We start from the raw sequence: 136,019 nt of genomic DNA on the forward strand, positions 1-136,019 counted from the left end.
TGGGAGCCCCACACGGCCTTGGGCCTTGGCGGATTCCACAGGGAACTGACAACATTCTTTGGAGAGACACTGAAACAACCAGCCCCACTCTATCCTCTCGAAATGCCTCCAAGGATCCCAGACTTTTGTGAAAGGAGGTAGTCGAAGGACTCTAGGGACGCTTGAGCCTAGAAGACGATGAACAACCTCTTTCTTACACTTGAGTCAGGGCTCAGTTCTGCTCTGAGATCCTGCAACTCTTCTTTGTAGACACCAGCCAATGGCACTCTTGAAATTTTTGAAAACAGGATCCTACAGAGACTTGTGTGTATATCTCCACAGACCAAGTATTAAACTACCACTTCAGCGCCATGGTTCTTTGTGATTTTAAATGTGGGTGAGTGGGTGTCCAAGTGCTGAAACCTCAATTCTAGGCTTCTGAAATCTAGAAGGAATAACCATCTGAGTGTGAAGGAAAGAACACAATTTCTTTAAACTCTACACCAGCTGCACAAAAAGAGAGAAGAAAACTAGAAAATTAGCCCTGAGTTTCTGCATCAGGTGGAAGGTCAGCTTCAGAGAGTAGACTGTAGCTCCTGGAATTTGATCCTTCTATTCAAAAGCAAGTGACTGTGGGCTGAGTAGCTCCTGGGCTTGGTGCTACTCAAGGGATATAGGAATGCGCAAGGTAAGCACAGATCCCTAGCATTCCCAAGTTTAAAGAGAAGGAAACAATTAAACAACTAAAAATAGTCTCGAAACCAACTTTACGGAGTAGTGATTCTTCATAAGGAGGATCTCTTAGCCTACTGCTGATTGTGCACATTCCCCAACTTTAACTATGGCCTAAGAAAGATTGTCCCTAAACCAAAAGCTCTTCCATGTCCTACTCCTCCTCCACCCAGCAGAGCCCGATAGAGGGCGGTGATTTTACAGGCCTGAGAAACGTGTTGTGCTCATTTTCTACTGCTGCTGTAACAAATTGCCACAAATTTAGTCATACAAATTTATTCCCTTACAGTTCTTAGGTCAGAAGTCTCACTGGGAGTCATGAGAGAGGGCATCCTTGTCTTGTACCAGTTGAGGGAATGCTTCCAGTTTTTGCCCATTCAGTATGATATTGGCTGTGGGTTTGTCATAAATAGCTCTTATTATTTTGAGATACATTCCATCAATACGTAGTTTATTGAGAGTTTTTAGCATGAAAGGCTGTTGAATTTTCTCAAAGGCCTTTTCTGCATCTATTGATATAATCATGTGGTTTTGTCATTGGCTCTGTTTATGTGATGGATTACATTGATTGATTTGTGTATGTTGAGCCAGCCTTGTATCCCAGGGATGAAGCCAACTTGATCGTGGTGGATAACCTTTTTGATGTGCTGCTGGATTTGGTTTGCCAGTATTTTATTGAGGATTTTCGCATCAATGTTCCTCAGGGATATTGGCCTAAAATTTTCTTTTTTTGTTGTGTCTTTGCCAGGTTTTGGTATGAGGATGATGCTGGCCTCATAAAATGAGTTAGGGAGGATTCCCTTTTTTTACCATGGAATACAATACAGTCATAAAAAAAGGATGAGTTCATGTCCTTTGCAGGGACGTGGATGAAGCTGGAAACCATCATTCTCAGCAAACTAACACAAGAACAGAAAACCAAACACCGCATGTTCTCACTCATAAGTGGTTGTTGAACAATAAGAACACACAGACACAGGGAGGGCAACATCACACACCCACGCCTGTCCAGGTGTGGGGGGCTAGGGGAGGGATAGCATTAGGAGAAATACCTAATGTAGATGACGGGTTGATGGGTGCAGGAAACCACCATGGCATTTTTATACCTATGTAACAAACCTGCACATTCTGCCAATGTACCCTAGACCATAAAGTATTTTAAAAAAAGAAGAAGATGTCTCACTGGGCTAAAATCAAGGTGTCAGCAGGGCTGTGTTGCATTCTGGAGGCTCTAGGGGAGAATTTGCTTCTTAGCTATTTTTAGCTGCTTAAAGCTCCCTGCATTCCTAGGCTGGTGGCCTCTCCCTCCATCTTCAAAATTAGCAGTGTAACATCTAGCAGTGTAAATCTCTATGACTCTGACCCTCCTAACTTCTTCTTATAAGGACCACTGTGATTACACTGGGCCCACCCAGATAAACCAGGATCATCTCTCCATCTCAGGCTCTTTAACTTAACTACATTTTCAAAGCTCCTTTTGCCATATCACCTCACATATTCACAGGTTTTAGGAATTAAGGTGAGGACATTTTGGAGAAGGGGCCATTAGTCTGCCTACTACGTGTGTCATTTGTTTTTTAAAACAAATAATCCATGTTCACTATAGAAAAATTAGAAGACACAGAAAAGTTTAAAATTACAGACTACAGAAAATAACCACCTTCAAAATAGCTCCACTTTGTTCGTTAAAAAAGAAAACCTGACTAAATATTCTCACTTTATAATATAATATGATCATCCTTCCACATCAATAGATATAACCCTATGTATCAGCATTTTAATGACTGTACAATGTTCTACTATGATATTGTACTATAATTTTTGAACATGTAGGTTTACAGTTTCCTGTACACTCAAATAATGCTGTTATCAACAATCCTGCTTATGCATATTTGTACATTTGTCTGATATCTTCTGAAAGTGAGTTTCCAGAAACGTACTGGCTATGCCAGTAGCTGTGGCTCCTTTTAAGGCTTTCAATATCAATGGCCAAAGTTCCCTGCAGAAAGCTTGAGCCAATTCACAGACTCTTCTTCAGAGCTGGGGACTACTACACCAGGAGCTCAGAACCCTGGACAGAATCAAACGTTCAGTACTTTACCAAATTGATAGATAATTGAAATTCCATCTTTGTTTTAATTTGTATTTCTTTGATAGACAGTAAGGTTGGACATTTTTCATATATTTATTTTCTACTTATAGTTCTTCTCTCACCACTTTATGTCCTCTCTATATTAAAGTGCTTATATTTTTCTTCATTTTTAATAAATCTGTATGTTAACCCTCTGTCATACTTTCTACAAACAATTTTCTCACCTTGGCATTTTTAAATTTTTTATTGAGTTTTTATTGCATGGGGTTTCTATTTTTCTTGTAGTTAAGTCTGTCGATCTTTTTATTTAAAGTGTCTGCCTTGAGTTTCATGCTTAGTATCATGGCATCACAGTATCATGAGCCTCACTCAATTTAATATTATAGAAACAATCTCTGCTGGGGTTAGTCATCCATCTTGATTGTTTTGCCCAAAATATATGTTGGTCCATTTGCTACAAGGATTCTGTGAAAGCAGCCACTTGAAACATGAAGATGCAACTCCCTGTGAGGTTGACAACAGGTTCTAAATAACAAGCATATCGTGTGGTTATGTGCAAAGCCTTAGCAGCGGTGTCTTTAATTGGGGTTATGAGCGAGGTCCTAATTCATTGTGCTTTTTAAATGGAGTAAGGAACCTTCAGAGAGAAAGAACCTACCACCTCTTTCTATTCAATTGTGATAAATATGACCCAGCTTGTGCTTTTCATGGTGGAACAGTTTATTTTAATTTTCCATGTCATTTATTTCCCCAGCTCTTTGGATCACTGAGGTGTGGGCAGAGATTCTATGAGATGAGGTCCAGGCCCATGGAGTTCTTGGCTCTGGCTGTGCCGCTCTAGGCTAAGGCCAATAGGGATCGGGGGAGTGAAGGGTTTAGGAAAGTAGAACTTAAAGAAGTAACTGCAAATGACCTGTGGACTACTGCCCACTGCTCGGGGGGAGACATTTCTTTGTTCTTGTCTCACCTGGAGGGGTAGCTGTGGACTTACTCTGCACGTGTTTTCTGCTGAGTCTGGGCTGGTGAAGGAAAACCAGGCTGGCATGGAGGGGACCCTGCTTACCAAACAGGTTTTGCCGCACTGCAAAAACCTAGATTTAGAAATGAAAGTACTTCTATTTTCCTAAAAGTCTGAGTCCCAGAACTTTCCATTGAATAGAAGAATTATATACAGAATTAACTTCCTCCCTGCCTGGGTCTGCAAATGTGGGAGTAAAGAATCCACTGGGGACCAAGCCCCATTACCAAGGACATCCCTCATTAAGTAGGAAAGTGGACCTGCTCTTTAGTTCATTTTCCCAACAGGTGGTTATCGAAGGCCTGCTTCTACACCTTTGTTTATGCCGTTCCCTCTGCCCAGCATGCCTTCCTATGCACCTACTCCATGAGATCATAATTTTCAAGCTCCAACTCAATATCTGCCTCTAACTTAAAGCCTTACTCAACATTTCTCCAACCTTTCCATCTCTTCTCCATCTTCCTCCTCTCAAGCCCACTTATACCAGTATTGTTTAGTGGCTTTGGAAGCAAATGAACTTGGGTTTAAACTGATTATTCCACCTAATCCTTGGTACAATTAGAATTTGGGGGATATTGACTTAATAGCTTTGAGCTTCAGCTTCTACATCTAGAAGATGAAAAGACACTACCTTACAGAAGGGTGTTGCTTTGTGAATTAATTGAGATAATGCATGAGATGAGTAAGAGAAGGTCTCTGACTTCCATGTGCTTATATTAACTGGTTAAAACCATAGCACAAGACAATAACACTATCAGAAAAGGGACACAAAATGCTTCAGCAGTACAGAAAAAAAAGAGGTCTTGTCAACCTGGAGTGATCAGGAAAAGTTAATGGAAGCGGGAGCGTTAAGCCTCTTAAGGGGTAAAGTCTACCAGGTAAAGCTTCTGGGAAGGACAGGGTTGATTGAGGGAACTCTGTAAGCCAAAAGTAAAGAAGCAAAAATCAGACTCTGTCCAGAGAAAAGGAAATAGGTTTCAGCAGAACTGTTAACAAAATAGAATTTTGTTTTTAAATTTTAAAGCTTCAGAAACTAAAGATCTCTAAGCATAAACTGATATCATTAGAATTATTTTGAGAAAGATCAACTTAGTGATTGAATAAAGTTTAGAGGGTATTCACTAACCAGGTAAGAAGGAAATACAATCATCCATTTTGAAAAAACAAAACAAAACAAAAACAGACTTAATTCTGGAGCCAATAAAATTACAACAAATTACCCAAATTACAACTTGACTGGATGTGAGGAAATGGATGGAGGTGTTAAAGAGAACTTGGAGTATGGTGGCATGGTGGGGGCGTTAAAGAAAAATCAACCCTTAGAGAACCACCGTTTGACATGCTGGGATGGAGATCCCAGGAGAAGAAACAATCCAGTGGGAATTAGAAGCAGTAGAGGTTAGGAAAATGGTTGGCTCACAAGATAAAACTTTGGAGTTTATTCACATAAATTAGTCAGTGGGAATTATGTGGATGGATGAGATATCCAAAATATAAAAGAAGACCAGTGACAGAATCTTAAGTAATTTCTACAGTTTAGGGAGCAAGAAAAGGAAGCAAGACCAGGATAACGCAATATCACATCCATATCTGCTTGTGATATTTTTCCTTCATCTGCTATTTTTCCTTCATTCTATGAGGTTCACTTCATTTATTTACATTACCATTATTCTTCAAGGTGTAACACAATACTAACATAAAGTAATTATTAATAGTTTGAATTTATTGAGCATGTACTGGGTGCCAGGCATCACCCAAAGTATGGATATGACCTCTTTCCCATAACCACATGATGCCAGTGCATTAATTATACCCATTCCACAGATGAGAATTCAGATTCAGGGAGGTTTAATGATTAGCTAAGGTTTAACAGGTAATAAACCAATCCAGGTTGTGTGGCTCCAAAAATCAAATTCTAACTTCTTTGTCACACTGCCTTTAATGAGTCCCCAGTATCTTTGGGATAAGATGCAAAATCTTTGTTTTTATTTATTTATTTATTTTGAGACAGAGTCTGGCTCTGTTGCCTAGGCTGGAGTACAGTGGTGTGATCTCAGCTCATTGCAACCTCCCCCTCCTGGGTTCAAGCGATTCTCCTGCCTCAGCCTCCCAAGTAGCTGGGATTACAGATGCCCAACAAGATGCCTGGCTAATTGTGTGTGTGTGTGTGTGTGTGTGTGTGTGTTTATTTTTAGTAAAGACGGGCTTTCACCACGTGGTCAGGCTGGTCTTGAACTCCTCAGGTGATCCACCCACCTCGCCCTCCCAAAGTATTGGGATTACAGGCATGAGCCACTGTGTCCGGCCAAAATCTTTATTTTTTAAAGCCCTATGTGTGATCCCAGAAATACCCTATATGAGAATCTTGCTATGTACTGCAGTGGTGAGTAGCAAATCTGGCCTCTGCCTTAATAGCACTTGTGGCTTTGGACTAAGTGCTCAACCTCCTGGGTCTTCGTTACCTCTTCTTCAGAACAGAGATAACACTCACCTTACAGGATCAGTGTGAAGGTTAAATGAGGAAGGCATGAGTAAAGTGCCTAGGAGCTTTTGCTATTACTATTATTGCTGTTATTGATAGGCACTCTCCCACCTCCATTGATAACTCCCTCCTCACCATGGACCTAGTCTAAATTTCTGTCTGTGAATCTGACTTCTCAGGTAGCATTCATCTGTGGTGCTTTTTAATTGAATGGACTGCTTATTCCCAGGGAAGCAGCATTTTACAGCAGGGCTTAATGGTCGTAGAATGTCAAAGGGGTTTGCATATCTGGGGAGAAACAACTTGACCCACTCAAACTCGGTTAGATAAACCATGCAGCTGATGAATGAGACTGGCCCAAGCCCTCATTCCTTTCCTCTTTCTGATCTGCCTGCCTAACAATGCCAATACCCTGACTTCTGTTCCCTATGGGGGTGAGCAAGAAGCAGCAGGAGTACACCTCAGCTCCAAGAGAATATGCCACCTGAGCATACACTGTCCCCACACCGGCCAGCTCCTCCCCTTCCCCACCCCAAGCTGATGAATCGGGTTTGTTGACATTTGGGGCCTAGTCCCATGAACAAAGCTAAATTCCCTGAAGCGCGCTGTCTCCCAAGACCTTTCCCTTGAATGCTACAGCATCTGCTCCTGCCAAACCTCACTCCCATGTTCCACTTCCAAAAGGGGAAAGCATATGGGCTGCTATTTTTTGCCAAAAACTGATCAGAGAACAGAACTCAGTTCTCATAAAAATTGCACAGTACCTACTTCTCTTTCCTTGCTGACAATAAAAATGAAACTTGAGTTCAGGGAGCTATCTTTCAGGAAGGAAATATTTTTCATTCAGATCCAACTCCTAACTCTGTCAATTCTCACCTGCTCAAACATCCTGACTGCCAAGGGAAAAGACTGTAAATAACTGAAATTATAATTTTGTTAATAATTATATTTTATACACAATAATTTCTAGATATTGTCACTGAAATCCATTGATAATTTGAGAAACTTCCTTACAGAGGTAGAAAGGAATCCACAGTATTTTTTTTCTATTTTAATTACTCACTGAATACAATCTGAAAGTGTTTAATTATTAGATTTATGCCTCAAGATGAGTTCAATGGTAATTACAGGATGTCTTTTTTTATTCTAATTCCAAATAATTAAATCCCAAACACATTAGATCATTATGATTATAATTAGAATAAAGGTGTCTTACATTTGAAACCAAAGTTTGGCTTTTTGTTTAACCTTTTTTGTACCTCATCAAAGGGTAACGCCTTGGAAAGAAATCTGTTTCAATCTCTCTAATGCTGCTTTAAAAGAAAATTTTAAAAATTGTCTGCAGGAAGGCTTTTCCATTGCAATATTGGCAGGGAGAAGTGAGCACTGAGCCTTCGGGTTGCTTGAGTTTCCAAGGCATGCTGACTTTCTACTGCCATTTGTCGTCCTCGGACACAGAGAGAACTCAGAAACCAGGCAGTAAGGTGACAAAAATGCAGCGGGAATATCAAGGCAATCAAGGGAGAGGATCCGTAAAATAATCCATCACCTCCTCCCACCCCAATTTGTCAATCAATTTGGGGGTAACTTTTTCTGAGCTCCTCTACATTAAAGATAAATGGATGAAGATGGGCTGGGATTGGTTAGAGACCTTAGAGAAAGCCACACAGAGACCAGAAAATCTAAAGCAAAAATTCACAAAATAAGACCTCTGACTAAGGCTCAAAAGGTCTTTTATGCTTGGGCCCAATAACTAATTGAGAGAAAATATGCCCATATTTTTGGTTGTGTTGATAAGGCTGTTGAAACCCTTGCTAGGATGGCTCAAACAGCGTATGAAGTTAGCTTATCATCCTTCAGGTATCTTTGCACCAGGCTTTGGGATTTGGGAATGGGTAAGGGTAATACTTTGTGGTTTCAAGGGGGAGTTGCAGGATGAAGGTTCAGGAAGGAGAGGAGACACACCTTTTTAAAAAGAATAAATAAACGCATATGTCTTCCCCTGCCTGGTAGACAGGAGGAGAGCACTTGCTTATTGGAAAGCATTTGAAGGATAGGGAGGTGAGAGCCTGGGAGGAGGGAAGCAAAAAAGCTATAAAGAGAAGGCCAGAGAGCAATCCTAATACTTAGAAAAATGTCACATTAAAACCTCAGCTGCCGGTGGCTGGAGGGAAAGGAGTTCCAGACAATAGCTGAGGGGACAAGTTGAATCTTGTGTTCATTCCTGTGGTTAAAACAAGTCTGTACGACCACAAGGAAAATTCCATTCTCCTCAGACCTTAACTCCCTGCTTACCTGAGCTGCAGAGACATTTTGTTGAAAGGCTCCTTAAAGTGGGAACTGATAATGCACAAAGGCCTGGTGGCCCTCCTTCCTTAACCTTTCTTCTGTGCCTGCACCTTCACATCTTAAGAATTACCTCCTTTCCTTTGAGGGGCCTGATAACCACTTTGACTACAGTGTAAAGAATAAAGCAGGGTTCAGGAAAAGAACAAGCCCCCTCGACACCTTCCCCACTCTCCAACCACAACCTACACTCGTTTTCCAAACCCTGAGACCTGTAGATGGCAAATAAAATTTTTCACTAATTCAGTAAGTGCTTATTGAAGGCCTATAATGCTTCAAGCTCCATACTAGGCATTTACAGAAGACAACCAAAATCAAGCTATTATGAAGAATGTCCAAGTCAGGAGGCCCAAGATATATGAGATTCCATATGCTGCTGATTGTATGACAGACACAGTAAATGTTGTACATTGTGACCATTGAATGCAGTTGTTTCCCTTCCTTTTTGGGGGTTTTCATGAGTCCAGCTGACAAGTGGGCTGCCTGCTCAAATCAGTCCAGCCAAGCATTGCTCTTCCTCATCCAAAATCCCAACATCTGCTCCTTTCTTCCCTCCCATACAAGCCTTAGGTCACCTTGCTCTCCTATTAGAAGAAGGAGATTATCAATAATTGTCCTGGGTCCAGGGGAAGATGGAAAACGAGTTTCCTGTCTTAACTCCTTTGATTCCTACTTCAGCAAGTTCTGATGAACACACCTAGGAGAGGGAGAATCTACTCACAGAGGCATGGATGATGGTAAGATCAAGCATGTCCCCACAGTGAGAAAAAAATAACATCAAGAGTATAATGCTATAGGCCAGGCACGGTGGCTCATGCCTGTAATCCCAGCACTTTGGGAGGCCAAGGTGGATCACAGGTCAGGAGATGGAGACCATCCTGGCCAACATGGTGAAACCCCATCTCTACTAAAAATACAAAATTTGGCCAGGCGTGGTGGCATGTGCCTGTAATCCCAGCTACTCAGGAGGCTGAGGCAGGAGAATTGCTTGAACCAGGGAGTCACAGGTGGCAGTGAGCCAAGATCTCACTACTGCACTTCAGCCTGGTGACAGAGCGAGACTCCATCTCACAAAAAAAAAAAAAAAAAAAAGTGTAATACTATAGAAAGCAGGTATGTTTGAAAGACTGTGGCACTTAATGGAGATTGTAACTTATTTACAGTTGAACTGGGAGAGATCTGTGACTTGACGTGTCCTCTGTATTCATCTACAAAACTTTCCATACACCCCAATATGTGTTTCATAATACACAAAGAGAGCTATAGGAACTGACCAGTGCCCTCAGGGAGCTTATGGCAGTGATGTGCTGGTAAATTTTAACGATCAGTTTTTCAAGGGAAAAAAGTTCTGCTTTCTAGCTTTGGCCAATTTCCATGGTGTAAATATTCCCGCAGTGGCTGATTTTTAGAAACCAAGAAGGTATCACTGAGAGAGGAGATGGGAAGATATGTGCATAGTCAGCTCTTCCTAGGTGGTATGAGCTGGCTCCTGAACACCAGTGGCTTAAATTCTAGTATATTGATACAGATAAAGACAGGATACAAAGGCAGCACCTCCTGATCAATTGACTGATTGACATGGATGAAAAATCTTTAACCAAGACTCAAGGAAGAACATACTTTAATGGTAGCAGGGCAAATGATGCTAGGTGAACGGTATCTGACTGTATTGCCCCTTCTGGTTCCTCAGAAGCACAAAGAACCATGGGAAAGACTACAAAAACTTTGGAGAGAATCAGAATCAATCCTCCACCCTGCCTCTTAGAGAAAGGGAAACTGAGACATGCAAATGTGAAGTGCTTTAGATTGTCTTTGCTTCAAACATACCATTGTCATGGATAGTTTTGGTTTCCCTGCCATTGGGCTGAGGTATTGGGCAGAAATGTTGCCAATTAACTGCATGATTGAAACAGGAAATCATTCAGAATTCACTGGGGCTCTCCAAGCACCCGTAGAGGACAAGTGACTGTCTGTACAGCTGATGGAGAGTGGGTGAAGGTACCACCAGCATGAAGGCACAGACTCTGTCTGAATTTCTTATTCAGTAACTTGCCCCAGACGTAAGCCTTCCTGTAGAATAGAAACAAACTGAAAAGTCTGCCAGGCTCTGGCTGGCTTAGCCTTTGAATCATTGGTGAGAAATAAGCTCTGTCTAGGAAGGGAAAAAAAATACATTCCCCTGTGAAGAAACCCAGCAGTAATTTTCTGGGCGGGAGAACTACTGCTGCATCTCTTGGGCAAATGTAATGGGATAGCAAAGTCTTTGGTGCTGAGGAAGCTCCAGCTCCTTTCTGCCTGTAATTCATGATCCCTGAGACAATTATGAGCAATGAAAAGGCATAAGTCAAAGGAACATCGAGCATAGCTAGATTTAGGAAAATAACACATTACATTTAAATATCCATATATATTTAATCTGTGTTTAATAATGCAAGGAATGCATTAGTCAAGGCTTAGGCAGATTACACATTTACGTTAGTTACAGAACAGCCTGGCCCTCTGATGTTCCCCAGCCTTGGCGCCACAGGAATGAAAACTTCTGGAGGAATGGAGCGTGTCATTGCAAACCTGGGGCACTGCGGAAATGCAAATGGAGAAATTGCAAAGGTCATCACAAAGTCAGGCTTGCTGCAGAAGATAGCACTGTGGGTGAACAGGAGATACCCAAAGCTCCAGCTTCTGGACTGACTTACTCCATTTGCTACCTTCTGTAAGGCACGGCTGGGGGTAGGAAGTAATGTCATAGAGAAACAGAGGGACCAGACTCTCTATTCCAGCTGTTGTTTTATCTCAGATTTTCTCTCCTATGCTTAGACTTTAAGCCTAGATGACCAGATGGAGAATGGCTGCCCAGGCCGCTAGGGAAAATCAGGACATGTCTCCAGGGGCAAATGCCTAGGCTCCAAAGCTCTTGCTACCATCTAGAGGGATGAAGCAGGTGAGTGTAGTCAGGGATGAAGGAGGAATGACAGGCATGCCCAGCCTTTGGTGCAGTCATGGTCCTCCAAAAGCTGGAAAGGGAACCAGTGGGGACATGATGCCGTATCTGCCAAATACTGTCTAGGACCTGGAGAGAGGGATTAAGAGGCTATACTGCCCAAGAAGCATAAGAAATTCTCCTGTTTGATTTGGCCATCACTCAATATAACAATCATAGATCCCCAAGCACTTTGTCCTTGTCATGACTCCCTTACTCCACTTGGGCAACTCATTCCCCAGACTCTAGAGTCCTGCTCTGTGCTCTAAGTTACTCCCAACCTCGACTAAAGCAGTCTCAGGAACAAAGTTACAGGAAGAAAATATCTCAGAGGCCATCTAACTCAATCTTCTGATTTTACAGATAAGAAGACTGAGGCTCAGAGAAGCAAAGCAGCCCATCCAAGTTTCCCCAATGAGTAAGTAGATAACCAGGATGAGGTCCAAGTCTCATTCCAGGGATCTGGCCATATACAACACTACCCTTCCTATTAAGCACTGTATCAGTTTTGGTGGTCTGTAGTAGAAGGAAGGCAAGCATGCATTAAATGCCAGACACTCTGCTAAGAGCTTGAATATACATTATCTTTAAAAGTTATAAAAATATACAAAATATATCTTTAAATATATAAAAATAATAACCTACTCAGTAAAAGTTTACAGTCAAAAAGGAAGCTTAGCTCTAATTCTGGCTCTGCCACTTTTCAACTCTACGATATTGGGTTGGTCACTGCACTTCTCCAGGTATCCCTCTGCCCCGACATCTGCAGAGCCTCCCTACTTCATCCACTGAGTCACTGAATAGGTGCTAGTCTAGTGCAAAGCACAAGTGAAGGGATAAGGCAAAGGAAACGTAGATGGGGCAGCAAATGAACGTGCCCCTCACTGATGCCTGGGAGAAACAGAACTGTGATGAAGTTGCAGATGTGGCCCAATCCATACTTTTTAGTAAGTCACAAAACACGTCTATTTTCCCATCTGTACTCTAGAACTACTCATCCTAACTCCATCCCTATAAAAGTCATTCCATGAGTCAAAACACGCCAATCTGTCCCAAGAAAAGGACAACAAGGAGTATCTCCCTAGTTTGTTTCAGGCTTCCTTTCAACGACTGATTCCCTCAAGATTCAAACTATTAAATATCTGAAATCTAATCTCACACAAGGCTCCTGCCTGGGAGGGAAAGCCAAATTACCTCTTGTGTCTCTTTAGGTTAAGCACAACTTTGAGGAGTAGACTCATCCTAGCAGTTGGAACTTGGAAAAAAACATGAGCTGTGACTCACCAGTCATTTTGAGCCAAGTATTTTGAATTTGCTCAGGGCAGGAAAATGGCCAGGAGGGTGGGATGGGAAGGGGAGGGGAGGACTCATATGGCTAAGAACTATCTGACTCTGTTCCAAAAAGGCAAGTACGGGGGAGACTCTCAGAGCGTATGTTCCTGTTCCTGTTGTTTCACTGCCAGGAGTCTCCTAAATCACTGTGAAATGACTGCTTTCTGCCTACCTCGATCATGTATTATGGAGCATTAATAAATAATGGGAGGTTGTAGGACCAAAAGGCGGGAAAACCCAAAGGGAAGGTGATGGACAGGCAAAATTTAACAAGTAAATGAAAGAAGCTATTAAATCATAGTTAAATTATGCTGGCACTGGCAAAAAAAAAAAAAAAAAGAGAGAAAGGATTTCCCACTGCAAAATGCTTTCAATAAAATACTGAAATTTCTCTTATGGCTGACCGAGGCATCTTCCAATCATAAGGATAAGGATTCTGTGGCCTGTGGCTCCCATTAAATACTGAGCTTGGGTAGGGTCTCTGAAGACAGAGTTTCCAGGTGCTTCTCAGTACACAGCTTTCCTAGGATGGGTCACATTCACTATTAAATGCCCCATCTATGATGCAGAAATTGCTAGGGACCTCTGTAGCCAGTTCATGAATTCTACACCTATTTCTCTATTGACTCCCTGGTGCACAATTAGGGGGTCCCACCTAAGGGGAGGAGAAATTGAGGTTTCCAAAGTTGTGACTTAAAAATAACCCTTTGACTGTAGGTACAAGCTTATGCTTTCTCAAGTACCATCACATCTATTAACAATTTTGCATTTGCTACCACCTATCAGGTAGAAGGGGAACTCTTTCAGTGGGGAAGCCATATCTTGTTCATTTTTGTGTGCCCCAAGCCTAAAAAAATGCACCTTTAATAAATATTGAATTGGATGGATAGATGGATGAATGGATGGGGGTGGGGGCAGGGTGAATGAATGAATACTCACAGCTGATAGGCTCAGAGAGGTTAAGTGACTTGCCCGGGACTGAACTACACAGTGTCAGTGTAGTAACCAGCAGCCAGGCTTTCAGAGTCTCAACCCTGTGCTCTTTCAACACACCATGATGTCTCTCTTCAAGATCACATAGTAAACTGGATCAAAGCCAGTATATGGGACCCCTGTAATTCCACACAAGCGAAAAGCAGGCACATTTTTCTCTGCTGGGATTGTAATTTTGACTGTGGCACAGACTGACATTCAGCATTTGAAGGACCTTTAGGGTCTCTGCATCTCAAGAAAGTTTTTGCAATTCCCTAGCGGAAGATCCACACAGAAGCCAGGACGCTTTGCAATGAGGCTCTTGGTTTTTTTTTTTTTTTTTTCCCAGGGATATTTGCTTTGGTCTTGGCAGAAAAACTTGCTGTCATTCAATTTCTCAGACATGCTGGGGCCCCAAGCGCCAGTGGGAGAAGCATATGTACCAACACGCCAGAGGAATACAGTCACAGCAGAGTAGATTTGTTAGGACAGGCAGGCTTAGTGGTCTGACAAGGTGTGCAAGACACTCACCCTACTGTGCAGTTTAAGAAGCAGCTACTTAGCAAACATATTGGTATTGGGTGGCTAGGGGATAAGTGTATCCAGGTCCCTGAATGGTCACAGATGTCCCATTGGTTGGGACATCTTTCAAGACAGTGGAAGGGCCTCAAAACCTCTCTCCAGGAAGTAACGACTCAGCCAAACTATACTTGCTTAGAAGAATCGTCAAACCAGGAAAGAAGACAACAAGTTCACTTTAGAGGGTAGCTCTCACTAGCAGGAAGTATGGTATAGCAGGAAGGGGCCATACCCTTGGCTTTGGAATCAGACAGAACCAGCCTCCACCACTTACAACTTTCTACTTACATAATGTGAAGCAAGTAACTTAACCTCTTTGAGCCTTGCTTTCTTCCTCTTTTAAATGTGAATGGTCAATTAGTATTAGATTCAGCTACGAGTAATAGAAACTCTAAAACCCCTAGTGACTTAAAACGTTAAAGAGGATAAAAATAATCTGGATGCAAGGGGTTCCGGACTAGTATGGGGACTGAACAAGTCATCAGGGATCCAGGTTCCTTTCATCTGGCTATTCTGTCTTTCTCCAATGTGTGCTCAAAATGGCAGCAAGCTCTAGACGCTTTGTCCAAACTCCCACCAGCAGGAAGGCAGAGCATGCATCATCCGCCTCTAAGAATACTTCTCAGAAGTTCTACTTAACTCTTCCTCTTATGTTCTACTGGCCAGAACTTAGTCACACGGCCATACCTCTATGCAAGGGAGTAGGGGGCTTGGAGATTTAGCTTGTGTTCCCAGTGGCCACGGGCCCAGCTAAGACTCAGAGGTTCCATGGTTCCATTTCTTCTTAAAACATATGAGTGAGTACTGGGGTATAATTAGTCTGTCCTGTCTAATTTACAAGATAAAATGAGATAATGGGTGTAAATCATCTATTTCAGGGTCTAGCATGTAGGTAGCACTCAGTAAATGGTAATGACTGCTATAGTTAAGGTTGATGTACCCCCCCCCACCCAGGAATACATTTCCATGAGAAGTCTTGGCAATACCCAACACTTGACTTCATCCCAGGGACACAGTGTAATACCATCAGATTTATCACTGAGATCAAAGTGAAGATCCCAATAAAGTCAAATAGTGAACTTGTAGAGTGCTCAAAGGAGATAAGTGAAGACGTGCAAAGCCTTGCTAAACAGGACCCATGGGGGAGAGATTTGAAGAAGCCATCAGGGTTTTGACTAGAAGGCAGGGGTCCTCAAAGCTGTGAAAGTCTGATCTATCAGAGGTGGCTGCCAAGCTGTGCTTTCTTCTGCAGATGGCAAAAGAAAAAGATGTGAAACAAGGTGAGAGTTAGATGATACTGGGGTCCGCGTGTATTTAGGTTTTCAATCAGGAAATGGAGGAAGTGGAAGGGATACTGTCAATTTAAGGTAGAGCTGTTTTAATGGCTTAGTGGATATCTAATAAGCATTTTCTGAATCAAATAAGAAATTACAATCTTTCTGGAGTAACAGAATATAGACATGAAGATTGTATTAGTCAATTAGTCATGGTTCTCCAGAGAGACAGAATCAATAGGTTGTTTGTGTATATATGTTTATATATACATCTTATATGTGTGTGTATGTGTATACGTGTGTGTGTGTATGTATGTATATACAGAGAGAGAGAGAGAAAAAAATTTATTTTAAGGAATTGCCTCATGTAATTAGGAGGTTGGCAAATCCCAAATCTGCAAGGTAGAAGAGCAGGCTGGAGATTCAGGGGACACTTCATGTTGCAGTTTGAGTAGAAGGCGGCCTGCCACTGCCTAGAGAGTTCTCTCTTCCTTGGAGGAAGTTTGTCTTTTTCTGAAGGTTTTCAGCTGATTGAATGAGGCCCACCCACATTACGGAGGGCAATCTGCTTCACTCAGAGTCTACTGATTTTAATGTTAATCTCATCTTTAAAAAAAATCTTCACAGCAATGTGCAGACATGTTTGACCAAATATCTGGGTCCCATGGCCTAGCCAAGTTGACACATGAGATCAACTATCACAAAGATCTTCAGAGTCTTATCCAGAAATAGAATCATACCCACTTGGGGACCTTCTGTTGCTATCAGATTTTCCTCACTCAAAAAAGCTTTTAGTGGACAAAACAAACAGATTACTCAAAGAAATACTTTGAAATGTAAAAGGGCATCAACAAAGAGGTTAGGCTCCAGGCATAGGTCATGAATTTTCCTTTCAGAGTTAAAATAATAATAATAAAAACCAAAGCAAGGGGAGGTGGAGTTGGACATTCAGACTGGACAGCAAACTGAAATGTTAGAAAATGATTAAAGCCATAGGAGGTGGCTGATTGAGAGCCCTAACATATGAAAAGTCTGTTATTGACTAAAGCAGTAGATGGAAATTTCATAGAAATTAATTGAGTTTTTGCCCTTATTGCTCCCAAGAGAAGCAGGGTAGCAGAGGAAGGTGTAGAGTGAGTAAGTGGGCATGCTGAATGTGTAAGTGTATATGTGTTTATATTTCAGACATGTTTAAATGGAAGAGAGAGGAATGAGAGAGGAAGGCAAGAATACAAATATTTAAGAAAGCTTTATTTTCCTGAAGCAAAGAATGACACTTGAAACCGAGGGAATCTCAATGTCCACCTTGCATTTCCATGACCAGCAAGAGAGGGGAACCCCTACAGGTAATTTGAGGGGTGCTGTGAACGTGCCTATCATCTCCCTTCTCCTCCTGTCATATTTCTTGGGAAACCCAGCACGAGTCACTCCTTTGGGTTGTAGCACTGGATGGGCTGGTACATGGAGTAGAATCAGTCCTTGGCATTTAGGAGCTACAAGCCATCAGGCTCAGGAAGGAAGAAGGACAACATCCGTGCATATCCAAATCTGAGTAGCGTCCAGGAGGACTCCTCTCAAGCCCAGCCATGATTGTGCCTTGCTCAGCTCAGAAGACCCAGAGGCCCCCCCATCCAGATGAGTTCAGTGACAGCATCTTTACCCACACAACATGGCCTGACTTTCCCTCTTGGCCTTCCCTGCTGCTGCCCCTGCCTGCATCCAGCACTCCAGCCCACCTTTCTGGTTCCAGCTCCCTGAACATTTTCAAGGCTTGCCTGTCTCTGTGCTTTCCTTCGTGCCGGGTCCTCAGTCTGAAAGAATCCTCCCCACCCCTTAGCCTATCCACAGAGTTTTCCAAACCCAGTCATATGCCACCTTCACCATGCAGTCCTTTCCTTTTCGTTTTAGTTGCAAAAGGAGTGAATTTTATTGTTTAAAAAATGCAGTCAAACTTGGAAAGTATAAAGTAAAAAGTTTCTCTATGCCGCACTTCCCACTGTGACTATTGAAAACAACAAACTGGTACCAAGGTACCAAGTTATAATAGCTGTGATCTTGTTATCAGTTTGGTGGGTACCTAAAGCCCTCTGATACCCCCTTCTAGATCACTGAATAAGATTTCTCCAACCTCTGAACTTCCCTAGCATTTGGTACCCCGTTATGATGTTTTACCTTGTTCTGCATTGTGTTATAGTTATATCTATACTTACCTTAATTGATCCCCACACTTCAGTCTTTGCTGACTCAATTGATTTGAGGGTCTATATTTCCCTGTCACAGAGCTTAGGACAATTGGCTGCACATTTGGTTTAGTCCATCAAACCTTTATGAACACGTGTTCTGGGCCCTATTGACCTAGGGGCCAAGGATACAGAAACAAATAAAACACAGCCCAGCCTTAAAGGAACCTAAAGTTTAGGTGACCTTTCTTTCCCACCAAAAAACAAAAAGGCAAACAAAAAGTTCGCAGAACTGTTAGACAGTAACAACACAGAAGCAGCAGATCCTGAATCTGTGCAGGTAGCACTCATTTGAACTAATAATTGCTTTAGAAATATTTGGCTGGGCACAGTGGCTCACGCCTGTAATCCCAGCACTTTGGGAGGGTGAAGCGGGCGGATTACTTGAGGTCAGGGATTTGAGACCAGCCCGGCCAACATGGTGAAACCCCATCTTTTCTAAAAATACAAAATTTAGCCGGGCAGGGTGGCAGGCGCCTGTAATCTCAGCTACTCAGGAGGTTGAGGTAGGAGAATCACTTGAACCTGGGAGGCAGAAGTTGCAGTGAGCCGAGATCATGTCACTGAACTCCAGCCTGGGCAACAGAGAGAGACTCCATCTCAAAAAAAAAACAAAAAATGAAAAAACAAAAAGACAAAAAAAATTTAAGAGCACTTACAATGCAACTATGAAATATGAGCAAATGATACTGAGCTCATAGTGGGGAGCAAGGAATGAGAAGAAACATTGGTTGAGAGGGGGTTAAGTTCAAGGACTTTTGCAAAGCTTCCAGAGGAGTGTGACTGAGTCTGGTAGTTGAGCACCTGGGACATTATTTATGATGCATTGAAGGATGTCAACAGCATTCTTCCGGAGAATTTTGCCCGCAAGGGGAGGTCATTAAAAGAGGAGGCACTGCCACACCGGAATGGGTAAAGCCTTCCAGCTTCTACTTTAATCCTTCTGACCCGGGAGATGAATTTCTTTTTCTGTTGATCTTTTCTGTGCCTCAGTCATCGACTAGTATTTATATTTTCAACCAGCATAGCATATAGTGAAGAGGTGTTGATGTCACACAGACCAGGATTCAAATGTTGGCTTTGACACATACCCACTGAGGGCCAGGGCAACTGGGGAGCCCAAATTTTCTCCTCTGAAAAATGGGAATAACAGCATCTAAATCACAGGACTATTGTGAAGATGAAAATTAATTGCGTTTGGGAAGGTGGCACAAAACAAATGCTCAATGCATGGGAGCTATTGTTATTGTTAGGCCCATTGCCTCTAACTAGAGGCAATCATTTTAAAGAGAGGGAGAACCCATCTCATTCTTCTCTGTGCTCCCAGAGCTCAGCAGAGTTTCTGCACACCAAGAGCATTCATTAACTGACACTGAATTTCCTGCTCTGCTTAAAGAATGCTGCTCCCAAAGGAAATGCAAATACACAAGCTCCTATATCAGCTCACCAAAGAGGGAGCCAACAAGTGAAAGGAGTGGATGAAAAGTATCCCATAAAGGGACACAATGTGGTTTACGGGCCAGGCAGTGGATGAAAAGAGAGTATCAGTAAGTGCAGGTGTATAGATGACCAAAGGACATTTTCCAGTGGACTGGGCTTGAAATTCATTTTCCAAAACTCAGCTTCTTTTGTTTTTTCAAGACAGGGTTAAGTAGAAAGAGACAGTTTATATTTTGTCCCATGTAAAGAAGGTATTTATGTGAAATATGACAGCTCAGTGTGCAAGAATGCAAACCACAGCTTGTGAGATAATGTGGCTATGAGGCAATGATCTGAAATCTGGAAGAAAATCGATCTTAAATCTTTATATTGATCCAAATATTTGAAAGTGGTAGGAAGGAATATGCTTGCTAAAGAGGGGATGAATATGGATGGCTTGTTCCAGTTTCTTTAGGCCTTACAAAAGCAAATTTTACACCAAACCTCACTCTGTATACTTACTTTACATAAGATCAAACTTAAGGGAGACGAGATCAATATTGAAGCTCTGTCTGAGATTCCATCTCTTTAATACCTTTCTCATTTCCTTTAGTAGTAGAAAGAGAGCTAATCTCTGTCTTTCAAATAGTTGTTTTGCATTTTTTGATCATGGGGAATTAAATTGAATTAGATGGGTCTGGAGTGGTTATTAGAACCATTACATTTGGCATAATAGATACATCTAGAGAAAACATTTACATAAGGAAATCAAAGCTGGTCTCATTTTTTATCCAGTGCTCTGACCTCTTTGGAGTTCTGACAAGCAGGATTTATCTGAATATTTCTTAAGATGGTATGTATAACAGTAAAATGCACCCCCTAACACACCTACCTAAACCAGCATTTCCTTCTGAAAAAAGAAAAAAACTGCTTAAAAAAGGAGGTATTTTCATATACTTACAGACATATTTTCCATTTGGATCCTTATTTGAATTTTACTCTCATTTAGAATATAATTCTGAAATCTCCATCATTAATGCTAAGCCTGGCAATATTCCATAAAAAAAAACCCACCAATAAAACACAAAAGCTAGATGTGAAGAGGATTATGATGTCATATTAAAAGAAGGGAAGGGAGAATTAAAATAAAAGATCTATCTGAAATGATCAGAAATGAAATTCTCTTTGGGATAAAATGGTCTCTTCCAGAAATGCAGCCATTTAAAATAAGATTATAGTGATATTTTATAAGAACTAAAGCAGAATACAAACTATCTTTCCCTGAATTAACTCACAGTTATATACAATGAACAGTAGATACAAATAAGGCATTTTTAGGCTTCTCCATTTTGCTTGGCAATTTCTCAACACAAGCTCCTGCATTAATAAAATCAGGGGTCTGGGTAAATGATGCAAACTTTAGGGCCCTATCACATCAAAATCAGATTGTCCTGGGTATGGGGTGGGAAGATTCTGCATTTTAAAAAGGACCCCAGGTAATTCTAAAACCCACTGGTGTTTGAGACTCCAGTTTAGAGCATCTCTGGGAAGCATAGGGGGACCAGCACAGAATTCAAAGCATACTTCATATCCAGCAACTCTAATAGTCCAGAGTTTGAGCCCTGCCTATCTGTTACTACTAGAGTGACCTTAAACAAGTCACTTAATCTCTCTAAGCCTCAGTTTTCTCATTTGTAAACTGGGATAATTTGCTTCACAGGTTGGCTTGAGTATTAAGGAAGTGATGATCCTCTATTAAAGCCCTATAAGAAGCTGGGCACCATGGCTTATGGCTGTAATTCCAGCACTTTGAGAGGCCAAGACAGGAGGATAGCTTAAGGCCAGGAGTTCGAGGTCAGCCTGCGCAGCAGAGAGAGACCCTTCTCTACAAAAAAAAAAAATAATAATAATAATAATAATAATAATAGTTGGGTTTGGTGGCACATGCCTGTAGTCCTAGCTACTCAGGAGGTTGAGGTGGGGGTATCATTGAGCCTAGGAGTTTGAGACTACAGTGAGCTATGATCATGTTACTGCACTCCAGAATGAGACCCTGTCTCAAAAAAAAAACAAGAACAAAAACAAAAAAAAACACCTTACCTGATACAACTTATTTCTTATTACCAGTATTGTTACTATTTGGCCACAAGTGTGATAACAAAAGAGAGCCTTGTCTACCTGGCAACACTGCCACTGTCAAGAGAAGGAATATAGAGATGACAAATTAAGTAGACCAGAACATAACTGGGCAGTGAAATTCCGTGTGATCATCAAATACATTTTGAGAGTAAATATAAACAATTGGTTGGCACAGAGCTAAGATGAAAAAAAAATATTGATGGGAATGATAAGGTAGAATTCAGTTGGGACAAAGCCTTCCTGAAGTGCAAATGATCAGATCAGGATGGCTGTTGGGAAGTGTGTGGTTCTGTTTCTCAGAGACATCTGGATGATAAAGAGTGGTGAGACCTCCGACAGTCTTTGTAGAAGCCCCAGGGACAAAAATGAGAGAGGAAAAAGGAAGTTTCCAAATACTTGTGTCTGCGATGAAGAAGCATGGCTGGATGGAGGAAAGAAAGGTTGAAATGGCATTTAGAAATTAGAGCAAAGGGCCAGTCCCCATGGCACAAGCCTGTAATCCCAGCACTTTAGGAGGCCCAGGTGGGAGAATCACTTGAGGCCAGGAGTTTAAGACTAGCCTAAGCAACAGAGTGAGAGCCAGTCTCTACAAAGATCACTTGAGCCCAGGAGTTCGAGATGACAGTGAGCTATGATAGCACCACTGCATTCCAGCTTCAGTGACAGAGTGTGACCCTGTCCCCAAAAAGGAAAAAAGAACAGAAAAGAAATTGCAGCAGAGGAACAATAAGGAATCCTGAGACTAAAGTTGATTTCCAACTCTGAAACAAATGATCAGAACTCCAAAATTGATACAATTTTAAAATATTTCCCTGACCAGGTGCAGTGACTCATGCCTGTAGTCTCAGCACTTTGGAAGTCTGAGGCGGGCAGATCACTTGAGGCCAGGAGTTCAAGACTAGCCTGGCCAACATGCTGAAACCCCGTCTCCACTAAAAATACAAAAATTAGCCAAGAGTAGTGGTGCATGCCTAAAATACCAGCTACTCAGGGGGCTGAGGTGGGAGAATCTCTTGAACCTGGGAGGCAGAGGTTACAAGTGAGCTGAGATCATGCCACTGCACTCCAGCCTGGGCTACAGAGTGAGACTCCATCTCAAATACATATATATTTCCCTGATCACAAATGATGCAAGTTTGGTGACTGAAAGCCACAGCCCTGCCCTCCTTGTAGGTTCCTTGTATGTGTGGTTGGGGATGTGGAGGGGAGGAGGGTGCTATGCTTCTCCTGGAATAAGATCTGGAAACTCTAGGGACAAAAGTAGCTGCATGTCAAAGGGCTCTGGCTTCCTTTGTGTCATGTGCTTGGAGTTTAGATATAAAGCTCTGAGGATCCCTCCTTTTGGAGTCTGTATAAACTGATGTTCTTCCTGGAAGCCCTATGCTGTGCCTGGCTTTTACTCATTCTGTTCCCTTAACAGGAATGTTCATCCTCTGCCTCTGACCTGGGAAGTCTCAGTCATCCCCGAGGACCAATTCCAAATGTCAATTCATTCACCACCATTGCCCTTGTCATTGCATCCACTCCTCCTCTCTCTCTGACTTGTGTTAATGGTAGGTAACTGTGTATGAATCTAGGCTGGGGGTTTGTCTTTGAGGTCAAGGACTATTTCTGATTCACTGTGTGTCTCCCTAAATCCTTCTTCCACCCAGCAAAGATGCTCAAAATATATATACAAATGATAGCCCTTTGTCCTGTACCTTTTCTGAGCTTTGGAATGTCTCTCTGTACTGATAGAGCATCATGCAACAGACCCAGCAGAGGAGGAAATAGCTGTGAGATTATCTGCCCATTATAGCAGGATTCAAAGAAAGCTGCTTTCATGCCAGGAAGCCAGGGGATCGTAGTAAACGGCTGTCTTTAACCAAAGACAGGGATCTTCCACTATTAGGAGGGATCTTCCACTATTGAAAGTTGAGACCCTGGGACCCCTGTCTCATCTATCTCTGCCATCAGACCTGCCGCTTCTCACATAGTTGCATATGGACAAGATGCCTCATTTTGGTGTGCACTGGGAGATCTGGCCTATCCATGAAACTCTCTCCATTGGTTGCCTGTTGAAAGGGCTCCCTACCAATTTGGTCATAACACAGACCAAATTGAGGAGGTTAAAAGAGATCAAGTGTCTGAACATGGCTTCTTTGGACTCTAGGAGGAGTTGATCAAGTGTCACTCCAGTGCATATACTGTTTTTATGCACAGTATGGATTTGAACATCCTGGTGAGTGAGTCCATGTTAACAGTATGTTCTCAAGCAGGAATATGCAGCTCTAGCTTCTGTTTTTAGAAAGCTCAGAGATTTTTTGCACTGGAAGAGAATTAGACATCCAACATCCTCATTTCAAAAGGAAACTGAAGTCAGAGAGGAGAAGGGACTTCCCAATGGTACATAACCTGCTATTGGCAAAGGTGGGACCAGAGCCCTTAAGTTTTTCAACTTCTCCAGCAAATTCCTCATATCTAAGAGCAACGCTTCAGTTTTCCTTAATAAAGTGCCCCAGATCCTCACATTCATCCCTTTCAGAGTGCAACTTCCTACTTGGTTTACAAATGAGTCAAGAAAAGAAAATCTCCTCTTTAGCAATGTAGTGTGGGACCAGCTCACTTGAGTATGCAAAACTTGTCCTTGAGAGCTGCTAGCTCTTTACTATTTTTTCTGGGTGCAACAGTGTGCATGTCACCCCACCCTTACTGCCTGGCTGTCTTCACACATCACCTTCTCTGAGAGTGCTTCTCTAATATCCCCACCCAAAGAGCTCCCCACATATGCAAATCCATTGATTATCATGTCTCTTTGCTTTTTCAGTCTCCATGAAAATTATTGAGACCTAAGATGTAAGACCTATTTCTGATTATTTTGTTTATTGGTTGTCTTCTCCCACCAGAATGTAAGCCACATGAGGTTAGGAGCCTCTCTGTCTTATTCTCTGTAGTATCTCTGGCTCCTAGAGTACTGCCTGGTACAGGGTTGCTACTTCATTATTTCTTACTGTATATGAGAATGAATGAGTGAATTGAAAAGCAATTGAACTCTGGTTGTGCCTTACAGGTATAGCAGAAGTTGTCTGCACAGAGAGGAAGGAAGGAGACGATCTTTGATATGAATTCTGTTGGCCAATGAGGCCTAGAATGTTAACAATTAATGGCCACATTTTCCTAGTTAACTACAAAGCAAGAGTGAAAAGGAGATAATGTTGGACTAACTATTTGACTACATTGTCTGATTTATCCAAAAGGTGGTATGGAATTTTGATCCAGTAGTGGTACATCATCTTTGATAATACACACGTACACATAAGGGAGTGTACACACCCATATACACTCACTCACACTCTGCTATTGCCTACTACCTATTAGATACTCCCAACAAAAGCTCTTAAACTAAAAATGACATGGTGTTGTTAAGTTTCTCAGGGAAATCCACCTATCTATGGAACTCAAGAGAGCAGAGGGCTGGTCTCTGGAGAAAAATAAAACAGGGTCAAAAACCAATTTTATTTGTTATTTTTCACTGGAAATACATGGTTAATCCAAGAACTAGCAAAGAGGTGTTGAAAAAGATTCTCTGATGTCATTTGTTTTTTCTTTTTCTTTTTTTTTTTTTTTTTTTTTGAGACGGAGTTTCTCTCTTGTTGCCCAGGCTGGAGTGCAATGGCACAATCTCAGCTCACTGCAACCTCTGCCTCCCAGGTTCAAGCGATTCTCCTGCCTCAGCTTCCTGAGTAGCTGAGATTACAGGAGTGCGCAACCATACCTAGCTAATTTTGTATTTTTAGTAGAGGCGGAGTTTCTCCATGTTGGTCAGACTGATCTCAGACTCCTGACCTCAAGTAATCCACCTGCCTCAGTCTCCCAAAGTGCTGGGATTACAGGCCTGAGCCACCGAGCCCAGCCTCATTTGTTTTTTCATACAGATATATCTCATCTGCATTAGAGGTAGATCCAAGATTAAGATGTGAACATGTTCCAGCTTTAATTTCAGTTGTTTTTCTTTTTTAAATAAAGAAAAGCCAGCAATACAATTTGTTTCTCATTGAGCACTATACACATTCAGCTATGACTGAGAATTTAGAAGATACAAATTCAAACTCCAGTTTAATTTCCTTTTTCCTGTTTGACTCCAAGCTCAGTAGGTGATCTTATAAGTTGACAGGGGTAACATTGCACCTATTAGCACTTGTCAACCAAAAGTAGATTGTTCGGGTTTCAATAAATGTTTTTTTGAATTGGATTTAGGTTGGTGAGAAAATATATTAAGTCAGAATTCTTTGAGGCAAATTACATATTGAAATGAACAGTTTGGTGTTCATCCTGTCTACCATCCCCCTCAAAAACAAAGAGACAGACAGAAAGAAAAAAAAAGCAGAAGTTTTGCTTTTCTAAGCTACGAGAATTTCTTCTGCTGCTACATCTGTGAACGCTTTACAAGGCAATGTCTACAGTTTGAGTTTTACAGCCCATTTTGATTGCAGTTTACATGACATCTGGGGCTCTATTTTTGGAGAAATTTCAAAGCTAGTGACTTCCAGTTTTTAATCAGCAGTGTATTTATTTTCTACCCTAGCATAATTGTTCATGGCTCCACATTGATTTTTTTATAGGAGACAATGCAAAATGATAATCAGAGTGAATTAGTAATTTGATCTTGTATCTGTCAAGGCTTGATGGCTTTTACCTGCTCTAGAGGCTAGAAGGCAATGTGCTGACCTCATTGTGTTGAAAAAAATTGAACACATCGTGGTTGTCAAGGACAAGACATTCTCAGTCATAAGAACAAAGAGAGCAAGAAAGGCTAATGAGGGAAGAGGCCATACAACCCTGAAAAGTACACAGCCTCCTGCCCCTCTGCTCAGAATCTGGGGTCATGTTTGCAGCCACAGGTGCCACATGCAGAAGTGTCAGAGGTGTGAAAACCAGAGCAACTCCATCTTGAATAGGAGCTGGGTAAAATAAGGCTGAAACTTGCTGGGCTGCATTCCCAGACAGGTTAAGGCATTCTAAGTCACAGGATGAGATAGGAGGTTGGCACAAGGTACAGGCCATCAAGACCTTGCTGATAAAACAGGTTGCAGGTTGCAGTAAAGGAGCCAGCCAAAAACCACCAAAACCAAGATGGCCGTGAGAGTGACCTCTGGTCATGCTCACTGCTGCACTGCCACCAGCGCCATGACAGTTTACAAATGCCATAGCAATGTCAAGAAGTTACCCTGTATGGTCTAAAAAGGGGAGGGATTAATAATCCACCCCTTGTTTAGCATATCATCAAGAAATAACCATAAAAATGGGCAACCAATAGCCCTCAGGGCTGCTCTGTTTACAGAGTAGCCATTCTTTATCCCTTTACTTTCTTAATAAACTTACTTTCACTTTGCACCACGGACTTGCCCTAAATTCTTTCTTGCGCGAAACCCAAGAACCCTCTCTTGGGGTCTGGATAGGGACTCCTTTCCAGTAGCGCATTTAACAGAAGGACAGGCTGTGCAGACATTATTTTCGCTCCTTTCTACTGAGAAGGGAAAACACCACAATTGAGCAGCCTGCTCCTCTATAAGTGAATGAATAAGCACTTGCTTTTCATTGTGGGTGAGTCAAATGGCCTGGCATATATGCAAGTAAGAACTAGAGCAGAGGCTGCTCACCTGCAAACTCACATCAGGGCTTCTGCCCGGAATTACGGTATTTTTTGTTTGTGTGTGTGTTGTTGTCATTGGCTTCTTTTCATAGGGGTTTGGATGAAGCTATTTAAACACATGAGACAGCAGCCACTAGGACTGTATCTAAGAAGGTAAGTGGTTTGCCCAGGGTTACATGGCTAGTGGAAGAGCTAGTCTTTACAAGAATCTTTTACATAAACCAAACCAGGTGAGGTAGGATCAATAAGAGGGTGAAGTGAGGAACCGACATTTTTAAGAGCTCCATGAAATGAAGGAGCTTGGAGAGAAAATTGATAGATGGTACTTTCAGTAGCCCAGCCTCCTCCTGTAATTTCTGGCTTCACCTTTCTCTAAGCCCTCCTTTGCTCTGAGTTCTGTCTGGGCAAGTCCCAAGCTCCTGGAATGCATCTTTGCCTTCCTTATCTGGAAGCTAATCACTAAATAGCAGGTGGCGGAGATTCTGGTTTTCATCCCTCTTTCTCTCTCCCTTTCTCTCTTTTACTCACTTCCTCAGGGCTATGAATTTCTGAATCTTAAACAGGAAACCTCCCTGATTTGTTCACACCTGGAATGCCATTCTATCTTTGTTTGAAGAGTGCAGAAATTAGAGCGCGGGAGAATCAAGAGAAGGAGCTGTTGTGTGAAGAGGGAAGAGAGAGGTCAGCATTTAAATGTGAACACACACACTGAGAGGCACATATACATGCACACAGTTTAATCTAAGCTAAGCATTCTTTCTTTCAACTCCTGCATTTCCCTCCTCATCTCCACTGCCAGCAAATGTCTTACAAGACAAAGAGTATTTACTGTGTGTCACTTCAGTTATCAACACTCTGCACAAATAGGTTGACAGAGGAAACAGGCAAAGTACCTTTGCAGGCCCATTTGGGGTTGAAATAGCAACTAGACTGCCTAGAGGCTGCCAGATATTAGCTTACTTATTGCTCCTGCAAATGTTAGAAGCTGGCTCTTGAGAGAACCTGTCATCAACATCCCTGTCCCCGTGGGTGTCAGGAAGGTTCGGCCTTCTTTAAGGTAGGCACTGTGTCCTCATGGACTGTTCATTTTGGGAAGAACCTTGGGAGATCACCTGGTTCAAGCTCCTGGCTTTAGTCATTGTTTGTCTCTAAATCCAGAGACCAATGTTTGTGATCTACTGACTCGTAAGCTCCCTATGAGGAAAATGGAACAAAATATTGGGCACAAAGACATAAATCTAAATGCATGGTTTCTAATCTGTGGACCCTGAGATCCCACAGGAGCACCATATTTGCATGAATCAGTGCTTATAGGTTGACCAAATAGCATGATTCACACACATATATTATAATACTTCTAATGGTTTTATTCATTCATTCTACAAATACAGTACTGCTTTGTGCCAGAAACTGTGGTAGGTGCTGAGCATATAATAGACAGGGAATAAGTCAAACTGACTCTGCCTTCATGGAGCTTCCTGTCCAGTGGTAAAAACAGGCAGAGAGAGCTGCAGAAACACAGAGTGAAAGCAATAACTCAGATTTGGAATATTATATAGATAAGGTTATGATTAATAGAACTCAAATTCCTTTAAAGGTAGTAGTCTCTGTCTGCTATTAAGCATTTGCTCTACCAATGCATTCCTAAATGTATTTTTATCTACATGACTATACATGTTTTCAGATTCAAATGTGCTCTCCTGACTAAAAAGATTGGATACCACTGACCTAAATCATCTGCTAGGATTGCCTTTTCTATCCCAGGTGAATAAATTAAATAGCTATGTAGTTTTCCCTTTGCCACTGGAAGTTTCACTGAAAAATCAACTCATGAAAGGCAGATTAATAAGAGAAAAGGCATAGATATTTGTTCACATTCATGCGAGAATCACAGGGTGATTTCCCAATATCCCAGTGGGTTACAGATGCTTGTATACCTACTTCTTGAGGGAAAGAGAGATGGGACATTGTGGATGACTTTAGGGACATTAGTAAATAATTTTCAGGGCAATTCAATGGCTGTGAAGAATATACAATGGCCTGGGAGAAAGTCTGTTGGGCCCACAGAGCAGAGAGTAGTTTGTGATAAAAGTCTGCCCATGTTTGTTGACAGACTTCAGTTTTTCTTCCTGCGATATGAGTTCAGTTAATGAAAATTCAGAGAAGGGATCAGAAGTAATTGTTTTCGTCTTTGGTAGGTGTAGATCTTAGGCAGATAAGGGAATTTCAGAGAACAGCTTCATCCTTCTCCATGATAGAAGTAAAGGATTGAGAGACAGAAGCGGGTAGAGAGGGAAAAACAATTGTTCTCCTTGGTGGGTCCGTCTGATCTTTACGTAGATAGGGGGAAAGTCTCCTCCAGCATCTGTTGATCTCAAAGGACCTTTAATTTAAAATACCCATTATACCAGGGAGCTATATTTTGGGTGAAGTTTCCTGTGCTCCTTCAGCAAGAAATAATATTTTACCAATATTCCAGTAACCCTCAGGGAACAATTTTTTCATAGTTCTACACTGGCTTTGCATCACTGAAAATTAATCTCAGAGTTCTCTGTACCCCATAACCCAAGAATGCTACGTCTCTGGGGAACCCTGCAGAAACCCAGAAAGAGCATGATCATTTGGTTATAAATTCCACCTCCCTAGTGGGCAGCCTCATCTCTGTCCTTGACATGGGTGAGGTTGGAGGCAAAGGTTTGTTGTTGATTTTGGTATGCTATGGAATACCAGGCCTGGAGCCACAGGACATGACTTGTTGCTCTATTAGACATGCTAAATAAGCTCCTGAAACAAAGAAATCAAGCGAAGATTAGATGGGAGGATTTTCTTGTCAAGAATTATGAATGCAAAAATAACCCTGAAAATATAGCTATAGTTGAATAGGGGCTGGGCAAGACAATGGACAGAAAGATTTGTTAGACATAAGATCCCACTTAAATCAAAATGATCCACCAAGGCTCAGCTCCCAATGGGGTCTCTATGTGCAGATTCAAGGGTAGAAATATTGTAGGGACGTTTTTAGTATCAATTCTGCATTAGACAATGTGATAGGTATCAAGCCTACAAATACCAATGAGATATAGTCCTTTAACTGTCTTCTTTTAGTTAAAAAAAAAAGTAATTGTCAATACTCATTAAAAATATAAATAAATAAATAGTATTTTAAACTTTGTGACAATGGGCAGAACAGCAACAAGGAAAGCAGGCCAAGGCACTGGGTTTGGAGTCAAGAGATGGGTTTTATCCTGGTTATATGTTGAATTTACTTCCCACCTTGGGCAAATCACTTCCCTATCTAATCAGTTTCCTAACCTGTAAAATGACAAAAATCACTTCCACTTCCTAGTTTTATGATTCCAGGTCCAATACAAGAAGGAATTTCTTTTAAGGGCCCCCTTAATCTGGTCAAAGTTATCCTTCCCAGCAGGGCAGAAACTTCACCTGTTTGCATTAGGCCTGGGTTGTGGGATAAGCTATCTCCTGACAGACCCCAAGAGTCTCCATCTTCCAGTCCTCCCCAAGTGACCCCATGAGAAGACGTATTAAAGGAAGGAATTCAAAACAGTATGGCCCATGTAAAGAGTATCCTTTAGGAACAGGATCTGTTTACTTAGTGGCTGGAAACTTAAATGCATGCATTGTATACCGCCCAACCCCCAACTCCCCACCCCCACTGCTATCATAGCCATTAAAAAAAGGAGCATAGCAGATCTCTGACAGTTAGACCTTACCCATTTTCAGCTCTGGACTTTCACTGAGGTAATATCTTTACCTGTTGCCAACTAGACCTGTTGGTGTGTGTAACTGTTTCTTCATTCTGACTCATCACACCTTGCTTGTGGCAGCGAACCCAGGCGCCATTGTTTCCTGGTGATCTCTGGCCTACTTTTTCCCAAACGCTGTGAGGCAGCCATGGAGCCTTGTGAAAGAGATTGACTTTCTCTCAGGTAGCCAAGGGCCTTTGGGACAGCTACCTCCTGATCCCCTTTAACCCCAGGGGGAACTCTGAAGGCTGAGCCCCTCCTAAGTTACAACATAGAAGTTAGTTCCAGTAAAACTTTCCAGGCTCTGCTAATTCCATAAGGGACTCTTAAAGAATGAGAAATGGAAGCCCAAGGTCTGCATAAAATCCTACATGTGCTAAGCCCGCCAAAATCAGTTTGTTGAGGAGAAGGAGCACAGTAGGAAGAGCTTTTGTATTTTCAATTCAGATAAACCCCAGTAAGACTAGCCATAGGGCAACATAGAACTGCTTATGGTTCCATATATCTTGCTGTATTTTCATTCCATGCCTTACCATTTAAAATATTATTTAATTATCTTTTTAGTGAGTATTGCCAATTACCGTTTTCTTTGCTAAAAGAAGACAGTTAAAGGACTATATTTTCTTGGTATGTGTAGGCTTGGTGCCTATCACATTCCATTCCAAAAACATGTGCCTAATGTTTCTGGAATGTCCTCTCCCAGTCCACAGCCTCTCTTCACTGAGCTAATTGCTACTTGTCCTTAACACTCAGCTCAAACATCACCTCCTCCAGGAAGTCTCCACTGACCTCCCCCTTTGCATTAGATGCCTGTCTTGATACATCCCCCTAAGGCGTTCTGTGTAGCTCTACCTGTGCACTTTACCATATTGTTACATATTTACCCATCTTTCTCACCTAGGCTCTACACCTTCTGTAGAACTAACTCATGTTATTCATCTTTTTTCCTCTCCATAGCTTACTACATGGCCTTGTATGTTTATTGTATGAATAAACAATCTGGTTCATCCACTTATTAGGTGTGTGTTCTGGGCAATTTAATTCACTTCTCTGAGCCTCAGTTTTCTCATCTATTAATTGGAAATAACAATCCATGTCTCTTAGAGATATTGTTCATATGAAGAGGTGACATATGTAAAGGCCTTCCACAATGCTGACACATAGGCACAGAGTCAATTCACCTAGGGCTGTGGATTTGCACAGGAAATGAAGAAAAAACACAAAAGCAGCAAGCTCAGAGCAATGAAGACTCTTGCTGTCAGTGTGCAGACCCTTTCCTCCATGGATGTATTGTCCCAACCAGCGCTCCCTTGCTGCAAGGGAGCCTGGAAGTCCTTTTTTTCCCTTTTTTTCCTTCCTTCTTTCCTTTCGTTTTCTCCTTTATTCCTTCCTTCCTTTCTTCCTTTTTTTCTCTCTTTTCGTAAATGAGAAACACATGAGTGAATCATTTTTATAAGTTTTCCTGGGAATCCAGCATCTCTAGCCAGAATATTAATAACGTGGTTACTCTGATGATTTCTCCCATTGACCCTAAAAACCTAGACATTCTCTTTTATAGGTAGGTCTCTTCAAGTGAGGTCAGCTTCTCCAGATAATTTCTGGTGATTTATGCAGACACCTTGGGGAGGAAAAAAGGAAGCAGCACTGATCTGAGCCTCCTGGAAACTCAACAAGTGGCCTGACCCTTGAAGGGTTTCTTCACCGTGTCTGGTAAAGTTTCCAAATTCTGGAGATGTGGAAGCAGAGGCACATTACCAGAAGGCCAGGTAATAAGCATGTTGGCAAGTACTACTGCTGGCCCTGACCCACCATATCATACCACAGGACCATCCACACCCATCCCCTATCCCAAAACCACACATCCACACTCCCCACCACCACCTTAACACACACACACTGCTCATTTCCCTCTGGAGATATGCAGGGCTCTCCATGGTCAAATGACCCTAAATCCTCTGGTGAATCAGGTTGAATCAGAGCCCATGAGTCATCCAGAGCACATCTAACCCAGGGTTAATTTATTCAGCAATCATTAAGAAAGCAAGTTCCTACTGCCAGGTGCCGTCCTAGGCATGACAGGCTGATGTTTCTAGAACATATTTGACAGCCTTTCTCCCCAAGTCACACCATGAAGGAGAAACCATTTCAGTTAAGAATGGTGAGTCAAGAGCTTGGCATGGAGGTATTACCAAGGAAGAGATCTGTGTTGAGCCTGTGTGCAGATCCTTAGCATTTAATTTATTCTGCAAGGACACACAAGGTGGTAGGAAACCACTCCAGGGAACCCACCGAAGAGTCAAGCAAAGCAGAGCATGGGTGCAATCACAAGTCATAGTGTGGGGTGGAGAGGCAAGGATGGGGGAAGAGCAAAGAAAAGGAGGACTTCCCTCAGAAGACCTGCTACTTTTAAACTCAACCTTGGCCAAAGAACCAAGAAGCACTTTAGCAACTTCCCCATGCTCGTCTCCAAAATTTCCTAGGATCTGAGAGGTGGAGGAGAGGGAGCTCCTTACAGGGAAATGAACAGAGAGTGATGGTGGGGCCTAGTTTGGGTTAGGCAATGTGGGCTACTGTGAGGGTTTTAAAATATAAATATGCAGAACACAGAGGGCTTTTAGGGCAGTCAACTACTTTTATGATACTATAATGGTAGATACCTGTCATTATACTTTTGTCCAAACCCATAGACTGTACAATACCAAGAATTAACCCCAGTGTAAACTCTGAACGTTGAGTGATAAGGATGTGTCAGTGTAGGTTTATCAGTTGTAACAAATGGGCCCCTCTGTGGGGGATGTTGATAATGGGGAGGCCATGCATGTGTGAAGGCAGGGAGTAGAGGGGAAATCTCTATACTTTCCATTCAATTTAGCTGTGAATCCACAACTTTCCTAAAAACTAAACTATATTAAAATAAAAAATCTTAAATAAAAAAACCACATGTCTGCAAATTATATGACAATCCCCTTAGAGAGAGGGAAGGCCAGCTGGGCACAGTGGCTCATGCCTGTAATCCCAGCACTTTGGGAGGCTGAGGTGGGTAGATCATGAATTCAGGGGTTCGAGACCAGCCTGGCCAACGTGGTGAAACCCCATCTCTATTAAAAATACAAAACATTAGCCAGGCTTGGTGGTGCATGCCTGTAATCCCATCTACTCAGGACACTGAGGCAGGAGAATCACTTGAACCCAGGAGGTGGAGGTTGTAATGAGCTGAGATCACACCATTGCACTCCAGCCTGGGCAACAGAGTGAGACTTGGTCTCAAAAAAAAAAAAAAGAGAAAGAGACAGAGAGAGAGGGAAGGCCTATAGCATTTCCCCTTGTATCTGAGCAAGCTTCTAACTTACTTGTAATCAAAAGAATGTGGCAGAAGTAATGCTCCATGACTTCCAAAGCCAAATGGTAAAAGACCTTGCAGCCTCCATCTTGTTCTCTGGAACATTTGCACTTGGAGTTCTGAACCCCAAGCCACGGTGTAAGAAATTCAACTGCCCTGAAACCACAACTACAATGAAAGGAATCTCAGGTGTCTGGAGCAGCCATGTGTAAGAGTGCTGAAGGTCACAGCTGAGTCCTACCCCAGAGCCAGCATCACCTGACTGACTTGTGAATTAATCAACATTTCATGATCCCACTCTCCCACAGCCTTGAATTCCCCACAGCCTTTGAGTCTTCCTAGTTGAGGCTCAGATGTTGTGGAGCAGAGGTAAGCAGCCCCTGCCATGCCCTGTTCAAATTCCTGGCCCATGAAATCTGTGAGCCAAAAAAAAAAAAGTTATTTTTATGTTTTATGCTCCTAAGTAGATGCAAACTGTAGTGACTTGCAGGGCTTCCTTGATCCAATGATGAGGATTGGGGGTGTTGGAGGGTGACCTGTGTCAGAAAAAGGAGAAAGAGGAATGCACAGACCAGGCCATGCCACTATGGAAGACAAACAATGATCTGAACAGTGCTATTTGTACAGACGGTCCACAACTTATAATGGTTTGACTTACAATTTTTTGACTTTATAATGACACGTAAGCAACATGTGTTCAGTAGAAACCATACTTCAAATATCCGCCTACCATTCTGTTTTTCACTTTCAGTTCAGTATTCAATAAATTACATGAGATATTCAACACTTCGTTATAAAATGGGCTTTGCGTTAGATGATTTTGCCCAACTGCGGGCTATGTCCTTGTTTGTTGCACGAACATTGTTCAAGTATGTTTAAGATACGTTAGGCTAAGAGATGATGCTCAGCAGGTGAGGTGTATTAAATGCATTTTCAAACTATAATATTTTCAACATACCCCGTCATAAGTTGAGGAGAGTCTGTACTATTTGCTTTTTTGAGGTGAAAATGGAACCTCATGTAAACACATTTCACGAAGGATCCCTGGGCCTGGCCTCTGGCATCACAGCCTTGCAGTGGTCACTGGGGATGCACACAGCCTCTCTTGACTGCTACCCTAATCAACAGCAGACAGGAGCCTCCTCCTCTTCAGAGGCCCTTCCCGTGGTTGGAAGCCAAACAACTTCATAGTGGGACATCTGTCTATTTCGCATAGGCTCCTTGGAGAAATGCTGGTGGACAGGATTTGAAGACTTGCAGTCAGGAATTCATTCCTCCCAGCAGGGGATGGGGGCTCAACTCCTGGTGACTCAGACCCTGGCAGGGGCTTCTGCCACTTCTTGCTTGTTCCCTCACCACCTCCCAGGGGTTTTTTTAGGTGATGACAAAGATTGTGTCTCCCCAAAAGGTATCCCAAAAACTGCCCTGAGATCAAGTTTTTAAGTTGTCATCTTAAAAAGTTCTTTTAAGTTGTCATCTTAAAAGAGACCCTAGTCAGCCTGGGAGTGCTGGTTTACATTTAGCTTCAGGGAGTTCCTTGTTGCAGAGAGCTCTCTTTATTTACTCTTTGTCTTTCTGTTATTTCCACTACTTGGAAAAAAGACCCACCTTCTCACCCCTACCCTTCCCACCATACCTCTAAGAATATTTGACTTGTTTAAACAGCCACTCATTAGAACTCAAGTTCATTTTAAGAAAAGCCTTTGACATCCTCATTCTAGGAGGAGAGGGAGGATGCACTCGATAGGCTCAGTGGGCAGGTCACAGGTAGGGAGCATCCAGGACCTCTGGAGTCCTTGGGACAGGCATGGTTAGACTCCATACATTCAGTGGAGAAGTGGAGGGTGGGTCCGCATCTGCGGGGCTTACCCATTAACCTGTGTCTTGGTTTTCTGAACAGCTCCATTTTTTACAGGTCCACCTGTGTTGTCAGAGGCCTTGTTATCTACTTTGGTTCACTCTGATTTTAATTGCCTCCTCTAACTTGGTGGGTGAATCGGACCTGAACTTACAGACTATTTGAATCAGAAGAGCCCTTAGAAATCACCTAGATCAGCCTTCAGAAAGGAAAAGTGACCTGTCCATGGTCACACAGCAATAGTTCTTCAGTGTCAGAGCTAGGACTAGAAATAGGGCCCCTGGCTTCCAAACCAGGGCTCTGTATTGTGCTCTCAGACTCCCCAGATGGGCTGCTTACTGGAGAGGATGAAGGAATTCAGAGAACATGCTTGAGATCAACCAATCACAAGACTTCTGCTGCCTGAGGTCCTGTTTGCCAAAACCCCCACTCTTTCTTCCTCTTCCACAGCCCAATCCCAGCCACCTAAACCTCTAGAATATTTTGGAGCTGAGCACAAACAAGCTGCTAAGGCAGTGTTCTATTCTTTAGGCATTCTTGAAATTACAATTTCTGCTTATTTTAGAAATTAAGACTTTCCCACCCACCTCTCTTTCTCCTCTTTTTATTCTCCTCCCAACCCTGGCTCTAAATTCATGTCTGCTTTTCTGTTTCCCTGGCTCATAACATATTTCACATGGCCAAGCTGCCATAAAGAATATTTCCTACAAATGCAAACACTGTACTTGGACATACCAATGAAACTTAATTTCTGTCAATGTGCTGTTTGGGGAGTTTTTCAATAAACCATATTCCTTGAACACATTTTGGAACAAACTGAAATACCAAGAAAAGAAGAACATGGTTATTTGCAGACAATGGAGGGACCACTTCAACATAAATATTGTAATAGATGGACAGATTGTCCTATATTATAGCTCTCTGTGTAAGTATCTATTTTTTTCCCACTGGAATTGACTCCTCAAGGGTTTATATCATTTCTGTTTCAATTCCACATCCCTCACAACTCCAAAGTTCTTTTCATATATGAAGGCCTCTATACATGTTTATTAAATTTAATGTTTTTTAAATGTAGTGAGGGCATACTATGCAACGTAGGCAGAATGGTAGATGTTTTCATGGCTTTAAAAAAAGTTGATCCCTATGGCCATCCTGTATCAGTTATTTATTGCCTCAATAATGACATTTTATAAACCACCCAAAAGCTTAGTAGATTAAAACAATAACCTTCTATTTTTTTTTTTGTGGGTCTACATGTTGGCTGGCCAATTCTGCTGATCTGCATTGGGCTCAGCCAATCTTCATGAGGGGTGTTCATGCATCTGCGGTCAGCCGGAGGGCAGATGGGGGAAGTTGATCTAAGATGGCCTAACATAGAGCAGCTGGAATGATTGGGGCTTCTCCTCACATGATTTTTTTTTTAATTTTCCAGCAGACTATATTTACACTCATGGTGAAGAGAGCAGGGTTTGAAAGAGCAAATGGAAACATGCAAGACATTTTGATGCAAGGCTTAGAACTGGCACACTGTCACTTGGACCACACTTTTTTGGCTAAAGAAAGTCACAAGGCCAGTCCCAGATTCAAGGGCTGGGGAAATCAAATCCACCTCTCAATGCAAGGAGCAACAACTCATACCACAATAGGTTTAAGAATTACAGCCATTTTTGCAATCAATTCACTCATAAGTTTAATTTTAAGATGAAAAAATAGGTCAAAAGTTTTATGAAAAATGTTATAACACTGGATTATGGTGATAGTTGCACAACTATAAATTTACCAAAAATCATTGAACTATACCCTTACAATGACTGAATTTTTTGATATGTAAATTATCCCTCAGTAAAGCTATTGAACAAAACCTGAAACTATTTGTAAAACTTTACTGAAGATCATTTAAGTCATAATTGCCCAAATCTGCATTTAAATTCAGGAATTCTAGCATGAAACTCGGTAATCCTTCCATTGCAATACATTGTATCATACCTAAAGCATTAGATTCTCAGAATCAGAGAATCTAGGAACTAGAAAGAACTTCTGCAGGTTACTTAGTCCGTCCCTCTTTCAAGCAGTTGAATGTGTAAAGCATCTAGTGCAGGTGCATAAGACCTCTCTTGGGTTGAAAAATAGGAACAGCTCTACAGGAAACCTGAGCCAGGTGAAAAATATGTCTCATCTTCTCATGTGGGATCCAGTATAGTTAATACTGGAAGAAAAACTTGAACCACTGTTCTTTCCAGAAACAGAAAATACAGACAATTCTTTTGATTTTACTTCTTTCATTTCATGATGAACTCGTACTGAGTAGCCAGGATACCACAGGTACTCAGATTCTAGTATTAATAGCATTAGCATTTTTCTTCCATTTTAGTACCCAGAGTCCAAATCTAAATGTCTTCTTTAGGGCTGAAAGTGGTCATATTCAAATTAAAGGTCACCCAAATAACTTCTTTTGTGGGTTAAAATCTCTGACATGAGGACTCTAGGAAGAAGAACAGTTTTTTAAAAGGTGGACATGTACAATCTGGTCCTTCTATTGAAAGCCTTAAGGGGTCTGTGAAGATGATGAACAAATGGGAAGTGTTCCAGTTTTATCCTATAATTCGGACTTGTTTCTGGAGGGAAAAAAAAAAAAAAGTAAAATCCGGAGGAGATGCATCCAAGCTCTCCATAAACAGAGCTTTGAAGAGCAAATTGAGCGGCTTTCATCAATCACACACAGACCACAGCAAACACAGCCCGAGGAGAATCACTCACCCAGTGTCAGGCAGGGTCAGGCAAACGTTATCAAACGCTCTTTCAAGCTATTATGAACCAGAATCAGAGGGAGAGAAGGAAGTAGAGGAGTGCCAAAAATAAGATCCCGAGGGGAAGGGAGGCAAATAAGGCAAGAAAGAGATGCAGTGGCAAAGAGGATGTGGAGGGAAGAGAAAGAGAGGAAGAAAGAGTGAGGAAAAGACACAGGAAAATATATAAGTAGGTAGCAAGACACAGAGAGCAGAAGGGAAGCAGAGAGAATGGCGCAGCAAAACAGAACAAAAGTAAATCAACAGCAGCAAAAGGAAAGCTGGAAAACAAGGTGGAGAGAAATAATCTTTCCCCATGGGTGGGGTGGAGGCCACACTGGCAGCCATCTGTCCTGAGGATATGTCATCTACGTGACCTTTCATTGAAAATTAGCCAAAATAGTTCAAGTTTCTGTGTATAGAGGAATATCATCATGTCTCAGTGAAAGGAAAGAAAAAGCAAACACTTCAATCATCTTCCTCTCCAGCTCCCCAAACTTATTCACTAGGAGGGACTATTTGATCATTCTGGATGGTTTCACTCAGGACCTGAAAATGAGAACAGCCATTAGAAACCAGCTCGATGCCCACCCAATCCCCCACAGGAGTGATTTTACCTTTTATTACAACAAAGCTCAGGCAGTCATATACCCACTCAAGTTGTAAATCTGCCTTCTTCACAGATCAAGTTCGATTTTCCAACTAATTAGAGAAAAACAAACCCACTCCTGGGTCAAAACCAAGCAAACATCCCCATCTCTGTATAGGACCTGGCTCTGTCTTAATTAAGAGGTAAGGGCCTGGGTGCCTGGGTGTTCCTTGGGGAACTTTGAGGGGCCAGGGGTCAGCAGGAGGGCAACCAGTGCAAGAAGAGAGCCAGTGCACCAAGGAAAATAAATGAGGAATGGGAGATAGAGGAGCCTTCTCCAAAACAAACTTTGCTAATTTACACGCTTACTCCATAAGAAGATATTGCAAATGGCAATGCATGAAGAGACAGAGTCCTCAAGACAGCCTAACTATTGGTACACCCTGAATATCAGTTACAATTAGGCGAGGTACTAGGAGCCAGTTGATAGTGGCTCCCAATTCTTAACTGAAGAGTTCAGATAGGAGCTGAGAGAATAACAATAGCTAGAATTTATTGAGCCAATCATTTTTACATGCACCATTTTATTTAACCCTCACAATAACCCTATCTAATAGACATTCTTCTAATTATTATTCCCATTTTACTGATGAAGAAACTGAGGCTCAAAGAGGTTACATAACTGGCCCAAAGTCATACAGTGAGCAAGTACAGAAGTGGAAATCTGAGCTTGCAACTGACTCCAGAGCTGGTCTCAGCCACTCTGTGGCCTGCATTGCTCCAGTAGCAGATGGGTCTGATAGAAGAGCATGTTGGCCCTGTGTACTTGTGAACAGCATGCAGGATGGAGAGAAAGGGGACAGTCCTGGAAGCAGGGACTCAGAAGCAGCCTCAATCCAGTTGGGAAGGAATCAGGGTTTTGAATAGGATGGTAACAGTCCATGTCGCAAAGATGAGGCCAATTTACCATATGAAACAATTTTGAGCTTTTGGATAAATGGCACAGTCACTGGCTGAGACAGGAGGTAGCATTACTGTGGGCAGCAACAAGTTTAGGGAGCTCTCTAAACTTTCCTATTTCTCTTTATGAAAGCAAAAGACCAGAAAATTATCTATAATTACTGAGCCATCAGCACTTAATTACAGCATCTCTTGCATGGGCCAACATGGCAAATGACTTCACACCACTAATGAGTGTCCTGAGCTCCTCTTCCCACTCCCAGTTTGACCTGGAATACACTGGCACGAACAGCCCTTCCAGTCCACTCTATACAGCAGAGGTATCAGAGTACAGGCTGTGTGGCCAGACAGACCTGTGTTCAGATCCTGTCCCCACCACTCACTAACTGAGGAACTTTAGACACTATTCAACTTCTCTGAGCCACAGTTTCCTCATCTGTAAAATGGGGGCTGTAAAATACATCAGTCCTGGGGAATGTCAGGATAAAATAAAAAGATAAATGCATAACATCTAGGACAATGCCTAACATATAATAAGCACTCTTTTAAAAAGCTATTATTATTGTATATTTCCACCCCTTCATCTGACTCATTTGAAGCTGAAAGAGGAAGAGGCAAACCGAGTGAAATTGCTTACATAAAAGCCAGATAGAGCCTGGCTATTCCACCGAAGGCAATAATTATAAAGCTGCTTCAGAGCACAGAGAGTTCCAAGAATGGAATACGCATTTGAAACAAGTTCATTAAAAAATTGCTTACTCATAAAAGCTACTATCGTTATAGCCTGACAAATGGAAGACACGACACTAATAAATAAGGAGCCGGTGGTAAACAAGCTGACTACACCAAGAATCCCTTGATTTCTCTCTTCCCCATCCTTCAACTGTTTCTTAATCTTTTATGGGCTTATAATGACAAGTTCAGGTGGGTTTTATGTGCCTGTTTACTCTGAGTTTTCTCCAAACTCCAAATGGAAGGGAAGAAGCCTCCAGGCTTCTCTACTTAGTCTCCCAGAATGGAATGAGGCAGTCTCGGCACCCAGCAGGCCTGGCTGCCACCTCTTTGCACCACAGAGTCAGCTCAGGCCTTTCCTCACCTCCACATCCTATCTAGAGACCTCTAAACCCTCACACCTTTGCACCAATGCATCTCCTCCTGCCTCATGGGTCCATTCCAAGGAGAGTGTCCTGCTGTTTTGCGGGACACTCTCCCAGTCAGTGTCCCGCTGTTTTTCCCTTCCAGTCAGTGTCCTGCTGTTTTGCCCCAGCCCAAATAGATCACATTCTCAGTTGTGGAATGAGTCCCTAACAGAAAGTCAGGAGACTGGGATGATTATGCAGTCCAGATGCTTACTAGCTGGACATTGCCACTCAACTTCCCTGAGTCTCAGTTTTGCTGTCTATAACCTGGGGATAACAATACTTCCCTCACAGTGTTCCAGCAGAGGTTAAATAAGTTTATAGTGACAAACTTGCCCTATGGAGTGTCTGGCACATGTGGCAGATGTTGCAGTTACTCAGTGGCAATAATTCAGCACCCTGTATCTGAGCTCCGTCCTGTGATCTTGGGTGTGGGGGTGGCAATGAAAAGAGAGGAGAATGCCCACAACGGTCTACCCTCAGAGTTTTGACTCACCATGCAATCAAGAGACTTCAACTTGCTTTCAAAGAGTTTCTAAGTGCAGATATGACCTAAGGAAATGGGGTGAAGAGAGTGGGGTGCTGGTACCCTCCCCTGCACTCACCTGCCTCCGCCCTGCCCCAGCCCTGCAGGACTTGACTATGTCTTGCTCCCTTGCCAAAAAAGGACAGCAACATCAGACAGGAAGCAGCTTAGCGCTTTCACAGAGCCTGGGGCCAAACAAACATGTGTCAGCATTTACCAGAAACCCTGGTAAATCTTACAAATTCTTACATAACAAAAGCATGTAATCTCTGAGTCCACATATTCCTTTTTCAAGCAAGCCCCACCTACTTGACTACTGTTTTTCAGGAGGTTAAAACAAAAAATGATGTGTCACTTAGTTACACAAATGAACAGCCGATTTGGACTTTGAAAAACTCTTAGGTATTTTGTAAAAACGGAGCTAAATACTAAGTAATAAATTTTGGGAGCCAAATCCTTCCAAAACAAAATTTCCTTGAGAATTGCCCTTCTGCGCATGGGTAACTATTGCTCTCAGAGACAAGAAATGGCTTGCTTGGATTCAAATATGCAAAAGCTAGGTTTTAGGCATCCACTCTCTTATTCTAGAAAGATTTATTGAATACACACTATGTGGAAAGCATCATGCTAGGTGCTACAATACAAAGATCAAAAGGTTCAAGAGATAGAGGCAAGCTGTCTCTAAACTAAGATGCTGCTGGGGACCCACTCTGGGGATCTTTTTAGCCTGACTTAGCAACAGGCCATGTATTTAATTAGAGTCTTCATTCTACTGACGCTTCCTCCAAACTTGCACCTTGATCAGAAGATAAAGGTCAGTCCCTCTGATCTCACTGTAAGCTTTTTGGAGGCATAAGAACAGGGTCTTTGTCATTTTTTTCTCCAGCACCAGATGTAATGCTTACCCCATCCCTAAGAGGCACTCTGTCGGGAGTTGAGCAGGCCTCGGCTCCGATCACTGTGGCATTCTAAGCAGGTGCCACTGACAATGTGACTCAGTTTGTCTAAGCTGCAGTTTCCTCATCTGTGAAACAGAGATACTTTTGATCTGAGAAGGTTGGAAGGAGGAACAAAGCAAGGGTCTGGAAGGGGCTGGCCAAGAAACCTGTCATGCAGTCGGAGGTCAGCACTTCACGGGAGCTCCTAGTGTTAAATGTGGAACCACCCAATGTCCCCTGTGAGGGAGCTCAGTGACATTAGGGGCAGACAAAGATACTAGAATGGGAACAATCAGATTCTACAGCTAAAAAAATAAAAAAGAAGAAAAAAAAGCAAAAGTGAATTTTCTCCCCATTTCACTAAAATAATATGCTCTAAGCCTGAGACCTTTTCCCTCCTGTCTGCTGCCTGAAACTCATTTCTCCAACAGAGATCTAAGCCACCATAAATCTCATCAGGGGTCAAAATGGCTGACACAATTTTAACTACAAGCAACCACAGCAGAAATGGCGTCATTATTATCCCCAAGGGCTGCTCTCTGCCTTTTCTAAGGGACAAAAGAAAAAGTCATATTTTTTAGCCTGGAAATATAGGGATTTCCTGCATTCATATATATATATATACATATATATATGTAGTATTCTAGAATTTTCAAGGGACAAAATCAAGAACCCAGAAGCACAAAAACTGTGAAAGGAAAGTATGACCAGACATAAAGTTGAGCACTATTTCTGCCTTAAACAAACAAACAAAGAAAAACTCCTTGCTGCCATGCTACCCAAAAACCTAGAAAAACTATTTCTAAGTAATACAATCAGCTATGTCTCCAATCTCCTGTGACTCTCGGTTTTCTACATTCTATAACCAGGTCTCATCTACGGCACTTGCTCCCTGACTGAGTCCACATGCTTTCCCCTGGGGAGGCACAGTACTGCAATGTGATTCTGACACTAATCACCCAGAGTCAGTGCAGACTTCACAGATGAAAGGCACAGCCTCCAAAAGACTGCCTCACTTCAGTCACCAGCCACAAGTTCAAGGGTCTTCAGACCACCTACACTTCTGGCTGCAAATTTGGGGGTTTCCACAGCCCCCTCAAATTCAATAATTCACTAGAATGACTCACAGAACTCAGTCAAGTGCTACGCTTAGGATAAAAGTTTTACCATAAAAGGTACAAATCAGAGCCAGTCAAGTGAAAAAAATACCCAGGGCAAGGTCTGGGAGGGTTCAGAATGTGGAGTTTCCATGCCTTCCCCCCCATGGACTCAGGTTGGTTCACCCTCCCATCACATTGATGTGTTCACCAATCAGAAAGGTCATTTGCACTTTGGTGTCCAGCGTTTTCACTGGGGTTTCATGATGTAGGTATCACTGATTGAATCATTGGCCAAGTGGTTAATCTCCATCTTCCAATCCCTCCCGGAGGTTGGACCAATATCACATGGCTCAAAGCACCAACTCTCTAATCACACGATTGGCCTTTCAAGCATGACCAGCCCCCATCCTGAAATTATGTAGGGGCTCACTGTGAGTCACCTCACTAACATAAACCCAGGCATGGTCCCAAGGGCTCACTATGAATAACAGACAGTCTTATCACCTGGGAAAGTTAGAGGGTTTGTTTAGAAGTTCCATCCCAGGAACGCAGGACAAAGGCCAGACAAATGCTTCATTATACAAAAGGAGGGAAGGCTTCAGCATCTTAGATACTAACAACCTAGACCCAAGGCTTGTCCCCCTGTTGTCACTTTCAGCAAATTAAACTCTCCCTTGCTGACTCCTCAGTCTCTTCATCATCTGGTACCACTATGCCTGGCCAATCTCATTTCTGCTGTTCCCCATCATAAAATCTGCATCCTACCCCTCCTGGTCTATCTCAATCTCCCCACACAAGTTACAGAATACTGAGATAACCTCAGGCGTGCACATGAATAAGACCTGAGCATGGACAAATAAGACCAGTAGGACCGAACCAACATTAGTATTTAAAAGTGAGCAAAGAAAGAGAAGCCCATGAAGGAGTCTGAAGAGGTGGGGAAATCCAGCTGCTGCACGTGGTGATGGAAGCCCAGGAAAAGAGTTTTTCAGTATGCAGGAAAGGACCAACAGTGTCAGCCGCTGCAGAGAGGTCAAGGAAGATAATGACTTAAAAGTTGCCATTGGATTCAGCAATAAAGTAGTCATCTACAACCTTGCTGAGAGCAGTTTCAGCAGAACAATAAGGGCAGAAGCCAGCTTGCAGTGGGTAGAATACAGAATGGGAAGTAAAGAAGCTGAGCGACAGATACAGATGCCTTTTTAAAGAGAAAGCGGTGGCTGAAAAGTGCCATGGGGCCAGCAAGGAATTGAATATACAAGACGGAAGGCTTAAACATGTTTAGGTCCTGATAGAGAGAGGGGAAAAGAGAGAGGGACAGGGTGAAGGGACAGGGAAGAGAAAGGGAAAAGTGATCAAGCCAGGCTGCTAAGGAGGTAGGAGAGAAAAACTCCAGAGGACAAAAAAAGGGATAAGCTCAGACAGAGAGAGGCTCCTCTTCCATAAAATCAGAAGTGAAGAAAAGAGGCATGGTGGCAGATGTAGGTAAGTTGTAGGTTTGATGGCACTGAGTTAAGGGGTGGGATGTTTCCATCTCTGGGTTCTACACTTTCTGTGAAGTAGGAAGCAATGTCAAATGCTTAACTTGTGAAGGCCAAATATTTGAGGAGTGGAGGAGAGTGAAGAAGGCACTGAAAATCTAGTCTAGAGAACTAGAGAGAGCGGTGACTAAGGAAGCCTAGAATGATCACAGGAGAGTGGCAGGGAGCAGTGGGGTCTGGGAAATGGGAGACAGTAGTACAATGAGTCTACAGATCGTGTGGGTTTCTCTATGACATGCAGCAACACTGGCAGAGAAGGCTAATAGTTTGTTAGCTCCAGGGTTGAGGTTTTGCCATCCAAGTATGAAAGAAAGCCAATAGGGCAACAATATTAGCAAGACAGAGGTTGAAGTAAAATGAAGCTGAGAGGGTATGGTATGAGAAGGTATGACTGAAAAGAGAGAGAGAGAGAGAGAGAGAGAGAGAGATCAGTGGTCTGGGAGTCCCTAGTTTTGAAATAGAAATAATGTCAATGATTGAGTACAAGAAGTAGAAAGATAGAAGGTTGTGGTGTGGGAGGTGACCTAGGGGATGATGAGGTCCAGGTGGGGTGGACGTGTTGAGAAGAGAAGATGCAGGAATGGGGGGGTCGAGTGTTGCTGGGCATCTTCATGAGCCCAGAAGAAGCCCAGGATGAAAGCAGGGTTCAGATGGAAGAAAAGACTGTGTAACACATGCTGGTGTCATTAGTGAATGGGGAGAATGACTAAGAGAGTGTTAGATGAGGAAGAGGAAATGCAGAGTGGAAATCACTAATCAGAGGCCTGTGGGCCAACTCAGACCCAATAGCCAGGTTTCATTTGGCTGTCATGGTGTTTTTTCTTATTTTTTTTTTTGATGATGGTTTACTATCTACCATTTTTAAAAAAAATCAGGAAAGTTCATATAAAAATCTAGATTCCTTGAAAGCCTTCTCTTAGAAACTATAAAGATCTGGGAAAAGGCCGGGCACAGTGGCTCAGGCCTGTAATCCCAGCACTTTGGGAGGCCAAGGCGGGAGGATCACCTAAGGTTGGGAGTTCGAGACCAGCCTGACCAACATGGAGAAACTCTGTCTCTACTAAAAATGCAAAAAATTAGGCAGGTATGGTGGCGCATGCCTGTAATCCCAGCTACTCGGGAGGCTGAGGCAGGAGAATCGCTTGAACCTGGGAGGTGGAGGTTGCAGTGAGCCGAGATCACGCCATTGCATTCCAGCCTGGGCGACAGAGTGAGAATCCGTCTCAAAAAAAAAAAAAAAAAAAAAAAAGATCTGGGAACACAGGGTTTATCTCCTTCAACTGTGAACTGCGGAGCAACTGTGCCCTTTTTGAGCATCATGGGGTCTCCAGCTCACCACTGAACCCCCTAGGGCTTGTGTCACTCATTTAAGAGGCAGACCTGCCCTTGTCACAGTACACTGGAGACACTTTGGAGAGCACTGGCAATGCCAGTGAGCTTGAGCCTAAAAGCGGCCAAGACTTTCACTTGAATCATTTGGGGAGTGAAGATGGGGAGCAGGGATGGTGCCAACGCCAGCGGCTGATGCTGAGATGCAGCAGAATTAGCAGTCTCCCCTTGAGAAGGCTACAGAGAACACAGAACACTCGAGGGAGAGGCAGGTGCAGATGAAAAGGCAGAGGGAGTGAAGTGGTCAAGGAAGAGTCTGAGGCTACGAATGAGTTTATTCACCATGGACATTCCAGAGGACAGACATAAAACTGTTGGTAGGAGCTGGGCCAGGCAAGGGGAAGCACAGGGTGATGGCACAGGATCGGAAATCACCTGGGGAAACATTTCAGGTGTAAGCGTCTAATGAGAAGTCTCAAAAATGTCAAGCTAATTACTCTTGGGAGCAACCTGGTGGTTGGGTTGGAGTCACTGACCTGGACCCTGGGCACCCAAATTGCCTTGGCACAGAGACCTTTCCAGGACAGCTCAGGCATACCTAAGAATCACCTTAATACCAGGTCACCGGGAAGTGAGTCAGGCTAAATTTCAAATCCTCTTCCTCTGCTCTGTCCGTGAGTCACAGAAGATCAATAGGAGGAATCTCAGTCAGATTCGACACTGGTTATCCCAAGCAAGAGCCCTTTTTATAGCATTCTTACAACAATGAATTTAGTCACCTTGCGGGCCACACAATTCGCTGACAACAAGGGGAGAGAGGAGCAGAAAGGGAAGATGCCAAAAACATGCTATGTCTATTTCAAAATTTCCCCCTAATTTGGCTCAAGGTGCAGGAGAAAGGAGTAGAAACTCTCTACCTTCTCCTCCCTCACCACATAGATTCCAACTCCATCAATCTAAAACTCTTAGCAATACATTTCCAACAAACTAGTATGTATTAAATGGACTGTTGTGTATAGGCTGAAAAAGCTGATCACCATATTAAAGGGCTAATTTGAAGTAAATTGTGTTCCAGATTCTAAAAACCCAACTTGTAAACTCCAGCACACAGCTCATCAGTAGGGTGAAGGCTGCCTATATACTAAAACCAAATTTCTGAAAGCATATAAAAGTTTCAGCTTGTTTTGTTCAGGAACACTATCAATCAAGGCACCCTGACTTCCACCTTCTGACAATAATGACCCATTCGTCAAAGACTCTCTTTGTTCATCTTACAAACAGCTTCCTGCCCACGCCTCCCTGGAATCAGCCCAGGCTCCTCCTGCAGTCCTTTGGGAGATGTCAAGACCCTGTGGACATGGTGCACCTGTGGTTTTCACTGCAGACCTGAGCCCCTAAGTAGGGGATTATTGGGGTAAAGGGTGTGAACTCAAGAATGAACAGGGCGATAATGCTGATCAGTGGGTCCCCTCATTCTACAACATAGTGAAACATCCCATAGGCTCTCTATACCCTTCCCCTCTCAATAGCTTGCTATACAATCTTAAACAAACTCAAAGAGGTCTGTGATCAGGATACAACTTTCCTTTCAGATTTCCAATTGTAGATTTTCTTCCTCTTTTGCCTTTTTGCTGTTCTCCTCTTGTCAAAAAGGAGCAATAAAAGGAATTGGGAAACTCATACTTTCTTACCTTGTCTCACTTCAGTATAAACAAGACAATGTCTTATTTAAAAAAAAGAGGGTGGAGTGGTAGTGGGAGAGGGGAGAAAGGTGATATTTAATTTATTGGGGAGGACGAATCATTGCTGGAGAATGCCTGTGGCTAAATGAGACCATCAAACCAAGAGCAGAGCGGCAAACCGCATGCACAAATATGAAGTAATATCTTTCTACTCTGAGGGAAGCTGACACTCAATTTCAGAAGCTTCAGGCTAGCAGCCACAGCTACCTTCTTGGAACCATTTACAACTGCTTCTACTCTCTGCAGTGAAAGCTTAAAAATGCAAATGAAATGGGGCCATTTAAAGAAAAATATCCCTTCTAACTGTGCTCTGGGAAAGAAGAAAAAAAACCCTACAGCTCAGAGGGCAATCTTAAAGTAAATGAAACTCGGCGGTGCTAGCTGATGCCTCATTCTGATGGATAATGTGTGCTCTCCTCCCCCCTCCTGAGTTTAGAAGTATTTAAAGAAAAGGGTGGAATCACCCTGTTTAGGAGATTAATTTCTTTTCTGAAAAAAATGTCTGTTTTCCCTGTCACTTCTGGTTTGATGAAGGGTAAAACCAGAGCTTATTCTAAATGTTTGCTGCTGAAAATTACCAAAGGCATGTGTGTGGAAGGGAATGATGACGGGAACAAAATTCTGAAGAGATCAACTCCTGCCCCGTCTCCTTAGGCAAATCCATGCTTATGTTATCCTGGAAGCCATTGTAAAAGTGTTTCTTCAGGGACAGAGATTCTAATAATATGTCAAATATTTTTTGAACACTAAACACCAAGGACTGAGCTTAGCACTTTACATGAATTATCTTACCTTCAAAATTCCCTCTCCCCAGCAAGCACACTCATAGTAGGTCCCATTACTCTACCCGTTTTACAAGCGAGACAAGTAAAGTTAGGCAGATCAAACAACTTGCTTACAGTGAAATAGCTGAAAAGTAGCCTGGCTGGAATTCCAGTTAAGATTTTCAACTCCAGAGCCCAGAGCTCTGTGTGGTCCATAACATCCTCTCAAGGGATGTTCATTTTAATTCCACTCACTAAGGCTCACCAAATTAACATAATTCAGGAAATGATGTCTCACTTTCATTTTTTTTTTTTTATGTTTGAAATGTTCACAAAACCACCGCACTGATGACACAATGTAGTCAGTGTTTGGTGAGCAGGCACTATAAACCTAAGGCTGAGGGAAAAAGTGGGGTTGGGGGCAGTTCACCAAAGGACATGTGGCACTTCACGCCCTTCACGTGCTTAGGATATAATTGGAAGCCTGTCTCTGACAAGCCACTTAACTCAATAGAAGCACCTACATTGATTTGGAACCTAAATTTTTCTTGGTGTGCAGCTCAAGTCCATTTTCCCACTTTATCATGAGGTATTTGAGCCAGGCTACCAACCTCACCACTTTCTCTAATTCTTAGGTGAAGAGTGCAGTCCGAATCTGACAACAGGCAGAGCAATAAGAACTCTCCTACACTGCTGGAGGCAATGAAAATTGATAGAATCATTAGGAAAATAGTTTGGCATTATCTCAGAAATTCAGAGATGTGTATATCATACAATCCAGAATTCCCAACCTTATGCATGAGCACCAGAAGTCACGCATATGAATGTTCCTAGCAGCAGCATCTATTACAAACTTTTGACAAATGATCTATTGAAAATAAATTAATTACAGCTGCATGCATGTATCAACATGGATGAATCTTATAAGCATAATAAGCTACAGAAGAAAGTCACAAATGAAAACATACCATATGATATACATGACATTGAAAACAGACAAAACTATACTATGCTGTTTAGAGATGCATAATAGGTAGTAAAGCTATTTTGTAAAAAAAAAAAAAAAAAAAAAAAAAACAGATCATCACAAAAGTCTGAAGAGTGGTCATCTCCAAGAGGAGGGAATGGAAGTGATGGGTTAAGGGCATCTGAAAGGGTTGGGGACTTCTAAGATACTGGCAAATTCTCAGTATTAAACCTGTATGGGGACTAGAAGGAGATCCATTTTTAAAATATTTATTAAATTGTACATAGTAAAATGCATATTTGTTATATAACATGGTCTTTTGCATGTATGATATATTATATATGAATATACTCTTGCATATGTTAATACATATCAAGAAAGTATGCAGCCTTACTCAATCTGAGGCACAGAGTAAGCCTCTGTTTTCATGTGGAGTTACAGACGTTCTGAAATCATTGGGATTGCTTCTCACCCTGAAATGTTCCCTAGAGCATGTCACCCTGAGACTGTCCAGTCCCGATTTTGATACTTACAGTTACAGGAAACTCAATACCTCGCACATAAGCCCATTCCTTCTTCTTTGTTTGGTTTATTCCATAGGCAATGGAGCCCCCAATTTGTTTTTCAACTGTGGTAAAATATATATAAAATTTACCATTTTAGCCATTTTTAAGTGTACAGTTCAGTGGCAGTAAGTTCGTTCACATTACTGTGCTACCATCCATCTCTAGAGCTTTTCATCTTCCCAACCTGAAACTCTATACCCATTAAATAACAGCTTCCCATTGTCCTCTCCCCAAGTCCCTGGCAACCACCATTCTCCTTTCTGTCTCTATGAATTTGACTACTCTAGCACGCATGTAAGTGGAATCATTATGATACTTGTCCTTTTGTGACTGGCTTATTTTACTTAGCACAATATTTTCAAGGTTCATCTGCATTGTAGTATGTGTCAGAATTTCCTTCCTTTTGAAGGCCTAATAATATTTCATTGCATGTATGTAACACATTTTGCTCATCCACTCATTTGTGGATGGATGGTTGGGTTGCTATGACCTTTTGGCTATTGTGAATAATGCTGCTATAAATAGGCATGTAAGCCCATTTCTTCTTGACTGCTAGTTAGTTTTTCCTTATACTCAATTAAAATTTGCCTCCTTGTAACTTCTGCCGGTTGGTCTTCATTCTACTACCTTAACTTCTTGCAAGGCAAACCCTCTCCATTTTCCTTACAGGAAACCTCAAATATTGGAAGACAACCTTGACATTTTAGTCATCTCTTTTATAGCCCAGATACGACAAGTTCTTTTAGTCGTTCAATCATTCCTCATGTAACATATTTTCCAAGCCCTTCACCAACCTAACATGATTCTCTGGACACATCTTAGATCATATTTGCTTTTAGGAAAACCACATGTCACTATTGTTTCATCTTTTGGTTATGGTCCAATAAAGAGTCCTTTACGTAAAAAGCCCTTGCCTTTTCAATATTAGCATCTGCAAAACTAGCTTTCCCTATTCTGTCATTGCACAGTTGATTTTTTTGAGCATTGGTGCAGTAGATTAACATTTATATGTGTTAAGTCTCATCTTCTTGAATCTGATCCAGACTTCTAGTGTATAGAGATTACTTTTAATGTTTTCTCCATCACTCTATGTCATACAAAAAATTGGAAATCTATTTGTTACTGTGTTCCTTCAAATTATTGATTTATATATTAAAGATCACATAGTTATAGCAAAAGTAAACCTTACCAGCCTCTCCTTCCAGATTATCAACACTCTTTAAATACCTAAATTCAACCAACTGGAAATGCACTTAACTTCAACAGTGCCTAATTCAGCTATCGTAGTCTTATCCACTAGGATATCATAGAACACCATGTCAAACATGTTATGGAAATAGAGATATTCTAGGTTTATGGACCTTCACAGATTTGCCAGTGTAGTCAGTTCATAATGGGTCAGTTTATGGTAGCAGTATCCGTACTGGTTGCTAGAGATCACCTCATTCTTTTCTAAGCATGCATAAAGCATGAGTTTAATATACTGTTGAAGAATTCTATCAGATCCAAGGCCAAGTTTTGTTAGAGGTGGCTTCCAAAACTCCTTTTTCCCTCTTTTTGAAAATTAGAAGAATATTTTTCTATTTCTAGTATTCTGGGAAATTTTTCATCTTTGTGATGTGGAAAACAAGAGTTTTGAGATTTCATCTAAAAATGTCTTTATTATATGAGATCCAGCCACCTGGACATGAAGACTGTGATCTGATTCAAAATGACTACATAATAATATCTCTCCACCCACCCTTAACTTATAGATTCTAACCTCTCTAATTTGACTTCCCTATTCTTCTTCTTCTTTTTTTTTGAGACGGAGTCTCACTCTGTCACCCAGGCTGGCGTGCAGTCGCCCAATCTCGGCTCCCTGCAACCTCCGCCTCCTGGGCTCAAGCAATTCTCCTGCTTCAGCCTCCCAAGTAGCTGGGATTACAGGCATGTGCCACAACCCCTGGCTAATTTTTGTATTTTTAGTAGAGACAGGGTTTCATCATGTTGGCCAGGCTGGTCTTGAACTCCTGACCTCAGGTGATTTGCCCGCCTCACCTCCCAAAGTGCTGGGATTACAGGAGTAAGCCACCACGCCTGGCTTCCCTATTCTTGAAAGAGATTGAACTTCAACTTCCACTGGGCTTTCATCTTCTCTCATTTATTTGTTAACTTGACAATTTCCTCAAAGAGTTGGCCCATCCATTCTTGATCATTTTCATTGTTTTTCTTGTATATTTAAGTCATTTTTTTGGTTGAGAGAAGATTTGTGATCCACAGTAGAAACGAAGGAGATGACAGATACCCCGGCACCAAAACTGACACCAGGTTTTTGTTGCTTCTTCCACTATATAATGGAGAAGTTCTGTTTACTCTAGTTGTGCAACTACTGTTAACATTGGCTTAAGGAAACCCAAGAAACTGAATCACATCAAAGGTATGTCAGAGGTATGTGAACCAGAGCAACTCCATCTTGAATAAGAGCTGGATAAAATAAGGCTGAGACCTACTGGGCTGCATTCCTAGATGGTTAAGGCATTCTGAGTCATAGGATGAGACAGGAGGTCCACACAAGATACAGGTCATAAAGACCTTGCTGATAAAACAGGTTGCAGTAAAGAAGCCAGCTAAAATCCACCAAAACTAAGATGGCCATGAGTGTGACCTCTGTTGTCCTCACTGCTACACTCCCACCAGCGCCATGACAATTTACAAATGCCATGGCAACATCAGGAAGTTACCCTATATGGTCTAAAAGAGGGAGGCATGAATAATCCACCCCTTGTTTAGCATATAATCAAGAAATAACCATAAAAACGGGCAACCAGCAGCCCTTGGGACTGCTCTGTCTATGGAGTAGCCATTCTTTTATTCCTTTACTGTCCTAATAAACTTGCTTTCACTTTACTCTATGGACTGGCTCTGAATTCTTTCTTGCACAAGATCCAAGAACCCTATTTTGGGGTCTGCATCAGGACCTCTTCCCTGAAACAGATAGACATGGACATCAGCCCCACTCGTTGCCACTTTATTGACCCAGGGAATATCAGGGCTCAGTATCCTCATATCTCAAATGAAGAACTGAATTCAATCTTCCTAACTGAGGCAATACTGCCACTTTGAAAGGGAAGTTCTCTGCTATGTGGAACTATATCACATTCCGTAGATTGCTTAGCATCCATGATTTTGGGACATTAAATGCAATTGTGTCCCTTGGTCACTGTCACTGTGAAAATCCCAAACAACCATATACATATCCAAATGTCCCTGGCTGAGACCCACTGGTATGATCTCTAATGTCCCCTTCAGCTCTGAATTTCTGGATCTATCCTTGTTTGCAGACAGATGCTTTGAAGTTTTCAATCATTAATAACTTTATGTTAAGTTTTAGTCAATAATGTATTACATTATTGGAAGTCATTTTCTAGATGAAATAGAGGTGGTCTGTTCAATTACAGCAGACATGCAACATTTTAATCCAATTTTTCAAAATTAGCAGGAGTAACTAATTACAAATCTAGACATTAAGAAAAACTGGTACACAATTAATCATTTAAGTCAACTGAATGAAGAGCCTAGATGAATTTTAAAATGTTGACAAATTCTTATTACAGCATCACAATAAAGAAAAGCAAGCTGCTAAAGCTATGTATTTTTCCTTTGTTTTAAAAAAGTGAAAGGCTAACCAGTTTCTTATTCTCTACTGTAACTTGAAATTCTTCTGCAGATCAAAAGAATTTCCCCAAATCCAAGAGAATTATCTTTCTGCGCAGAACTGTGTATTTGCCTTCTCTCAGAGCAAATAATTTAGTCCATCAACATTGTGCTTTCCAAGGAGGCTTATTTTTTATCCTTCCTCTTTGCAATATCTCCCTGTCCCCACTCTAGTAGCACACACACCAGCCCCTTCCATCACCCCTACAACTGCCACTGGCACCACCGACACTACCACCACCCAAGGAGAGCCAGAATGACGACCAGCTTGCTTCCCCTCAGCAGAAATGGGCATGACTACTCAAATGCAATACAGGGTTCTTTACAGACAACATGCTCAGAAAATGTTTTCTTAGCAGAGCGGAAGGCCACCCCCTACTTCCCACCAAAAATATCTGGCCTCTCTCAAGGCTTTCTGAGCAAGTCCAGACAGACAGAAAAGGGTTGTGAAACTGAAGATGCCTCTTTATTTTTTTTTCTTGGTAGGAGAGTGAGAAATGGGGAAGGAATAATTTTACAACAATGAGTTCTGTCAGGCTTCTTTTCCCTTTCCAACAGTTCTAGGATCTAGCATCAGCAAAACATGTTATGTCATGCCCTGGTGAGGAGACAAAAAGGGAAGGAATTCAAACTGCAATGGGTGGGGCTTTAAGATGCGTGGCCTCTCTTATTGCTATTTATTTCCTTTCTCACTGGCCTTTGGAAAAAAAGAAAAAAAAAACGGCAAAGGATTTGGGGGCTACACCAAAAGAAAGTGAAGGAGCAGAGTATGTGAGAAACTGAAATCTATGTAACTACTTGAAGCAATTGGAAGTTCAGCCCAAACCTCAAATTCATTTTTGTTTTTCTGCTAATTATCTGGCATAGAAAGCCAGCCCTGGGGCAGCTGCTTCCCAGCAAATGGATCCAGGTCTTCAGTCTGGATTGGGACCAGGCTTTGGACAAAGGCTGTGTAATTTTCATAGCTTCTTTTGCCATTTACAGAAGAAATGGGACTAGCTACTCTTCCTTCAGGACAGAGCCAACAAATACAGGTTCCTACTGTAGCTGCTGGGATCCAGGTTAGATAATGAAGTTACTGGCAGTGCATCCTGCAACAAAAGGATGTTGTGAAACATCTCCTCCAGAAGTCTGAATATCTGAAGAGTTTCTCATCTCTCTCCTCTGTCTTTTCTGACCCTTTCAGGAGGCAATAGAGTTGCTAACAGCTTCATTCTTCTTTCCTTCCTTTCTTCATTTCTTAATTTAGCAAACATTTATTCAGCATCTATTGTGTCACTTTTTATACTTGAAACTTGGAGGAAGAGAAGGGAAACCAGTAAAAGTCTTTGATTCTAATCCAGGTGATTGATATCCATGGTTTACACCAAGGTAGCAGTAATGGGAATGGGCAGAAATGGTTAGATTCAAGGCAATGTTAACGTGGTAGAACTGACAAATTTGGGTGACAAATAGCAATATGGAGGGTAAGGAGGAAGAGAAAAATCAAGGTTGACTCCTAAATTTCTGGTTTGATCCACTGAGTAAAAGATGATGTCATTTGCAGAGGAAATGAACACAGGAGGGTGTGAGACAGCAAGTTTGGGAGAAAATATAATGAATTCCATTTTAGGCAGGTTGAGGTTGAACTCCACTTGAAATATCCAAGTGGAGATGTGGACAAGGAAGCTGGAGAAATGGATCTTGTGCTTAGGACAAGGATCTGAGCTAAAGATATGAATTTGGGAAGAACTGAATTCAGGCAGTTTGCTAATGGGAAAGGAAGGAAGGGTTGGCAAAGTTATGTGTATCTTTTCTGCCCCTAAAGGGAGAACAAGATGCAAATGAAAATCCCACAGTACTTGGAATTGATCACTAGTATGGATTCCTAAGAAAGATGCTGAATTAGTGGGAAAATCTCATTAATTTACTAAAGGCAGCTTTGCTTGGCCCAGAGAGCCAGTATCTTCCAGTAGCAGGCAGACGGAGCCCTGTGCAGATCCAGTTGCACAGAGCCACCCTTTCCACCCTGCCAGGCCTGGCCAACGATGGCATGACCTTTCAAAGAGGGACCTTTGCCCAGCACATGGTAAAGAAGGCTTAAAAAGAAAAGCTCCCTAGACTCACCTGAATCGCATTGCCAAACCTTTCCCAGGATGATTTCACAGGGTGAAATTTAGCAGCAGATTCAATGCTTCTAAAAATTATTTTTCAAGGGAAGTTGACCTGTTCTACTCCAACAGCATTCATACCTTCCTAACACTTTTTTTTTCTTTTTTTTTTTTTTTGAGACAGAGTTCCGCTCTTGTTGCCCAGGCTGGAGTGCAATGGCATGATCTCAGCTCACTGCAACCTCTGCCTTCCAGGTTCAAGCGATTCTCCAGCCTCAGCCTCCCAAGTAGCCAGGATTACAGGCAGCAGCTACCATGCCTGGCTAATTTTTGTGTTTTTAGTAGAGACGGGGTTTCACCATGTTGGCCAGGCTGGTCTCAAACTCCTGACCTGAAGTGATCCCCCCGCCTCAGCCTCCCAAAGTGCTGGGATTACAGGCATGAGCCACTGCGCCCGGCCTTCCTAACGCTTTTTAGATCTGTCTCAGTCCACATGGAGAGTCCATGTGGCAGCATCACCATAAGCAAAGTGCTTCTCCCTGAGTCCAGCACTGAGTTCCTCAAGGGAACATTTTTTTCCAAGGGCATAGATCCTCTGCAGGTACTTTCTTTAAAAAGGTTATTAACAAGGGAGGTAGAATAAAATAGCAGGGGCTGGGCTGAGCAAAGAGAAGGAAAACGGGTGGGGTGTTACAGTGTGCAACCAAACAGGGTGGGGCTGAGGCTGCCTGTCAAGTACATGAACCTACTTCAATCCCAGACATTTAGATGGCAAATCAAGCCCACATTTTGGGGCTAAAATTTATTTGTTCTTGGCTGAGGAATATTTCAGGTTTTCAAAAAGGACAGAAGAAATGAGAAATCAGAACCCTAAAGGTCTTATTCTTCAATGACACTCAAATTCTTCTATCAAGAGAAAAGCATCAGAAATGTACACATTTTCCCAAAACATCTCCACCCACAGCACAAACACACTTTTAGATTACCAGAAAGAGTTTTCCCAGAAATGGCCACTTAGAACATTAACTAATGAAAGAGAAAAATAGCAAGCTCATCTTCACAGTTGACTCAAGACCCATTTCATTCCAACTTCTGGCCAAATAGAAAAGTCAAACTAGGAAGGGTGTGCTAGCATTTTCTAAGTACAGAGACAAAACAGCAGCAAAACTATTCTTCTTTTCTTTTCCCCTTTCCTTCCAATTTCCTACAATAATCAAGTTCTGATGAGGGATCTTTAAGAACCACCAACTGGGCCACCAACCTTGAAGGAATCCAGACCCCGGGGACAAGCTTAGGCTAACACAAGAAACCAGCTGTTAGCCTCACAGGGGCATTTGAGATCTTGGGGTTAGCACTGTTAGTAAGCCCAGCTGAAGCTAAACTCTGGGTATTTTTACAGATTAGAATTGATATAAAAGTATCCTTGAGTTTTTATCACTTTACAGTTTACAAAGAGCTTCCATATATTTCAGTTCCTCCTCACCACCACACTGTGGGGTTTACCATGCTGTGTTACACATAGAAAAACTGAGGCCCGCAGAGGTGGAGAAACCCAAGAGAGCAATGTTAGAAACCTCCAGAGCTAGGACCAAAATATAGGTCTTTAAGTCCAAGCCAGCTGTCATATCCCAGGTGCTGAAGAGAGAATAGGGATCCGGCGAGATGAGGGAGGAGACATACGTTAGGAAGCACAAATGCCTAGAAGAGTCATGCTAATAAGGCACCTGTAGTGAGCATTTTCCTGCTGGAAACACAAATCCCCCTGTCACATGCTGTGTCACCAGCATTTACTAACATGCATTCTGCAGGGTCAGGTGATTTCCCCTCTTTTTCCCTCTCTGGCTAAGCCCAAGAACAATCCAACCTGTTTACCATGACTGGTTCCCCATCAGGGATACAACTAGTGCACCGAGGCAAGAAAGAGATGTGGTCCACACTTCCTACACCAACTGACCATGCCCACATTCTACGATGAAAGTCACGATGCTCCCGTGGTCTTCTTGTCACTTAGCTCTCTGGATCACAGAACTGTACAGACCAGTACTTCTCAAACTTGGATGAATTGCCTGGGGATCTTGTGAAAAGGCTGATTCTGATTCAGTGGGTCTTAGGTAGGGTCTGATATGATGCATCCCTAACAAGCTCCCAAATGCTTGCTGCTGGCTGAGGACCACACTTTGAGTAGCAAGAAGATGGAGACTGTCAAAGCTAGAGAGACCATAGAGATCATCTTTCTCAGTGCCTTTCACACTGTGTTTTCCTGGGAAGTTCTGATAAGGTATTTCAGGAGATCACTTGAAAGACAAGGAGGAAACCAAGGGTCCCCCTGTACCTTTACTTTAAGCAGAATTGCTGTTTTCTCTTTCTAGAAAATGGAATTCCTTATAAAATTTCATTTGATAAATGGGTTCCTTTATTTTTATAAGTTTGAAAGCTACCACTTTAATATAACAGCCTCATTTTACAGAAGAGGAGCTTAAGAATAAGAGAAGGCAGGTGAGTCACATGAGGTGACACAGCCAATTGGTGGCCAAGCCAAATCAGAATCCTGGGCTCTTTTCCCCACTCTACTCTTGCTCTCTGTGGGGGAAAATTTCAAATGTCATAATTCCGTGGTTTCTCCTCTTTCCCTTAAGCTTACCAAAGTAAACCCACCAGAATCCAGCAACACCTCAGTCCTCAGCAGGTGGATGCCCTGCCTCTCCCTACTGAGGGCTGGCTCTTCACAACTGCCCTGCCATCCCCACCTGACAAGTCAGGGCAGCCAGTGGAGGAGGGAATAAGCTTACTGAAGCAAGGCAAAAGTAAGACACGTTCCCAGAGGCAGGACTGGGGCCAGCTGTGGAATTATTCCACAGAGGGCAGGTGTGTGCTTGCAAGACCTCAGAATTCCTTGTCTCCAAGGAGGGGCCCAATTGACTCATCAGGGTACTTCCAGACAGTTTACTTCAAGCTGATTTGCAGCCGGCATGCTGGGGCAGCTGCAGGGCCCCAGCTGTACAGGAGGATTTGTCACCAGCAGGAGCAAAGCAGGAGCTGGGGGAAGTGTGTGGAGGCAGGGGAAAATCCCAGTGAAGGGGATATCTAGTACAAAGCCTGTGACCATGAAAGATCAGGCAGTCTGATTGTGAGGCCAGCAAGATTGGGCCAAGAGCAATTTAAGGAAAACAGAAGACATGGTCCCCTGACCCAAGGACTCTACAATCTGGATAGACTGTGAAAAGGTTACTAATATATGTGAAACAATTAGTGGACACTGCAAAACAGCATATAATTAAAAGCTAAACTGAGGGCTTCAAATGTAACAGACACAGGTCATAGCAAAAAAAAAAGACCACCTTTGACTGAGACATCTGGGGAAGAAAACATGAAGAAGGCCACACAGCAGCATAGAGGATGGGTAGAGCAAGACAGAAGGAAAGAAATAAGCCAGGGATGGCTGTCCACATGGTCAGAGGAACCAGTGTGCTGTCATTAGCATCTAGAGGGTGCAACGTGAATTCAATCTTCAGGAGTCAAGTGAGAGCATGACTGGCTGGGGATCAGACTCCTCCTTGCAGAACCATGACTGATCCAATCAAGCCCAGCCCAATTCCAAACTGTCTCTGCATTTCCACAGGGCCCTTCTAATTTCCTGAACTATCAGGCAACTCCAAGAATCCTGCTAGGATATTAGCAACAGGAGCAGCACTGAGCTCCACTTCATGGTGGTCGTGAGCCAAGGTCAAGATTACATGTCAAAAAATTAATATCCATTCATTTTCTGGCTCTGGCTAAAGCTTCTTCATCCAAAAACTTGAATATACCCAGAGAATAGAATAAGATCAGCCCCAGGAAAGACACCAACCTCAGAGATTCAGAGAGGATGAATGCTTTGTTGGAAACCACTCAGTCAATTAAGAAGGAGAAATCCATCGCCACATCTCTTCTTCACATTCCTCTCTCTAGTTTGACCCCAACTAAAGAGCAAAAATGAGTCTTGTTGAGCTTTCATCTCTGACTCACAGTCTTCCCACATCTATATTTCTGAGGTAGGTAAGTCTGAGTGAAACCCACCAACCAAGGATGCTCTGCTCAGCCTAAAACCTAAGAATGGAATTGCCAAACTCTCTACTTCCTGCCTCACCACCCCATCACTCACCTCCCTGGAACCATCATTTGACCCTACACTGTTCTAAGTCAAATCAACTCAGCAGCCTGGCATTCTTCAAGGTCATTAAAATTCCCAGGGGTTGTGGACAACATGTTATGGGGCCTGTTCCTTGACCCCGGCTTCAATCTGACCCACCTCAAGATTATATATTTTCCTCTGTCCTTCAGCAACCTGACTTCGGTCCTTCCCAAAGTCTACAACCACTTGAGGAGCTAAAGTTCTACATTCAGAATCATCTGAGACTGTTAGAGCTGACAGGAGCCTTAGAGTCTGTCTTCTCCAGCCCTGCCACTTGACAAACAAGGAAACCAAGATCCACAGATGTGAAGCGACTTGTCCAGGGTCACACAGATCCTTGGTAGTAGGCATGGACTAGAATCCAGGCCTCCTAATTCCCAGGCCACAGGAAGTTTGAATTACCTTATGAGAAGATGGAATTATTGTCCAATACCCTGGCTGGCCTCCACTTCATCACATCCCTTGAAACATTTGCAAGTGAAGACGTGCAACTGATGACCACATTGCCTATAAAGGATCTTGGTGGTGGGAAGGAAATTAGCCTTGACCAGCTGTTTCATTTTATTTCAGTTTATTTTAATGCATCAGCCAGAGATGATGATGGCCCTGACCTAGATGGCACACTTATATTGCATCGTCACCTCAAAAAGGAAGGCAAGGCATATTGAAGGGAAGCCTGTCCAAACTGCCTCATTAAAGAGTGAAATGGCAAGGCAGAGCTTTTTAACATCTTGGATATATCTTGCAACAATTGTGTTATTAATTCAGGTCACTCCCTGATACTTCTTTTCAGACATTCAAACCACTCATTGTCTGCAGCCTTTTTGTCAAGCCCTAAGCAACAGAAATCCCACGCTCACTCCATCTTCAACTCTGCTGGGAACAGTCTGTGTGGATCTGGCAGGCTGTTGTGAGTGAGATGAGCACTGGGATGAAAGCCCAGGACACCTGGGTTTATTTGTTATTCACTGAGTGACCTTGAGCAAGTCAATTCACATCTCCGCATTTCTCCTATGTGGGAGAGTTAAATTGAAGGTAGAAAAGTAGATAAAACAAACTCCTCAGGTGCCTTTCCATGTAAGGGGTCTACAACACTGACTGATATTAATAACATTTGTCTGCTTCCATTTAAGGCAGAATAAGAGCATGGGAAACTAACCATTAATGGACATTCACTATGTGCCACAGACCATGCCAGGGCTCACACCAGCCTATGTCATGGTATCATGTAAGCCCCAGATGTGGAGACAGTGATCTAAAACGTTAAGTTGCTCATCCAAAGTCACACAGCTGGTGGACAATGGAGCCAGGGTTTAAATATGTTTCTTCAACACAAAAGGACTAACTTTTTGTGCTACATCACCCTGCCTTCAATAAAAAATGAGTTCATATTGCTGAGAGGTGGAGCGGGGGCGGGGTGGGGATTGAGAGAGAGAGAGAGAGAGAGACAAAGATACAAATTCAAATGCCAGCAGAGTCAAGAAGTTTCAGTAAACGAGTGATGAGCACTGGAAAGTAAATTGTGAATTAGTTGCCCCCTCTAAAGTATCACAGAGATTCAAGTCCAGCAAGTGTAGTAATGAAGGAATTCAGGCCCTGGATGGCCAGATTTTTTTTTCCTTTTTCGTTTTTGAAGGGAGGCTGAAATCCAGATTTTTATGTGAAATCTCCCAGTTCTTATCTGTGGCACCTAAGTCACAAAAACTCTAAACATCATGCAGGCCAAATAGTATAAGCCCATGCCCAGATTCAAGCACACAGTTTGCAAACTCTGGACACTCAGAATAATCTCCTAACCATAGGAATGGGAGAGACCGAGACATTTCACTTTGGGACTCTGTACCACCTTCTCTCTGGATTTCCTTTTTAGAGAAAATGAACTTTCTGGAATATTCAGAGCTAGGGCACTGTGATTAAACCAACCCCACTAAATTGCTAGAGCTCACACCAGCAATTCTCTTCTCTCTTATGGAGTGAGGTGGAGGGGGGCAAACATACACTCCACTAAAGCCAGCAGAAGTTCTCTTTTTTTCTAATAAGCAACAAATTATTTGAGGGGACTTGGTTGAAAACTAGTTCTACCCCTATAGTTAAATCCAATTATACCATAATTACAGGGAGTCTGCACACATCAGAGCTTAGTTGGGAAAGAATAGGAACACCACAGTTCTTCAAAACGCTGGCCAGAGGTACCCCTGTAATTTCACCAACTGTTGTCCTGGCGGAACCTTCATGGGAAAGAAGACACATGTGGCTCTTGATTTTCAATCAGAGGACAACCCACTGAAAGCTCCTTCACTGCTGAGTGGCGTTGGCTCACTTATGGATTTAAAGAAGACAGGCATAGGGAGATGTCTCTTATTTTGTTTAAACCCGGCCAGAAAATGAGTGGGCTCGTATTTCCAAGTCCAAATAGGATTAAGCACTAGGTCTGTTGAGAAATAGGAAATTATCATTTCTACATTCTTACTATTTCCTACTTTTAATATTTTTTTCTTGAGTGTGAGTGGGAAGGGGGCGTCCAGATTTTTTAAGCTTTAAATCAGAAATTACAAGAAAAGCTATTACAAATATCTCTCATTCATTGTGAAAGAGCCTACTTACTTATCCATTTTTCCATTCTCACATGGACCTATGGCCCTCAAATTTGAGGGAGATTGTAAATTGTTTCTGTTGGTTATAATAGGAATAAGAAGCAGAAGAGCCTACTAAAGCTTAAAAGGTTTGATGTGTGCAATGTTATAACTGAAATTTTTGTTAAATAATATTCTTTTGCTGAAAGTCCAAGGGCATGTCTATTCTTCTGCTGAAACCTTTTCAATTGCCTTTGCAAAAACTCAAGGTTTCACTCAGAAGAGAACACCTAGCATCGTGCCTACTGAGGTTAAATATTCTCAGGCTTTCACTGAGAACAGTGTTGATTTTGCAGAAGTAATATCATGCTCTAATTCCTCTCTAATCCCCATTTCATTTTTGTTACAAAATACATGACTGAAAAGAAGGGAAGTTTTAGTTAATTCACTAAGCGGTATTAAATCCATGCCGTGGTGCAGCCTGTTTTGCTAGGTTCTGTACGAAAGAGAGAAATGGCTGAGTCTGAAAATGGAATGGGGAGGGGAGGGGTAAAATCCCTAGCCTGGGGAATCCAAAAAACCTCTTTTTTCAAATGGAGACTCGAATACTTACTGGTTATGTTACCTCATACAAGTTATTCAACCTCTGTTTGCTCATTTGAAAAAGTCTGTGCCGTGAGGATTACAGGAGCAAAATATGAGAAAAATGCTGGCCTAATAATAGTAGGAGAAGCACTGAGATGGTTAGTGGACTCCAGCCCACCTCTGAAGGCAGGCACAGCCTAGCCAGGGAAACAGCGGCACCCATCTTTCTGCCACACAGAGCAGCACCAGGGCCGGGAGGCCTGCATGGAGCCATGTGAGCAGAGACCAGGAAGGGGGGCCAGGGGCTTACTATTAGGTAGCATTTCAGAAGAATGTTCTGGATGGAGGCAGGAGTATGACAAAACATAGATTGACAAAACACTAGACGGCATCTCTGAGGAACAGAAGGCAGCCCTGTGAGACTGGAGTTGTGGTTGTGGGACCAGAATCAGAGACCCGCCGGTGCCTCAGCAGCCCCTGCCCCAGGATGCTGTATTATTGAGGAGCAAAGTGGCTGACAGCTGGCCCTGGGGAAGCCTGGACATTTCACACAACAGGGAGAACCAATGGAGGGGGAAAGTTGGGTCAGGTGTGCTGGTGAATGCCTAACAACTGGCTCTCAGGAACACTCTGGTTTTGTAGCGTAGTATAAGCTTTCTCACCACGGCTGATTTCAAGCTACCAACATGTTCAACAACCAGATGGCAAGCTGTTTCCTGGAATTTTAACAACTGACTCTCACAAGCAGGTATTAGTTAGCTGCAGTCAGCATCCGGATTGGGCTGAGGAAAACTAGGGGAATTCCAGCCAGGTCCTCAGCACCCAACAGTGAACCCGGAAACCAGGAACACCCAGAAGCTTCTGCATTTTACCATTTTGGAATCTCAGTTGTGATAAACATTCATGATGACTGTGAAGCTCTTCATAGCTTTTGGGGGATGCCCTCATGTGTTATCAGGCGTTGCAATTATGCCCCTTTGACAGAGGAGGAAGCAGAGCATTGGAGTCCATATGATGACTAAATTGCATAATTAGTAATTAATGGAGTCTGGACTCAAACCTAATCCTATTGTCTCCAAATCTGCTCTCTCCCCCATCACCCCCAGCCCCAGAAGAGTTCCGCTGCCCAACACCCTTTTCATTCCAGTTCAGTAAAAGCGATGAGCATCTCTTCCCTAGCTCCTCCCATTCTAAGTTTCAAATGACAATAAATAGATTTAGGCCAAAGGTCCTCCTAGTCCTCCAAAAGCAAATCTCAGAGTGAAGGCTGAAACTGGGTCCTCTTCTTTCCCAGCTCTCAAACCCCAAACTCCTCACATGTTTCTCTCCCGGCCCAGGAGGGGATGACAATCTCATCACCTACAAACAATTTGCCTAAGTCCTGCTGCATATTCCTACTTATTAAATTGTAGGATTATCCCATTCTGCTGCAGCGACAGAGCTCTGTGACTGCTTTATTGCTGTATTGCTCAGAACTGCTGAACTCAGCACCAAAGCTCACTTCTCCAGGACTCCAGCAGAATGGATGAGCTGGCACCTGTCAGCACGTTCTGAGAGCAGAGACCTGCACTGTGAGCCCCAAAATGATTCTCCAACTGAAGATCTAGGTTTCGAATTGCTTTGTCTAAGGGTTGCAGGTATGAGAAGAGAGGCCCAAACTTGGTTTGTTTCCCCTCCAGCAGCTTACCAAGTGTTTGTTAGGAACCTTTCATATAAAAGTTTTGCAACTACCCAACTCTCCCCTTCTTCCTACCTCATCCATTTGGCCCACATAATCTCCCTTGTGTGACTATTAGGCAAGCCAGGCTGAAATACTCTGGCATTGTAATTAACTTGAAACTAGCTGCGTGCACACATGTGTGCATGTGCAAACACACACACACACCAGCTTTCCCTGGTACTGAGCTAAGCAGCCTGGTGGCCTCACAGTCTGCCTGCCTCTACAAGCTCAGTGGTCATTTTTTCCCCTTTAAAACTTGCCCCTCTCCTGCCAATCTTCCCTCTTTATTTAGCAAACTCTAACTGGTATCTCATGAAACATACAAAAAAACTTGGTGAAGCAGCCAACAGAGATTGCCAAACGTGATTACTTGCATAGATCCATCTTGCAAAGATGATGAAGAAGAGTTTGGCTTAGATTTTTTCCTCAGAGGCAGTGTGGGCTCCTTCAATCCCCTTTCCATCCTTCACTCCAGGCCCCCCAGGTGGTAAATCAGTATTTGCCCAGTGATCCAGAGTGGAGCTTGCATTTTTTAAAACTTTTACTTAGGAAGAAGTCAACCCTGCTCATTCCAACTCAGACCTACTATCCCAAAGAAGTCCCCACATCGAATTTGCTCCTTTCTCCAGTTGGCACATTTCCTCTAACATTTTATAGTTCAACTAGGTGTCACCTCCTCCATGAAGCTGTCCTGATCTATAGGGCTCCTCTCTATAGGGCTCCTCCTTATGGGCTCCTGCAGAGCCTCTCATGGGGCAGGGGGGATGACTATTGCACTTGCCCCTTCCTATTGCAGCACCTGTCACCTAGCTGCCTCCCTCCCCACACCCACTGGAAAATCTGGAAAGTGTTTGTGTTCAGGGGCAGGGACTTAGTTTTCTATTATCTCCAGCACCTGGTAGAATACCTGGCACATAATAAGCACTCAATAAATATTAGGTGAAGATGCAAATTAACAAACGCTACCTGTCTCTCTTCTGCAGTTGCCGCAGGCTGTAATTTTCCAAATTTTCCTAATCTAATTCCCCAAATCAAGACAGCCACGAGTTAAGGACTGAAGGTGCAAACTACCCCCAGTTCAGTGCTTCTGGATCTCCCTCTGGAGTGTTTAATAACATGAACTGTTTCGACTTATCAAAGCTTCTTCTATTAAGAATTCTCCCCCAACCAAACCCTCTGCTTTCCTAAGATGGTACTCGGATGTTAATTTAGAAAAATTAGAACCCAAACAAGCATTCTCAGTGGAGACAGAAGTCCCCTGATCCCAGAAGGCTTGCAGGCAAGTTGGAGAAATTGTTGTGGTGCTTTATAGGCGCTGATAAATGCGTGGAATGGCCAGAGTAGCAGAGCTAAAGACAAAATGACTGCTTTCAAGTGCTACAATGTCCCCTGGGCTCCCCTTTCTATCTTCAGCAGGGGGAGGAGAAAGGTAGGCCCTGGGGTTTTTTCCTCACTTGAAGGACTAGGTTAGGCCTGGGTGAGGGGGAGGTGTGGGGGTGGAAGGGGCCAGGGAGAGGGGAATGTAAACGGCAGGCTTCAACTTGCATCACTCTCTCTACACTCTCCAGAGAATAAGCCCATCTCAGAAAATGAAAATGAGGGGCCTCCAGCCCCACCCCAGAAATACAGCAGTGGGCAGTGAGCTGTCAGATCTATCAGATCCCCTAGAGTAAATAAACATCAAGGGATAGCTCCTGAAGATCTGAGACAGGTACTGATCCACATTGGCGTCTAGAGGAACCAGGAGAGTGAAGGGGAGGAGTATTAAACCCAGACCTCAAGTCTCCTCATCAACAGAGGCTCACATCTCCCATTCAGGCCTGTCTTCATCTTCACCCAGCCAACAAATGGTTTTTGAGCACCTATTACATGCTAGGTACTAGGAATATCGGGCTTTCTTTTCTTTTAAAAAGCTTACACTCTAGTAAAAGAGAAAAACAAAAACTCAGTAACTACAATACGATGTGCTACAGAGGTACGCACAGATCACACATGTTATGTGCAGGGTCGGGGTGTGGCTTCAGGAAACAGCCAATCTGCAGAGACCTGGCTAATGATGACCACACCAAACTCAACTTCTGGCTGGACAACACTTACACTGAGTGAATCAACGGAAGAAATGCAATGAAGTGGAAGCAGAGGTGCATTCAAGGTGGGAGGAAGGGGCCTGGGTTTGCTTTATGAACTTGGGTTTAGGCCTTTGGCCCCACTTGTTCAGATTGGTGTTCTGCACTACCTGGGTGTGTGCAAGGTCTGGGAGTAGGAGGTGATAAGCTGCCTGGTCCTTCCACTTACTCCTTGGGTGGAGATTTTGCCTCTTTCAGACTGTATTGACTCCAGAATCATCACAGTTTCTGCTGTTGTTGTTGCCTGCCTGTGTCCTCTGTGCTCACTTTTTTTTTTCTCCTTCAGGTTTGTATTGACCCCTCTTAAAATGTGGAGCCCACAAATCAATGTAATAACCAGGTATAATATGATCAGTGAAGAGTAGAGTAAAACTATTATCTCCCATCTCCTTTATTTTCTGTTTCATATTTCTAATGATGCAATCAAAGAAAGAATGTGCTCTTTTGGTAGCCATATCACACCACTGAGTCCCACGAAACTTACCATCAGCTCACATCCTAAGGTTTTTTTCTTCTTTTTGAGGTGGGGTCTTGCTCTGTCACCCAGGCTGGAGTACAGTGGTGCAATCTCAGCTCACTGCAACCTCTGCCTCCCGGGTTCAAGCAATTCTCTGCATCAGCCTTCTGAATAGCTGGGATTACAGGCACCCGCCACCACACCCGGCTAATTTTTTGTATTTTAAGTAGAGACGGGGTTTCACCATCTTGGTCAGACTGGTGTTGAACTCCTGACCTCTTGATCCACCCACCTGGACCTCCCAAAGTGCTGGGATTACAGGAGTGAACCACCACACCCGGCCGTTTTTTTTTTCTATTTATAAGTGCTGTCAAATCACATCTTCCCCCACTCTACATTTGTGTAGACCCTGACCAGTGGCTGAAAGAGTAGCATGCATACTTCCCAGTTCTGGATCCTAACCAAGAAATGTCTCAGGGAGAGGTCCTCCCAGCTCCTCAATACATGTAACAAAGCTGTAAACCTGGATCAGGAGAAGGCTGGTGATGAAGTTCCAGTCTACAGGCACCCCAAGGGCCATCCCCATTATGGTCATGGACCCTGATGTCCCCAGCAGCTTCCTGGGAACACACTGCTTCCCTACAACACACTGTCCTTACTGTTTCACCCCCAAGAGTCCAGTCCACTCCAAATGTTGTGCAGTGGAACCTAGGTAGCTTATCTTTTGGTGTTCTTCCCCTATAGAAATAACCGCGGTTGATTCAACAGACCTTTATTGAAGACCTCAGGCACAGTGCTAGGCATGGAGGGGAAGCTGCAAAGTTAGATGAGCTTATAAGCAGAATTTAGTCAGAGAGACCCATACCTAACTCTAATGCTAACCACGTGTTAAAACACTTTGGAGAATTTCAGGTCTTTTATCTTTTTCTTCAAAAACTGAAGATGTGGCAGTTAGTTTTGGGGCTGGAAATTTGAGCAGAGAGAATGGCAGAGTCTTTTCAGGAGCCAGAAATGCATGTGAGGACCAAGAACTTCTAACAGTAGAGGAACTCTGGCTGGGGTAGTTGAGGGGGAGGAGAAATGAGGATCAAGGGGGCATACAGTGCATGAAAACAAAAGGTGAGGCCCAAGATCAGCCAAAGTGAGTAAACCACGGTTACCATGGCTACTCTTCAGTGGAGACGGAAGGAAGCCCTGTATCCTCCCCTTCCAACCACACTACGCTGTTCCACTCCCCATCTCCATCTCCTGTACCCCAGACACACTCAGGCAAGCACAGCACCACCCTGGATGACTCTGCGGAATGCCTCTCAGAGACACGGAACTAGAAACCTAGGGGAAGAGGGACATCAAGGCTTTTGCCTCACAAGCTGACTCTGGAACAAAGAGCCAGGCTGAGGGGCTGGAAGAAGAAACTTCCAGCAGAGCCACCCAGATATGCTTCCCCCACCCTCTAGACCTTCCACACCAACCAGTGTCCAGTCAGTCCACAGAGCATCCTCCTGGGCTGTGGTGACTGAAGTTGAAGGGAAGAAAATATAATAATAATTTTGGGCAGGTCGTCTTTCTTTACTGTATTGGATGGATATAGAATCAATAAATCTATAGGTTTATCCCATTTTTCTGAACAAATTTAGAGGTCAAAGATGAACCCTCAAGGGGACAGAATATGACCAGCAGGACTATTGATATCGTCTGCCCTAGGCACTCCTCCTTACCCTCCTCTCCCCTATATTTTGGGGGCAGTCATATTCCTCAGCAGTCAGTTGCTCTGCCTCCAGTCCTAACTGGCTTCTGAAAAACAGTTCTGGTCCATTCATTCCCTGTCTCGAGACTTCCGGAGCTTCCTGACCTGTGAATGAAATCCACAGGCCCATCACAAGATGGCTGCGCTCTCCAGTCCCCGGCACCCCAGGCTGCTCTGAACATGTGAGAGCTCCTCCCTCAAGGCCTGAATTTTCGCAGGTCTTCATCACACTCAGCCCGCCATCATTTTTTCAGATTCAGTTCCAATATGTCACTCTGTCTGTAGAGCCTTCCCTGAATCTCACAGACAAATGCGGCAGTTCCCTTTGTGGGGGATATTCATCATGTTTTTCCTCATTGGCCTATGTTTTTGCCTCTTCTTGTAGATGTCCATCTAGGCTGGGAGCTCCTAGGGGGTAAACGCAGCCTCTCACTCACCTGGCACAGAGTCGATGCTCATGGAATGATACGTGATGGGGAGAGTGAGTAAGTGAATGAATGAATGAATGCTATTCTGGAAGGAAGAGGGAGAGAGGGAGCAGGGAAAGGTCAGAAGGGGGCCCAGAGTCTTCAGCACACAATGTGGGTGTATCACTGTGGCCAGGAACAATTCGCTTCTCTGCCTGCATTACTTTTTGGGAAATGGGAGAGCTGAGGCTCAGTGTAGGCAAACTGGGTCCAGTCAGCAGGGAAGCCATGAGCTCCACGGTTTAGGGGAGGAGTCCGGTGCTTAAGGAAGCTATCACGTGGAAGATCTCCCTGCCCTCCTCCTATTGGTCTGTATTGGTTTTTCTTCTTCACCAGTGGAGGCTTTTCTTCTCCCAGGAAGAATCCAGAATAGTTCAGACAAGCTTCAGGTCCGCCAGAACCGGGGAAAACAACGTGTAGGGTTTGTTTTAAAGGGCTTTTAAATGGGGTTTGGGAGATCCAGGTAGATTAGAATCTTGACTCTGCACTGGCTGTGCAAGACAGAAATTCACCTTTCAAAACTTCTGTTCCCCAGTCTATGCGGTAAGAAGTTTAGATTAGCTGATTTCTAGGGAGATTTTGGGCAGGCATGATTCAGTTCCATGAAGGGCTGTGGGACAGGACTGCACTAAGAGGTCCTATAGATTGGATTCTTCAGTTCCCTCCCTTCCGCTGGAGAATAGAGGAATCTGCCTTCGCTGCACACTAGATTTACCTGGAGAACAAATGGAAAGCAGGCCAGGATCCTGGGTGAAATGTGGCACATTTGAGGAGACTTCAACTTCCCTTGCCCTCCAGGTGTGCACTTGGAAGGGGGAACGAGGGAGGGGGAAGCTGGCAAGATGGGCCGAGAGATAGGGGAGGGGCAGGAGGCGGAGCCCAAGTTGCGCATGGAAGCGGGGGTGGGGTAAAATAATCAAGTTTATAGACCGCCCTCTTTAAAGTTACTAATGAGCTTGCCTTCTCTTTCCTTAATTTCCCCTCGCAGTGTGGTCTTTTCCCCACCCCCAGACATGAAAGGGAAGCAGGTCACAAAGCCTTTCGGATTATAAAAGAAACACTTGCTTCTCACAAGGGGAGCAGCAGACTTACTCTGTACTAAATGCCAGGATAAGCCTCTGGCTGGGCCTCGACTGTGACCCTCCGGCCTCTTTCTACAGCTCTGCCTGGATGGACTGGCCTATCTCTGCTGGATTCCCGAAGTGCATTGTGTAGAGACAGCAACTCAGGTCAGGCTAAAAGCTCAAGCAAGCAAGCGCGCACACACACGCGCGCACACACACACACACACACACAAACACTCAGCTTCCTTAGGACAAGATAAAATCTTAGCATTCCCCTCTCCCCGATTAGGTAGGTCTCTGGGAGGACTAAGGCTTCAGGTGCAAGGCTCAGATAACCTGCAGTGTCTCTCCAACTCTGGGATGACAAAGACCTCACTTCCCTTTTCTGGTGTTCACACAACAATGAGAAAGTACGGGTAGCCTGCAGAAAGACCTCTCCATTCATGGTCCCCCAGGGGTGTGGGTTCTGAGAGGTGGGACCAGCTGCCAGGCCCTTTCTCCATTGGTTGAGTTCAGCAGGTAACCTGAAGCTTTGCTGAGAGGTGCATAAATAAAGAGTGAAACTAGTACCACCTCCTTGAAATGGGCTGAGTCCCTCTTGCTCACCCTTGACTTGGAAAAACCAGTTTCTCTTTTATTGTCTGTTACTAATCTCTATTCTAAAAATTCAGCTCAATTCTCAACCATACTCCAAACTCTCTCTTTTCCAGCTACCTTTACTCCCTCTCCTTCAATTCCACTTTCCTCTGCTTACTTTTTTTTTTTTTCTGACAGGGTCTCACTTTGTCGCCCGGGCAGGAGTGCAGTGGCTCAATCTTGGGCTCACTGCAGCCTCAACCTCCCAGGTTCAAGCGATTCTCCTGCCTCAGCCCCTCAAGTAGCTGGGACTACAAGCGCACACCACCACGCCTGACTAATTTTTTGTATTTTTTTGTAGAGGCGGGGTTTCACCATGTTGCCCAGACTGGTCTTGAACTCCTGAGCTTAAGCAATCCACCTGCCTCGGCCTCCCAAAGTGTTGGGATCACAGGCGTGAGCCACCGCATCCGGCCTCATGTTCTTTTTCATTAAAGAGAGAAATCAACTATTCAGGACCGGCCCCCACCTTTCCTCAGGAGTCATTTCTGTTCCGCACAGGCCTGCTGAACTGGGTGCTTTATATAGGGTAAGTGTTTCTCATTTTTTGTTCCCTGTCCTCAAGCCTTAGGGGCAAAAGAAACATCCAAGATTTGAAATTTCTTTTCTTCTTCTCATCTGCATGGCTGTAGCCATCTCTCTGTTCTGCATTATCTTATGACAAAAAAAAAAAATTCTTATTTTGAAGCAAACTCAAAGCTAGGTCCTGATGTCTCAAGGCACAGGTACTCGTACTTAAAGGTGAGTCTGAAATCTGTGGATTTGGGGAACTTTGGAAAAACAAAGATGAGTGGCTAGATCAGGGGGCTCATTGGGCAGGAAGAGGAGACTGGAAAATGCCATATTCACTGCAAGTCAATTATCAACTTCCTCCAAGGCTAAAATAGCTGAACCTGCTGCATTTTAAACCAATCCTCAGCCACTTTGGTGTTTTCTCAAGGATTTCCAGGGATCCCAGGCAGTAAATTCTGCTGATAATAGGAATTGGTGTGATAAGGTGGGTGCTGAGCAGTTTAAGCACCAAGATTGTAGCTCTGTCTGGTTTTGTGGAGATTTACTCAACTAGAAGAACAGAGATTTGGCTGGTTTTTCAGTCCTGGGGTGCAGGGTGCACCTGTACTGGAAAATTTAGGACGTGGTTTCATTCTTTGAGTCTCATGTTCAAGTTGGTTTTAATGTTATGAAGACACTTGGGACGTAATCCTGAGGGCAGCTGGGGGGAAGAAAGTGGTCACTGGATGGACTTACCCTGTAGCGAGCCCATGCATGGTTTGTTCTCTGATCGTGCATGTGCTTGGCTCTAGACCCATGTAACCATGGTGAAGGCCACTGGGGGATTCAGTTGGCAAAGGCATAGTGGGCAGAAGAATCTTGAACAAGGAGTCCAGAGCAGGTCAAGTCTCCTGATACAGGTTGTGACTCATGGTTTTTTGTCTCTGCCTGTAGCAGCTACAGGTCTGTAAAGCAAGGGGAGAGTGATAAGGAAAGAACTCACCTTTCTGGGGCTCTCTGACATTAATGCCACCTCCCATTTGCTTTTTGCAGACACTGTCATCTCTCAAGTACCCATCTTGGAGGGTACGGACCCCACATGAGGGTGAGGCTCTCTGCACACTCCAGAGTGAGGACTTTAATAATCTAGTGGACTGTACATGTTGGGAGGGGAAGAGCGGGGTGCCGAGGGTCTGGAGGGAGAAGAATTGACTGCCCCTTTTGCTCTTGGAGTTAAGCAGAAATCTAAAGAGAAGGCAAAGAATCTTGCCTTCCTGGCATCATTTCCTCCTACCATCCCAGGCCATCATTTATTTATTACAGCCAACAGACTGGCCTCTTTCTTCCCTTTGACTGGGAATGGGTCAAAGGCGGTGCAGGAGGAGGATCTGGTCCAGATAATTCACAAGCAGGGTGCATTTTCCTCTCATTATTGAGAACTGTGAGTGTTTATCAAGAAGGCAGAGCAGGAGAAGATGAACCAGTCTTCTTCCCCTCACTACCCAGATCTCTGCCTGCCAACAAGCCCCGTGTTCACCCTGGCAAAGAGTCTTTACATTCAGACCAAGGAGAGTGTGACTCCTTCTCAGCACTAGCTAGAAACCTCAAGCCCTTGCTTAAGGGCCTTTTTCAGAGAGACCCAATGCCCAGAAGGCTAGATGCGTGGGGAGGAGCCACATACGAGAAACTGCCTCCCTGCTTCGGGTCAGAACAAGCCCCAGGAAGAAAGTATTTCAAACAACAAGGTGCATCTGCCCCAACCCATCCAGCCTGCATGTTGGTGCTGAGAACAGCCTTTTATGGGGCTTGCACTGAGCCATGGGCATGTCTGAACACAACAAGGAAGAGGCCAGAGCAGCAACAGCACGCAAAGGGTTGATGGGCATTTCTTTTAAGACAGAGCAGAAAACTCTTAGATACTTTGCGTCCTTCCTATTTGACTCAGTCTATGAAAGCCAGGTTAGCTTGCTTTCTTCCTCCCTAAATCCTCCATCCTCATGACCAACAAAGAAATAGTTGAATCATTTTCCAGGCACATCTTGGGGAGGATGTGGGGCCATTGGAGGCTGTCCTTCCTAGATAAGTCTTTAGGAGTGAGAACAAGGAGTCTTACCCTCCTCTGTCCACCCACCCCCATGAATGGGCCTGGCTCCAGCCAGGAGTTGTGGTTTTTCCTGAGCTCCTCACCTATCTCTTCTGGATTTCACATTGGCAAACGGGGTTGCAAAGTGCTCTTCGTGCTCTTTGGACAGTGCCTTGTGGAGAGGAATGCCCATGCCCCTGCATTCCAAGGCCTTGGTAAGCAAGCTCAGAGTAGCTGGATTTTTCTAAAGCAATTGCAGAACACCTGCTTTTTCTTTGTTTCCTCTAGAAAGGACCAACCACACCGAGCTCAGTTATGGCACACACAGTGGGACCTAGACAAAGGGAGAGGGTGACCGACATCCCAACTAGGTAAACACAGAGGAGGTTCCACATGGACTTATCTGGGTGGCTGTTTTGAAAACGAGAAACAGTCAAGAGTCCCTGGCCCCACAGACCCACCTCCCCAACTCAGCACTGTCTGTCTGTGCAGCAGGTGCAAGGACGTGTTGAACTAGCTCTCTGCAGCCTCCTTGGAGGATGTGATCCTATGGGAGGGGTAGGAGTATTCAGGTCCTTGACATCTCCCAAATGTGTGATTCCGGGATGCCAAAGGCCTTTGGCCAGGTAATGCAGTGTCTACAGGCTGAGGTTGACATGCATCCCCACCCTCTGAGAAAAAGATCCTCAGACAATCCATGTGCTTCTCTTGTCCTTCATTCCACCGGAGTCTGTCTCATACCCAACCAGATTTCAGTGGAGTGAAGTTCAGGAGGCATGGAGCTGACAACCATGAGGCCTCGGCAGCCACCGCCACCACCGCCGCCGCCACCACCGTAGCAGCAGCAGCAGCAGCAGCAGCAGCAGCAGCAGCAGCAAGAGTAACTCTGACTTAGGAATAGAGACAGCCAGAGAGAAATGTGATCAATGAAGGAGACATCTGGAGTGTGCGTGCTTCTTCAGAGGGACGGGTGATGGGCAGATTGGAAAAAGCACCGCAGATGGGAACCTTAATCTTTCTTTTCTAAAATTGATGCTATGAAAATTTGCGTTTTCTGTAACTTGTAAAAACTAAAAGTTGCTTGTCTACTGAAAAGCCTCTCTGCCTCTATGTTTTATACCATCGGATGCCAACTCCCGGCCTTCTAAGCCACCTCCCCTTTAGGCTAAAACTGAGACATGAACTTGAAAAATTGACACTGGCTTCCTCTCTCTTTAGGGTCCCCAGGCAGGTGGCTGGGACACTATTTGCAATCAGCAAGGAACCCTGCTGCCCTTAGACTCCCCACAGAGCAAGCAGAACTTGCAGAATGGGGTAAAAACACTCTATTAAAGATTTTTTAAACCTATTTATATTGTAATAAAGTAAATGTAAATAAAATTTAAGTGAAGGCAGATTGCAGATATTTCCGATGCTATACAAGATATATCTCATAGTATGGGTGTAGATTCTGCAAAGGTTAATGCAGTTAAACATATTTGACACATAAAAATGTCAGATCCAACATTAATCATTCACCAATTGTAATTGCCTTTCTATGGGTCTCTTCTCCCCAAGACATAGCTTAAAACACCAGGCTCGGTAGAAATCTGGGAGGAAAAAAGCAAATAATACCTCTCAGCTGTCAGGGTCTATGATACGCTTTGATAGATTTAGCACTGATTTCATTCTCTTTACAATTCAGTGTGATTGGGTGTGCGTGTGTGTGTGTGTGTGTGTGTGTGTGTGTGTGTGTGTTACTCCATGTTTCTCCTTTTTAAGGAAGGAGAAGGTGTGGAACAAGAGAAAGTTCCTAAGTCTGAAGGAAGTCCAACCCAGTTATGAAGGGAATGCCATCCACAAGCCTTTTTTATAATTGGCCCCTGCCTCAGGTAAAGGGGTCTCCTTTAAGGAGCCAGTCTGGCTAAATTGGCAGATTCTGAACAAAGCCTGGCCCTGACAAGTCTTCAGAAAAACCGGTTTTCACCTCCAGAATGTGCCCCAGGCAGCAAAATACAATAGCTCTCCTTGGCTGAGTGGTGTTTTTCTTAGGAGCTCACTCTAAAGGAGATTCCAGCTTTGCAGATGGATACCGATCACTTGAATGGCCAAGCCCTGCCCCCCAGCCAGTGACCTCTGAGGGGGATAGGTCTCTTCACCTTCCCCCAACCCTTCCCTGGTTTTTGACCCCTGAGGGTCCCAGATTGCCAGCAGGAACTAAAAGGAATAAACCTTTCTCCAAAATATTTTTCTGTGTCAAGTTAATACAGATTTAAAACCTAGTTTCTGTCACCCCCACCCCTTCATTCCAAGACCCACAGGCAACAAAAGGATGAAGAAGCCAAGCCACAGGCATTTTTTAAAAACATGTTTACTCATAAAAATTGCGTAGCAAATCCAACTGTGGGGTGCTGTTTGTCCAGCAAACTCCTAGTTAACCAGCAAACACCTCCCATTCAAGGTCTGAAACAAGCCCTGAGATCAGAACAAAAAGCACACGACAGACACGATGTGGCACTTTTATTTGCAGCTTGGTTTGAGCCCTATGACCTGGAATCTTTTTATAGGAGATAAGTGCTTGTGTATTTATGTGCCACCTGGCCCAGGTGGAGGCAGGAACCAAAATGGCCAACAATGGTGACCAGAGGGTAGACTGTCAAACACTAGCCAGGGCACAATGCTGTGACTACAAAAGGTTCTACCTGATGTGCTGTTGGGTTCCCCCACACCCAAAGTCCCATGCAAATGCTATCTTCACAAGAGAGGCACAGGGCTTGGTATTTCTGGCACCAAGGTCTGAACTGCCCACTTCCTCCCACCAATGCAGCACAGATTGCTTATTCCCTCTTGCAGAAAAAGAAAGCCCCAAGCCTGGCCCAGAGCAGCTTGCCAGGGAAGCCAGTGTGTGCCCAGAGCTGGAGCAAGCTGCTCATCCATCTTCTATGTCCAACCCCCACTCTTTTATGTCTCATGTCTTCATTGCAAAGCATGACTCGCCAAAAACACAACACAGAGAAAATGGTTTCATCAAAATTCCCTTGCAACAACAACAACAACAAAATAATATTACCCTGCTTTCATTATTCACAATCTTTTATTGAGGCAAAAGGCAAATATCATTGAGCCAAACCTGGATAGACAAATATATACAACCACTGGTAATTTAATATTTTGTGCTAATGGTATACACTGTAGATACAACCCAAGAGGAGTAAATTACAATCCTATCAATAATATATCGCATCCGGGCTCCAGTTTCCCAGTACACGAGAAAATGTGTATTGGCAAAGGCTCTCCAAATATTAAAAGCCATGCATATAATGAGGCAGTGGGTACAGAAGCTAGAAACTCCCACAGGACTGTGCTGTGGTCTTTGTTATCAAGGCCCTTCGGGAGGAAATAGCCCACATCAAAGCTCCAAAACCTGATGCTAAATGCAGACATCCCATTCACATTCTCAGCCGATCTCTAGGTGAAACTTCAATCACAGAATAACCTATAATCAGGGCACCAGTTTGCAGACCGCTTGGAGCACTGCCCCAATTTGGACACCTCAGGTCTATGGTAGATGCCCAGGTTCTGCTGGGGTGACCTGTGGTGATGGACAAGGGACTCCAGAGAGTCCCAGTACAGCTGGCAATATCTGAGAGACCATGTGGCTTTGGAGCAGCCTCCCCAACTTGTATGTGATCCTCCAAAAGAAAAGTGGGAGGAAAAAAAGGCAAGTACTGATGACAGGCAAGGAGCCAACGAACTGCAAAGGGAGACAGATTTACTTTGAAATTTAAAATGCCCCACTTACTAAATTTTTGTCAGTGGATCCAAATTCCCTTACTCCCCACTGCAAGAGAAGCAAATGACAGTCTTACCTAAGAGCAGAGAGGAAATATTTCTACCACAGTAACACTAGTAATCTGGACAAATAAGGTTAATGTGGGCAAGAGGGCTAGTTAGTGCCACAGTCACATGCTGGTACTCCCTTGATTCAGGGGATATTTGAGGAAACTTACAAGGCAGAAGGGGCAGTCTCTTTCTTGTCTCTTTTTCACTCAGCCCCTGGAAGAAAAAGGAGAGGCCGAGGAGGGAAGGGAGGCTGTCAGGGTCTCTCAGGCAAAAGGAACAGGAGGCAGACAGCAGCCCCAACCTCAAGCTCAGAGATGAAAAGCCCTGGCCAGACACCAGTTCATTAGTGGAAATAAAAGCTTCCTAAATTGCAGGGAACTGGCTGGGCTTTCTGGAGAGACACCTACACATCAAAGAAAAATAATGTGAAAAATTCTCTTTGTCTGGGGACAAGAAGCAGCATCTGGGAGTCTCGTCATAGCCTCCCTCCCTCCTCCCCACAATCTCTCCACCATCCGCCTTCAAATCCTGGGAACCTTTTGGAGGGGTGAAGATGGCCATTTTTCCTGCTGCCTGTCAGATAGCAGGGACCGGTGGGACACCTGGTGGGCAGTGGGGGAAATACAGCCACATTGGACCTCAACGTCACTACCCAGGTCTAGAGAGACCTGTGTATTCTGAGATCATGGGAAAAAACAAGGAAGGCATCTTTCTAGGGGATGTGACATTGAAGTGGACTTTAAATGTAGTAGCAATTGACTTAAATTTCTGCTATTTTCAATTGTGTTTGGGAAGAGATGGGTGGCTCAGAATAAATATAAATAAATAGAATCCATAGATAAACAAATACACACTATAATGTTTAATGCAATTCCCACATTATTTAAACTTTACTTAAAGTCGCATTGAAAATAGACACTATCCCAGTGGACTCACCAAGCCAAACACCTGGAAGAAGTTCCCTGAAGATAATCCATAGACGAGAAACTCTCACCAAAGATAATGGAACATTGACTGCTCAAGGAGAATACTGAGGAATTTCTTATTTGCACCCAAGAGGTTGCCAAGAGCAGCCCAAAGCTTCTGAGTCAGCATGTGAAGTGGTTAAGAGGGGATCAAATTAGATCTGCTGCCAATTTGATATGGCTGTGGGACTTTGGGCCAGCCACTTAACCTCTCTAAGACCCAATTTCCTTATCTGTCAAATAGAAATAATGATAATAATAGCAAGTACTTACTAAGAGCCAGACACTGCATGCTTTGTGTATATTAAATCATTTAATGTCTCCAGCCATTTTAAGGTATGACTGATATTTCTGTTTTATGGAGGAGAGAGGGTAAGGGACCAGCCCAAGATCACATAGCCTGCGAGTGGCAAAGCTAAGATCCAACCTGGGCTCCCTGACTCTGGAGTTCACACTTGGAGCTACTACTCTATCCGATCTCTTAATGATAGCATGAGAATTAGGTAAGATAATGCATGCAAACATGTTAGCAAGTGCCTAGGCCTAGTAAATTTCTTGCACTCAAAAATATTATTGATGATGGTAATCTCAGTATCAAGTAAAAGTATCTTCGAGAAGCTTGTCTAGTGCCCACTCAGCTGGAATAAGTAAGCATAGGCACACCTTTGGCTGCCAGAAATCCAGCATTAAACTTACTGTGCCATTTAGTCACACCTTCAGGCCAACCTTAACTTTTATCACAATTATCTCCTCCTCCCATCACCTTCCTTTTAGGAGAGTTTTCATTGCTTTGTTTACCTTTACATTTAGTATATGTATCATACTGTAGGAGCCTTGAGAGTTTTCTTTTTTAAAATTGTCATAAGATCAATGAGAAAGATACAACAATTTTTCCAGGGTAAGTGCCATTTCAAATTTTTACTTTATTTTTCTGAAGGCAGGTGAAAAGTACTGGTGAGAAAGAAGCTGGTGAAGAGCTAATAAAGAAAAAAAAAGTTGGTTTTTTGTTTGTTTGTTTTGTTTTTGTTTTTTGTTTTCTTTTTTGAGATGGAGTCTCACCCTGTCATCCAGGCTGGAGTACAGTGGCATGATCTCGGCTCACGGCAACCTCCTACTCCTGGGTTCAAGCGATTCTCCTGTCTCAGCCTCCCAAGTAGCTGGGACTACAGGCATACACCATCATGCCCGGCTAATTTTTGTATTTTTAGTAGAGATGGGGTTTGGCCATGTTGGCCAGGCTGGTCTCGGACTCCTGATCTCAGGTGATCTGCCTGCCTTGGCCTCCCAAAGCGCTGGGATTACAGGTGTGAGCCACTGTGCCTGGCCAAAAAGAAAATTCTGAGCACATAAGAAAGTAGAAGAATCAATAGAAATCAAGCAAGAAATAGCAAACCAGTGATCAGGGAGGAGGATGCAATCATGTTGCTGTGGCGTGGGCACTGAGCTTAGCAATGGAGAAGCAGCTTCTTGATGAAGCCCCATCCTGTGGGTTCCATCAAAGAAATTTCCAAAGTTGAGGCAGCTCTGACACCAGGAGTGTCATCCCCAGACTGGAGGTCACTCCCCAAGACCTTTCAGAGATGAGACTGGGGACCGTTATGTCACCTGGACCCCTTGGACACCTGGCTTCATATTACCACTCCCTCCTTTAAGTATCCAGCTAATTTTAAAGTATGAAGTTCTTGGCTGGAGAACACTCACCTGGCAAAGTTGCCAACATGAGGGAGATCCTCACCTGAAAATAGACAAAAAGCAGGCCAAAGGAGAAACTAAGACATTTTACGGAATGAGTTCCTTTTGTCTCATTACCTTACCCTGTGACCATCTGCCTTCTAAGAAGGAAGAAAGCCTTGAACAAAGAAAGTGTCCCTTTTAATAACAGAACCATATAAATTACATTTCATTACTATGCCATTATGGCACATTGCATTATAATCCAACTGTTAAAGGCCTCACCTCAGAAGCCCACATCATTCCACTTTGCCCTCCTGAACGCCTGGCTTTTAGCTGAGTCAATTTATCTACTGCAATTAGATCCAGGCTCCCTCCTTCCTGAGTCAAGTCCTTCCCAGCAATGGCAGCAACTTTCCTATGCCCCTCCACGGGGGCTCTATTTAACATTTCTTGCCACTCAGAGCTAATTTTGAAAGTTGCTATGGATTCATTAATCAATGACGTTTTTTTTTTTTTTAACTTTAATATGCTTACAATTTACCTGAGAATCTTGTAAAAATGCAGATTCTGATTCAGCACATGTGGGATGGGGCCTTAGATTCAGCCCTTATCACCAGCTCCCAGGTGATGTTACTGTGATGCCTGGATCACACTGTGAATAGCAAAGGCTTAGGGGGCTCAAGGTTCAAAACCCGGTTCTCCTACACTATTCCTCTCAGTTTAGCAGGAGGCCCAGACTCATGTCTCATCTTGGTGTCTCTCCTTTTCCTTTGGCTTCTCTTTCAAGTCACTGGTGTCTTAGCCAATCTGGGGAGACGGGAGAGGCCCAGAGAAGGCCACAGGAGGGTATGCTTGGCTTGTCACAGCAGCAAAGGCTCTGACAAATGATGAAGAAGATGGGGCCTTTTCTGAATGTGGAAATGGCCGGGTGATCCCTATTCAGGAAACACCAGTGGTTTAGAATAGTAAAAGTGCCCTAACACCTAATATGTGAGGTAGGTTACTGAGAAATGAAACGTTTGTGACCCAGAAACTAAGATAAAGCAACTTCAAGTAGTTCGACAAGTGACAACCAACCTGGAGCAAGTAACCATGAGTACACTTTCGCCGCCAGAAAATCCAGACCTAAACTTAGTGGGCAATTTTCAAGATTTAAGAAGAAAGGAGTTAAGTAATTTACCAAAAGTCAAGATTCTGGGCCAGGCCTTAAACTGACCCAATTTCTTCTGCCTCTTAGTCTAGTGTTGTTTCTAACAAGTCACTTTATTGCTGTGCTGAGAAGCTACTCCTCTCTCATTAACTTTACCATGTAGATTTATCATCACTCTAAAACTCAGTGCTTCCGTTCTTTTTTTTTTTTTTTTTTTTTTTTTGGGAATGGAATCTGTAGAGCTGAAAAAATTTAAAAATTAAATATTGAATATAAATATGTTTTTAAAGGATAGTTATAATGTTTAGCTACTTTTCTTTTCCAGTGTTTACTGGAGAAACAAACTCCATCAATAAATGAACATGCCAAGCAGTGATGTCGGATCAGAAAGTCAGTGACTGGGTGGGAAGAACTTAAGCTGAAGCAGGATAGATCTAGGTTCAAATCCAGTGTCTGTGGCCTTCAGCAAAACAGTAAATCTGTGCTTCAGTTTGTAAAATGTTACAAGGCAAAACAAAGTCCCTACCTTTCACCTTTCAAAGTCATTTCACATACAAAAAGTACTTCATGAATGATAAATATGAAAATAATTATTTTTATGTATCTCAATTGTAGTAGGATACTGAAGAGGATCAGAACATGCCATCTCAAATATACCAACTTGGCAAGAGAATTATTTTGACTTGAAGGCAAGTGAGAAGAAGCAGACATAGGAAAAGTTATTTTTCTCTCCCCTTAACTGCCTAAGAACAACATAAATTTTTTCGTTTGTAAAGGTAACATAAATTTCCAGTTGTAAGTGTGCCTCCCTGTGTTGTACCAGAAAGATAACTGTTCTAGCGGCAACACTTATTACCTGAGATGACTTATCGGACCTCATTACACAACTCTTAATTACCATACATTTTTCTAAACATCTTCCCACAACTTACCCCCACCACAGGAGCCCAAACTCCTTTTCCCTTGTCTAACTTTTTCTCCACATTTTATCACCCTTTGTTAAGATAGTATATAAGTTCTGAATTCTAATCTCCTTCTTTCACATTTCTTTATGAACTTCTGTGCATACCTACCCAATTAAGTGTTTTCTTCTTCTGTTAATCTGCTATTAATTAGTTTGACTTGTGGGCCCCAGCCAATGAACCTAAAAGGGTAGAGGAAGGATTATTTTCCCCCTACTAAACAGAGAAAAGAAAAGACAGGAGGACAAGGAGGGCTGAGGCAAGGCTATGAGGTCATAGCCATAAGGAAATTACAAGACACAGAAGGACTAGATGTTAACAAAGTAGAGGTCTAAAATAAAATGTTCAGGCTGAGCACAGTGATTCATGCCTGTAATCCCAGCACTTTGGGAGGCTGAGGCAGGCAGATCACCTGAGGTCAGGAGTTCAAGATCAGCCTGGTCAACATGGCAAAACCCTGTCTCTACTAAAAATACAAAAATTACCTGGGCATGGTGGTGCATGCCTGTAGTCCCAGCTACTAGGGGGGCTGAGGTGGGAGAACCACTTGAATCGGGGAGGCGGAGGTTGCAGTGAGCTGAGATCACACTATTGCACTCTAGCCTGGGGGACAGAGTGAGACTCTGTCTCACCAAAAAAAAAAAAAAAAAAAAAAAAAAGATAAAGAAAGGAAGAAAGAAAAGAAGAAGAAAATGTTCAGATAGGCATCTGTGGATTTAAAACCAAAGGGCAGGAAAAAAAAAGTTATTTATGGGTCCAAATGGATTTTGAAGGTGTAGGTAGAAAGAAGATATGCTATGGCCAAAAGTCAAAATAATATAGTGTTTCAACAGACTAAAGACACACAGTGTAAGAGTTCAGAAAGTGCGTTTCCCAGAATCAAGGTCAGGTAATGAATCAGAAAGCGAGGCAAGTTGGTGGACAAGACAGGCACCCACTACCAGAAACGAGCAAGAGGAGGCTGAGAGTTGACCTTGCTAGAGGCAAGCATCTGGACCAGTCAGGAGTTCCTCAGTTCTTCCTATCAGGGTATGGGCAGCTCAAAGCTTGCAGATAAGGGGAGAGAAGTAACTGTTTTTGAATGGATTCTAAGGAGAGTAATGGGGCAGCAACTGACAACAGATTCTGACACAGCATCATTAGTGTATTCCTGACCCACATTCAATTTGTCAAAAAATGCTTTTTAAAATTGAGTCTTTATTGAGAAGACATGCACCTAACTCTGATTTAAACAGGCAACATAGCTGCATGCAAAATAAGAGGTTAGATAGTATCTTTTTTATACCATCACTCTGTATGTAGAAGCAAAGATCTTATTTTGCATTCATATTCTATGTTCTGGATAAACTGTCAGGTCTCTCTGCCAGATTTTTATGGATAATTAGAAGGTTGCAAAAAGCAGATGTTATGAAACTATCTGTGACTACTCCTTAATGGTGGATGACAAGAACTCAGTACCATTTCTTAATTACACGAGACATAGTAAGAGGTGTAAAACAGAGGGAGAACTGTCAAAGCCTGACAAGATATCAAACAGTTAATCACCCACATTGAACCGGAACATTTTTCTACCATGTAATTCAGAACGCAGATCCCACCTTCCTATGGCTAAAAAAAAATTTAGCTATAAGTTGTGTGTGCTCCTGTGTTACTTCATTTCAGGTTTTAATAATTGATATAAGAGTACCTGCATGAAATAGGTGGCTTTTCTTTTGAAAACTAATCAAATAAGAAAATCTGCATCTTATGAAATACACAGACAATTTTGCTATGTCAGATCCTATTTAGTAGCATGAAAGGAAGCTACAGGATTTTGGAAAACTTGTTCTTGTCTCATGAAGACAATGACCACAACTAATATTTTTTGAGGTCTTGCCCTGTGCCAGGGGATATATAAGCTCTTCACTATGCATTATCTCATGCAATCCTCACAACTCTAAGAAGTAGGTGGACACTTCAATTAGCCCTATTTTACAGAAACGGAAACTAATAGGCAGGGAGCAGTGGCTCATGCCTGTAATCCCAACACTTTGGAAGGCTGAGGCTGGTGGATCACTTGAGCCCAGGAGTTCAAGCCAGCCTGACCAACATGGCAAAATTCCACATCTACTAAAAATATAAAAATTACCCAGCCATGGTAGTATGCACCTGTAATCCCAGCTACTTGGGAGGCTGAGGCAGGAGAATGACCTGAACCTGGGAGGCAGAGGTTGCAGTGAGCCGAGATCGTGCCACTGCACTCCAGCCTGGGTGACAGAGCAAGACTCTGTCTCAAAAAAAAAAAGAAAAAAGAAAAGGAAAGGAAACTAATAATAACAACAGTAACAACACAAACTCAATAGCTACTACTACTGGCAGTTATTAAATACTGGCAACATCTACACATTGTACTTTGCATACATCATCTCATTTAACAGGGCTGGTGCCATAATTATTTTTATTTTTATGTAACAGAAGAGGAAACTAAGGTATCAAGAGATTGAAAAATTGGCCCACATGATTTTAAGTGGCAGTGTCAGAGTTCCAAATCTAGTCTGTCTCTACACATAGTACATTTAACCCTTGGTCTATACTGCCTCTGTTTGCCTGGTGACTATAATGGGCTGAATTCTCTTCCCCCAAAAATCATATGTTGATGTCCTACCTCGCATATGTTGATGTGACTGTGTTTGGAGATAGGTCCTTTAAAGAGGTAATTAAGTTTAAATTGGGTCATATGACTGGGTTCTAATCCACTGTGACTGGTGTCCTTATAAGAATAAAAGATTTGTGGCTCGTGCCTGTAATCCCAGCACTTTGGGATGCCAAGGCAGGCAGATCACTGGAGGTCAGGAGTTTGAGATCAGCCTGGCCAACATGGAGAAACCCCATCTCTACTAAAAATACACAAATTAGCCGGGTGTGATGGTGTGTGCCTGTAATCCCAGTTACTCAGGAGGCTGAAGCAAGAGAATCGCTTGAGTCCAGGAGGCAGAGGTTGCAATGAGCCGAGATCGTGCCACTGCCCTTCAGCCTGGGCAATAGAGCGAGACCCCATCACTAAAACAAAAGAGAAAGAAAAAGAAAAAAGATCAGGACTCAGATACGCACAGAGGAACCCATGTGAAGACAGTCGTCTAAAGTCACAGAGAGAGGCCTCAGAGGTTATCAACCCTGACAATACCTTGATCTTAGACCTGTAGCTTCCAGGACTATGAGAAAATCGATTTCTGTTGTTTAAGTCACCCAGTCTGTGGCAATTTGTCATGGCAGCTCTAGCAAATGAACACAGTGGCCCTGTTTAAGTCCCCTAACTTCTGTATGTCTCAGTCCCTTGAGCTGGAAGACGTCTAGGGTCCTTCCCAAGTAAAGCACCCCATGCTTGCCATGCTTTAGTATCTTCACCCTCCTGGACACCCAGCAGGGGCTTCTTTCCAGGGCTTCAGAACTGACAATTTTCCTCATGCTTCAGCCTCTTCTACTCTTCCCACCCATTGCTTCTGGTAATGTGGAAGGCTCACGTAAGAAACAGCAAGGGGCGTAGCCCCGGAGCAAACAGGAGGTGAGAGCCAGATGATGTAAGCTCAGTGGGAATCTCTGGGGCGGAGCTTCTCCACCTACTTCTAAAACACCTGCCCAACTATTCAACCATTATTTATAAATTTACTTATATGATACAATTATTTATAAATGTGCATTTGTCATCATTTATAAATTACTCATGGTATACAAAGCACTATACTGAGTGCTGAGATACAATGCCAAAAACAAAACAGAAACAGGTCCCTACCCTCCTTGAGGATACAATAGAAGGGGGAAGAAAATATGAGTCAAATAATGGCACTATTTTTCAAAAATGCAATTTAAAACAAAAACAGATACTCTGACGGGAAGGCAGAGAGCCCTTTAGACTTTTTATGGAGACTTTTGTTCTTGAATCAGAAGTGAGGCAAAAGTGCAAGTACTCCAGGAAGAGACAGCATACTGACTTAAAGTCACACCAAGCTATAAATGACTAAATCAGTCCTTTTCCTAGAACTAAGCTTTCTGAGGAGAATAAAATAGCAGAGATAATGGAGTGCTGGAAGTGGGGAAAGAACATAGAAAAGAAATGGTGAAGAACTGAAGATAAATGTCTGCTGTTTTGCAACTTTGCCTGGGGCCAACCCAGGCTCTGTTCTACACTCCTGTTACAGTGAGTCTATTAGTGTTTACTCAGGTCCTACTGAGAAAAGAAGAGAAAAAGAGAGCACCATTCTCTATAGGAAGATAGAAAAATTACTAGTAAATGAAAAAGCACCTTCTCTGCAACGTCAGGAGCTTTCTCTTAAATTGAATAAGCAGGTACACACCCAAGAATAATTAGACAATGATGACAACTCTGTTCAGACTGCCTGTCCTTGTTTTCCCAGCAGTAAAATCCAAATGCATTTCATTCTGCAACAAACACGGATTGAGAGGCCACAATGAGTCAGGCACGGTGTTAGGTACCAGGGCTGGAAAGAGGAAAATTGCATGGTCATGTCCTCAGCATTTAGGAGTTCACTGTGGAGGAAGAAATTCAGACTCATAAACAGTCACTGCACTGTAATGCAACAAACACAATGCCAGAGGGTACAGAACACCAGAGGATGGGGATGTGGGACCCACATTTTAAAGTTGGATCAGAATAGAAAAAGATCAATCAGGGAAGCTTACTTGGTGATGGTCTTTGAGCAAGACCTGAAACCAAAGGGTAAACTAGACCATAATTATAATATGGAAGGAAATTATTTGCTATTGACTGTTCTAGGCAGCAAGGAATGTGGACTGCGGAGAGAAGGGCAACCCAATGATGGTAATAATAGTGGTGGAGTTTGCAAGATAGGTGTTTGCAGTAGTTTCTCAGCAAGCAGAATATGAGACAGAGATGTCATTTAAAGATTTCTCATGATTCAAAACCTATAGAAAGAGAGGAAGAAAACAGGTTTGGGCAGGGGGAGAAGTTGAGATATGATGTGGATCGAATGACAACTTCAGAAGATTCACAGAAACTTCTGGAGCTCAAGTGTCTCTTCAGAGTTATCCTGCATTGGGGGTGAATGGGCTGAGCTGTTATAACCCCATGATGATAAGTCATTGCATGTGGGTGGCCCCTGGAAGAAGGCATGACCTCAGCTGAGTCTGTTTTCTCAGGTTGAGACAATCCCCTCAGAAGTGCTGACAACTGAGGGTCATCTGCCAGCAGCACCCACCACAGCAGCTGGGGTAATTAATTCTTCATTCCCAAAAGGGGATCTGAGCAACATATCACAGCACGCGGCACAGTGCACCTCTTACACCATTTGGATCCACTTCTTCACCAAAGTCCTAGGAGCAGTTCCTCCAGCATTCTTGTAAACCCCTGGTTGGGGAGGGAACTTGGAAGATGAAGGTCAGTGGGATCGCCTACAGTCCCCACCATGGCAATTGGCTTTGGAGCTACAATTGACATTCTCACCATCCTCTGTTATCCATTATAGATCCCCTTACTCTCAGCTAGTATCCCTGCTGCTTTTGCTATCCTATTGGTGGCATGAGCTAGACCCTAACAGGATCTGTACTCCTGGTTACCATGCCCTCCTCAGGCCAAGGTTGCTGCACATCCTTCTAAAATTGGTCAAGAGAGTCTCAAAAGATGCCCAAGTGGATCATCTGAGTATCAAACCTAATTCCCTCTGCTCCTAGCAGCCCTGCCTCTTCCTGCTGACCAGAGTAAATCACTCTAGCCAACTAGTGACTCCTCTTCTTGCCTGCTGGTTCCTAAGCACAATGAGTTTGAAGTGCCAAAGCAGTAATAGTTTATAATTCAGCCAGGTGCCTGCTGTGTCCCTTGGCAGCAGTATTTTTTCCTTTAGAAAATGGAGGCCTGGCACGATGGCTCATGCCTGTCTGTAATCCCAGCACTTTGGGAGGCCAAGGCCGGCGGATCACGAGGTCAGGATATCGAGACCATCCTGGCCAACATGGCGAAACCCCATCTCTACTAAAAATACAAAACTAGCTTGGCATGGTGGCATGTGCCTGTAGTCCCAGCTATTTGGGAGGCTGAGGCAGGAGAACCGCTTGAACCTGGGAGGCGGAGGTTGCAGTGAGCCAAGATTGCACTACTGCACTCCAGCCTGGTAAAACAGCCAGACTCCGTCAAAAAAAAGAAAAGAAGGTGGAACTTTTATATACGCAGAGCTTTGAGTTCTGGGGATGAGAAGCCCATGTTCCCCAAGTGGCTCACTAGGAGTGGGGCTCTGGTTTCTACCATTTGGTTTCCATACTTATGAATCCTACATATTAGGTGCATAGCACTGTATAAAATTTTTTATTTAAGGTATATGCTGTTTCCTGAAAGATAGCACCACATCCCCTGAGATGGCACTACTGTGTGCCTTGAGTAGGTTATTGCATCACTCTATCAGGCCAGCATTTTTAGGTGGTGTAGTATGTGATATGATCAGCAGATTCCCCGTCAAGTGCTCACCAACTCAACTCTTTGGCAGTAAAGTATGTCCCATGTACTGATGCCATGTTATGTGAAATCCTGTGCCAATGGATTAGGTACTCTACAAGCCTCCAATAGTGATGCTGGCTGTGATCCTGTTGGCATGACAGGCAAATCCATATCTGGAATATGTGTATATTCATGTCAAAATAAAGTGCTGCCTCCTATTCACAACAGCAAAGACATGGAATCAACCTAAATGCCCACCAATGATAGAACTAGATAAAGAAAATGTTGTACATATACACCATGGAATACTATGCAGTCATAAAAGGGACCAAGATCATGTCCTTTGCAGGGACATGGATGGAGTTGGAAGCCATTATCCTTGCTTGGCAGACTAACACAGGAACAGAAAACCAAACACTGCATGTTCTCACTTATAAGGGGGAGCTGAATGATGAGAACACAGGGACACATGGAGGGGAACAACACACACTGGGGTCTGTCAGAGGTGGGTGGGGAGGAAGAGAGCATCAGGAAGAATAGCTAATGAATGCTGGACTTAATACCTAAGTGATGGGATGATCTGTGCAGCAAGCCACCATGGCACACATTTACCTGTGTAACAAACCTGCACATCCTGCACGCGTAACCCAGAACTTAAAAGTTGAAGGAAAAATAAATAAATAAAGTGCCGCCTCTTCCAAAGTAGAAGAGATCCAATATAGTCAACTTGCCACCAAGTGGCCAGTTGTTCTCCTTGAGGGATGGTGTTGAATCTGTCGTTCTCTGTTGCTAGCAGGTTGGTCATTAGACAGTGACAGTAGATAAATCAGCCTTGGGTGTTCATGCTGCTGTGCCCATGGGCAGCCTCCAACCCTGCCAGCATGATTCATATTCATTGGTCCATTTTGCCAACACAGGAGTGGCCAATAATAGATCCTTTCAGCATACTTGGTTCTGTAATATCTGTTCTGTGGTAGAATGTGCTCCAATAGGCATAAAAAATGTGATATAAAAATCTTCACACTTTAGGCCTGCTTCCATATGTCTATCTTCATGCCCCTAGCCCATACCTCCTTGTCCCAATCTTCCAATCCTTTTTTTTTTTTTTTTTTTTTTTTTTTTGAGACAGAATCTTGCTCTGTCACCCAGGCTGGAATGCAGTGGCACGATCTCGGCTCACTGCAAACTCCACCTCCTGGGTTCAAGCGATTCTCCTGTCTCAGCTTCCCGAGTCACTGGCATTACAGGCACTGCCACCACGCCCAGCTAATTTTTGTATTTTTAGTAGGGACGGGGTTTCACCATGGTGTCCAGGCTGGTCTCGAACTCCTGATCTCAAGCGATCCTCCCACCTCGGCCTCCCAAAGTGCTGGGATTACAGGCATGAGCCATTGCACCCAGCCCCAGTCTTGTTATATCCAAATTCCTACTTAGCCAGCCTACCCACTCCCCATAACTCATGAGTCCACATATATTCTAGCCTTGGAACACTTGTTTTTACACACAAACTGGATGATTAGGTGGGCTTCCTTAGCTCTTCCCACTATGAAGATTTTCTCCCATTTCAATCTCACCCTGAGTGGAGCTATAGTTCAGCTACCAAACATACCCACAACTAAGCCAACCCATCCATGAATCACAATCAGGTTTTTTTCTTCTTTCATCAACAGATCATAGGGAATACCATGTGTAGCCACATATGTGAGCTGAGGAAAAGGTTCTGGTGTAACTGTGGCAGAGGTCATGAGACCTGGGCCACCTGATAGCGCAGCTTGCTTGTGCCTTTTGGTCCTGTCTGTGTACAATTCTAGATATATCACTTCCATCATAAGAAAGCCAGGCCCTCAGAAAGCCAGGCCCTCCTGACCTTATGACTTGGTGGCTCTGAACAAACTTAGCTTATGATGGCCAATCCCAAATGCATGCTAACTTAATGTCTGATGATCAAGCATTCCAGCCCTATGGGGAGCATTAACACTTTATGAGCTGTTTTTCAAATGGTATGTAATTCTCTGTTACAGATAATACAGCCTTGCCCAAGAATTCCAGGTATCTATGTTGTGATTCTCTCACTGAACTAATTCCTTTCCTTTCACCTTCCTTCCTTCTTCCTTCCTTCCTTCCTTCTTGATACATAATATTTGTACATATTCATGTGGTAGATGTGATATTTTGATACATGCATATAATGTGTAATGATCAAATCAGGCTATTTAGGGTATCCTGATTTAGTATTTAGGATTACCTTGAACATTTATCATTTCTTTGTGTTGGAGACATTTCAAATCTCTTCTAGCTATTTTGAAATACACAATACATCATTAACTATAGTCAGTGTCAGGCCTCTGAGCCCAAGCCAAGCCATCACATCCCCTGTGACCTGCACCTATACGCCCAGATGGCCTGAAGTAACTGAAGAATCACAAAAGAAGTGAATATGCCCTGCCCCACCTTAACTGATGACATTCCACCACAAAAGAAGTGTAAATGGCCGGTCCTTGCCTTAACTGATGACATTACCTTGTGAAAGTCCTTTTCCTGGATCATCCTGGCTCAAAAAGCACCCCCACTGAGCACCTTGCGACCCCTACTCCTTCCCGCCAGAGAACAAACCCCCTTTGACGGTAATTTTCCTTTACCTACCCAAATCCTATAAAAACGGCCCCACCCTTATCTCCCTGGGCTGACTCTCTTTTCGGACTCAGCCCGCCTGCACCCAGGTGAAATAAACAGCCATGTTGCTCACACAAAGCCTGTTTGGTGGTCTCTTCACACGGACGCGCATGAAATTTGGTGCTGTGACTCGGATCGGGGGACCTCCCTTGGGAGATCAATCCTCCGTCCTCCTGCTCTTTGCTCCATGAGAAAGATCCACCTACGACCTCAGGTCCTCAGACCGACCAGCCCAAGGAACATCTCACCAATTTTAAATCAGGTAAGTGGCCTCTTCTTACTCTCTTCTCCAACCTCTCTCACTGTCCCTCAACCACTTTCTCCTTTCCACTCTTCAATCTCTCCCTTCTCTTAATTTCAATTCCTTTCATTTTCTGGGAGAGACAAAGGAGACGCATTTTATCCGTGGATCCAAAACTCCGGCACCGGTCAGGGACTGGGAAGGCAGCCTTCCCTTGGTGTTTAATCATTGCAGGGACACCTCTCTGATTATACACCCACGTTTCAAGGGTGTCCGACAATGCAGGGATGCCTGCCTTGGTCCTTCACCCTTAGTGGCAAGTCCTGCTTTTCTGGGGAAGGGGCAAGTACCCCTCAACCCCTTCTCTCCTTGTCTCTACCCCTTCTCTGCTTTCCTGGGGGAGGGGCAAGTACCCCTCAACCCCTTCTCCTTCACCCTTAGTGGCAAGTCCTGCTTTCCTGGGGCAGGGGCAAGTATCCCTCAACCCCTTCTCCTTCACCCTTAGTGGCAAGTCCCGCTTTCCTGGGGCAGGGGCAAGTACCCCTCAACCCCTTCTCCTTCACCCTGAGCGGCAAGTCCCACTTTCCTGGGGGGCAAGAACCCCCCAATCGCTTATTTCCACACCCCAACCTCTTATCTCTGTGCCCCAATCTCTTATCCCTTATTTCTGCACCCTGACCTCTTATCTCTGTGCCCCAATCCCTTATTTCCATGCCCCAACCCCTTCTCTGCTTTCCTGGAGGGCAAGAACCCCCCACCCCTTCTCTGTGTCTCTGCTCTTTTCTCTGGGCTTGCCTCCTTCACTATGGGTAAGCTTCCACCTTCCATTCCTCCTTCTTCTCCCTTAGCCTGTGTTCTCAAAAACTTAAAACCTCTTCAACTCACACCTGACCTAAAACCTAAATGCCTTATTTTCTTCTGCAATGCCGCTTGACCCCAATACAAACTCGACAGTAGTTCCAAACAGCCAGAAAATGGCACTTTGAATTTTTCCATCCTGCAAAATCTAAATAATTCTTGTCGTAAAATAGGCAAACGGTCTGAGGTGCCTGACGTCCAGGCATTCTTTTACACATCAGTCCCTTCCTAGTCTCTGTGCCCAGTGCAACTCGTCCCAAATCTTCCTTCTTTCCCTCCCGCCTGTCCCCTCAGTACCAACCCCAAGCGTCGCTGAGTCTTTCTAATCTTCCTTTTCTACAGACCCATCTGACCTCTCCCTTCCTCCCCAGCCTGCTCCTCGCCAGGCCGAGCTAGGTCCCAATTCTTCCTCAGCCTCTGCTCCTCCACCCTATAATCTTTTTATCACCTCCCCTCCTCACACCTGGTCCGGCTTACAGTTTCGTTCCATGACTAGCCCTCCCCCACCTGCCCAGCAATTTACTCTTAAAAAGGTGGCTGGAGCCAAAGGCATAGTCAAGGTTAATGCTCCTTTTTCTTTATCCCAAATCAGATAGCGTTTAGGCTCTTTTTCATCAAATATAAAAATCCAGCCCAGTTCATGACTTGTTTGGCAGCAACCCTGAGACACTTTACAGCCCTAGACCCTAAAAGGTCAAAAGGCCGTCTTATTCCCAATATACATTTTATTACCCAATCTGCTCCCGACATTAAATAAAACTCCAAAAATTAGAATCTGGCCCTCAAACCCCACAACAGAACTTAATTAACCTCACCTTCAAGGTGTACAATAATAATAAAAAAAAAACAGTTGCAATTCCTTGCCTCCATTGTGAGACAAACCCCAGCCACATCTCCAGCACACAAGAACTTTCAAACCGCAGCAGCCAGGCGTTCCTCCAGAACCTCCTCCCCCAGGAGCTTGCTACATGTGCGGGAAATCTGGCCACTGGGCCAAGGAATGCCCGCAGCCCAGGATTCCTCCTAAGCTGCGTCCCATCTGTGTGGGACCCCACTGAAAATCGGACTGTTCAACTCACCTGGCAGCCACTCCCAGAGCCCCTGGAACTCTGGCCCAAGGCTCTCTGACTCCTTCCCAGATCTTCTCAGCTTAGCGGCTGAAGACTGACGCTGCCGGATCGCCTCGGAAGCCCCCAGACCATCACGGATGCCGAGCTTCGGGTAACTCTCACAGTGGAGGGTAAGTCCGTCCCCTTCTTAATCAATACGGAGGCTACCCACTGCACATTACCTTCTTTTCAAGGGCCTGTTTCCCTTGCCTCCATAACTGTTGTGGGTATTGACAGCCAGGCTTCTAAACCTCTTAAAACTCCCCAACTCTGGTGCCAACTTGGACAACACTCTTTTTTAGTTATCCCCACCTGCCAGTTCCTTATTAGGCCGAGATATTTTAACCAAATTAACTACTTTCCTGACTATTCCTGGACTACAGCTACATCTCATTGCCGCCCTTCTCCCCAACCCAAAGCCTCCTTCGCGTCTTCCTCTCATATCCCCCCACTTTAACCCACAAGTATGAGACATCTGTACTCCTTCCCTGGCAACCGATCACATGCCCATTACCATCCCATTAAAACCTAATCACCCTTACCCTGCTCAACGCCAATATCCCATCCCGCAGCAGGCTTTAAAAGGATTAAAGCCTGCTATCACTCGCCTGCTACAGCATGGGCTTCTAAAACCTATAAACTCTCCTTACCATTCCCCCATTTTACCTGTCCTAAAACCAGACAAGGCTTACGAGTTAGTTCAGAATCTGCGCCTTATCAACCAAATTGTTTTGCCTATCCACCCCATGGTGCCAAACCCATATACTCTTCTATCCTCAATACCTCCCTCTACTACCCATTATTCTGTTCTAGATCTCAAACATGCTTTCTTTACTATTCCTTTGCACCCTTCATCCCAGTCTCTCTTTGCTTTCACTTAGACTGACCCTGACACCCATTAGGCTCAGCAAATTACCTGGGCTGTACTGCCGCAAAGCTTCACAGACAGCCCCCATTACTTCAGTCAAGCCCAAATTTCATCCTCATCTGTTACCTATCTTGGCATAATTATCATAAAAACACACGTGCTCTCCCTGCTGATCGTGTCTGATTAATCTCCCAAACCTCAATCCCTTACAAAACAACAACTCCTTTCCTTCCTAGGCCTGGTTAGTGCGGTCAGAATTCTTACACAAGAGCCAGGACCGCACCCTGTAGCCTTTCTGTCCAAACAACTTGACATTACTGTTTTAGCCTAGCCCTCATGTCTGCGTGCAGCAGGTGCCGCTGCTTTAATACTTTTAGAGGCCCTCAAAATAAGTAGAGGCCTTTCCTACAGGGTCTGAGAAGGCCACCACAGTCATTTCTTCCCTTCTGTTAGACATAATTCCTCAGTTTAGCCTTCCCACCTCTATACAGTCTGATAACAGACCAGCCTTTATTAGTCAAATCAGCCAAGCATATTTTCAGGCTCTTAGTATTCAGTGACAGACTAATGGTCTATTAGAAACACACCTCACCAAGCTCAGCAACCAACTTAAAAAGGACTGGACAATACTTTTACCACTTTCACTTCTCAGAATTCAGGCCTGTCCTCGGAATGCTACAAGGTACAGCCCATTTGAGCTCCTTTGTATTAGGCCCCAGTCTCATTCCAGACACTGGACCAACTTAGACTGTGCCCCAAAAAAACTTGTCATCCCTACTATCTCCTGTCTAGCCATACTCCTATTCACCGTTCTCAACTACTCATACATGCCCTGCTCTTGTTTACACTGCCGGTTTACACTGTTTCTCCAAGCCATCACAGCTATCTCCTGGTGCTATCCCCAAACTGCCACTCTTAACTCTTGAAGTAAATAAATAATCTTTGCTGGCAGGACTATGCTGAATCTCCTTAGGCACTCTCTAATCAGATGTTCTAGGTCCTCCCAATTCTTAGACCATTTATACCCGTTTTTCCCCTTCTCTTATTTCATTTAGTTTTTCAATTCATACAAAGCCGTATCCAGGCCATCACCAATCATTCTATATGACAAATGTTTCTTCTAACATCCCCACAATATCACCCCTTACCACAAGACCTCCCTTCAGCTTAATCTCTCCCACTCTAGGTTCCCACGCCGCCCCTAATCCCGCTTGAAGCAGCCCTGAGAAACATCGCCCATTCTCTCTCCATACCACCCCCCAAAAATTTTCACCGCCCCAACACTTCAACACTATTTTGTTTTATTTTTCTTATTAATATAAGAAGGCAGGAATGTCAGGCCTCTGAGCCCAAGCCAAGCCATCACATCCCCTGTGACCTGCACCTATACGCCCAGATGGCCTGAAGTAACTGAAGAATCACAAAAGAAGTGAATATGCCCTGCCCCACCTTAACTGATGACATTCCACCACAAAAGAAGTGTAAATGGCCGGTCCTTGCCTTAACTGATGACGTTACCTTGTGAAAGTCCTTTTCCTGGCTCATCCTGGCTCAAAAAGCTCCCCCACTGAGCACCTTGTGGCCCCTACTCCTTCCCGCCAGAGAACAAACCCCCTTTGACTGTAATTTTCCTTTACCTACCCAAATCCTATGAAACAGCCCCACCCTTATCTCCCTGGGCTGACTCTCTTTTCGGACTCAGCCCGCCTGCACCCAGGTGAAATAAACAGCCATGTTGTTCACACAAAGCCTGTTTGGTGGTCTCTTCACACGGACACACGTGAAAGTCAGTCTACTATGCTATGGAACACTAGAACTTATTCTTTCTATCCAGCTAATGTTTGTACCCATTAACCAACCCCTCTTCATCCCTACATATTCCCTCCCCCACACCACACACACACACACCCTTCTCATTCTCTGGTAACTATCATTTAAATCTTTACCTCATTGAACTCAATTCCTTCTTGCACCACCTGCCACGGAAATTTTGGCGTTTCTACCTAACTTAGTGTACCCTCTTCCCACGAAGAAATTTCCTTTCCTGCCTTGCTCTTCTATTTTTGTTTATTCATTAAATACTTACTGAGTTCTTAATACGTGCCAGGCACTGTGCTAGGTGTTTCAGGTTCAAAGAATAGGGCCCAGTACCTACTGTCAATAGCTTACAAACTAGTTGAAAATGTGTGTGTTTAATCTAGATAAGATACATTCAATGTGTCACTTAACAACAGGAACATATTCTGAGAAATGCATCTTTAGGTGATTTTGTCATTGTGCAAACACCATAGAGCATACATCTGCAAACCTTGATGGTATAGCCTACTACACGCCTAAGCTATATGGTATGGCCTATTACTCCCAGGCTACAAACCTGTACTGCATGTTACTGTACTGAATACTGCAGACATCTGTAACACAATGGTAAGTATTTGTGTATTTAAATGTATCTAAACTTGGAAAAAGTTATGTGTTGAGCCATGATGTTATGAAAGCTATGTCACTAGGCAACAGGAATTTTTCAGCTCCCTTATAATCTTATGGGACCAATGTTGCATATGTGGTTTGTCAATGACTGAAATATCATTATGTGGTGTGTGACTGTAGTTGAAAATGAAAGTAGAGGGCATAAGGTTATGTTTTATACTTCTGTGTGATCCACTGCACATAGCATGTGGAAAGAATAAACGAATAAATAGGAAATCAAATGAAGGAATGTGAAACCTAACTAACCTACTGAGATAACAGCACCATGTCCATAAGGCACTTCTAACCTTATGGGTGCAGCTCTCTGTAGCTCTCTGTGTTTTCCAGCTCATCTTTGGCTTTTATCTTGGGAGACATCTGGTTTCACAACATGTCTTCATGGGACAATCAGGCACTATGGTTGCCCTCTATCTCTGTCATGGCATGTGAAGGGGGATGGGTAGAGAGTTCCAGATGTGAGCCTCTGGATTCTTTGCAAATACTGTTCCCTTTTTCTGGGTTATTCAAGAAAAACAATTGTCTTTTCCTGTTAAAATTACCAACACCCTGCTCACAGCATCACCATCAAGCTTTGAGAGACAGAGCAGCTAAAAACGACTCACAGCAAATGGCCACGGATGAGTCAGAAACACTTAAAAGCTGTGATCAGGGGCCAGTTCAGTGCACAGTGCTCCATGGTTAGGCAAGCAGGAGTCACCTCCAGGGAGGCTAACAATTATTCCCATCCCCTTGAATGCTAAGCACCACCCCCCAAGCACCTGGCTTCTCGTTAATTTACCTGTGACATGTTGCTACACTTAATTGCATTTGACAATTAGTAACATTTCAACACCTCTTTTAATGGAACAATTAAAACAGTGCTTGTTTCAGTTGCAAGAAAATATATGAGCTGATTTGTCAGAGGAAAAGAAAAAAAAGACCAAACATAAACCTCCAGTGATAATTCAGTTATAGACAGCTTTGAGGTAAGCCCCTTCCCTTTTGCATTTTCCAAGAATTGTGTAAAACACATTTTCATGTCTGTTTGTTTGTTGCTTGGTTTCCCTGAATGAGCATTTCTCACCAGACAGCTCCTGGCTGTCTGTGCAGCCACGTGATATTAATTACAAGGAAGAATGGATGCTAAGCAGTTGCTGTTACTCATTTCTCACTCGTGTTGTTGCATTGATTGCTTGGGAAAGCAGATGCCCCAAAGGCAGCTCTTCCACACAATCAATGGGAGCCCTGGGGAGAGCCGTGAAGTCTTTGAGTCTTTGTCCTGGCTCCCATTTCTCTCCAAGTAACAGACACGAGAGAAAGTGTGGCCTCCTTATTCTCCTTGGGGTCCCTGAAAGAAACTTAAATAATTCTTATTTTTATTATCCTCCCCTCCCCTATTAGTAACAGAGAAAAATTATGCTGCTCTGTTATTGCAAACGCTTACCTCACAGCAATAGTTTACAAGTCTTTGGACTCATGAATAACTCAATATTACCATTGTAGATAAGGCTGCAAGGGGTGTGTGCTTGAAAACTCATCTAATAAAAGCTGTGAGGGGCATAGAATTAAATATGTCATTTGCAATGGGTTGATGCATTTCATTTTCTGAAACAATCATTTAGCAGAGAAGATGGAATCAATCACTGAAATGGTTTCCGTGTTAGAAAAAGTCCCAAGAATATGGTTGAAGATTCTGTCATTGCCCAGGGCCCACTAAACTCAGGGCAGGTACCTTGGTCCCCATGTTCCATACCAAACCACATTCACAGCTTACTGCTATTGTGGTTCTAGATGACCTGGAGAGTTGCTACTCCCTAAAGTCATCTGTGCTCTCCCACCACCGCTTGACTCCTGTGCTGTTCCTCCTGCCTGCAATGCCCTTCTCTGCTTATCCAAAACCCACCCGTTTTTCAGGATACAGCTCACACATTCATTCCCCAAGAAGCTTCCTAATTGCCTCAACCATTTTCTCTGCCTCACCATACTTGGATGCTTCCTGTATCACTCATCATATATTACTTTGTCTTACAGATACTTGGACCATTGACTTATGCCTGCATAGACTGTCAACTCCTCTGAGGACACGAATCCTTTAAATAACCCATACGCTCCAGTGTAGTATACACTTATTTTTAACTGTTGGGTATCCTTTAATAAGTATTTGTCAAATTGAATTGTACTGAATTTTCAGATATTGCAACAGACTTTTAAAAAATTACATTGGTTTGATTGATAATTGCCTTTTTAACCACCTCCACCCCCACAAAAAACTACCTCTTCCAGTGAAAGCCTAGGAAAGGCAAGGAGAGCATTTCTGCTCCTGCTGCTTCCACTTTAACCCCCTCAATCAGCTGAGGTTGGTGAGTCATCCACTCCAGAGTGGTAGGCATTTGTAGCCTGAACACTGTCACATGTCCCCCAAGGGAGAGGTATAATCAGAAGAGCAATAATGACTTTCTGCGAGCTGGGATGAATGACCTTATCCCCCAGGTCACCAGGCAATCATCTTCTGAAATCTGCCACAGATTTATCACAATCCTTTCTCTTTCTTTCCACACTGACATTATTCCCTCTTCCTTTGCCCCACACACTCCAGCTTGCATCCAAGGGTTCTCTGATTGAATTGTCTGAGGATGTAAACAGAACTTTCATATATCCCATCCTTCTCCTGGGTCAGGAGGGAAAGAAGTTGTTCTTGCCAAAATATAGGCTTAGTTACCTATTGGTTTGAACATTCTCAACACCCTCACCTCCCCAACACATACACAAGCATGCCCACATGCACACACAAAGGGCCAACTGCACACGTTAATGCCACATCTTGCTAATTGTGTTACCCTTGCTGGTTATTATTAAGGTCTTTCTTTCAGGATGGAGAAACCCAGCCACATAATGATCAAGGAGACAAGTGGAGCATATCACTGCAGCGACTGTGCAATGATAATGAGTTACATAAATCAAAGTTGGGTAATTTACCTATCAGACTGAGCAGTGAATAGGGATTTTCAGTAACTGTGATTGTTTGGTGATAGATTTTTTAAAATAACTCTTGTATGTAGATGTTCTGGAACTAGAGATTTGTTCCCCAAAGAGAGGCAGCAGAATGCTGTGCAGAACATGGCATGGCATGTCAAGAGACTCTTGAGCTAATTTTAGCTCTGCCACCTTGGGGAAGGAAGCCATTTCTCTTCTCAGGGCTTCTGATTCTTCTGTGAAATAAAATGAACTTTGCACGCTCTAAAGGTCTCTTTCTATCGCAGATTGTATGTTGTCCACACTTGCTTTGTTCCAGCAAAGTGAAAGGGACTCCTTCCTGCCTTCCACTTTGCAGAGAGAACTGGGCTGGGGTACCAACGAGAGTCAGCCAGTTGTCTGCCCACCCACCGATGGGGTTCCCCATGTCCTCTTGTCCTTCACCAAATAGAGAAATATCAGTTGTTCCTCACTGTGAACACTGCTTCAACCTCAGACTCTAAACTAGATCAAGGGCTGGGATCAGCCTCTTCCTCTTTTTACACTGGATTAAATGGTTTGCACACATAACAGGGTGCTGTCACATCCAGTCCTTTCCCTCAAATTGGAGCACAATCAGTTTGTATTGTTAAACCCTTTTGTTTTTTTGGTGTTTTGTGAGTTAATACTTCAGAAATTGGAGAAATAAGTTATTATCTTTTGGAACCATAGGTTTAATAATTCATCTTGTTCCCATTTCCCAATTGAATAAACCTCAGGAAATGGGATGTCCCTTGAGTCAGACCCAGACTCAGGCAGCAGAAGCCTCAGTGAGATTGATAGACACAAGGTGAGCTTGAGCCCAGGGTTGCTTCCAGGGGTCATGACAGGGATTATGTGTATGTGTGTCTACATATATTTGTGCATCTTCATATATGTGTATATGTATACATATGTGTATCTGTATCTGTACATGTATGTGTGTATGAGTGTGTGTTTGTGTGCGTGTGCACAAAATGTATTGTTGTTGTCTCCTGGTTTATGTTCCTGAATCAAGTGATGGTTATATTTAAGATAAAGAGGGGGAAGAGGCCAAAAACTCACCCTTTTCCCAAACCACTAGTCTTTGCCTCCTTCTACAAATAAGGATCCCTTCACTTTCACCACAGGGAGAAAATAACAATAATCTCTGCATGGAAAGAGATTCGCCAAGCATGAAGCACGTTGGCACTAGCTCCTCTAGAAATGAACAGATAAACAAACAAATGGGAGCTTGGAAGGAAGAGATAGTTTATGAATAAAACAATGTTTTATTAAGTTGCTATTAAATTTCAATTGAACAGTGCCTGGGATACATAGACACAGACATATTCCTGAAACTAATTGGTTTTCCACATCTGCCTTGCTTCCTAATTGGACTAATTACTGCACTGTAGGATCATGTTCGTCGTACTACAGAAAGCAAGAAACCTTGATTTACAGTGAGAGGAGCAGCAATTAGAGGGAATTAATTCATAAAGCAACACCTAAATAAATCATATTATGAGAAGACAGAAATGTAATTATTTTGACTGGTGGGTCTCTGGCGGGTGAACATCAAACTTAAACCTCAAACCAAGCTGCTAAATTCTCCCCAGATCAGTGTAGCATCTCCTATTTCATTGAGCATGTGCTACCTATTCTTTAAGACCTAATTGAGGCGCTGTGTCAAAAACAATATGGCCCAACACATCTTCTCTCCAGTGACGGAGGAAAAAACATCAAGTTCTCACTACCTCGTATTTGTCCTTTGTCAGAATTAAATATGAGCTCAGTATAACGTGGATAATGTGTTATGGCTGCAGTTTCAAAATGAGAGCCTTTGCAAACTTAAGTGTCATTATGAATCTTCTCTCGACATCTAGTGGCATTTTTGGGTTGTAGCTAAGAGAGCTTATTAGTACGAATAGCATGTTAAACTCCAGCATCTCAGTAATTCATTTCCCCTTGCTCTGAGGGAACAGGCTAAGGTCCTGCTTGGCTGTAAGGGGCTTGAAGACCCCACTGTATTCACTGTCATCTTTCCCCTTTGACGGTGAAGATCCTCTTCAGATCAAGAGACTCTGTTGTTTTTATTTTTGGGTTTGGGTTTGGGTTTTTTGTTTTTGGTTTTGGCTTTTTTGGTCCTTCTTTCTGTCATTCACATTATATCCGAGAAGAACTTGTGAAGAGCCTCCAGAGTAAATCCTCTGAGTCTCAGTTTCCTCATCTGCTTTGGTTTGAATGTACGTGTCCCCTCAAAGTTTATATGTTGAAATGTAACCTCCAAGGTGATGGTATTAGGACATGAGATGAGGCCTTTGGGAAGTGATTACAGCATGAAGGTGGAGCCCTCGTGACTGGAAATAGTGCCTTTATAAAAGAAACCTCAGAGCACTAGACAGCTAGCCCTTTCTTTCTATTGTGTGACAACACAGCAAAAAGGTGCCATCTGTGAACCAGAAAGCAGGCCCCCACCAAACACTGAGCATGCTGGCATCTTGATCTTGGACTTCCAGCCTCCAGAACTGTGAGAAATAAATTTTTGTTGTTTATAAGCCACCCAGTTTATGGTTTTTGTTATAGCTTCACAGACTAAAACACTATCCATTAAATTTAGGGAAGTAGACTTGGCTGTTCTAATGACCTCTTCTATTTTGACATGCTAGGACTCCCATCCAGTAATCACCAAGTACTTTGACAATTTAACACCTTCAGTTCTGGTCTTTAACAACTTTCTTCTCTATACTGTAGAGATATGAGTTGAAAAGGAATGATAGAAGCTGGAGAGGAAAGGGAGTTAAGGAATTAAGAAAGATAGGCCAGTGTGGTGGCTCATGTCTGCAGTTCCAAAACCTTGGGAAGCCAACTCAGGCAGATTGCTTAAGGCTAGGAGTTCAAAATCAGCCTGGGAAACATGGCAAAACTCCATCTCTACAAAAACATACAAAAATTAGCCAGGCATGGTGGTGTGTGCCTGTAGTCCCAGCTACCTGGGAGGCTGAGGTAGGAGGACTGCTTTAGTTTAGAGTTTAACTTTGAAGCAAGGATGATAATAGTCTTTCCTAAAACTGACCCCTTCTGGGGACTGAAACTGCCTTTGTAAGATTAATGAAAGGCCACAAGGTTAGGATTAAAGCAGGGACCTGAATTCTGCTAAGCTGTAGGCATAGTTAAACAATAACCAGCCATTGTCCCTAGCTTGCTTTTCTTTCTTTCTTTTTTTTGAAATGGAGTCTCGCTCTGTTTCCCAGGCTGGAGTGCAGCAGTAGCACAATCTCTGCTCACTGCAACCTCCACCTCCTGGGCTCAATGATTCTCCTGTCAGCCTCCCAAGTAGCTGGCATTACAGACTTCCACCACCATGCCTAGCTAATTTTTTTATTTTTAGTAGAGACAGTCTTTCACCATGTTGGCCAGGCTGGTTTTGATCTCCCGACCTAAAATGATCTGCCCACCTCAGCCTCCCAAAGCATTGGGATTACAGGTGTGAGACACTGTGCCTGACCCCTAGCTTGCTTTCTTATAATTCCTTACTGCTCAGGAGTCATGTAGCAAAAGATCATGAGATCTGAAACTTCCCTACTTGCTTCTATAGATTACATCACTAATGTAAAGCCTAAGATTGATCTTTGAGATATTTTTCAGATGTTTGCACTCTGATGACCAACTGACATCACCCCAACCCATGACTTATACCAAGGAACTGACTCAATGGTTTTATGACCTCTACCTAGAAACTGATGATAATTTCATCCCCAACCAATCAGCAGCACACATTCCTGAGCCCCCTACCTGGCAAATTATCCTTAAAAATCCTAGTCTCTGAGATCTCAGGGAGGCAGAGTTGAGAAATATCTCTCATCCTTTCCAGTTGGCTGCTTTGCAATAAGAAAACACTTTCTTTACTACAACACCACTGTCTCAGGGTATTGGCTTTTCTGTGCCACAGGTAAGAAGAACCTTTCCACTGGGGAGTCACACACATGCAAAAGAATGTAAGTATTTCACAAATAAACCAGTGGCTTCCAAAAGCATTTAAATTACCCAACTCTAGATATTACAAGAATCTGTGATTATTCAAAACTTGCAGAAACTATAATGTCACATTATTATAAAATAAAAGGAATCAGTGTATTTGGAGAGTACCTTTAAACAACCAGCTGCTTAAATAAGAGAGATTTTTAAAAAAATACAGCAAACTAAGGCAATTCAGTAACCATGTATAGATAAAGGCTTCTAACAAACAGAAAAAAAGAATGCTTAAACATCTGAAAAATTGAATTTGAAACTGCCAAGTTCAATTTTGGCTCTATCCATTCCTTAGAAAATCTGTTCAGTAAGAGAAAATCCTAGGTGAATTAATGAGGACAGAGATGCTTGAACAAACAAATGTTATTGAGTATCTATTAGGCAACGCACCCAGCTGGAAGTAGAAAGGAGAAGGGATAAGAGTGGAGGCAGGGTGTGATAGGGAGAAACAAACCTAGAAAGCTCTGTAGAGGAAGAAAAAACCTTTTCCCTCTACCCATCTCAGGTTCTCCAGCTATGGCCCGTAAATGGAACCAACTAAAGACAGATTAACAAGAGAAAAATGTAGGAGAGGAAAAATAATGTTCTCTCTACTCTTCATAACTCTTAACTGGAAGAGACTCCTGTAACAAAAGACAGATTAACAGGAGAAAAACAAACAGAAGTTTAAAAACATGTATAGTTCATGTACATACAGGAGATATCCAGAGAAATAAGCAAATCTCAAACAGCTATCCTGGAATTCAGGCTTAAATACCATCATTTGCTGAAACAAAGCAAGAAAGGTATGGGGAGGGCATATTATGATGATAATTATTATAATGATGAGAAAAAGCATGGGCAAGGGTTAAGTTCATTATGCAGATTTAAGTCTGTGCCTTCTCCATTAGCAAAAGGCTCTCATGATTTAGAGTCATTCTTCTATTCCTGGTACAGAGAAGGAGACACCCTTACAAATGGATATTTCCTTAATAGATTTACATTTCCCTTACAAAAGGGCAACTTCTACTCTGTTTCCAAGACTTCTCCTGTTTCTGCAGCTTCTCAGAATAATCAGCTCAAAATAATCCTTATGCCAAAGAGGCATATTTTAAGGTGGTATTTTCTGGTTTCCTACAAAAACAAAAAAATGTATTAGCATTTGTTTGATGCATACACATGGGAGTAGCCAAAAAATGATTAACTAAAAGTGATGGTTAGAATTTGAACTTATGTTAACATCTTAATAAAAGGAAAATAAAAATTTAAGGAAATGACAAGGCAAAGAAAAAGGACTTTGACTTTCTAGGATGGCAAATTGTAGCAAGGAAAACATAAATAACAGAAAATAAGGGCTAGTTAATAAAGTTTGCTATGTAGATTCTTCTGGTGCCATCTCCAGGCTGATAGGGTCTAAAGTTGTTTCCAATGATTAACTTTCATCCTTTTTAGTAGAGAGGGGAGAAAGAACAACTTTACAAATTCATGTCCTGATTTTAGGCCAATACGGAGAGAGCAAAGTGTTTTTCTTGATTGTCTTCTTCTCAATTGCTTTAGTTCAAAATAATCTTTTTGAGTAAGTGGCATATTTTGGAGTGGCACATTCTGCTACTCCATAGCTCACTGTTTAGTGAAAGGAGACAATCACAACACAACTGACCATCTATAGACACTTAGGTAAGAACTGCAGTTATGATACTTCTAGTTTCTTAACTGACAGTGGAGCTAAATATTTGAAATCATGTCTGTCCCTGGGTTAGCTCTACTTAGCCTTGAGTCCTGTGAGTTGAGAAGAGGAAAGAGTTCACCAAAGGGATGAGTAGAACATCCACAGTCACTGTGAGTGGGGAAAGGGAGTATTCCAAGTAGAAGGCGCAGTATGTGTACCCAAAAGGTCAACATGCAAGTTCCTTATACTGTTGAGACACCATCACTCAGCAAGATGGGCATAGAATATTAAAGTAAGACAATGGGAAAGAGGAAGCCAGATTGCAGATTGCCTAAGGTGCTGTGTAAGGGCATCAGGATTTAGTCTATATATAGATGATGATTAAGCTTATGATCACCTGTGGCTAATCATATTTTCCAAAATTGGCCACAGTAATATTTTCAAGTCTCACATGCTCTTCTAGAACTTTGCCACTCCCCTTCAAGGATGGAGTTCATTCTCTTCTCCCTGAATCTGGGCAGACTATAACTGATCAGACCAACAGAATAGCAGCAGTGATATTCCATGACTTTGAGGCTAGGCCATAAAAAGCATATATCCCCCCAATCTCTATCTCTCTATCTCTCTCTCTCTCTCTCTCTCTCTCTCTCTCACTCTCTCCCCCTCTTTATCTCAATCTCCCAACCACTATGATGTAAAAAAGCCCAGGCCACATGCAGAAGCCCCATGTGAGTGTCTTAACCCTCAGCACTAGCTAAGGTCTCAGCCAACAGCCAGCATCAACAACCATACATGTGGAATGGGAAGTATTCACATGACTCCAGTTTCCAGCCCTCACGTCTTCCACCTGAGACCCCAGATATTGTGGAGCAGAGGAAATGCCCTGTTGAAATTTCTGACCCATGGACTTCAGGAGCATAGTAAATGATTCTTTGAATGACAATACGTTTTAGAGTAATTTATTGTGTATCCAGTATACAGTAACTGGAATATGATCTTAATAATAACAGAGCTTTATAGATTTTCACATTCACTACTCACTTGGTCCCCAATGGGGGACGAATTGTTATTCTCCTAATTTTATAAAAAGGCAAAGTTCCTTGATTAAGAGACAGAGCTAGCAGATGGTAGAGCTTGCATTGAAACCAAAATGTTCTGGCTCCAAATCTTGTTTTCTTTCCACTATACTACTCTCACTGGATAACACTGCATTTTGGTGAATAGGAGATGGGCTCAATTAGATCTGTGATTTAGAACGTGTTTCTAGGCCGAGTGTGGTGGCTCACGCCTGTAATCCCAGCACTTTGGGAGGTTGAGGTGGGTGGGTCACGAGATCAGGAGACAGAGACAATACTGGCTAACATGGTGAAACCCTGTCTCTACTAAAAATACAAAAAATCAGCCGGGCTTGGTGGCGGGTGCCTGTAGTCCCAGCTACTAGTGAGGCTGAGGCAGCAGAATAGCGTGAACCCGGGAGGCGGGGCTTGCAGTGAGCCGAGATCACACCACTGCACTCCAGCCTGGGCAACAGCGAGACTCCATCTCAAAAAAAAAAAAGAAGGTGATTCTAGGGACAGTGTAGCATGATATGTGTAGTAGTTCTGGGATCAAATTGTCTGGCTTTTTTTTTTTTTTTTTTTTTTTGAGACAGTCTTGCTCTGTCACCCAGACTGGAGTGCAATGGCATGATCTCGGCTCACTGCATCCTCTGCCTCCCAGGTTCAAGAGATTCTCCCACCTCAGCCTCTCAAGTAGCTGGGATTACAGGTGTGTGCCACCATGCCCAGGTAATTTTTGTATTTTTAGTAGAGATAGGGTTTCACCATGTTGGCCAGGCTGGTCTCGAACTCCTGACCTCAGATAATCCACCCACCTCAGCCTCCCAAAGTGCTGGGATTACAAGCATGAGCCACCTCACTCAGCCCAAATTGTCTGGCTTTAATCCTTAGCTTTGCCTTCTATGAACTGTGTGACTTGGGCAAATTAAGAGATGTGCCTGAGTTTCTTTATTGGCAAATAATTTGGAACAATGCTTGGCAACCCAATGTGCTCAATAAATGTTGCTCATGATTATGGATTAAGTAATTGCTGTAGATCCAGGAAAAGAGGCCCCTGCCCTGGACCCTCCACTTTAGAAGGACCCTCTCTGGCCCATCTCCAGTTCTGCTTCTATTCATAGGGCAAAAGTACATGAGCCAAGAAAACATGATCATCCAAGCCTGTGTCCTTCCCTCTAGAGTGAGCTCAGTTCACTCAGAATCCTGAAATTCCCTGCACATATGACTCCAGGCCTGCTTCCGTGGCACAAATCATTATCTTTCCTGGTTCTTCACCCTAAGAGTAGACTGTGCTATTGACATTTTCACCCTAGGCCTAGGGGTGGCCAAAGCTTGGCTGCTTACAGGAGGTGTGGATGAATCTCACACGTGCAAACCCAAAACTCTCACAACTGTCTACACATCCTCTCCTATTATGGGATGGAGTTGCAATGCAAACAAGGGAGTGTGGACAATGGGCCAGGGTCCAGGAGTCAGTACTTCACATGCTACAACATTTCACCATGTAACTCTGGGGAGTCTAAACACTTTAAATTTGAATCTGAGCTTCCAGGTCATTATGAAGGTATATTTCTTAAATCAGAAGGCAAAAATGCAAGTTTCTTTAGCTTGATTTATGAGTTTTAAATATTTAGACATTTAGCATTAGGATCTCCATTCATATTCTCACCCCAGAGCATGTCAATCTTAGGAAAGAGACAAAAGGCAGGGAGACCAGTGGAAGAGCTCTTGCAGGCACTGAGATGACAAAAGGAAAGCCAGATTAGTGGTTAGGAACTTTCAAAGGAGAAACAGAATGGAGACATTTCAGGAGTAGAAGTGATAAGTTCATCTCCTAGTGGGAGAATGGGTTTGGGAATGGCCTCAGTGATGTCTCAGAGTCCTCTACCTGGATGTGTGGATTAGAAAGAAACAGTGGGAAAAGACACAGGTTTTGGGAGAGGAATATATACTTTGGTTCTACACATGCTGTGTTTGTGGGGCCAGCAGGCTATCCACAAGGTGAGGACTGTGGCTTGAGATATAGATTTGGAAAATTTAAGACATGAAGTTAATGTAATCAGGGTGGAAGAAGAAGGCTGAGCAGCAATTCAGAGGAAGAGCCGCAAATATGTTGTACCAGTCAGGATAAGCTGAAGTGACAACCCCAAAATCTCAGGAACTAACAACATTAAAGGTCTGTTTCTCACTCATACACGTGCACTGTGGGTCAGCTAGGGCTCTGCCCTTGTGTCTTAGTCCATTTTGTGTTTCTGTAACAGAATACCTGAGAGTGGGTAATTTATAAAGAAAAGAGGCTTATCTAGCTCACAGTTCTACAGGCTGGGAAGTTCATGGTAATGGCACTGGCTTCTGGCAAGAATTTTTCCTGCTGCAACGTAACATGCTGAAAGGTCAAAGGGGTAAGAGAGAGGTACGAAGGGGCCAAATGCTAAGGGCATCCTGGGTTTATAACAACTTACATTCTCAGGAGTTAATATATTCCTGAGAGAGGAAGAACACACCCCTGTGAGATGGTATGAATCTCTTCATGAAGGATCCACTTCATGGCCCAAATACCTCCCACTGGGCCCCATGATGTCCCAATGCATCAGCACTGGCAATTAAACTTTAACATGAGTTTTGGTGGAGACAAACTTCACCCAAACTACAGCACCATGCTTTCTCTCCAGGATCCGGGCCAGTGGAAGAGCATGGCTGGTGGTGGGTAACTGAGGAAAAAGGTAGCCTGGTTGCTATGACCTGAATGTGTGTGTCCCCCACCAAATTCATGTGTTGAAATCCCAAGTCCCAGTGGAATGGTATTAGAAGATGGGGGACTTTGGTGAGTGCTCCCTCATGAATGGGATTAGTGTCCTTATAAAAGGAGCCCCAGAGAGCTGCCCCACCCCTTCTACTGTGTGAAGATGCAGCAAGAAGTTACTAAGAGGAATAAGCCCTCACCAGACACCAAATCTGCCAGCACCTGGATCTCGGACTTCCTAACCTCCAGAAATGTGAGGAATAACAGTTGTTCATAAGGTATTTTCATTATAGTGCCCTAAACAAAGAGAGTGGCAATCCACACATTGGCTCTTACAGCCCCTTCTTGGAAATGGCATAGGACCCTGTTAGGCAAAGCAAGTTACATGGTAAAAACTGCCATCAGTGGAGCAGGGAGGTACAACCTTTTCCAGGGAGAGGCAGTGGTTATTTTTGAATATTCTAGAAAACTAAGTCATCTCATCTTTCTCCCCATCCTTTCCCTGTTCCATAACTGAAGCTATCTAAGATGGGAGTGGGGTTCAGGGCTACTTTTAAAATAACTATAGTAGTTAACCAGATTATTTTGGAGGGAAGAGAAGGATTAAGGTGCCAATGTTCCAAATGAGGACAAATGTACATGCAAATGTATAAAGATGAAAAGAGCATTCATCCAGTCAGTAGGCACTTATTTATCATCTACGAAGTACTGAGTATTGGAAAAAAATCTTTCTACAAACCCAATAAATGAATGTAGGGAAGGAAAAAAAATCCCCTTACCCTCTTATTTTTAGTGGCTGGTCTTGCAAAATAAACTGACAAAGGCAATTTAACAGGAGAAAAGCATACATGCTTATTTAAAATTAAAAGTTTTATATGGCACAAGAGAGCTTCATAAAGAAGAGAAAAGCCTCCAAAGAAGCAGTTAGGCTTGGAGGCTTTTATGCCATTCAGACAATGAATGATCAATTTGTAGAGAAGTGATAAGACAAAGGAAAGGCGTTTCTGGGCTTTTTAGGGATGGTAAACTGTGGGAAGGTAAATACATGGGTGACACTCAATGATAGATAACGGTTACTTTGCGAGGTTTGTTTTTGTAAATTATTTTCAGTGCCATCTCATCTCTGGTGATAATGTTGTCTTCCCCTAACTGGTACAAAAAGTAGGGTGGGTGGAATACCTTCACAAGAAGAATTTATGTTCCACTTTCAGGAAGATAGGGAGAGAGCAGAAAACTCATCCTGTGTCTGCTTTGTCTCAATTGCCTCTAGCTCAAAATAATTCATATGCCAGGGTGGCATATTTGGGAGCAGTATATTCTGGTCTGCTACATGAGCTAATACACCCAATACAACTGATGACTTATAGTCATAAGAGAAAATACAAGTTTTATCCAAATTGCTTTATATAAATTATACAAAAGTTTTTATATAATTGCTTTATATATATGAACCACACCTCCTCTTTTCCTCAGTGTGATAGTTGTTACTCCTGTCTATCTTAGTCTGTTTGGATGGCTGTAACAAAATAGCCTAGACTAGGTGTCTTACAAACAACAAAAATGTCTCACAGTTCTGGGGGCTGGGAAGTCCAGATAAAGGCACTGGCAGATCTGGTGTCTTGTGAAGGCCCATTTTCTGGTTCATATGTAGCATCTTCTTACTGTATCCTCACATGTTGGATGCAGTGAGGGGTCTCTCTCAGGTCTCTTTAATAAAATCTCATTCATGAGGGCTCTTACCCCTGTCCTATTCATCTCCAAGGCTCCACCTCTTAATACTATCATCTTGGGGGTTAGGATTTCAACATATAAATTTGGGAGGAGAGGCTGTTTTGAATGAGCTACTTTGAGCTTCTACATTAACTTAGCTGTTGTTTCCAGCAGTCACCAGAGATGCCAATAACACCAGGAGAAGATCCACCTGCATGAATCTTCTCAAGGCAGGCCTCACCATCAGGAGTCTGATCGCAGGTGCAACTGCAATGACGCAAAAACAATGTGAAGGTTTAAGACTTTTTAGTACTTACAGACCCTGGGGGTGTCAATGGCATGCCTGGAGGCCACATACCAGGGAATGCAGGCAGAGGGAGAGAGAAGGGACCCATGGGCCAGTGTTTTTATTGGGTACAGGGTGTTATCCAAACAGGTTGCCCAAGGGGAGTTGTAATGGGTCAGTTGAACACAAGTGAGCTCTAGTTCCAGGAGGCCACACTGTGACTGAGAGGTGATCACATTAAGTTCTTGGGCAAATTGTTTAAATGGTCAGTTTAAAGGAAATGGCAGGAAAATGTTGAGCCCAGCCTGTTAGGCAAGAAAGATGCCTCTAAGTATTATCTCTGGCCACCAGCTGGGGCCATTTGGGTGGGATATAGTACTAGGAACTGTGTCAAGGATGACTGAACCCTGCTTCTAATATAAGAAAGTTAAACGTATTTTAAAATAGATGCTGAGGCAACATAAAATTATAAACACTTACTACAAACATTCTGACATTCTGATTTACCCCCCAAATTCATTTCCTTCTTGCATGCAAAATACATTTCTTCCATCCGAATAGCCCCCAAAGTCTTAACTCATTCCAGCATCAACGTCTGAATTCCAAAGTCTCATCTAAATGTCATCTCAATATGATATTTAGATGAGATGAGATATGGGTGAGACTTAAGGTATGATTCATTCTGAGCCAATTCCCCATCCCCCTCCAGCTATAAGCCTGTGAAATCAAACTAGTTTTGTACCTACAATATATAATTGTGGAATGGGCATAGGACAGTCATTCCCATTATACAAGGGAGAAATAGGAAAGTAGAAAGAAGTGACATATCTCAAGCAAGTCCAAAATCCAACAAGGCCAAGAACATTCAGTCTTACAGCCCTAAAACAATCTTTGTTGAGTTGCTGGTCTGCCCTCTAAAACCACTAGAGTGGAGGTATGCCTTCTGGACCTACTGGGGTGGCTGTCTTTCCCCTTTGGATTTGAGCAGCCCTGCTCCCATGGCTTTGCGGCATGCAACCCACACTGCACCCCTCAAGGGTTGGAATAATGTGCCTGCAGCTTTCCTAGGCCAGAATGAAGTGCTGATGTCTTTACCAGCCTGGGGTCATGATTCACCTTAATGAATTTGCTGGGCATTGCCCTAGTTCTTTGCAGTAGCCCTACCTCCACAGCTGCTCTTTGCCTGGGTCCTTCAGCTTTGGGGGCATCTTTTGGAGTCTGGGTGGAGGCAGTCAAGCCCCTACACCTTTGCAGGGTGCAGCACAAACCATACCAGGCCCCCTGGAGCCACACTTGGGGCAGTTGAGGAGCATAGAAATGGAGTGTGAAGAGCAGAGCCCATGATGAGGCAGCACTAAGCAGGAGGTGTGCTCTGCTTTCCTTTAAAATTGTTCTGCTCTGCAGGCGCCTGCACTCTGGGACTGTGATGGGAGGGACAGCCCTGATGATCTCCAAGATACCTTTAGAGTCGTTCTTCTATTGTCTTAGACAATAAGTCCTGGCCTCTATTTAGACGGGTGATTCATACTAATTTTCTATCCATTTTGGCCACATCTTTCATTTTCTTTCTCAAACAGGCTTTCTCATTTTTTCCAATATAGATAGGCTGTGAATTTTTTAGATTTTTAAGTTCTGCTGTCATTTTGATTAGTCTTTAAATCATTCCTTTTTTCCCCCTCACGTTTACTATAAGCAATCAAGAGAAACTAAGCCATACCTTCAAGACTGCTTAAAAATAGCTTCAGCTAAGTGAGACCCTCGTCTCTACAAAAAAAAATTAGCCACATGTGGTGGCACACACCTGTAATCCTAGCTCCTCAGAAGGCTGAGGCAGGAGGACAACTTGAGCCCAGGCGTGGAGGCTGCAGTGAGCTATCATACCAAAGCACTCCAGCCTGGGCAACAGAGTAAGATCCTACCCCAAAAATAAAAATTAAAAAAATAGCTTCAGCTAAATATCCAATTTCATTCTTTACAAATTCTACCTTCCACAAAACACTAGGAGAGGAACAAAATTCAGCCAAGTTGTTCTTTGCCAGTGTATATAATAGGTCACCTTTCCTTCAGTTTCTAATAACATGTTCCTCATTTCCATCTGAGACCTCATCCAAATGGCCTTTACTGTCCATATTTCTATTAGCATTCTGTTCATAACCTATAAGCTATCCTGTAAGAATGCTGAGGCTTTCTTTATAGCTCTCCTCCTCTCCTGAGCCCTCACCAGAATCACCCTCACTAGCCAATTCACAGCAACTGTAGGCTTTTCTAAATCATGCACTTCAAAACTATTCCAGGCTCTATTCACTTACCTAGTTCCAAACCTGCTTCGACATTTTAGGTATTTGTTACTATAGCACCCCTACTTCTCAATACCAATTTTCTGTCTTAGTCTTTCAAGCTGCTACAACAAAATACCACCAACTGGGTGGTGTTACACGTGTCTGTGTGAAGAGACCACCAAAAAGGCTTTGTGTGAGCAATAAAGCTTTTTAATCACCTGGGTGCAGGCGGACTGAGTCTGAAAAAGGAGTCTGCAAAGGGAGATAGGGGTGGGGCAGTTTTATAGGATTTGGGTAGGCAGTGGAAAATTACAGTTAAAAGTGGTTCTTTCTTGTGGGCAGGGGCGGGGGTCACTAGGTGCAGGGTGGGAAGATCATGAGACGCATTGTCCAGGGGAGGAATGTCACAAGGTCGAATTGATTAGTTAGGGTGGGACAGGAACAAATCACAATGGTGAAATGTCACCAGTTAAGGCAGGAACTGGCTGTTTCACTTCTTTTGTGGTTCTTCAGTTGCTCCAGGCCATCTGGATGTATACATGCAGGTCACAGGGTTTATGATGGCTTAGCTTGGTCTCAGAGGCCTGACAGGTGGCTTATAAACAGTGGAAATATATTTCTCACAGTTCTGGAGGCTGAGAACTCCAAGGTCAAGGCAGATTTGGTGTCTGGTGAGAACCCATTTTCCGGAAATAGATTATAGATGGTGCCCTCTCACTATGCTCACATGGTAGAGGGAATAAGGGGTCTCTCTCAAGCCTTTTTTATAAAGGTATTAATCCCATTCATGAGGTCTCCAACCTCATGACCTAATCACTTCTCAAAGATCTAGCTTCCTAATACCATTGCCTTAGGGGTTAGGTTTTCAACCTACAAATGGGATTGGGGGACTCAAACTTTCAGACCATATCACTGTCATTTTACAGAAGAGGAGTGTGAAGTTGAAGGATTTAAGAAACTTCCCAAGGTTATATCACTGACCAGGGCCAGAGCCTGGATTCCATCCATTTCTAATTCTGACCCCCTATTGAACCATCTATCCTTAGCATTCAGAGAACTGCCCAAAGTATGGAAGAAATAAGCATGGAGGGTATAGAACAAAGGCTGGAAAAGAGGGAGCTAGTAAATTGGATACACTAATTCACTTTAGATTATAAAGTCCCCTTTCCAGTGGACTCCTGAAGACAATGATGTTTTAACTTTCAAATGGTAGATGACCAAGCATTGAGGAGAGCAGCTGGACTGACATTCTGAGGTGAGTAAAAGGTGGGAGACAGTGGGGAGTTGTCTTGGTGGAGACATCATATCAGCCTTTGAGGTCCCACCAAGTAACCGTCTTCTGTCCTTGTCTATCCTAATCCCCTAAGCAGTTTCAGACCCTAAGTCATGAAAAACTTTGCAACACCTTAAAATACCACATTCTGCTTTCTCTTACATGTGTTGCACCATTATCTCCCTTTGGAGATTTTAAACTTCCTGATGGCTGGGACAGTATCTTACATATCTTTGTTGCTCAATGGTTTGCACTTGGTACCATCTCCGTGTGTCTGCCTGAGTTGAGAATTTTTCCTCAAATAAGTCCCCCTACAGGCAAGGAGAGTTGTCCTTGATTAGAAAAAACTTTAATGGCTATATTTTGAAGAAGGGTTAAGGGGACTTCTCCTGGGAGGAGTGTAATTGGAAAGATGGAAAGATTATTTCCAGAACATTAGGGATTGCAGTATTTGAAGAATCAAAGACTGTCTGCTCTGTCAACTCAAGTATGCTCCTTTGCATTTAAAAGCAATGCCATTTACTTACAAATTATAGTGGCTTTGATGCAAATGAACCACTCCAGGACAGTTTCCTCTCCCCCAGATTAGCTAAGAAATGCTGGGGAAATTGACCAAGGATGCAGAATGCTAAGCCTGACCTAAGGCCTATTAAAATCAAGTTCCTGGTTTAATTATTTATATTGCTGAAATAAGAGGTAATTAGAATCCAGTAAAGTGGCAAGAGGAGGCCAGCCCAGGATTTTGCTTTTATTTGTATGGATTCTGGGTCTGGATATAGCAGACAGAGCATACTTGGCCCAGATAATGTGGAGAAATTGCTGAGAGCAGAGGCAGCGTCCTAGGCCAGACCCAACCCAAACTCATAGGAGAATTGCAGTAAATTACTGAACCCCTTTGGCCCTCAGTTTCTCTGTGCAATAGGGAGATCCATTCCTGCCCTGTTTATGAGAGAACCAGTGAGGGAATATTAACATAGTGGCTAGTATTCATCAATTTACAATTTATAAAGTGTTTTTGCATCCATTATCTCATTTGATCTCTACAAGACCCTGTGAAGTAGGAATTTTTATCATCTGCATTTTCAGCAGGAAAACTGGGTCTCTTGGAAGTTAAATTGCCCAAGTCACACAATCAATTAGTAATGGTGGCATGCTGCTTCTAACTCCAAATCCCATTAGGCTCTTCTTCTCCCCTCATAGATAGAATAATGATGAGAAGATAAGACATGACTTGTAATGTTACAGTAGGTAGTTAGGCAGACATGAGCAGGGCAGGAGAGGGTGCTCCCTGCCACCAGGAAGGTCAGCCGACCATCAGGTGATGGTCAGGTTGTTGTCAACTGTCTCTAAAATAATTGGCCACAGCCAGCACAAGGGAAAGGCAGTCTCCCAATAAATAGAAAACACCTGACACTAGTGATCAGCAGCTGCCTGATAAGATCTCAAGAGTTGGGTGAGTGGGCTCAAGCATGTACAGTAAGAGGCAAAATGGTGGAGTTTAACTGGTATATGACATTTTTCTAGGAACACTTGACTGGCAAGGGAAAAACACTCAAGTGAGCATGCACACATCTTCAGTAAACATACTACCCATGCAGCCCCTCCTGAGTGCTGGCAGGCCATTGTGCATGCAGACAGCCTACCCCAAGGGAAGAATCAGGGGAGAAGAGATGCAATCCCCCGGGAAGCATGCCAACATATAAAACCCCAAGTCAAAACTCAAACCACACAGTTGATCTCTCAAGTTGTCCACTTGGCCCTCTTCTGAGTGTACTTTACTTCCTTTCACTCCTGCTCTAAAACTTCTTAACAAACTTTCACTCCTGCTCTAAAACTTGCCTTGGTCTCTCCCTCTGCCTCATGCCTCTTGGTTGAATTCTTTCTTCTGAAGATGCAAGAATTGAGGTTGTTGCAGACCTGTACAAATTCACTGCTGCTAACAGTAATAACAACCCCATATTAACTTTTTAACAGCCAAGCATGGCTCAAAGAGCTATCCATATGCTAATTCATTTATTCTTCCCAACAACTCATTGAGGTAGGCATATTTACCAATGAGGAAACTGAGACACAGAGAAGCCAAGATCACACAGTTAATAGGTAGTGAAGCAGAGATTTAAATTTAAAAAAACTGGTTCTAGAATACACGTTCTTAAGCCCTGGTAATTATTTCAATTATTTTACCTATTTCCTATGGCACAGCAGGAGAATGAACAGGGCTTAGTAGTTACCTGCACAGCACTATTTGAAGGATGAAAGAATATCCGTCTTATCCATCCCCAACCCAGAAAATCTTTCCTATTAACCACCGTGTTATCAGACATTTTACCATTAAACAATTAAAGGTCTGGGCTGGGTGCAGTGGCTCATTCCTGTGATCCCAGCACTTTGGGAGGCTGAGGTGGGTGGGTCACCTGAGGTCAGGAGTTCCAGACCAGCTTGGCCAACATGTGAAACCCTGTCTCTACTAAAAATACAAAAATTAGCTGGGCATGATGGTGCATGCCTGCAATCCCAGCTACTCGGGAGGCTGAGATAGGAGAATCGCTTGAACCTGGGAAGCGGAGGTTGCAGTGAGGTGAGACCGTGCCACTACACTCCAGTCTGGGTGATAGAGCAAGACTCTGTCTCAAAAAGAAAAACAAAAAAAAAACTAAAGGTCTAGACAAAGTTATTAGTTCTCCTGGTTTAAATGCCTACACCCTGCCCTCCCATCCCCGTGTGCATGCATACAGAATGAAGTCTAAACTTCTAGCAGCAAGCCTTCCCTGCTCTCATCCCCTCTTTCCTCTTAGCTCCTGCTCCTCTCTGCTTCACACCCTACCTCAAGACCCATCAAACCTGGGCATGTTCCTCGAAAGGGCTGCCGTCTTTCACATACCACATACAAGTGAGTCTTCACGTTTAGTTCTCTCTTCCTTGTTACCTGTTGAACACCTATTTATATAAGTTCTTTGCTTCTCTCTTAGTTGACCTTCAGTGCCCCTCCTCCATGCTCCCATAGCAACCTGGGCATTTTCTTTACATAGGGCATAAGTGAGCAAGTATACTGAGAGCCAACTGAAGGAAAGGGTTATTTTTGCTCATGTCTGTATTATCCATTTCAGTGCCTGGTACTTAGCAGATATTTGATAAAGTTTCCCTAGGCCAATAATAGAGTGTTTATCAACACTCTGTAATAAACCAGATTGTCAGTATGGTTTTTTCCACAATTGAAATAGCTTTATAATTTTCCTCCTTATTAAAATAATGCATTCTCTTTGCAAACATATTCTGTTATAACAAGAAAATGTAAGGAAGAAAATAAACATCACCGATCCTATCACCACTAGTGATAGCTTCTCCTTTTAGCTAGTTTTCTGTAATTGCAGCTGGCTGAGAAAGAATGGAGCCTAAGACATGTTCATTCATCAGAGCCAAAAGGAAATGAGAGACCTAAATCACAGAGCACTGCTGTGGAAAGGCATCCATGAGTTTAACACTCAATGGATATGAGAAAAGCACAAGGTGACTGGTTGCTGAAGAAAGAGTACCAGGTGGAATAGGACAGCAAAGCTATGGTGACAGAATGAAGAGATTGACTTCTTTGCTGCCTTCAGAGAACAAAACCAATACACAGAGAAAATCTGCCAGGAAGTCAGCCTTTGATTCAATTTAAACAAGTTCCTAATAATCAGAGAGATCTCTAGGAAGAATATATTGCTCTCTAAGATAGTTAAGCTGCCTGTCCCCAAAGGTGTTCGAGTAGTTGCCAAGAAATATTCATTCACTTAGTCAATCAGTCAGTCAGTCATTCAGTCAGCATTAATTGAGCACCCATCACTTGTCAAATGATGTTCTAGGTGCTGGGGAACGAAAGTCAAATGAGGCCCAGTGGTCCTTTTCCTAAAGTGGCCATTCCTCAAGAGCAGGTTGCTACTACTACAGATGACAGGGTAGATCAGATGACTTCTGACATTCTTTCTAACTACAGCAACCAGTGAGTCTTACTTCTGAGAAGTCTGGCCCTAGCAAACCTCACAAAAGCATTCCAGCTTGAATGTGGGTAGAGGAAAAAAGATGAGAAGATCCCTGGGACATACTTCTCTCCTCCAGGTCCAAGGGGGCCTATTGCTTCTCCTCTATGGGAGGAGATTACAAGTGTCTGGATTTCCAGTTAGGTTGAGGAAAATCCACTTTTCAAAAGGTTTGGATTTGTACAGTGTTTTACTTAAATAATGAGGGCCAACTCAGCTTATGACCAAAGAGTTATTTCATAAAATAATCTGCAGTTGAGTTCTTCAAAACTATAAGCTCCCTTTATGCCTTTACAATTGGATTTGACCTCACCAACAAATAATTCTATCAATTTTGAGGAGGTCATCTATTTGAGAAATCAAGGCTCCCATGTTTAATTCCCTGGACCTGCATTTGCTCAGCTTAACCCTGTCAAACTGGTGTAGCAGCTCTTCCCCTATTCTTGCTGTGGGATCAGGATTCCTTTTCACCATTGTAGCTGACCTGGGACCTCTGCAGACAGACATCCTCACAGGAGATCCAGACAGTGGTAAAGAAAAGAGTTACAACCTGGGCAAGCCACTGGACTTTTGGCTGATGAGGACCTTAGGGGCAGATGATGTGGTACTCCTCCTTGTATGAGTGGGGAATGTCAGGCACATTGTCCCCTGGCAATTGCCCTGATCCAGCCCACTTCCTAGAAACCCAAATGGTACCCCTCCAGTGGTCCTCTCTGCCCAACTGGCTGGCACTCCTGGTGGCTGTTCCACTCCAACTACTCAGGCTTAGCAGAAATCCTGATTTCAGATAACCCTCCTTTTTCCTTCTTTTCCAGTCTTTCTTCAATTCCAGAACATATCCACATTACCCTCCCACTCCAAATTTTTGTTTTATTATTTTCTTTCATTAAACTTTTAAGTGTAATTTTAATGCTATCCTAAATAATTAGTGTGTATACACAGGCAAACACACAAACACACACACACACACAATAAGGAGGTTTGCTTTAGGGGAAGGATGGCTTGGTCTTCAAAATTACAATGGCTAGCAGGGAAAATGTCTGTATTTCATTCTAAGGAAGGTCACCTCCCTGTCTATAAGAGAAATTGACTTCTCCTAATGCAGCAAAGAAAAAGGCAAAAAGTAAGTTGAATTGTTGACATTAAAAAAAAATAGATTGGACATAAATATTCGGCTGCATGTCTGTGAAGGCTCCAGCCAAAGTGGTTTAATGATGCTGGCTCAGAGAAGGGCTGGGAGCACTCCAAGACTGGTCAGGGAGACAGTAGAAGCCACCAGAAAAAATGGTAGAAGACACCAGCAGAGGTGGCACCTGGGTGGCCCTTACTTGACTGTCAACTTCAGAGCATTTCCCCCAACCTCTGCCATTTTGTTCTGGTTTCCTAGATTAAATGGCCTGGTGGAGTTCTACTGGAAGCCCCAGATAGGCAGCTGGTAAGCTGTCTGAGTGTTCTTAGCTTAAGGTAACAGAGGGAAGACTAGAGAGGTACATGAAAAACCTTTGCAATGGAGATTCTTCTTTTGAAGCTGAGATTTGAATTCTCATCAGGAGAGCAGCCGGATGTGCACATTATTCTCTGCAAGAGTACTAGCTAAAAAGGGTAAGTTGAGGCTAAAATCCAGGCCTGCCACGGGACTACATTTATTCCAAACAAGCTTCTTTTCTAAGTCCCATAAGGGCACTGAAAGGGTTAGCAACCCCTCCTAAGGAGCTGCTCTGAGATTATGCTGCTCCTGTCATGCCAACCCTCATGGTCCACAGGCATGTCTCCTGCCCATAAAAAAGGCTGGAAGCAGCAGGAAAAAATACCGTCATCACCATGTTCACATCCTCCCCAGCACTCCCTTACTCCTCTCTATAGACAGTGGCTACTTGAGATCGAAGTCTTCCAGGGAGAAAGCATCGGGGCCTGAGTTGTCTAGAAAATTTGTTTTCTTTTCAGCTGTTGCTGTCCAACTGTGAGCAAGTCACCCAATCTTGTTAAACCTTGGTTTCTTCATTCCTAAAATGAAATCAATCCCAGTCCTACCTACCTCCAAGTTTACTGTGACAATTAAATGAAATGGTTCCCCTGCCCTCAATCTAGTTTCCAGAATTCTTAGGAAGCAGTGCTAGAGAGAGCTTTGAGAAACAATCAGACCAGCCTCCATCCTGTTCTCTGCCCCATCCTACCCGACTTCAAGCCAGTGATAACTCAATCTTTGCAATGTGCCAAGACCCTGCTCCTTAAAATGCTGGAGGGTATTTTACCAAAGAAAATGTCCCTAGGGGTTTGCAGGAGTGGCCCTAAGCAGTCACAGGCCCGGGGCCATTTTCCGTCTCTCAGCAGCATGCATCTAGGAAGTGGAGGGAGAGGAGAGAGGGGAGGAAGGGCTGCCAGAGGATGCTTAAATATACCTGCCTGTCATCTGCTGCCCTCTGCCCAGGCCATATCCTGAGATGATGTGGGGAAAGGCTGACCTGTCCCCTTAGCAGTGTTCAGAGGCTAGCTCAGATGTTGTTGTCACAATGCACATATGGTGGGTCCCTTTGCCCTTCAACCCAGCGCCCCTTGCAGAGCAAATCCCATGGTGAGATCATTATTTGCATCAACCTTCGGCTGCCAGTCTGGTGCTCCCAAAGCTGTCTATCTAGAAGCCCATGGGACTAAAGATTTAGTAGCCGATCAGGCACCAGGTCTTCCAATTTACAGTTCAGAGAAAAGAAACCCTATTAATCTGGCACCTTTTATTCCATTGTAAATTCCGGCCATATTTAACTCAGCCGCCATCAAGGTTTCCCTACTATCTGCCAACAGCAGGCCCATAATATAAAGCTTGCCAATTCAAGGAGAAATTAAGATCCTGCTTAGTATTCAAAGGGTGATCCCTTTCACTAGCTTCCTTTCCGAAGTTCCCCAACATATCCATTGAGGCAGGGGCAGAACATATCTGATCTAGCTTAGGGAAGCCCTTTTGGTCATGCAGCTGGAGAAAAAGAGGCCTGGTTTCCTTCCACCTTGTAAAAAACAAACTCAGCCTGCACTGTCTGTGATGATCAGACAGTCCCTTCCTCTCATAAAGCCTACAGAACAAAAATGACTCTCCAAGGCCTCAGGGCTCACAAGTGGCAGAGCCAGGGCCAGAGGAGAGAAAAAAAAAAAAAAGAAAAATGTATGTATGTACTTATTTAGTGAGTAACTCCCATGTTCAAGACACTGTTACATATTCTTTTCTATTAAATACACCCCTGCAAGCCCAGTGTTATTAGCTCCATCTAACAAAGAAGAAACTGAGGCTCAGATCACCCAGCTACTAAGGCTTAGGCCTGCAATTAGTCTCTGTCTCCAGAGGCAATTTATTCAGAGTCAACAAGTATTTTCTGAGAGGCTGTTATGTGTCAGGCACAGTGCTAGAAGAAGGGATTATAGAGGTGAACATGAGATCTTTGTCTTCTGTTCTAAGGAAAAGAGACAGAAATAAAGAAATAAATGAGAAATGTGTGAGAGTGATGAGTACTCTGCAGAAAATGAAAATTGGGTCATGTGATAGAGAGGGGCAACATTAGATTGAATAGTCAGGGAAGGCCACTATGAGGAAGTGCCATTTAAAGAGACATCTAATGGCAAGAAAAAGCCAGTTCAGACAAAAGGGGAGTAAAGGAGAATGTAAGCAGAAGGAACGGCCCCTGCAAAGAGCCCAAGGTAGAAGTGATGGCGGCTGGCTTCTATCTAGGAAACAGGCAGAGGGGCAGCGTGAGGAGACGGAGGAGTGTCAGGTCAGTCCCCAGCAGTAGACAAGGGCCAGAGTAAGGAGTTGAGATTTTATTCCAAGTGGAATGAGAAATCATTGGAAGGTTTTAAGTGGGAAACTGACGTCATCTTTATGATTTAAAAAGAGCCACTGGCCCATACGGCTTGGGTGAGAGTGATAAGATGTCACTGTTTTCCTGGTTAATAGTTTCTGATAAATTCTCTCAACTGGCCAAGTGAGCCAGCTCTACAGTGTTATCTAAGCCCCTTCCCTGGCTCCTGAAATACTTACCAGTAAGCTTTCCTTCAGGCAAAGAAAACAATGGTCCTTTAAAAATAAGCACATGAAGAAATGGGAACCCACTGAACCTGAGTCAGCCCTGACACACAGAAGCAGTTGGCCTGACAGGTTATTCCCAGTTCATGAACCTGAGGTAAGGAGACCCAGGTTGCCATGTATTGATGAGGGGAGGACAGAGGAAGAGAAACTTAGATCACGAATTGAACCAGGAGTCCTTCAAAATCCAGTAGCCCTAAAAGCCTGCCTGACCACCCAAACTTTAGTGTGTTTGAAAACCAGCAGTAAGTTGACTAAGTAGCTTCCCATCTCTTGATGGAAACTGGCAGCTGTAAGTTCGGTCTGCAGCTCAAGTCCCTGGTGGGCCACGGAAAGCAAAGTTCTCCTTCTGTCTCATGGAGCATCCAACCCTCTTCATCTCCTCAAAGGGTTGCTTAGATATGATACCTGGACCACTGGGCCATCTGCTTTAGAACTACATGGAGCACTGCTGATTGCCCAGTAGGGCCAGGGAATGTGAATTTGCAAGCATGGCACCATTCTAGTGCTCACCAATATTTGTGGATTGCTGGAAGCCCAGCTGCAGGTGGAGCTCCTGGTGGAGGAGGCTTCCAGGTATTGCTCAGGTTGACTCCTGCTCCTAACAGTTCACAGCTCCACCCTTTTCGAAACGAGAATTATTTGTCCTCAAAAGCCCTGTGAGAAGGTAAGGAGGACTAGGATCCTTTCCTTTCTGGAGGTCACGAAATAGAGAAAAGGGTTTGGTGACTTATGAAAGGCCACGTAGCAGGTAGAGAGTAAAACTTGGATTTGAATCAAGTCTTATGAATTCAAACCCTGTGGTATTTCAAACGATAGAAACCATCTGTCCCAGAAACAGGGAGCAATGCACCCGCTTTACAGCACTGGGAGGAGGCTGTGGGGACCCTGGAGGCAGAGTCGCTGTTTGGAAAGCACCATGCAGAAAAAGAAATGCTGTGTTCTGAGGAGAACTTAATTGATCTGATTTATCTCAACATGGATAAGGAACTATCAAGCTCCTACCAGTACATGGAGTCCTGGTTCACTGTCCTCTCCCTGAGGCAGGTTTTAAAAAGTTATAAAAGACTGCATTTTTATCTCTCAACGCCTACCCTGGTAGATTAATCTCTTTCCTGATCACACTGATGCCCTTCCCCCAGCCCCTTCCCAGCACAGAGAGAGAGGTACTGAAAGTTTTTCTCAATGTGGGGAGGAGGCAAAAGGTAAGAAGATGGGGATTTGGGGTGGAATTTCTGTTTGTTCCTGAGCCAAGAATGCTTGTCCCACTCTAGGCGCTTCAGGGAAAGGAGTGGAACTAGTTGTAAGGGGCTTCAAAGAAAAATCACAACTGATTGGCAAGTCTGAATTCTGTCCAACTTGGAGTGAATCTCAGGGGTATTAGTGGGATGTGACAGAGATTTTTAGCTCCTCCTGAGGGCTATCAGTCTAGCCAGACTAAATCAATGATCCTCAAACCCTAAAGTAGATAATAATCACAACGAATTTTGCTTAAAATTCAGATTCCTAGGCCCAACCCCAAAGACTCTGACTCAAGAGGCTTGGGATGGGAAATGAAAATCTACCCTTTAGCAATGACCCCCCAGATCATTCTAATAAGGTGGTCTACAAGATCATACCTTGAGAACAACTTGACCACCTGGACCAGATCCAGGGCTAGGATTCCCAGATACCCTTCCTGGCACAACTTTACCTAGACAGAGAAGGATTACTTCAAGTAGGAGCCTAACAACTCCCACACCTCCCTTCTGGTCCCAGAGCAGAACTGCTCCTCAGTGATATGATGAGAAGACTTCCTCTTCCCAGCATCTAAATTCCATTTCCTGATTCCTTTCTACCCTGTGACACTATCCAACTTGACTCCTTTGGTGCCTTGTGAAATGGTTGTCTATGGATTATAGGTTATATAGGAAGAGGAATGAGGCCAGGAGGGAGCAATGGCCTAGAAAGGTGGAGAAGGTCAGTGTTCTACAAGGACCATGATGAGACTGATGAGGAGGTAGAATGGAGAGATAAAACAGTCCCTGGTGATAGCAGGATCCAGATGTCTCCACTGAGAGGGTCTGGAATGAACTTCTGTGTGACAAGCAGAGACTCTGAGGCTGTGGAATTAAGCATATCATCCACATGGACATTGAGGTTGCCCAGGCAATGATAAGAAATGGTTTGCAGAGGAAGACCATAAGCCAGAAGCTGAATACTTCAATGAAGAGATGGCCATGGCCAGCAGATCAGTAGGTGACAACAAGCTGTGGGTGTCATAGCCTGGCGAAGGAGCAATGTTGAACAATAATGGTTGAAAGAAGGAATGAATGTGTAGAGAATTTCAACCTGATCTCCAGGCTGGAGCTGAAGGAAGGGTAGGTGGAAAGAGAAACAAAGAAAGTGAGTAACTTCCAAGGAGAAGGTTGCAAAAGAATTGGTCCTATCAGGTGGAAGCCAGAAGTCAATTAACACAGTGTTGTACAGTGCTTTAGGAATCAAATAGACCTGAATTCTGGCCTGACTCTGCCAATTTCTAACTGTGCAACCTGGGGCCATTCAATTCATTCAATTCATCTCCCATTGTCTCATTTTCCTTATCTGTGTGAAATGGAGATAAAAACACTGCCTACCTTATAAGAGTTTCATAAGGGATTGATAAATTAACGTATGTGGCTGATTAGCACAGTACCTCACACATATTAATGCCCAATAAGTTAGCTCTTATTTAATGAATGGATGAAATAATCTAGAAATAGTGTGGGGCTGAGAAAAAAATTGCTGATTTTGACAGAGCCTAGCTAGATGCTTATCATTCCATTTCCTCTTCCTGGGCACACAGGAAGCCTCCTTTGCAGTTTGATTGGCTCTTATGTGAAATAAGACCTTTCTATGAAGTAATTTTGAATGTCTTCTGAGGAACACATATCAGGCACAAGAAAGCAACCAAAGGAACTATAAGTGCAGAACAAATAGAAAAAGAGAGTCCAGTTCTCTCCTTTGAATTGGAAACAGGCCCTGCTTCCCCTCCTTAACTCCTCCTGTGGGTAAGACTTTGTGTTCTACAGATGGGTTACAGTTGAAAGATAGTAGAGAATGAAATCGACCTAGAGCACCACTGATAAGAGCTGATACAGCAAGACGCCTACAACACGAGTCATCATCTTCATGGATGAAGTTGCCAATGCCAAGTGCCATTCCCAGCACACATAGCCGTATTCTCACCCAATCTTCTAAATCTCTGATAGGTCCTATTTTCTTGAAGGCTGTGGAGCATGTTGACAAGTATGGGTGGGGGACAGGGCAGAGCTGTGCCACTCATTCAGGTTACCCATACCTACAGTCTTGACCTCATTAGTGACATATTGTAATAGGCTGAACACAACCACAAAATTTTGATGGAGTATACAAATGGAAACCATGAAATGGTCAAATTCTGTATTTATTTATTTAAGAAATATCCCTAGAGTTCCTTCTAGATGCAAGACACCATGCTAGGTGCTAAGGGTTGTTAGCAAACAACCCAGACAAGGTCCCAATCTTCCTGGAAGATAATTAAAGCAAGCGATTGCAGTGAGGTTCTAAGGAGGTTAGGATAGGGAAGGTGTTACATAGATTTGATGAAAATCTAATTGCCATTTTCTTTTCATCTGTTCCCTGTGGTTTGAATAACCCTGTACAAGCCTTGTGTGTGAGAGAGAGTCTGAATTTTATCATCTTTATGATGGAACATCACACCTCTCCCCATAAGAATTGAATTATTGCCAAGAGATTCTCAGTCTATCTTCCCTTCTGAAGGCCTCAATGTGCTGAATGGTGAGAGAATTTGTTTACCAAAGTAAACAAAGCTGAAAGTCCATTTCAGGCAGACAAAAATCACCAGCTGGGGGCATATCTCTGTGGCTCATTCTGAATCCCAGCTGTCTGCATGCCTTCTGAATGTGACCTGAACCCTTTAAAATGATCCCCACCCTATCCCTGCTCTCCTGTCTCTTATCAGTATGGCTAACAGGGCACACTGTAATCTTCTCTCTTATGTTTCTCAAAAATGTGGCCTGAGTACCAACAGCATCTCTAGCCACTGGATACTTGTTTAATGCAGAATCACAGGCCCTAACCTACACCTCCTGAATCAGAATCCAAATTTTAACACAATTCCCAGATGCTTTAATGTGCATTAAAATTTGGGGCACATTGGCTTTGAATATAAGCTGATTTCTACCCAGCTTCTTCTACCAAACTGCACACAATCTTTTGTTCTAAAAATAAGCACCTACTATGTGCTGACACCCTGCTAGGTGCAGGAGTTACACTGTTGAACCCTCAGAATGACAAGAAAAACATCTGTCTGAAATCTTTTTGGAATGAAGTAAGTTATACAGTAATAAGAAGTGGCAGCGACTGGCCCAGAGACAAGTCCACACAGTAGAACATGAGAACTGCTCTGACATAGATGACAAAAGGGGCTGTGGGAACAAGGAAGGAGTTAAGTTGGCATAAGCAGTTTAATAAGACTCCACAAAGGAGGCAATGCTTGGGCTTAACATGGAAGGATGAGTAAGGGCGGAGTGGGTGGAACAGCAAGAGGATAAAATTGCTGGCCAAGGGATAGGAATGATGGATGTCAAAGCAAGAGGAGGCCTGTTCTGCTCTTGGCTGGAGGCCCAAGCTCTGCGCTCATCATGGGAAAGCTCTCTGCCACTTGGGGCTCTGCCAACAATCACTATGAGGCCTTGGGCAAATCTCTGCTCCCCTCTGGGCCTTATGTTCATCTAAAACTTACAGGTTGGACCAGCACTTGGAGATTTTCAAATGTAGAGTTCCTTCAAGAACTTCAGCAATGGCTAAAAAAAAAAAATGGAAAGAGGCAGGACTCTGGGCCTGGCCATTAGAACATCTGCCAAGTTGTATTCATTTTCCATGTGGGGTAACTGCTTAGCTTTAAGGGGGTGGAGGGGAATGTGGCGTGAGATTGCACATCTTTATGTCAGAGATCAGAATATGCCACCCCAAAATATGATGTTGGAGGGGTGCAGGACAAGCCACCCCAAATTATGTCGCTTTAGTATTTTGATTATTTTGAGCTAAAAACACTTGAAAAATAGCAGATGCAGGGAGAGGCTTTCACTGAAGTCTCCTTATCTGCCTGAAGACAGATCCTTCAAAAAGAATTCAATTGGCATAAATCCCTTTGCTGGGAGTTTCATCAACCAGGGAAGGTTGGCTCTTATCACAGGAGAGGAGGCTATAGACGATCCTTGACTTAGGATGGTTTGATTTATGATTTCTCGACTTTAGGGTGATGCAAAGGTGATATAGGCATTCAGTAGTATTTTGAGTACCCATACAACCATTCTGTGCTTTCACTTTCAGTATGGTATTTAGCAAATTACATGAGATACTCAACACTTTATTATAAAACAGGCTTTGTATTAGATGATTTGACCCAACTGTAGGCTAATGTAAGCTGAGCGCATGTAATGCAGGCTAGGCTAAGCTATGATGTTCAGTAGCTTCAGTAGGTTAGGCAAACTGAACGCATTTTCAACTTATGATACATTTATCAGGATGTAACCCCATCTTAAGTCAAAGAGCATCTGTAGAAGTTGACACTAAACCCAGACAAACTTTGTCACAAAATATCATATCCTATTTATTCTTTTAAAAGCCCATTCATCTTTTATAAAAATCACTTACTTTCCCTCAGGTGGCCTACATCCCTCTCCCCCTCCCCTATTAAGATGGATATACAGCTTTTTAAATATCACCACTTTTGGGGGTATTTGCTTTTCCCCCCAGGATGCCCCTGTGCATCTAACATTAAACATTAATACATTTGTATGCCTATTCTTCTGTTAATATGCCTGTTGTCAGTTTACTTCATAGACCTAGCTATTGAACCTAAAGGATAAAGGAAAAGTCTTTCTTCCCTACACTTTCAAAGTGTGAAAACAACTGAAGGGGGTGACTTCTGAGACCTCAAGCCAGTGCTAATACTTAATGCTTATCCAGTTCTGCAATAAGTCTCCAGGTTGTCACGCAAATCAGACTTTCAGCTCTATGGTCACAGGCCTCCTCTCACTGTGTGTCTTATAGCTATAATTTCTATATCTTTTAAAGAGCAGAATCCCTTTCCTAAATGATATTACACAGGAAATCCACAATATGAATAACTGATCAAGTGAATACACAGATTTCTAGATAGGATAAATCTTCATTATTTGGCAATACTTTATGTGGAGTCTGCTTGTCCCTGTCACCACCATCCCCAGCCCTTCTGTAGATTCCCAGGGTTGAGAGTGAAAATGACTCAGAGGAAGTGGTTCAAGCTGAGATGAAGTGTGCAGTAAGTCCTGGAGCTATGGAAGCAAAGAGCTTCCCTAGAGGAAGGTGTAGTGGGACCTAGGAGCAGTGGCTTGAAAAGATTTGGGGAATGGAAAAAGGGAAAAGGACAGGACCAGATGAAAGAAGACAAACAAACAGGAAGACAAGAACAGAATGAAAGCTTCCTCAAAGGCCAATTAAGTGATCCGAAGGAAGGCTATATGAAGCCTTAGCAACTGCTGCATACACAGCCACCTTTTAAAGAAAGTGGCCCCTATCCATCCTTTTCCACTTGCTGACTATTATAGGCTGAATTATGCCCCCTAATAAGATATGTTGAAGCTCTGACTCATAGCACCTCAGAATATGACATTATTTGAAACTAGGGTCATTGTGGATGTAATTAGTTAAAATGAGGTCATCCCAGAGTAAGATGGGCCCTTAATTCATTATGACAGATATCCTTCAAAGACAGAAGAGTCTCAGAGACCCATAGGGAGAATGCCATGTGGTGACAGAGGTAGAGATTGACATGCTGCTGCTGTAACACCAAAGATCACTGGCCACCACCAGAAGCCAGGAAGAGACAAGGGAAATGTCTGTCCAGAGTCTCAGAGGAAGCAGGGCCATACTGACACCCAATTTTGGACTTAAAGCTTCCAGAACTGTGAGAAAATACATTTCTGTTGTTTTAAGCAGCCCAGTTGGTGGTACTTTGTTATGACAGCCCTAGGAAGTCAATTCATTTGCTGTGGCACAAGCAGTAGTAGGTTTTGCTAGAGAGATCATCCCTGCTACTCAGCAGATCAGTTGGGCATGGACGCAGACAAAGACAACTGGGTGCCTCTGAGCCAGCCTGTCACTCTTTGTCCAGTTGGGACATTTCCACAGAGTGGAGGCAAAGCAATCCAATGATTCCCTGGCTGTGGAGCCACATAAATGCAGATAAAGAGAGGAAAAGAGAGAGAGAGAGAGAAGGAAAGAATGAGAAAGAGTGCAGATTAAGATCCAGCTCAACCCTTGTCATGATTTGCCAAACAGAATCCAATCCTAGTCAAATCTTCAGCTAGAAGGAGGAGGTATCCACTACAGAGAAGGGATCTTTGGCGTAACAGAGGGATATTCCCCAGAATTCCCCAGAAGGGAATATGATGTGGGCAGGCACTGCAAAACAGACCTGCTGCAGGGGTGAAACATTGCCCTTATAATAACTGCAAAGCCTGAGCTTGCAGGCAAGAAGAAAAGAAAGGGAAGCAAATGTATATAAAGAAGTGTGGAGGAACAGAGGGATGTAGAATGCCCAACCATCCCAGATTGCCTTGCACTGAGGGGGTTCCCGGGACATAAGACTTTCAGGTTTAATACTGGGACAACCCTGAATAAACGAGGATGAATTGGCCAGCCAAAGACAGTAAAAGAGTAAAGTGGAAGAAGCAAGTTTTGCATGGTGAAATATATTGTCAGCACCCAGAACATGTTTACAGAAGTGACCTAAGCCAATACAGATCAATCTAGACCAGGAGAGCCCATGGTCCCACTGCAACCTGGCTAGATGGGCCTGTCAGTGGATTCAGGGGAACTTGCACTGAGGATTCACTCAGAACCTCTATGCTGACCAAGGGCCCTTGGGATGGCAATGGTAGGTGACATGAGGATCAGATCCCTTTCTGCAGTCTGGAAGGCTTGCCCTGTCCAGCAATCCTCTCTAAGGGGATGAGCTCTTCACACTGAACTGGAGGATTTACCTTCTTGTCCAGTGGGGTTGGCCTGCCATATTCCTCAGCCCTACAGGGAACCCTGTAAGTAATGAGTCCAAGGCCCTGTCTACAGAGATACTTTTTTATATCTCCTTGTCTTTTACCCCACACCTGCCACAAATTTTATATGAAATATTCCCAAGGATGCATGAAAAATGTCATTCACCAACTTATCCCCACCAGGTGGGAGAAGGCCTCCTGTTTATGTTTCCATGTCCTTCCAGGCATATGCCCATCATAGCACTTTCAGAGTATATTAGGGTCATTGATTTTATTTTTCACCTTCTCAGCTTGTGATCAATTTCCTTCATAGTAGAGCCCATACCTTGCTCATCTTTGAAATCCTAGAGCCCAGGAAAACACCTGGTATGTAGGAGTTTCTCATGCACTGTCTGGCAAGTAAACTAATTAATTAATTAGTTCATGTTGATCAAGATGATCCTTCTCTTTGTGTCAAGTGTCTAACACTTGCTAGATCTAAGACCCAGCACTTTCTTGGTTTTTAATATATCAGTCATTAAGCCATCTGCATGCAGATGAGAGGTAGAAAACACTTCAGAGCCCTGCAGCCTCAGAGGGTCACCTGAGTGAGCAGTCAATGCGGCCAGCTCTAAAGGGCTTATGTCAAGGCAGTCACAAGGGCTTGGGAAGGAGATGCAGACACCTGTGCCCATTACAATTATCCTACTTCTACTCTCACCTGTTACTGCGGTTCTAAACAAAGAGAATAAAATAAAATAAAACTGAGTCAAGGAAAAGACCAGCTGCTGAGCTCCAGACAGAAGCTCAATAAAAGATAAACAGAATGGTATAAATTGGCTAAGAGAACATTGGCTGGAATACTCTATGACATTAATTCTATCTTATTAAGAAGGCCCTTGATGATGAGGTGGTAGACCTGGGTCTGATCTCCATTCCACTACTATATATCTCCAGTCAGGTGGTCTAGCCTCTCTGAGCCTCTATTAGCCCAACTCTAGCTTGCTAATAACCTTCTGCTCCAGGTCCGTCGAATAGACATCTGAACCAACACATGTCCGACATTTTGACCTCTTCTAACGAGGCGCCCTAGAGAAATTCAAAGCAGAGAATTTTCTCTGCCCTAAAATGACTCCCAGAGCTCCAAGGACAATTATTTTAGCAAACCTATTGATGGACTTAAAGTTTATGAACCCGAAAGCTAATGTACCTTCCTCTGTAAAAAGCAAGGCACTGCTAGATTTTTGTCTGCATAAAAACTCAAACACTCACCTGGGAAGTCTGTTAGTAAATAAAGCTTATCTTTTGCAAGATGCAAGCATTCTACTTCTAGTTTGGCACTGTTCAAAATTCTTTTGTTCTGAAATTTGAAAAAGGATAGGCCTAATGTTTCACTGACCTCCTGTGGGCATAAGGAAGAAGTACACTAATTCCTCAGATCTGGATATCCTGGTGTGGTCTAAGGAAGAACGTCTTAAATCTTACCTACCTGATGGAAAATTCATACAGAATAAGATTACACATGCTATTTCATCTCTTCTCCCAGGATCCCTCAGGCCCGTCATAAGTTCCTAATCTAACGGGTACTTAAATCCATTAGATAGATTTCTACAATGGCAGAGCAGGCAGTGTGCACAGGAATCATATGAGGAATTGATTGAAACATAGATTCCTGAGTTCCATTTAAGAGATTCTGACTTTGTGGGTCTGGGGTGGACCTGGGAATTTGTATTATTTTACTAAGCAAATGATTTTGATTCTGATGCAAACAGCACTGTGGATTTTACTTCGGAAAATACCAACTCGCCAAATCCCCTCATGTTATAAATAAGGAAATTAAGACATTGAGAAGTTAAATGTTTTGCCCAAACCCAAACGGCTAATTAGAGGCAAATCTGGACTTGGCACTAACTTCTGATTCTGTCATTTGCAATCAAAATAGTCACCATTTAAGGGCACTTATTATTCATCAGGTGCTGTGCTAAATGCATTGGCTCATATAATCCTTCCATCAATTCTGCGGAGAAGACGGGTAGTATTACTAACTCCATTTTATAGGTGAGGAAACAGAGGCTTAGAGAGGTGAAATGACACATTCAGGTACCAAAAAGCAGAACAAGACTCAAACTCAGTGCATGTGACTTTAAACTAAAGCTCTCCCCCACTGCCCCACTCTGCCTCAGAAGCATAGCACAGACTTTAATCTTTTGTGGCCCTCTGAAAAGCAGGAGTCCCCCCAAATTTGAAATGTAATGATGCACATGTGACATCCAAGGACACACTTTAGCAAACCTTCTCTCTTCCCTCAAGAGAGAGAATCTTCAAGATGGGGCATCTTTGTAAATCTCAGAAAAGGAATCTTCTTCACCACACCCTGAAGCAACTTGAACTCAGTATCAGCTGGGGCCTTTCAATCAACTGGAAGATCTGTGCTGAGGTTGTAATCAGAGCCTCTTCAACAAGCATCAGACCACTGAAACTCAGGAATACAGAGAGCTGTTCAACTAGGGGATGTCTTGGAGAAAAATAAAGACTCTTCAGAAAGATGGGTTCAAAATCCAGTCGGGGAAGTCACTGACAAGCACCGTTTAAATGAATCAAAGGAAGAAGCAGGATTATTCTCATGCACCTATTTCTCTCATTAAGCCTTGTATTAGTTATCCGTTGCTATATGACAAATTATCCTAAAAGTTAGCAGCTTGAAACAACATTTATTATCTCACACAATTTCTGAGGTTGAGAAATTTTGGAGCGACTTAGTTAAGTGGTTCTGGCTAGCCTCTGAAGTTGCAGTCAAGCTGTAGGCTGAGCTGCAATCTTCTGAAGACTGGAGGATCTGCTTCCAAGCTCATGCATGTGGTTATTGGGTAGCCTCAGTCTCTCACCAGCTGAACACCTCAGTTCCTTGCCACATGGGCTATTCCACAGGGCTGCCTTAGTGTCCTCAAGACATGGAGGTGGTCTCCCTCAGAGTGAGTGATAGAAAAAGAGAGAAGCCACAATGGAAGTTCTGCTTTTTTATAACATAAACTCAGAAGGAAAATGCATATTCTGTTGGTCACAGAGAATAACCCTGCTGCCATGTGGGAGGGGTTGTGAAAGGAAAATAAATATTGCGGCCTCAAAATCACTCAAGCTGGGAACTGCTTAGGGCAAACCTGTCTCCCATTCTATTCAAAGTCACCCCTCTGCTCACTGAGATAAATGCGTATCTGATTACCTCCTTTGGAGAGGCTAATCAGAAGCTCAAAAGAGTGCAACCATTTGTCTCTTATCTACCTATGACCTGGAAGCTCTCTCCCCGCTGAGTCTTCCTGCCTTTGCTTCTAGTTGTCCCACCTTTCCAGACTGAACCAATGCTCATCTTACATATGTTGATTGATAGCTCGTGTCTCCCTAAAATATATAAAACCAAACTGCTCTGACCACCTTCAACACATGTCATCAGGACCTCCTGAGGCTCTGTCACAGGCATACATCCTCAACTTTGACAAAATAAACTTTCTAAATTAACTGAGACCTGTCTCTGATTTTGAGGTTTCACGGGATCTATACAATAGTATAAATATCAAGAGGTGGAGACTTGTGGAGGACTGTTTTGAGTCTGGCTACTGCAAACTCCTTCTCCTGCTCA

At 43.3% G+C, this 136,019-nt stretch overlaps 2 long non-coding RNA genes and 1 other non-coding gene across 7 annotated transcripts, besides 17 other annotated features; all 3 read left to right on the forward strand.

The window, feature by feature from the left end:
- Positions 9,185 to 9,685: an enhancer, noted in NCBI's record as "H3K27ac hESC enhancer chr1:209538955-209539455 (GRCh37/hg19 assembly coordinates)". NCBI's record gives its function as "activates a minimal SCP1, AML or CMV promoter by ChIP-STARR-seq in naive H9 embryonic stem cells {active_cell/tissue: H9 hESC(naive)}" and the evidence as "EXISTENCE:reporter gene assay evidence [ECO:0000049][PMID:30033119]".
- LINC01698 (long intergenic non-protein coding RNA 1698) lies at positions 15,630 to 23,265 on the forward strand. The gene is made up of 3 exons (NR_146491.1): positions 15,630 to 15,789; positions 16,969 to 17,129; positions 23,002 to 23,265. It is a non-coding gene; the product is annotated as a long intergenic non-protein coding RNA 1698 (long non-coding RNA).
- Positions 16,929 to 17,430: an enhancer, noted in NCBI's record as "H3K27ac hESC enhancer chr1:209546699-209547200 (GRCh37/hg19 assembly coordinates)". NCBI's record gives its function as "activates a minimal SCP1, AML or CMV promoter by ChIP-STARR-seq in primed H9 embryonic stem cells {active_cell/tissue: H9 hESC(primed)}" and the evidence as "EXISTENCE:reporter gene assay evidence [ECO:0000049][PMID:30033119]".
- Positions 17,431 to 17,930: an enhancer, noted in NCBI's record as "H3K27ac hESC enhancer chr1:209547201-209547700 (GRCh37/hg19 assembly coordinates)". NCBI's record gives its function as "activates a minimal SCP1, AML or CMV promoter by ChIP-STARR-seq in primed H9 embryonic stem cells {active_cell/tissue: H9 hESC(primed)}" and the evidence as "EXISTENCE:reporter gene assay evidence [ECO:0000049][PMID:30033119]".
- Positions 27,151 to 27,898: an enhancer, noted in NCBI's record as "OCT4-NANOG-H3K27ac hESC enhancer chr1:209556921-209557668 (GRCh37/hg19 assembly coordinates)". NCBI's record gives its function as "activates a minimal SCP1, AML or CMV promoter by ChIP-STARR-seq in naive and primed H9 embryonic stem cells {active_cell/tissue: H9 hESC(naive and primed)}" and the evidence as "EXISTENCE:reporter gene assay evidence [ECO:0000049][PMID:30033119]".
- Positions 27,899 to 28,647: an enhancer, noted in NCBI's record as "OCT4-NANOG-H3K27ac hESC enhancer chr1:209557669-209558417 (GRCh37/hg19 assembly coordinates)". NCBI's record gives its function as "activates a minimal SCP1, AML or CMV promoter by ChIP-STARR-seq in naive H9 embryonic stem cells {active_cell/tissue: H9 hESC(naive)}" and the evidence as "EXISTENCE:reporter gene assay evidence [ECO:0000049][PMID:30033119]".
- Positions 40,266 to 41,148: an enhancer, noted in NCBI's record as "NANOG-H3K27ac hESC enhancer chr1:209570036-209570918 (GRCh37/hg19 assembly coordinates)". NCBI's record gives its function as "activates a minimal SCP1, AML or CMV promoter by ChIP-STARR-seq in naive H9 embryonic stem cells {active_cell/tissue: H9 hESC(naive)}" and the evidence as "EXISTENCE:reporter gene assay evidence [ECO:0000049][PMID:30033119]".
- Positions 42,912 to 43,792: an enhancer, noted in NCBI's record as "H3K27ac-H3K4me1 hESC enhancer chr1:209572682-209573562 (GRCh37/hg19 assembly coordinates)". NCBI's record gives its function as "activates a minimal SCP1, AML or CMV promoter by ChIP-STARR-seq in naive H9 embryonic stem cells {active_cell/tissue: H9 hESC(naive)}" and the evidence as "EXISTENCE:reporter gene assay evidence [ECO:0000049][PMID:30033119]".
- Positions 47,186 to 48,385: an enhancer, noted in NCBI's record as "P300/CBP strongly-dependent group 1 enhancer chr1:209576956-209578155 (GRCh37/hg19 assembly coordinates)". NCBI's record gives its function as "activates an origin of replication core promoter dependent on BRD2, BRD4, P300/CBP, MED14 and CDK7 cofactors, with strong dependence on P300/CBP, by STARR-seq in HCT116 cells {active_cell/tissue: HCT116}" and the evidence as "EXISTENCE:reporter gene assay evidence [ECO:0000049][PMID:35650434]".
- Positions 47,284 to 47,870: an enhancer, noted in NCBI's record as "H3K27ac hESC enhancer chr1:209577054-209577640 (GRCh37/hg19 assembly coordinates)". NCBI's record gives its function as "activates a minimal SCP1, AML or CMV promoter by ChIP-STARR-seq in naive H9 embryonic stem cells {active_cell/tissue: H9 hESC(naive)}" and the evidence as "EXISTENCE:reporter gene assay evidence [ECO:0000049][PMID:30033119]".
- Positions 71,393 to 72,316: an enhancer, noted in NCBI's record as "NANOG-H3K27ac-H3K4me1 hESC enhancer chr1:209601163-209602086 (GRCh37/hg19 assembly coordinates)". NCBI's record gives its function as "activates a minimal SCP1, AML or CMV promoter by ChIP-STARR-seq in naive H9 embryonic stem cells {active_cell/tissue: H9 hESC(naive)}" and the evidence as "EXISTENCE:reporter gene assay evidence [ECO:0000049][PMID:30033119]".
- On the forward strand, positions 72,395 to 76,124 carry MIR205HG (MIR205 host gene). Of its 5 annotated transcripts, NR_145434.1 has the most exons (5): positions 72,395 to 72,663; positions 72,756 to 72,983; positions 74,000 to 74,051; positions 75,318 to 75,400; positions 75,779 to 76,124. It is a non-coding gene; the product is annotated as an MIR205 host gene (long non-coding RNA). The 5 variants fall into 5 exon arrangements; NR_145437.1 differs by lacking the exon at positions 75,318 to 75,400; NR_145435.1 differs by lacking the exon at positions 74,000 to 74,051.
- On the forward strand, positions 75,708 to 75,817 carry MIR205 (microRNA 205). Its single transcript, NR_029622.1, has one exon. It is a non-coding gene; the product is annotated as a microRNA 205 (primary transcript).
- Positions 76,549 to 77,146: an enhancer, noted in NCBI's record as "OCT4-NANOG-H3K27ac hESC enhancer chr1:209606319-209606916 (GRCh37/hg19 assembly coordinates)". NCBI's record gives its function as "activates a minimal SCP1, AML or CMV promoter by ChIP-STARR-seq in naive and primed H9 embryonic stem cells {active_cell/tissue: H9 hESC(naive and primed)}" and the evidence as "EXISTENCE:reporter gene assay evidence [ECO:0000049][PMID:30033119]".
- Positions 77,147 to 77,746: an enhancer, noted in NCBI's record as "OCT4-NANOG-H3K27ac-H3K4me1 hESC enhancer chr1:209606917-209607516 (GRCh37/hg19 assembly coordinates)". NCBI's record gives its function as "activates a minimal SCP1, AML or CMV promoter by ChIP-STARR-seq in primed H9 embryonic stem cells {active_cell/tissue: H9 hESC(primed)}" and the evidence as "EXISTENCE:reporter gene assay evidence [ECO:0000049][PMID:30033119]".
- Positions 78,345 to 78,942: an enhancer, noted in NCBI's record as "H3K27ac-H3K4me1 hESC enhancer chr1:209608115-209608712 (GRCh37/hg19 assembly coordinates)". NCBI's record gives its function as "activates a minimal SCP1, AML or CMV promoter by ChIP-STARR-seq in primed H9 embryonic stem cells {active_cell/tissue: H9 hESC(primed)}" and the evidence as "EXISTENCE:reporter gene assay evidence [ECO:0000049][PMID:30033119]".
- Positions 91,579 to 92,259: an enhancer, noted in NCBI's record as "NANOG-H3K4me1 hESC enhancer chr1:209621349-209622029 (GRCh37/hg19 assembly coordinates)". NCBI's record gives its function as "activates a minimal SCP1, AML or CMV promoter by ChIP-STARR-seq in naive H9 embryonic stem cells {active_cell/tissue: H9 hESC(naive)}" and the evidence as "EXISTENCE:reporter gene assay evidence [ECO:0000049][PMID:30033119]".
- Positions 92,260 to 92,940: an enhancer, noted in NCBI's record as "OCT4-NANOG-H3K27ac hESC enhancer chr1:209622030-209622710 (GRCh37/hg19 assembly coordinates)". NCBI's record gives its function as "activates a minimal SCP1, AML or CMV promoter by ChIP-STARR-seq in naive and primed H9 embryonic stem cells {active_cell/tissue: H9 hESC(naive and primed)}" and the evidence as "EXISTENCE:reporter gene assay evidence [ECO:0000049][PMID:30033119]".
- Positions 95,664 to 96,343: an enhancer, noted in NCBI's record as "H3K27ac hESC enhancer chr1:209625434-209626113 (GRCh37/hg19 assembly coordinates)". NCBI's record gives its function as "activates a minimal SCP1, AML or CMV promoter by ChIP-STARR-seq in primed H9 embryonic stem cells {active_cell/tissue: H9 hESC(primed)}" and the evidence as "EXISTENCE:reporter gene assay evidence [ECO:0000049][PMID:30033119]".
- Positions 96,902 to 97,541: an enhancer, noted in NCBI's record as "OCT4-NANOG-H3K27ac hESC enhancer chr1:209626672-209627311 (GRCh37/hg19 assembly coordinates)". NCBI's record gives its function as "activates a minimal SCP1, AML or CMV promoter by ChIP-STARR-seq in primed H9 embryonic stem cells {active_cell/tissue: H9 hESC(primed)}" and the evidence as "EXISTENCE:reporter gene assay evidence [ECO:0000049][PMID:30033119]".

This window comes from Homo sapiens, chromosome 1 (assembly GCF_000001405.40).
Source record: "Homo sapiens chromosome 1, GRCh38.p14 Primary Assembly".
NCBI lineage: Eukaryota > Metazoa > Chordata > Mammalia > Primates > Hominidae > Homo > Homo sapiens.